Source organism: Pongo pygmaeus, chromosome 3 (assembly GCF_028885625.2).
Source record: "Pongo pygmaeus isolate AG05252 chromosome 3, NHGRI_mPonPyg2-v2.0_pri, whole genome shotgun sequence".
Classification (NCBI taxonomy): Eukaryota; Metazoa; Chordata; class Mammalia; order Primates; family Hominidae; genus Pongo; species Pongo pygmaeus.
In genome coordinates, this window is record NC_072376.2 from 79,598,921 (window position 1) to 79,743,099 (window position 144,179).

Consider the following 144,179-nt stretch of genomic DNA (forward strand, 5'->3'; position numbering starts at 1 on the left):
ACTGTATTTCTAATTAAGAAATTTATTTTAGGCAGAATTAAGGGTGTACATTTGTATGATAAAATAACTCATATATAGGTAACAAGATTATATTTCTAAAACCATTACTTTATTATTGGCTTTTAGAAATTCTATTAATAACTCAACATATATTGAAAAATAATGTGGTTTTTAATTATTTTTTTTTTACCAGAAGACATTGGCTACTATGCTGGAACTATGACCAGTTTACATGTAGCCATCTGTACTAGTGGAGACCTGACATACCGGCAATTTTTTCCATGCTATTTAAACATTATGCATTTTTTTTCATACAACAAAGAACAAATTCACTGAATCACTCTTTAATTCATCTCTATTTCAAAGTAATTCAATTATTCTGTGGCTTTTATTCAAGTTGAATGCATAATTAATTGAAAACATGCCATTGATTTTACACCACCAGAAAGGAAACAATTGCTTCCTATTTCAATGTTAAGATTCACCTTTCAATGGTAAGATGACTTCCAGTGAGGTAGAAATGATGATTCTCTTAAGGAGAATAAAATCCTTCATAAATTATGGAACAGTGTAAAAGGGACAGGAAATTGCAACACAGGCTAAAAATCATTAAATAATAAAATTTTAATTCTCAAAGAAATTTGCCTGATTTGGACATGAAAAAAATAGGAGTTAGAATTATTCTATTAGGTCAAACTTTTTTTAGTTACATAGGAATCTAGTGTGCTACTTTAAGATAAGGAATTTCACTGAGGCTTGGAAATTGACATTAAAATAATAAAAATTGGCACCTTTGAGGAAAAAGCCTTGAAATCAGCAGAAAAAAAAGTAATTTAAACTAGATTTGCTTCATGAAGTGAGGTACATCTGCTTGATGATCAGCAATTATTTTTCCAAGAGAGAAAAAATAATAGTCATTACTTTTTGTGATTTCATGTTAGTTTTTCTTATTACCATAAACATTCCTCAAACTACAATTTTGGATCTGCTTTTTAGACTTACATGAAAATTATTTCTATCAAATAATCAGGAAGCTTTTCATGTTAAGTAGAGTTGCTACTTCCCAATCTTTAATCCAATGGGTATATACAGAGCACAGAATATGGGCCACATGGTGCCCAAGGTTTTGGGATACTCGTACTCAAAAAGAAAATCTGCTTTCTCAGGGTTTCCTGGTGCAAAAATAATGATCCTATAACCAAACAAAATGCATATCACTTTAAATATTAACAAGGGCCATAAATTGATAAATCAATCATATATAGATTGTCTAGGGAGTTTAGGTGAAATTATACAGGATTTATAAGATTGACCTATCAAGGTGACAGCTGAGTCACTAAAAAGGTAATATAAAGGAAGGAAAAGAATTTCATGAAAAGGGAACAGTAAGTGAAGTGTGTGTAGATTTGAGTTGGCCTTGTTTGAAGAAATAAAAGAATGTTGCAGTATTTGTCATACAGAGAGAAAGGAGAGAAATGACATAAGATGGGATCAAATCTTGCGCAGCTTATTAGAGGATGGTTTGTTTGTTTTGTTGTTGTTGTTGTTATTGTTTTGTCTACCCTATGTCCAAACCCTGCCTTCTCCTATGGGAAACGCTGTATCCTGGCAGCAAATAGGGGCACATTACTTAAGCTCAGACAACACTTTTAGAAAAGGATTGAAGCACTGGGCAAATATTTAGTAAATTTACAAAGAATATGCAATTTATCTCAAAGCATCACTCTAGTGTCAGGAGCCTCAAAATCTAGGGTGAAGAATAGGGGTGTTTGGGGAAGCTGCCAAGTAGGGGAAGAGGTGTCAGACTGCCTATGCTGGGCGACCTTGGAAGTGGTTCCTGCACCAGAATCTTTTGGTTACATCAGTTCTCCAAGCTTGGTTCTGTAGATCCTGTTTTCCACCTAAGCACTTATCCAGTTGATTTTTTAAAAAAACTTAAATTAGCTAGAGTCCATTTCTATTACTTACAGCCCCAAACTCTTAGACATTGTTATAGAATACTCTTTACCAGGATCAGCTTCTTCTTAATATTCTTTTCTTTCATCTACAGTAATTGTCTCTACAATTGTTCATAGTTTCCCCAATATTCTAATTATCTTCACACTTTAATGTCTGCACCTGGTCTTCTCTATGTCAACCTGTGGACAATACTCTTCCAGAAATCCTTCCTGGCCCCTACCAAACAAAGTCAATTCCATTTTCTGTGCTCCCTCCATATTTTATTGGTAGCATAGTCCATGTTATGCTATATTTAATAAACAAATGTAACATCTCAGTGGTTTGCCTACTTTCAGAAACCCCATAGTAAATCATGGTTATGGCCCAGGGCACTGCTCCACAATATGACACCCACGCTATTTTGAGCTTGTGACCCCACAAGAGACTTCCATATTGCCACTGCAAAGGAAGAGAGAAACTGGAGGATGGCACAGCAGATTTTACAGCTTTAACCTTGGAGTGGCCCACTTCTATCTGGACAGATTAATATTTAAATGGCCTTGGACAACTGCAAGAATTTGGGGAGGATAGTTTTCAGGATGCTGTTAGAATACGATATGAGAATTTGATGAAAACATAACGTCATGTTGGACTCATGTATCCTGTTTTCACCTAATTTCATATATATAACATTGTACTATAATTTATTCACTTACAAGTTGGTCTGTACCTTCACTATGCATTGGTCCTTAAGGGTAGGGACTATTACTTCTTCCCCTCTGAAGCCTCAGTACTGAGTATCGTGCTTGGCAGTCAGTAAACACCATTAATGTTTATGGAATGAGAAGGTGGTAAATGGATGTTATTTTTCCACAATAATTTTCTTTGTATTATAATTCCATGATACAGTATTAGCCACCATTCACTGAATATTAAGCATCACAGTGCTGTGGAGTACTCTTTCCATCAACAGAGTAGGTTAAATTCTCTGGGGGCATTCCTGCTACCTAAAACCTGCATAAAACACAAATTATACTTCATTTCTAGACTGTAGGATACAATAGAAAACACTACAAATCAAAAGAGAGAGAGAGAGAGATTAAAAGCATGAGCTTGAACCTAAGTGGTGAGCACTGAAAGCAAACAGAAGTCAGTTATGCGGACAGAAATACAGTCAGTATTGCTCTGGGGCCATGGGGCTTTTTCCCACATTAGTAAGGCAGACCTTGAAACTGGCACTCACATACAAAATGAAGACTTGGCAGGGGATAGTTGGGGTCCACATCTGAAGTTATTTAGGCTCTGGGCACATCAAGTTGAATCACTCTCCACAGGAAAGCATCCTTCTACTTATCTTCAGAGTCTGCAAATAATACCATCAACCACATACACCTCATAATCAAATCAGACCAAAGAAACAATGAACAAACACCTTCACTGAGAAGTGGCAGAGTCAACAGAAAGTAAATTTAGGCCAAAAATGACCTGATGGTAAGTATGTGAGCTATATCCAGAAGGATAATGACTTACAGTTACCCTCCCTTAGTTGCTCAATTCGTTTTTAAATTATAAATGGATTTTAATAAATACAAAAACTGACACGTGAGAAATGTCATACTTTTTTCTCACATTTGTACTTCTATCAAATAATTTTGTAAAAGTAGAATGCATAGAGTATTTAATGTCACTGTTTATATTAGCATTTCTCAAACTGTACAGTCTTTTTGATATATTTAAAATACATTTAAAATAGTTTGTGACATAATATAATTATTATACTAAAATGTAAAAGCCTTTTTTTCTAATGTGACCCTATATTCATGATATTACCTTATTTGTCTCTATTGATTCCCAAACATAACTTCATTTTTATTCTGGTTTTGCCTAGTATTTGGTAAGATTATCCTATTATTTTAAAAATGGTAAGACAGAAAATGTTGACTTATTATATTCCCAACATAATCCCCATTAAATTTAATTACTATATCATATTACACAGAAAAGAGTTAACACAGCAACCCTGAAAATATCCTTAGAAAGGCTTGCTTGCATTGCTGCCTCCTGGTTGGCATTTAAAAACATGGATTTCAAGAGTGTTTCCACATGTGTCAAAGTTCTGTGCATTTTTAAATAAGAATAAAGAGTGTCTCAATGTTCCTAAACAGCTTGTGCATACAATATAATTTATATTGAACACCTGCTTTCCTACTTGGAAGCTAGAAACTTAATATATGATAGAGAGAGGTATCCCCACAAACCCATCCCTGAAGAAACTCCCTGGGCACTGAATTTCTAGTGTGCTTCCTTGGTAGATGACATTTCACACAAGTTGTCACAACTCATTGCTGGAAAAATTAGTCACATCTGTGTACTAGGAAATGACTCTTGGCACCTTGCACTTCGTTTCCTCCAAACTTCACCCCATGTTCCATTTTCTTTTGTTGATATTCTTTCATTCTTTTTGCTGTAATACATCATAGCTGTGTCTGGCTTATTTCACTTAATATAATGTCTTCAAGGTTTGACCACGTTGTGGTAAATGGTAAGATTTCTTTCTTTGCTGAGACTGAGCAAAATTCCATTGTATGTATGTATCAGATTTTCTTTATTCATTTAGGAGTCAATGGGATTTTAGGTTGTTTCTATATTTTAGCTATGGTGAATAATACTGCAAAGAAAATGGGAGTGCAGATATCTCTTTGAAATCCTGATTTTAATTCTTTTGAATGTATACTTAGAAGTAGGATTGCTGAGTCACATGGTAGTTCCATTTTTAATTTTTTGAGGAAACTCCATTCCCAACAACAGTGACCTGCATGAGTTCCAGAGACCTGTTGTGCAACATGGGACTTACGATTAACACACAGTATTGTGCACTGTAATACATATTCAAAAGACAGATCTTATCATAAGTGTTCTTAACAGACACACACGAACACAAAAGAACACAAGAAAATTTGGGGAAGTGATAAATATATTTGGTACCTTGATCACAGTGATGGCACAACACAATGTATGCATATGTCTATACTCATCAAATGTCTATCAATTATATGTCAATAAAGCTTACAAATCATAGCTAAGGGTACAACTGTATGCTAATTCTTGTGAGTCTTCCTAGCGAATCAACATAACTGGGAGTGGTCTTGGGAACCACTAACATGCTGATGCAAAATATTAAATATTTGAGTGTGTTGTTGTTGTTGTTGTTGTTGTAATTACCTAAAGATATTTTTAAGTAAAGTATGATAGAGATTTAGTCACATCACAATAGGGAATGGGAGAATAAGAATCATAATTGCAAAGACTGACCTTATTCTTTTTCACCAAGACGGTTACAGATTATGCAGTCTTGGAGTGAACTGGGTTCACTAACTAACATGTTCATTAACCAATATCTTCAAAAGTTCCTTTTCAGGGCCATCCTTATTTGAATGGTTTCAATTAAATGAGAATTACATAGTATGCCACCATTAGAGTCACCTTCTATTTTGCATTGTGTATTGCTATGAATAGATTTTCTATGGAAAAATACCTTATTATCATCTCTAGTTGTCTATTTATATAAATGCATGATCCTTAAATTAAATTGAACTACAACATTAGCAATATATATTGTTATGTTATAATCTGTATTTCTTTTTAGATGCATTTCAGTTTCTTTTATTTTCACTTACTTATGGTCACAATAAAGAAGTTGTAACTTGTTTTATATAAGCTATAGAATGATGATAAACTGTAATTTTAGAGAAGATTTTAAATTCTATTGCAAACTAAGCAGAAAAAGATTTATGGGATAAACATTAAACTTTATTTTCAATGACAATTTGAAGACTTATTCCAAAAATAAGTCTATTCAATGATGTAAGTTGGCTAGAGGTTCAATATAAATTTGTTTACATATTTACTATTAAATTTCTTTGAATATTTTGTTGCATTTGCCAAATGCAATGAAAAGTTCCAAATTTTAAATTCTTTTGAAAATTACTCTAAAGCCTAAAATCTGTAAAATATTCATTATTGCATTGTATCTGGATACTTGAAATAACTTTTTGTTTCTTCACATAAGTCTATTGTGTATTTGATCATACACATAATTTTCCAATTTTTTCCATTTTGCAATAAATGGAGATTATTCAGTTAAAAACCATATATGCTATGGCTTATCAATTTCAAATTTAGAAAAAAGTATTATTTATCTTAGAATCAGGCATCTTAAGATATATCACTTTATAATAGTTCTTTAATAATATCTTATTTTGATAATAATCCTGTGAGTTAACTTTTTTAAATTTCAGAAATAAGAATATAAGTGTTTTAAGTAATTTTTGAGTAAGTTTTTTACTACTATAAATTAAGTTGTAAAGATATAATATATATATTATAAAACTTCTTTTTACAGCAGAAATTCTCAAGATTGCTGAACAAATTAACTAAATTGGGGATAAATATTCAGTTTGATGATCAGTGGTTCAGCATTACCACTGATTACAATGAAGCCTAGCTTATTGTAGTAAATCACAAAGTTGGTAGCAACAATTAGGCCCAGCTAGGTTAACTTGAAAACTAGGTAGCTTTATCTGATCACAATAACATGGGTTACTAATATCTTCAAAATTATGTATATTTATATGTTTCTCACCAAAATATATGAAAACAAAGAATTTAAATTGCAAAAACAGCTATTACTAATTTGACAATTTGTGAGAAAACCCATTTCAAAAAGCTGTGCTTTTCTTGTTCCATAATCCATTACCAATATTGTATTTTCAGAATATACCTAAACTAATAGAGAACGATAATATGGTTGATATTATATGAAGTAAAGATCTGAAAATATATGAAAAATGAGAAATTAATTATAGTGCAGGTGATATATTAAAGATATTTAAATGCTGTTATTCAAATATTTTAACATTTTAAAGTATTTTGAGTACAGTTCTTAAAAAAATTTATAGTTTTCATGTGACAAGTCAAAGATGAATACTAATAAAAAATCTCCTTAGAAACAGGGAATAATTCTAACATTCATTAAGTATAAAATAATTTAAGAAATGTTAGAATTGCCCCCTGAATAAATTGTACCTATGTCTATCAATATGAAGGTATATTATTGAGACAGAGCTAAGTGATAAAAATAGTTTTCAGAGTAATGTATATAGGATGCAATTTTATTTTATTTTAGGGATAACAAGAAAACAAACATTTTACCAAAAATAATTCCAGAATAAATATTTTTGTGACAGTAAATGCATGGAATAGGATGAAAAAGAATACCCATCAACAAATCCTAGTAATATACAAATATTTTCAATCAAATATCTATTTCCAAATGGTTTTCTCTTTATGTTTTATTTTACAATGAAAAATACATTTTTATTGAAAAGAGTCCGTTATAAAAGACTAAAATTTCAAGTTTTTCTTTCCCAGTCCCCTTGCCAGTTTTTGCCTTTCCCAGTCACAAAAAGAATAAAATACCTGTGAATACAACTAACTTGGGAGCTGAGAGATATCTAAAAGAACTACAAACCACTGCTCAAAGAAATCAGAAATGACACAGACAAATTGAAAAAAACATTCCGGGGGGGAGGAGCCAAGATGGCCGAATAGGAACAGCTCCGGTCTACAGCTCCCAGCGCGAGCCACGCAGAAGACGAGTGATTTCTGCATTTCCATCTGAGGTACCGTGTTCATCTCACTAGGGAGTGCCAGACAGTGGGCGCAGGTCAGTGGGTGAGCGCACCGTGCGCCAGCCGAAGCAGGGGCGAGGCATTGCCTCACTCAGGAAGCGCAAGGGGTCAGGGAGTTCCCCTTCCAGGGGTGACAGACGGCACCTGGAAAATCGGGCCACTCCCACCCGAATACTGTGCTTTTCCGACGGGCTTAGGAAACGGTGCCCCAGGAAAGTATAGCCCGCACCTGGCTCAGAGGGTCCTACGCCCATGGAGTCTCACTGATTGCTAGCACAGCAGTCTGAGATCAAACAGCAAGTCGGCAGCGAGGCTGGGAGAGGGGCACCCGCCATTGCCCAGGCTCACTTAGGTAAACAAAGCAGCCAGGAAGCTTGAACTGGGTGGAGCCCACCACAGCTCAAGGAGGCCTGCCTGCCTCTGTAGGCTCCACCGTTGGGGGCAGGGCACAGACAAACAAAAAGACAGCAGTAACCTCTGCAGACTTAAATGTCCCTGTCTGACAGCTGTGAGGAGAGCAGTGGTTCTCCCAGCACGCAGCTGGAGATCTGAGAACGGGCTGACTGCCTCCTCAAGTGGGTCCCTGACCCCTGACCCCCGAGCAGCCTAACTGGGAGGCACCCCCCAGCAGGGGCAGACTGACACCTCACATGGCCGGCCAGGTACTGCAACAGACCTGCAGCTGAGGGTCCTGTCTGTTAGAAGGAAAACTAACAGAAAGGACATCCACACCAAAAACCCATCTGTACATCACCATCATCAAAGACCAAAAGTAGATAAAACCACAAAGATGGGGAAAAAACAGAGCAGAAAAACTGGAAACTCTAAAAAGCAGAGTACCTCTCCTCCTCCAAAGGAACACAGTTCCTCACCAGCAACGGAACAAAGCTGGACGGAGAATGACTTTGACGAGCTGAGAGAAGAAGGCTTCAGATGATCAAATTACTCCGAGCTACGGGAGGATATTCAAACCAAAGGCAAAGAAGTTGAAAACTTTGAAAAAAATTTAGAAGAATGTATAATTAGAATAACCAATACAGAGAAGTGCTTAAAGGAGCTGATGGAGCTGAAAACCAAGGCTCGAGAACTACGTGAAGAATGCAGAAGCCTCAGGAGCCGATGCAATCAAATGGAAGAAAGGGTATCAGCCCTGGAAGATGAAATGAATGAAATGAAGCAAAAAGGGAAGTTTAGAGAAAAAAGAATAAAAAGAAACGAGCAAAGTCTCTAAGAAATGTGGGAATATGTGAAAAGACCAAATCTACGTCTGATTGGTGTACCTGAAAGTGATGGGGAGAATGGAAACAAGTTGGAAAACACTCTGCAGGATATTGTCCAGGAGAACTTCCCCAATCTAGCAAGGCAGGCCAACATTCAGATTCAGGAAATACAGAGAATGCCACAAAGATACTCCTCGAGAAGAGCAACTCCAAGACAAATAATTGTCAGATTCACCAAAGTTGAAATGAAGGAAAAAATGTTAAGGGCAGCCAGAGAGAAAGGACGGGTTACCATCAAAGGGAAGCCCATCAGACTAACAGCTGATCTCTCGGCAGAAACTCTACAAGCCAGAAGAGAGTGGGGGCCAATATTCAACATTCTTAAAGAAAAGAATTTTCAATCCAGAATTTCATATCCTGCCAAACTAAGCTTCATAAGTGAAGGAGAAATAAAATACTTTACAGACAAGCAAATGCTGGAGATTTTGTCACCACCAGGCCTGCCCTAAAAGAGCTCTTGAAGGAAGCGCTAAACATGGAAAGGCACAACCGGTACCAGTCACTGCAAAATCATACCGAAATGTAAAGACCATTGAGACTAGGAAGAGACTGCATCAACTAACGAGCAAAATATCCAGCTAACATCATAATGACAGGATCAAATTCACACATAACAATATTAACTTTAAATGTAAATGGACTAAATGCTCCAATTAAAAGACACAGACTGGCAAATTGGATAAAGACTCAAGACCCATCAGTGTGCTGTATTCAGGAAACCCATCTCACGTGCAGAGACACACATAGGCTCAAAATAAAAGGATGGAGGAAGATCTACCAAGCAAATGGAAAACAAAAAAAGGCAGGGGTTGCAATCCTAGTCTCTGATAAAACAGACTTTAAACCAACAAAGATCAAAAGAGACAAAGAAGGCCATTACATAATGGTAAAGGGATTAATTCAACAAGAAGAGCTAACTATCCTAAATATATATGCACCCAATACAGGAGCACCCAGATTCATAAAGCAAGTCCTGAGTGACCTACAAAGAGACTTAGACTCCCACATATTAATAATGGGAGACTTTAACACCCCACTGTCAACATTAGACAGATCAACGAGACAGAAAGTCAACCAGGATACCCAGGAATTGAACTCAGCTCTGCACCAAGTGGACCTAATAGACATCTACAGAACTCTCCACCCCAAATCAACAGAATATACATTTTTTTCAGCACCACACCACACCTATTCCAAAATTGACCATATACTTGGAAGTAAAGCTTTCCTCAATAAATGTAAAAGAACAGAAATTGTAACAAACAGTCTCTCAGATCACAGTGCAATCAAGCTAGAACTCAGGATTAAGAATCTCACTCAAAACCGCTCAACTACATGGAAACTGAACAACCTGCTCCTGAATGACTACTGGGTACATAATGAAATGAAGGCAGAAATAAAGATGTTCTTTGAAACCAACGAGAACCAAGACACAACATACCAGAATCTCTGGGATGCATTCAAAGCAGTGTGTAGAGGGAAATTTATAGCACTAAATGCCCACAAGAGAAAGCAGGAAAGATCCAAAATTGACACCCTAACATCACAATTAAAAGAACTAGAAAAGCAAGAGCAAACACAATCAAAAGCTAGCAGAAGGCAAGAAATAACTAAAATCAGAGCAGAACTGAAGGAAATAGAGACACAAAAAACCCTTCAAAAAATAAATGAATCCAGGAGCTGGTTTTTTGAAAGGATCAACAAAATTGATAGACCACTAGCAAGATTAATAAAGAAAAAAAGAGAGAAGAATCAAATAGATGCAATAAAAAATGATAAAGGGGATATCACCACCGATCCCACAGAAATACAAACTACCATCAGAGAATATTACAAACACCTCTATGCAAATAAACTAGAAACTCTAGAAGAAATGGATAAATTCCTCAACACATATACTCTCCCAAGACTAAACCAAGAAGAATTTGAATCTCTGAATAGACCAATAACAGGAGCTGAAATTGTGGCAATAATCAATTGCTTACCAACCAAAAAAAGTCCAGGACCAGATGGGTTCACAGCCGAATTCTACCAGAGGTACAAGGAGGAGCTGGTACCATTCCTTCTGAAACTATTCCAATCAATAGAAAAAGAGGGAATCCTCCCTAACACATTTTATGAGGCCAGCATCATCCTGATACCAAAGCCTGGCAGAGACACAACAAAAAAAGAGAATTTTAGACCAATATCCTTGATGAACATTGATGCAAAAATCCTCAATAAAATACTGGCAAACAGAATCCAGCAACATATCAAAAAGCTTATCCACCACGATCAAGTGGGCTTCATCCCTGGGATGCAAGGCTGGTTCAATCTATGCAAATCAATAAATGTAATCCAGCATATAAACAGAACCAAAGACAAAAACCACATGATTATCTCAATAGATGCAGAAAAGGCCTTTGACAAAATTCAACAACCCTTCATGCTAAAAACTCTCAATAAATTAGGAATTGATGGGACGTATCTCAAAATAATAAGAGCTATTTATGACAAACCCACAGCCAATATCATACTGAATGGGCAAAAACTGGAAGCATTCCCTTTGAAAACTGGCACAAGACAGGGATGCCCTCTCTCGCCACTTCTATTCAACATAGTGTTGGAAGTTCTGGCCAGGGCAATTAGGCAGGAGAAGGAAATCAAGGGTATTCAATTAGGAAAAGAGGAAGTCAAATTGTCCCTGTTTGCAGATGACATGATAGTATATCTACAAAACCCCATTGTCTCAGCCCAAAATCTCCTTAAGCTGATAAGCAACTTCAGCAAAGTCTCAGGATACAAAATCAATGTGCAAAAATCACAAGCATTCTTATACATCAATAACAGACAAACAGAGAGCCAAATCATGAGTGAACTCCCATTCACAATTGCTTCAAAGTGAATAAAATACCTAGGAATCCAACTTACAAGGGATGTGAAAGACCTCTTCAAGGAGAACTACAAACCACTGCTCAAGGAAATAAAAGAGGATACAAACAAATGGAAGAACATTCCATGCTCATGGGTAGGAAGAATCAATATCATGAAAATGGCCATCCTTCCCAAGGTAATTTACAGATTCAATGCCATCCCCATCAAGCTACCAATGACTTTCTTCACAGAATTGGAAAAAACTACTTTAAAGTTCATATGGAACCAAAAAAGAGCCCGCATCGCCAAGCCAATCCTAAGCCAAAAGAACAAAGCTGGAGGCATCACGCTACCTGACTTCAAACTATACTACAAGGCTACAGTAACCAAAACAGCATGGTACTGGTACCAAAACAGAGATATAGATTAATGGAACAGAACAGAGCCATCAGAAATAATGCCACATATCTACAACCATCTGATCTTTGACAAACCTGAGAAAAACAAGAAATGGGGAAAGGATTCCCTATTTAATAAATGGTGCTGGGAAAACTGGCTAGCCATATGTAGAAAGCTGAAACTGGATCCCTTCCTTACACCTTATACAAAAATCAATTCAAGATGGATTAAAGACTTAAATGTTAGACCTAAAACCATAAAAACCCTAGAAGAAAACCTAGGCAATACCATTCAGGACATAGGCATGGGCAAGGACTTCATGTCTAAAACACCAAAAGCAATGGCAACAAAAGCCAAAATTGACAAATGGGATCTAATTAAACTAAAGAGCTTCTGCACAGCAAAGGAAACTACCATCAGAGTGAACAGGCAACCTACAAAATGGGAGAAAATTTTCGCAACCTACTCATCTGACAAAGGGCTAATATCCAGAATCTACAATGAACTCCAACAAATTTACAAGAAAAAAACAAACAACCCCATCAAAAAGTGAGCAAAGGACATGAACAGACACTTCTCAAAAGAAGACATTTATGCAGCCAAAAAACACATGAAAAAATGCTCACCATCACTGGCCATCAGAGAAATGCAAATCAAAACCACAATGAGATACCATCTCACACCAGTTAGAATGGCAATCATTAAAAAGTCAGGAAACAACAGGTGCTGGAGAGGATGTGGAGAAATAGGAACACTTTTACACTGTTGGTGGGACTGTAAACTAGTTCAACCCTTGTGGAAGTCAGTGTGGCGATTCCTCAGGGATCTAGAACTAGAAATTCCATTTGACCCAGCCATCCCATTACTGGGTATATACCCAAAGGAGTATAGATCATGCTGCTATAAAGACACATGCACACGTATGTTAATTGCCGCATTATTCACAATAGCAAAGACTTGGAACCAACCCAAATGTCCAACAATGATAGACTGGATTAAGAAAATGTGGCACATATACACCATGGAATACTATGGAGCCATAAAAAATGATGAGTTCATGTCCTTTGTAGGGACATGGATGAAATTGGAAATCATCATTCTCAGTAAACTATCACAAGAACAAAAAACCAAACACCGCATATTCTCACTCATAGGTGGGAATTGAACAATGAGAACACATGGACACAGGAAGGGGAACATCACACTTCGGGGACTGTTGTGGGTTGCGGGGAGGGGGGAGGGATAGCATTGGGAGATATACCTAATGCTAGATGACGAGTTGGTGGGTGCAGCGCACCAGCATGGCACATGTATACATATGTAACTTACCTGCACATTGTGCACATGTACCATAAAACCTAAAGTATAATAATAATAATAATAATAATAATAATAATAATAATAATAATAAAAGAAAAAAAAAATTCCATGCTCATGGATAGGAAGTTTCAATATTGTTAAAATGGCCATACCACCCAAAGTAATTTATAGATTCAATACTATTCCTATTAAGCTACTACTGAAATTCTCAGAACCAGAGAAGGCTATTTTAAAACACATATGAACCCAAAAGGAGCCCAAAGAGCCAAGGCAATCTTAAGCAAAAAGAAGAATGCTGGAGGCATCATGCTACCTGACTGTAAACTATTACTACAGGGCTACAGTGACCAAAATAGCATGGTGCTGGAACAAAAACAGACACATAGACCAATAAAACAGAATAGAAAATACAGAAATAAGACCACACACCTACTACAATCTGATCTTCGAAAAACTTGACCAAAACAAACAATGGGAAAGGATTCTCTGTTCAATAGATGGTGCTGGAATAACTGGCTAACCATATGCAGAAGATTACAATTGAACCCCTTCCTTATACCATACACAAAAATTAACTCAAGATGGGTTAAAGACTTAAATTTAAAACCCAAAATTATAAAAACTCTGGAAGACAACCTAAACAATACCATTCAGGACATAGGCATGCACAAAGATTTCATGACAAAGATGTGAAAGCAATTGCAACAAAAGCAAAAATTGACAAATGGGTTCTAATTAAACTAAAGAGCTTCTGCATAGCTAAAGAAACTATCAACAGAGTAAACAGGTAACCCACAGAAGGAGAGAAAATTTTTGCAAACCATGTATCTCACAAAGGTCTAATATCCAGCATCTATAAAGAACTTAAACAAATTTACAAGAAAAAACCAGAGACCCCATTAGAAAAGTGGACTAAGGACATGAGCAGACGCTTTTTGAAAGAAGACATACATGTGAAAAATAAACATATGAATAAAAGCTCAATATCATTGATCATTACAGAAATGCAAATAAAAACCACAATGGGATATTGTTTCACACCAGACAGAAGGGCTATTACTAAAATATCAAAAAATAACAGATGCTGGTGAGATTGTGGAGAAAAAGGAACAATTATACACTGTTGTTGGGAGTGTATATTATTTCATCCATCGTGGAAGACAGTGTGGCAATTCCCCAAAGACCTAAAGGCAGTGGGAGACAGTGTGGCAATTCCTCAAAGGCCTAAAGACCTAAAGACAGTGGGAGACAATGTGGCAATAAAGACAATGTGGCAATTCCTCTTTAGGTCTTTGAGGAACTGCCACATTATCTGCTCTGCAATAGCTGAACCATTCGACCAGCAATCCTATTATTGGGTATATAGCCAAAGGAATATAAATCATTCTATTATAAATACACATGCACATGTATGTTCATTGCAGTCCTATTCACAATAACAAAGATATGGAATCAATCTAAATGCCCATCTATGATAGACTGGATAAAGAAAGTATGGTACATATATACCATGGATTACTATGCAGCTGTAAAAAAGAATGAGACCACGTTTTTTGCATGTCCCCATGTGGATGGAGCTGGAGGCCATTATCCTTAGCAAGCTAACACAGGAACAGAAAAGCAAATACCACATATTCTCACTTATAAGTGGGAGTTAAATGATGAGAACACGTGAACACACAGAGGGGAACAACACTTACTGAAACCTTTCAGAGGGCGGAGGGTGGAGGAGTGAGATGATCAGGAAAAATAACTAATGGGTACTAGGCCTAATATGTGAGTGATGAAATAATCTGTACGACAACCTCCCATGACACAAATTTACCTATGTAATGTACCTGCATTTGTACCCCTGAACTTAAAAGTTAAAAAAAGGGAAACTACCATTCCAATTTCTTGTATAGATTCACACACACACGCGTGTGTGCGTGCACGCACACCCCTCCCTTATATTTCTGACTCCTAGGATTTCTCAATCTCCAATTTATCCATTCTCATGGGATGTTGGAATTGCAGATGAGTCCATCTCTTGGGATCCTGTGCTATATTTTCTTACAGAATCTACAAAGGTCTTGGCTGGTTACAGTGACTCATGCCTGTAATCTTAGCACTGGGAGGTTGAGGGTAGAGGATCACTTGAGACCAGGAGTTTCAGACCAGCCTAGGCAACACAGTGAGACTTAGTCTCTATTTGAAAAAAAAAATAAAGTAATTAAAATTAAAAAAATAAAAAAGAATCTATAAGGGTCTTGTAGGATATAGTCTAGTCCAGCATTTCCAAAGCCTGAGCAATGTAAATCCTTCAGTTATGACCATATCTCCAAAGCATGCATTCTTAGATGGGCAGAGCCTTTGAAATTGTATGATTGTTCTTTAATTATCCTTATATAATCATCCAAAAAGCAATCTAGCTTCTTAAGAAACTGATAAAATTCTATTTCTGAAACCTATTTTTGACAGTCATTTTCAATTTAATAAACACATACTGCTCCCTAGGTTGTGTTATCTGACAGCATGCCCACAACAGAAAAGAGAGATAATTGACAACTGTGACTTCCTTGCTATATCTTTAGATTTCTGGTATCACTCCCATATCATTATGCTTGAAGATTAAATTAAGGCCTGATCATTTTCACTATTGTTCCAATTGCCTAGCAGTATTGGTAAAACTGGGCTTTTGGCTTACCTCTACAGAGATAATTTAGTCGAGGATACATCTTTGGGTAAAAAGCATGGAACAGTCTTGCCCCCACAGATAACAATCCTATTGAAGGTGTGACTTGCCTATTTCAGTCCCAAGAGATATTGAGTTTCAACAAAGCTACACATAGCATTAAACATGACAATTGGTGGCTCACGCCTGTAATCCCAGCACTTTGGGAGGCCAAGGCGAGTGGATCAGGAGGTCAGGAGATAGAGACCATCCTGGCTAACACAGTGAAACCCTGCCTCCACTAAAAATACAAAAAGAATTAGCCGGGCAGTGTGGCGGGCGCCTGTAGTCCCAGCTACTCGGGAGGCTGAGGCAGGAGAATGGTGTGAACCCGGGAGGTGGAGGTTGCGCCACTGCACTCCAGCCTGGGTGACAGAGCGAGACTCCATCCCAAAAACAAACAAACAAACAAAAAAATTACAATTAGAGTTCTTCCAGATGAAGTAAGCACAACATACCTTTCTCTTCCACTATATCTATAAACCCTGGATAGAATGCAAGCTATAACCTTATAGAATATAACTATAAACCCTGGACAGAATGCATGAAGCAACCATCAGAGGATGAATAAGGAGGATTGAGGAGATGACAGGAATTCAAAGTATGCCTCAAACCATGGTGAGTTTACCATTTTTATTTCCTCTGGTATCCCTGGGCTGAAATGAAGTACCAAACACCCTTAAGTGATCACACATCAGTGATCATACTGGTGCAAAACTGCTCCAGGAAAATCCTCCAGTTCTGGCTTGAGGAGCTAGACAAGATACTCTTAATGCTTGGAGAGAGTGTATAATCAACTCCCAAGCCCCTCCACACCCAAGCAATTCTGTGTTCAATGAGGTAGCAGTGGCAAGGAAGTGGCAGTGGCAATGACAGCCTTTGGAGCTAAAATAGAGAGTGAGAGATGGGAACCTGCCTCTCCATTCAGAGCCCCAAGAGGATGAGGCAAACCATTTTATTTTATTTCTTTCTCTTCTTCCTTACTTGACTCCAGGCACAGGTGTAGATGTAGCATGTGTAGCAGAGTACAGTAATTAAACCCCCAGCTTCCTGGCCTATGGCAAGACCCTGAAGAATGAGAAAGGGCCATGGAGATAGTGGAAAGGAAGGAACTAGCAATAGTGAGTCATGCCTAATGATGTTTATGAATTTGTACATTTGCTCACAGCTGCAAGTGTGTGACTCTTATCCTATTCATCATATCAAAGATGTTGAGAATTGAACTAAAGAATTATTACATTCATAGGATAGATTCAAACAGACCTGCAAGTCTTCGAAAATTGACATGGCATTGGAACCACAAAATGGGGATTGGAATATGTGATCTACTTAACTGAGTCAACTTCCAATTATATTCAAAATGATCAGGATATAATTAAAAATGACTGTATATGTGAAATACAAGAAATAACTAACAAGGAAAACCAACAGATGCCAACACTAAGATGACACAGATGTTGGAATTATCTGACCAAAGGTTTTAAGGCAGATACAGGTGCCACAATAAGCAAACACAAACACTCTTGAAATCTGTAAAACAATTGGAAGCATCAGTAAGAAAACAAACTATATAAGAAGTATGGAAATTATATAACAGAAAAGCACAATAAGGAAAAATATTCAGTACAATAGAAGACTGGAAATAATAGAGCAAATTATCAGTAAATTTGAAGACAGATCAATAGACATTACCCAATTTGAATTAGAGTGAAAAACAACTGAAAACAAACAGATAACACACATCTTCAGAGACTGTGCAACAATAACAAAGTGTCTCACATCCATGACATTGGAATTTCAGAAAGGGAGGAGAAAGAGTGTGGTGTTAGGGGAACATTTTAAAGAAATAATAGCTGAAAACATCTCACTATTTGTGAAACATATAAATTCACAGATTCTGGAAGCTCAGTGAATCCCAAACAAGATAAACCCCTTCAAAAAATCCTGATGCTCTTACATCTTTTTTCACTCTGTTCCATTCCTGTTGCATCTTGTTTTTGCAACTTTTCACACACACTGTCACCACTTTTCCCCAAATTCCTTGCTTGGTGCATCCCACAAGCTTTTTCTTACTCTCCCTCCACTTTTCTTGACTATTTATCATGGAAGCCCAACAGATAATCTTCAAAGGCAGAAAGCAAGCTCTGTGAGAACAGACGAAAGGTAGACATTGAGATTTTGTGTTAATATCCTATCGTTGCTATAAAAAGTTTCCCTAAACCTAGTGGCTTAAACAACACGCATTTATTGTTTTACAGTTCTGGAGGACAGAAGTCTAACTGGGCTAAAACAAATAAATTAGCAGGGCTGCAATCCTTTGGAGGCTCTAGGAAAGTATTGGTTCCTTGTCTTCTCCAGCTTCAGGAGGCTAGTCAACTTCTTTGGCTCATGACCATCTTCCATATTAAAAGCCAGCAATCATATATCCAACCTCTGCTTCTGTTATCATATGCCCTTCTCTGCCTCTCTCTTTCCCTTATGAGGATCCTTGTGATTATATTGGGCTCACCTGGATTATTGAGCATAGTCTTCCTACCTCAAGATTCTACATTAAATGACACCTACAAAGTATCTTTTGCCTTATGAAGAAACTGATTCACAGTATTGGGGGTCAGGAGGCAGACATCTTTGGAGGGTCATTATTCTGCCTGCCACAGTAGTCAAAGCCAAAATCCTTAATGATGAGGTGGAAATGAAAGGTGAAAACAAACAAACAAACAAAAACAAGTAATAATTTTTGTCCTATCACGTCTTCCTTTCAGACTTTTCTATTTGCTCTTGGCCTTTTGAAATTTCATTGAGATAACACCAGATATGAGCTTGTTTTTATTCATCTTTCTTCAAAAGAGGTTTTTCTTGTTTTAAGCTCTGATAATTATTTCTGCATTTTATTTGATTTTTGCTTTCTTTCATGTCTCTTTGATTTCTGCAATGCCTATTTAAAAGGCTTTTGATTTTTTTTCTATCCTCATTGCTTCTGAATATTTTTTTTGTCATAGTTTCCATTCTCCTTTTGCTTTTAATTCTGGGGGAATCATTTGGCTTCTTTTTCTGCTTACTGATTTCCCTCTTTCTCTACTTCAGTCTAATAATCAAATTTTAAATTTCTTTTCCTTTCAAAGTATTTTTATTTTCTATTATCTTTACCCTCTTTCACTCCACCATCATGCATCCAATTTCCTCTGAGGAAATTGGTAACTCATTATATTTTAGTTTCCAATGTTTTCCTTTTTTTCGTGTAATAACTTTGTTTTTACTAATGTTGCCTTGTGTTGAGTATGGTGAATTATTTCATGGTGCCAGGTGTCCTTAATTTCCTCTTGATCCTTAATTTACTGCTCATTATTTTATTGGAGGATTGCTGTTCACCTGTCCACAGAGGCTGTGGATGCTGTGGATCCTGGAAGTCAGTAGCTATTTAAAACATTGTTCTGTTTCTATTTCCAGACATTGCTTGTGCCTAGTAACAAACACTGTTTCCACCAGCTGTCCAGCATAGGGAGTGAGGCCAATCTGCCCAGCTACTCTTGAGTCTGTAATCCTGACAATTGTCCTCAGTCTCCCTCCAATTGCTGCTGCAACTACTCCCACCTCCCTAGCAGTGTTCTGTGCATTTTTAGACCTATGATTGGTTTCCTTTTTTGCTTGTTCTCTGTTGTTCTGATCACATTTATTTTCTATCTGTGAGGAATTCCTCACACATTCTGGTAAGTTCATAGCTATTTATTATTTTCCAGTGAGGGATATCATATATTTTCCTCACACATTCCAGTAACTTGACAGCACTATATTTTTTTCAATGAGGGCTATTATATAAACATTTTTAATGTGCATTTTCTTATTTCATGCATTTTTTGTTGTTTAATTTTCACTACATACCCTTATTCAATTTGCCAACACCTTCTCATACTTAAAGTACCCACATAAATGTGTTTCCTCTGGTAGCTTTTTTCTGATTATTTTCTTCTTAGAAATATGCCCCTGTAATAATCTCCCAAACCAATTGGCCTTTCTCCTTCTTCCTGCTCATGAACTTGATACTAGTTCAATGCTCTGCACTAGATAAGTGGCAAGAGAATGAATTTGGTCTTTCTGGCTATCTGCTGTAATCACATTTATTAGATCACTCAGCACATAATAGTAACAGATTTTTCAATTTAAAAATTATTTTCTTCTTGAAACTATCCTATTTTACTAAAGGTGGGTGAGTAACTGAAACAACAAATGGAGTGATCACCAGCACCACTGATGAACAGGGAACTAGGTACAGTGTGTTGCAGGGAACATAAAGCTAATAGGCATCTAATCATGGCAAAAACACAGGGAAAGCTGTATGTAACCTTGTTACATATATTTAATATTTATGAGAGAATTATCTTAGTCCATTTTGAACTGCTACAGCAGAATCTCAGACTGAGTAACTTATAAACATAAATTTATTTCTCATGATTCTGGAGAATAGGAAGTCCAAGATCAAGAGGGTGGCATCTTGTGAGGGCCTTCTTGCTGTGTCATCTCATGGCAGAAAGCAAGAGAGGAAAATAGCACACGTATGTGTGTGGAGGTGAGGGCACACTTGCTCCAACAAACCCACTCCTGCAGTAAGAAAAACACTCCCTGGATAACAGCATGAATCCACATGAATCCATTCAGGAGGGCAGACCGCTCATAAACCAAGTCAGCTCTCTTTAGGTCCCACCTCCCAATACTGCTGTACTGAGGATTCAGTTTCCAACACATCCTTTATGGGTGATACATTTAAAGCATAACAGGAAGTTTTTGAAATTAAAGGAAAAGAGATGAATAATTCAGTAAATAATGTTGAAATTATTAATTAGCAATTTATGAAGAAATATATTTATACCTTTACATTATGCCATATTCCAAAATAAATTTCAAATTATTAATTAACATAAAAATAGATGAAACACATTAATGTTTATCCAACATGTGCAAGAACATGACATTCTAAACTTCAAAGCTGTAGAAGAAAACACAAGGGAAATTAAAATTGACCAGATAAAAAATTAAAACATTCATGTGATTTACAAAATGCAAAACAAAAGGAAAAAATGTGCAGTGAATTTCAGCTTAATGAATAAATTAAAATAATTAATGTAGTTTAATTTTAACTTCCTGTAAATATAAAAATGTGTAAGAAAGTAACTCTAATTCTGCTAGTGAAACCAAAAACATAAGCAATTCAACAAAACAAAAACAAAGTCACATATTTATTAACTCTAAGAAATGAAATTAAAAATCCACGAATATCTCTCATCTTTCATTCTAGTTATTTTACCAACTGGGCATATTGAGGTCAAATAAATTTAAGCACTTAAAGTAGGCAGTCACATCTCTGATAAACATGCACACACAAATGAGTGCCTCAATTTCAGCACTAACATGCAATAAATTAAGCTGAATTCTTTATAAATTACAAATTTGGAAAGAATATTTTTGAAAAAAGGATGAATAAATTACTGAAATTTGGGAAAAAACTGGAATCAGAAAATACTTTGAGAAAAAAATAGCACATGATATTTACATTGAAGAATGGTTCAAATGAAGTTCTATTGCATGATGCAGAATGTGCTGAAATTCTCACTTCTTAGTAAATGTTATAAAGGCTATTTGAAATTCTGGCCTCCAGGGAACCAATGAGGAATGAAGTTTTCAATGGGACGGTTGAGTCATAGTAAGTGACAGGATAGTCAGTACTTGTTCTCATATAGGAACAACGCTAGTCATTCTCATAAGATAACAGTTTTGATATCAAGATGCAAGTACTTTAAGAGTGAACATTTTTAAATGAGATACTGGCATTCATGGCTATGTACAGTGGTTTATTTCCTGAATAAATATGAGTTTTCTATTGGATTTAGCTACATGTAGTCACAGCCTGAGCATTAATGCTCAGAAGAGCTACTGAAGGAAGTTTATGGGATCCAATCTTTGATGATCTCTGAAGATTAGGAATTTAAAGCTACCAAATGCTGCATGTAGGGTAGTGGTGGTGGAATGAAAGATATTGTGGTTTGATTTCTGAGTAACCCTTTCAAAATGTTCAAATGATTGCATTAAGCCTTTTCAATGCATTCTCCCTGAAACACACTTCTTCCACTGAGTAAAAGGACCCATGGCAGAAATAATCATTTTATTGGTGCTCACTGCCATCTTGTTTCTTGTGATGGATCTTGACACAAAGCAATTAAAGGTTTTGTTTTGCACAAAAAAATGTGTGTGGTTATTTTTATGTTTTAATCACCAATTCATTTAAAAACAAAAATATCTACAATATCCATGCCCTTCCTGTAGACAATGTTATGACTACATCAAGGCTGACTGTGCTCCAGTAAGCAATGGAATTAATTAGTTACAAAAATTATGTTAGGTGTGGTGACATGCTAGTATTATTTCAGACAAATTATTCTTACGAAAAAATAGTTACTGCAGAAATAAGAAAACTAATTCTTGACAGTAAGCCTGCATGCATTGAACCAGTTCTAGAAAAAAGAATAAAGACTATTTAAGGAACCAACTAAATGTGTCTTCCTTGGTCTTCCTTTCTGTTTTTCCAAACAATTCCTTTCAGTTAGCCATTGGCCTTATCCTCTTGCTGTTCTAGTCCTTAATGACACTCTGGTGGCACCCCATTAGGGCCTGCCTCTGGATTTTACCTGTCCTCACACCCACGTAACTACAGATTTTTCTCATTCCTTCAAGGCCCTTCTGGGTAACTGGCTGGGCATTGTTGAAAAAACCACATTAAGTTGTCAATAACACCTTCCTATCTTCCATCTTTCAGGAGAAAAGCCACAAATTAGGATCATTTCAGGTTCTCTGGTGCAAGGCTGAGTTTTTATTGTTTTTGCTTTTATTGCTGTTTTGTGGTTGATGTGTGTAGGTGGAGGAGGAGAGGTTGAATTAAGAAAATATACAAACATTTAATAATATATCTTATAGGCAGGTTTTAAAAGAGTAGACATGGAAAGCAAAATCTGAGATCACTAGAACTATTTTGTTTTCCAGCACAGTATTCAAACTTTGAAGTTGAGTGTCATTAGGCTAGGCATGACTTCTGCAGTTCTCTATAATCCCTCTCTAGCCTGCAGGGCTGATTTATAGGACTGCTTGGCCCTTGAAAGCATGTGAATGTCCAACCACTGGCACAAGCCTGTGTCTCTCACTTATAATGACTAGACTCCCTTTGCTTAATTTAAACATTTCCTGACTTTAAATTTCACAAGAAATAAATATATAAACCAAATATTTATGTCTAGAAATAAATTGTATTAGATCAGAGGCTTGGAACCTCCATTTTCCAGGTTTACCATCTATATAAATGAAGTTATCTGGAAAATGACTCTATTTTATTTCCTTCTTTGCCTTAGAAAAGTGTTGATGTGTAGTTCACTTAAAATAATGATTGCAAATATCCTTTTATTTTTATTAGTTGCTGTCTCAGCCTGGTTTACAATAAGCTCTTTGTTGAATATATATTCCATTATGACACTTAGTGTCAGGACTAGCGTGAAGCAAACCTGGCGCAAGGGTTCTAAATTTAAGGAGACATTCTCACCCAGGTGACACCCATGTACTTGCAGAATCCTGAGCATCCTGCCTCCTTAATTTTTGAGCCTTAGGCACCTCATTCTTAAGAAGGAATTTATAGTAATCTTACTTATAGCACTCATTAAAAATCCATGGTTTAGCCATATGAATATAGCATAATTAGCTTAGCTAGATTAATAATAATTTTTCAATGTTCTCAATTACTATGCCAAAAATAAGTTCAAATTTTAAGAAGAGGGGACAGTGGTGATCTAGTCCCTGTTTCTAAAATAATATCAATGAATTTTATCTCTGGGTGCTCTTTTTACAAAGAACTTTGTAAGACTCAAGGACACAGATATTAGTACCCACTCACTTCTCTTCACCTTCTTGGCTCCATTGTGGTCCAAACGACAATGGGACTATTGCCTTAGCCTTCCAATTTGCATCCACTGTAAAAGAGTGATCATTCTTCTCAATGTCTAATGGGACATAGTATAGTTCTCTTTTGCTGTAAACTGTTAGGTCCATTTGTCATTTTGAGGCTTTACGGTAACCATGGAGTGAATACTCCCTGAGACATTACTGGCACAAAGGATACGAGGGAGAGGCCATTGTCAATTTAGGTACCCAAGTAGAAGAAATGGTAATTGACTCCATTAGGACAGGTTTTTCTTAGCAACTATCAAAAACAACTAAGGCAGGCATTGTTAGGTGACTGAAGGGTTACGCTCTGCCAATGGGGCAATATCTTAGGAAAATTTGAGTATTACTATTATTATGACCTCCTAGGTACCCACCTGCTAGTAAGATTGAGTTCATGTAGGTTATTTTAAAAGAATATATGTTAAACAAATTTTATCTCATTGTTTCTCTCTTAATATTAGGTGCTAAGTACTTAGAATAATATAGCTGCTTAATATGGTTTGCACATTTATTAGAAGATACAACATTTATAAACTATATTAGAAAATAAAGTTTTTTTAATTTACATGCTTGTTCATTTACAAGAAAAATGGAAAGAATAATCTATTTTATCTCAAGACATATTAAACATACCTTTCTTCCCTTTCCACTGAAAAATTTAATGACTAAGTAAAACTATTTTAGAATAACTGAATCTAAAATTATCCTGAAATTTTCAGGTAATCATTAGCAATTAATATTTGAGTGCCTATGGTATATTACATACTGGATACTATTAGCTATTATTTGGAATATATTCTGCTTACATTCTTCCTCCACCATGTAAGTTCATCATTTTCCCTTTGGTTTTTTTTAATCCTATTTCGAGGTAAAACATAATTAGTTTTTTAATCATAAATTATTTTTCTAAGCACTTAAGTATTTAAAAATTTTTAGTAACATATTTTATATGTTTAGGAAAATGTTGGAATTTTGACTGGAAATAAATCTATGCATCAATTTGAAAATGATCACTAGCTTAAGTTACTGTGTCTTCCTGTTGTGAACATAATATAGATCTTCAGTAAATTTTGACTTATTTAATGGTTTTCAGTTGAATTTTTCTAGGTTCTCTATAAAAGTCTTCCACAATTTCGTATTTTTTTGAGACAAGATCTCGCTCTGTCACCCTGTGGGTGGAGTACATTTGCACAATCATAGTTCACTGCCGCCATGGACTCATGGGCTGAAGTGATTATCCCATCTCAGCATCCCAAGGAGCTAGGAGTAGAAGGGTGTGCAACCATGCTCAGCTAATTTATTTTTATTTTTATTTTTTTAGAGACAGAGTCTGGCTATGTTGCCTAGACTGGTCTAAAACTCCTAGTGTCAAGTGATCCCAGCTCCTTAGCATCCCCAGAAGCTGGGATTACAGGTGTAAGCCACCGCCCTTGGCTCCAAAATTTTTTGTTAGATTTACACACATATGTTTATACATATACTTCTTCTAGGTGTTTTGATATAGTATATTTAATTTTGTTAAGTATAAAATATTTCTCAAATTCTTATGATTTCTTCATTAATCTTGATTTTTCAAAAGTTAAATTTAAATCATATGTAATATTCTATTTATATGTTTATTGTACTAAATGCACAAAATTTATGAATTTTAAATTTTTCCACATGAATGGAAATATTTACTATTAGGGTCTGACTTGTTTTGTCCATGATAATTGTTTTTTAACTAAAAATATCCGTTTTCTGTTATTAAGGCATTAATTACTTGGTCAGATATTTTCCTCATCATTTTCTAACTTTATTCTTGTGAAGTTATGTTTTAAATGCATCTATTGAAAACATAGTTTGCTTTTGTTTTCTTGACCAATTTGACCATCTCTCTATTTTAAAAAGCAGTTTAATTTTATTTATATGTTTTGTGATTACTGATCCACCTGGATATACTTGAATTACCTTCTTTTGTTTAATATTAGTGGCACTTTTTATATGCTTACATGCTTCTCCTTCCTTATAATTTAAATTGAACTTTTCCTAGTAACTGTTTGAATTAAACACTATCTTATGCTTGCAAATGAATTTTCATTCATATTTCACTTAACATAGTATGTTAATCAATATATCTACCCAAATAGGTCAAAATTAAAGAAATTTAGGATATATTAACTTTGATAACTATCTACCCTAATCTTACATGTTATTATTGGTTTGGGGTTTTTTTTGTTTTGTTTTGTTTTGTTTTGAGATGGAATATCACTCTGTTGCCCAGGCTGGAGTGCAGTGGTGCAATTTCAGCTCACAGCAACCTCTGACTCCTGGGTTCAAGCTATTCTCATGCCTCGGCCTTCCTAGTAGCTGGATTACAGGTGCCTAGAAACCACATCCAGCTAATTTTTTGTATTTTTAGTAGAGATGGGATTTCACCGTGTTGGCCAGGCTGGTCTCCAACTCCTGGGCTTAAGTGATCCACCTGACTCAGCGTCCCAAAGTGCTGAGATTACAGGCATGAGCCACCATGCCTAGCCACCATTATTGTTTAATATTTAACTTCCTCCATGTTTTATTGCAAAAATTACGTATGAAGGGATTTGTTCAATAAAATCAATATTTGTTGAAATTACCCTTGTTTGTTAGTGTATTTCCTACTTGTTCTTTCTTGCTATCCATTTACCTTTAAGCTCGATGTTTTTCTTTCTTGAAGTTCATCCACTGGAAGTTATTTTGGTAAGTTTCTGTTTGTCTGAGTTGTCTTTATTTCAAACTCTTGGATTTATACTTTAGCTTTATACACACTTCTAACTTAACAAATATTTTTCTTCAGCAATACTAAGGTATTTTTGCACTGTCTCCTTAATTCCAAAATTGTTTTTTGGAACTGAGCTATCAGGGTAATTGTCTTTACTCTGTAAGGTAATCTGTTTGTATGTTTCTAAGGTTCTTAATTGTTCAGTAATTTTCTTTGATTTGTTTAGGAGTGAATTCCAGTTATTTGTGGTATGTGGCATCCACTGGACTTGCTAAATCCAAAGAGTCACAATGCCATTGGTTCCTGAAAATTCTTGTTGCTATATTTTCAAAATGACCTCTTCTCAGTTTTTCTAATTTCATGTGGATCTGCAATTAGATGCATAGCAGACCATCTCCCTCTGAACTGTTCCTATTTTTCATCTTAATTGCCATTTTTATTTATTTTTCCATTTGTGAATCCGTTTGTAGAAAGGACCACTTTATGTTTTTGTCCTCGTCTGGGGTTTCACAGAATGACCAGCATAATGATAGGTATTCAGGGGAGAGAAAACTTGTGCTTTCAAGTATTCATGGGTTCCCAGCTCATGAATGCCAGACCATAGTATGAAAACGATAAATTTTTAGGCATTCATTCTCTTATGTCAAAAAGAGGATTATTTGATTCTAGGCCTCCCTTCACCTGAATCTGAAAGCCTTGGGTTTATGCAGGAATCTCAGATTTATACCAATGAATAATAAATTCAGTGATAAATAACAAACCCCAAATAGTGGTAGCTTACACACACGCATACATACACACAAATAACACAAATAGATTCATTTTCTGCCAGAAAAAATAATCTGAAAGCAGTTAGTGCAGGACAGACATGATGATTCCATAGCTGTTATGAACCCAGTTTTCTTCTACATTTACACTCCCAGCTTTAAGATAAAGCATTAATGATGAAGGCTACTAATTGCAAATGAGGGATACAACCTCATGCTCCCTGTTCCTGACAGAAAGAAGAGAAAGCAAGGGAAAAATATTCTCCTAACAGCTGACTCCTATAAAGAGATGTAATATGATAGTCACCCAATACCTACCACTTGTGTCACACTGGCCAGAATTTATGTGCCCATCATTACTTCCCTCTGGGAAAATGGCTGTTAGTCTGTAGCTGGGCACGCTGCCACCAAAATAAAATTGGGGTTCAGTAATTAAGATTAATGGGCAAAGTACATTGGGCAGGCAACAAGCATTCTCTGCCACGTTGAGTCAAACTCTTTCCTCCTGTTCACTGCATCCCTTAACCCTAAGACTACAAACCAAGGGCACTGCCAAAGCAAAAAAAATACAACACCCTTCATGGGCCCTCAGAGCTTAAACTTTACCTTAAAACTAGGGATAAAAGTTCCCATTATGTTCTGAAACCTTGTCTACTTATAAGCTTAGCTCTGTAATTAAAAGTTTGTAATATTTTATCAAGTGCTTTGTTGCAAGATATTATTTTAGAAGGCAAGCATCTCCCACTTCATGTAAACAATCTGATTCTAAAATCCAAAAATGCTGAGAGGATATTTACCAGAATGATAGGGAATAATGACCTATTCTCCATAATTAGACATGGGAAAAATAAGATGTATTATACCTCAATCAAAACACACAACCTGTTTTCTAAATTTTCTCTAAATGCAATAAAACATTTACTTATAAATGATCATGTTTGAATGTAAAAATGCTTAAAACCTTTCCTAATCATCAAACAATTAATGTGGTTGTTAAATTCGTTTTGTATGCAGTAAAATGTACAGTTTACATGTCACACCATAAACATTCTGTTTACCATATGGAAAGGCCAATAACACATAGCAATAAATAAATTGGCTAGAAAAACTGCATATGAAAATTTACAATCAAATAGCAATTTCCTTTAATAAACTATAACTTACCAGTTGAGGTGGAGAGTTAAGGCTTGGGAAAAGCTGAGATGCCAAGAGCAGAAGAGGGTTGATCGCCATTATTTCATTATTTTTCACTGGTTATGGAAGTTGATAGTGAAGACAAGTGAGGTGAAGAGGCAGTAACTATCCAACGCAGAACCCAATACAGATCTTCTGTCATTCTGGTGCTGTTGTAAAAACTTTTGAACAGAAAAGCTTCAGTGATATGGTTGTAGTTTTAGGATGAAAAATCTTAAAAGAACACTTTGCTTGCACTTCAAATTTTAACATTCACATTCTCTTTGTATAATACTATAAGACAAAATGGGTCTTTCGCTTTAAAGGAAAGCTCCTACCTCATTGCCATAACATCTCAGAAAAATGTTTATTTTTGCATCTAAATAGCCCATCTACTACAATCTCTCTCAAAGTGCCAACAAGATCTGATTCAAATTCCCTTGTAAACCATCAGTGTGCTTTGCAAAATGTTTACATGTGATTTTGACATTCTAGTAATTGTTTCTGAAATGTAATTTGAGATTTATCTCTAGATAACTTTCTTTAAAATGTGTTACTGTGTTTTAAGATGTAAATATGTGTTTTTTATAAATAAGCTTTAATTTAAAAAGCTGTATTGCAAGATATGCACACACTCTGATATTTGCCTAGTAAAATTCAAAAGGATCCCACTAGAACGGAGTAGCCACATTCCTCCCAGATCCTCCCTTGTACAACTAACAATCCCAGAACAAGAAAAAAGCAGCAGTTAAGAAACTGGGTTTCGAAGATGGCCGAATAGGAACAGCTCCGGTCTACAGCTCCCAGCGCGAGCGACGCAGAAGACGAGTGATTTCTGCATTTCCATCTGAGGTACCGTGTTCATCTCACTAGGGAGTGCCAGACAGTGGGCGCAGGTCAGTGGGTGAGCGCACCGTGCGCCAGCCGAAGCAGGGGCGAGGCATTGCCTCACTCGGGAAGCGCAAGGGGTCAGGGAGTTCCCCTTCCAGAGGTGACAGACGGCACCTGGAAAATCGGGCCACTCCCACCCGAATACTGTGCTTTTCCGACGGGCTTAGGAAACGGTGCCCCAGGAGAGTATAGCCCACACCTGGTTCAGAGGGTCCTACGCCCACGGAGTCTCGCTGATTGCTAGCACAGCAGTCTGAGATCAAGCAGCAAGTCGGCAGCGAGGCTGGGGGAGGGGCGCCCGCCATTGCCCAGGCTCGCTTAGGTAAACAAAGCAGCCTGGAAGCTTGAACTGGGTGGAGCCCACCACAGCTCAAGGAGGCCTGCCTGCCTGCCTCTGTAGGCTCCACCTCTGGGGGCAGGGCACAGACAAACAAAAAGACAGCAGTAACCTCTGCAGACTTAAATGTCCCTGTCTGACAGCTTTGAGGAGAGCAGTGGTTCTCCCAGCACGCAGCTGGAGATCTGAGAACAGGCTGACTGCCTCCTCAAGTGGGTCCCTGACCCCTGACCCCCGAGCAGCCTAACTGGGAGGCACCCCCCAGCAGGGGCAGACTGACACCTCACACGGCCGGCCAGGTACTCCAACAGACCTGCAGCTGAGGGTTCTGTCTGTTAGAAGGAAAACTAACAGAAAGGACATCCACACCAAAAACCCATCTGTACATCACCATCATCAAAGACCAAAAGTAGATAAAACCACAAAGATGGGGAAAAAACAGAGCAGAAAAACTGGAAACTCTAAAAACCAGAGTACCTCTCCTCCTCCAAAGGAACGCAGTTCCTCACCAGCAACGGAACAAAGCTGGACGGAGAATGACTTTGACGAGCTGAGAGAAGAAGGCTTCAGACGATCAAATTACTCCGAGCTACGGGAGGATATTCAATCCAAAGGCAAAGAAGTTGAAAACTTTGAAAAAAATTTAGAAGAATGTATAACTAGAATAACCAATACAGAGAAGTGCTTAAAGGAGCTGATGGAGCTGAAAACCAAGGCTCGAGAACTACGTGAAGAATGCAGAAGCCTCAGGAGCCGATGCGATCAAATGGAAGAAAGGGTATCAGCCCTGGAAGATGAAATGAATGAAATGAAGCGAGAAGGGAAGTTTAGAGAAAAAAGAATAAAAAGAAACGAGCAAAGCCTCCAAGAAATGTGGGACTATGTGAAAAGACCAAATCTACGTCTGATTGGTGTACCTGAAAGTGATGGGGAGAATGGAAACAAGTTGGAAAACACTCTGCAGGATATTATCCAGGAGAACTTCCCCAATCTAGCAAGGCAGGCCAACATTCAGATTCAGGAAATACAGAGAACGCCACAAAGATACTCTTCGAGAAGAGCAACTCCAAGACACATAATTGTCAGATTCACCAAAGTTGAAATGAAGGAAAAAATGTTAAGGGCAGCCAGAGAGAAAGGACGGGTTACCATCAAAGGGAAGCCCATCAGACTAACAGCGGATCTCTCGGCAGAAACCCTACAAGCCAGAAGAGAGTGGGGGCCAATATTCAACATTCTTAAAGAAAAGAATTTTCAACCCAGAATTTCATATCCTGCCAAACTAAGCTTCATAAGTGAAGGAGAAATAAAATACTTTACAGACAAGCAAATGCTGAGAGATTTTGTCACCACCAGGCCTGCCCTAAAAGAGCTCTTGAAGGAAGCGCTAAACATGGAAAGGCACAACCGGTACCAGCCACTGCAAAATCATACCGAAATGTAAAGACCATTGAGACTAGGAAGAGACTGCATCAACTAACGAGCAAAACATCGAGCTAACATCATAATGACAGGATCAAATTCACACATAACAATATTAACTTTAAATGTAAATGGACTAAATGGTCCAATTAAAAGACACAGACTGGCAAATTGGATAAAGACTCAAGACCCATCAGTGTGCTGTATTCAGGAAACCCATCTCACGGGCAGAGACACACATAGGCTCAAAATAAAAGGATGGAGGAAGATCTACCAAGCAAATGGAAAACAAAAAAAGGCAGGGGTTGCAATCCTAGTCTCTGATAAAACAGACTTTAAACCAACAAAGATCAAAAGAGACAAAGAAGGCCATTACATAATGGTAAAGGGATTAATTCAACAAGAAGAGCTAACTATCCTAAATATATATGCACCCAATACAGGAGCACCCAGATTCATAAAGCAAGTCCTGAGTGACCTACAAAGAGACTTAGACTCCCACACATTAATAATGGGAGACTTTAACACCCCACTGTCAACATTAGACAGATCAACAAGACAGAAAGTCAACAAGGATACCCAGGAATTGAACTCAGCTCTGCACCAAGCAGACCTAATAGACATCTACAGAACTCTCCACCCCAAATCAACAGAATATACATTTTTTTCAGCACCACACCACACCTATTCCAAAATTGACCATATCCTTGGAAGTAAAGCTCTCCTCAATAAATGTAAAAGAACAGAAATTGTAACAAACTGTCTCTCAGATCACAGTGCAATCAAGCTAGAACTCAGGATTAAGAATCTCACTCAAAACCGCTCAACTACGTGGAAACTGAACAACCTGCTCCTGAATGACTACTGGGTACATAACGAAATGAAGGCAGAAATAAAGATGTTCTTTGAAACCAACGAGAACCAAGACACAACATACCAGAATCTCTGGGATGCATTCAAAGCAGTGTGTAGAGGGAAATTTATAGCACTAAATGCCCACAAGAGAAAGCAGGAAAGATCCAAAATTGACACCCTAACATCACAATTAAAAGAACTAGAAAAGCAAGAGCAAACACAATCAAAAGCTAGCAGAAGGCAAGAAATAACTAAAATCAGAGCAGAACTGAAGGAAATAGAGACACAAAAAACCCTTCAAAAAATAAATGAATCCAGGAGCTGGTTTTTTGAAAGGATCAACAAAATTGATAGACCGCTAGCAAGATTAATAAAGAAAAAAAGAGAGAAGAATCAAATAGATGCAATAAAAAATGATAAAGGGGATATCACCACCGATCCCACAGAAATACAAACTACCATCAGAGAATATTACAAACACCTCTATGCAAATAAACTAGAAAATCTAGAAGAAATGGATAAATTCCTCAACACATACACCCTCCCAAGACTAAACCAAGAAGAAGTTCAATCTCTGAATAGACCAATAACAGGAGCTGAAATTATGGCAATAATCAATAGCTTACCAACCAAAAAAAGTCCAGGACCAGATGGGTTCACAGCCGAATTCTACCAGAGGTACAAGGAGGAGCTGGTACCATTCCTTCTGAAACTATTCCAATCAATAGAAAAAGAGGGAATCCTCCCTAACTCATTTTATGAGGCCAGCATCATCCTGATACCAAAGCCTGGCAGAGACACAACAAAAAAAGAGAATTTTAGACCAATATCCTTGATGAACATTGATGCAAAAATCCTCAATAAAATACTGGCAAACAGAATCCAGCAGCACATCAAAAAGCTTATCCACCACGATCAAGTGGGCTTCATCCCTGGGATGCAAGGCTGGTTCAATATACGCAAATCAATAAATGTAATCCAGCATATAAACGGAACCAAAGACAAAAACCACATGATTATCTCAATAGATGCAGAAAAGGCCTTTGACAAAATTCAACAACCCTTCATGCTAAAAACTCTCAATAAATTAGGAATTGATGGGACGTATCTCAAAATAATAAGAGCTATTTATGACAAACCCACAGCCAATATCATACTGAATGGGCAAAAACTGAAAGCATTCCCTTTGAAAACTGGCACAAGACAGGGATGCCCTCTCTCGCCACTTCTATTCAACATAGTGTTGGAAGTTCTGGCCAGGGCAATTAGGCAGGAGAAGGAAATCAAGGGTATTCAATTAGGAAAAGAGGAAGTCAAATTGTCCCTGTTTGCAGATGACATGATAGTATATCTAGAAAACCCCATTGTCTCAGCCCAAAATCTCCTTAAGCTGATAAGCAACTTCAGCAAAGTCTCAGGATACAAAATCAATGTGCAAAAATCACAAGCATTCTTATACATCAATAACAGACAAACAGAGAGCCAAATCATGAGTGAACTCCCATTCACAATTGCTTCAAAGAGAATAAAATACCTAGGAATCCAACTTACAAGGGATGTGAAAGACCTCTTCAAGGAGAACTACAAACCACTGCTCAAGGAAATAAAAGAGGATACAAACAAATGGAAGAACATTCCATGCTCATGGGTAGGAAGAATCAATATCATGAAAATGGCCATCCTTCCCAAGGTAATTTACAGATTCAATGCCATCCCCATCAAGCTACCAATGACTTTCTTCACAGAATTGGAAAAAACTACTTTAAAGTTCATATGGAACCAAAAAAGAGCCCGCATCGCCAAGTCAATCCTAAGCCAAAAGAACAAAGCTGGAGGCATCACGCTACCTGACTTCAAACTATACTACAAGGCTACAGTAACCAAAACAGCATGGTACTGGTACCAAAACAGAGATATAGATCAATGGAACAGAACAGAGCCGTCAGAAATAATGCCACATATCTACAACCATCTGATCTTTGACAAACCTGAGAAAAACAAGAAATGGGGAAAGGATTCCCTATTTAATAAATGGTGCTGGGAAAACTGGCTAGCCATATGTAGAAAGCTGAAACTGGATCCCTTCCTTACACCTTATACAAAAATCAATTCAAGATGGATTAAAGACTTAAATGTTAGACCTAAAACCATAAAAACCCTAGAAGAAAACCTAGGCAATACCATTCAGGACATAGGCATGGGCAAGGACTTCATGTCTAAAACACCAAAAGCAATGGCAACAAAAGCCAAAATTGACAAATGGGATCTAATTAAACTAAAGAGCTTCTGCACAGCAAAGGAAACTACCATCAGAGTGAACAGGCAACCTACAAAATGGGAGAAAATTTTCGCAACCTACTCATCTGACAAAGGGCTAATATCCAGAATCTACAATGAACTCCAACAAATTTACAAGAAAAAAACAAACAACCCCATCAAAAAGTGGGCGAAGGACATGAACAGACACTTCTCAAAAGAAGACATTTATGCAGCCAAAAGACACATGAAAAAATGCTCACCATCACTGGCCATCAGAGAAATGCAAATCAAAACCACAATGAGATACCATCTCACACCAGTTAGAATGGCGATCATTAAAAAGTCAGGAAACAACAGGTGCTGGAGAGGATGTGGAGAAATAGGAACACTTTTACACTGTTGGTGGGACTGTAAACTAGTTCAACCCTTGTGGAAGTCAGTGTGGCGATTCCTCAGGGATCTAGAACTAGAAATTCCATTCGACCCAGCCATCCCATTACTGGGTATATACCCAAAGGACTATAAATCATGCTGCTATAAAGACACATGCACACGTATGTTTATTGCGGCATTATTCACAATAGCAAAGACTTGGAACCAACCCAAATGTCCAACAATGATAGACTGGATTAAGAAAATGTGGCACATCTACACCATGGAATACTATGCAGCCATAAGAAATGATGAGTTCATGTCCTTTGTAGGGACATGGATGAAATTGGAAATCATCATTCTCAGTAAACTATCACAAGAACAAAAAACCAAACACCGCATATTCTCACTCATAGGTGGGAATTGAACAATGAGAACACATGGACACAGGAAGGGGAACATCACACTTCAGGGACTGTTGTGGGTTGGGGGGAGGGAGGAGGGATAACATTGGGAGATATACCTAATGCTAGATGACGAGTTGGTGGGTGCAGTGCACCAGCATGGCACATGTATACATATGTAACTTACTGCACATTGGGCACATGTACCATAAAACCTAAAGTATAATAATAATAATAATAATAATAATTACAATAAAAGAAAAAAAAAAAAAAAAGAAAAAAGCAAAGAATAGAAAAACTCTGAAGTGTGGAAGAAAGAAGGGCTTCCTAGTACTCTTGTAACTTGAGAAAGGAAGACACAGTGCTGAGTTCCCTGGGTCTTTTTCAATACAGGTCCTTAATATAAATGCCACAGGGGAGCTGCACTTTTAACCCACCTTTCTGAAACAAAGCTCCCTATCTGTAGATGTGATGCTTAACATACATATCCAACTGGCCCTCACACTACACTTCAACAGGGGAACTACCTACTAAAAAAGAACCTTACATTGGATCCAGAGTCCCATAACATAAAATGTACAAGATACAACTGAAAATCACTTGTCATAGTAGGTAGGAGGAAAATCACAATTGAAATGAGAAAAGAGAATCCACACAAACCATCAGAGAAAAAATAGACTGAAAGAATCATGAACACAGTCTCATGAGACAATAACTAAAGAGCTAACATTTATATCATAAAGGCTCCAGAAGGATAGGAGAGAGAGTGGAACTAAAAAATGTTTGAATAAATAATCGGTGAAATCTCTCAAATTCTATGAAAGATATAACCCTACAGATTCAAGAGCCTGACTGTGCTACAAATGGGATAATCCCAAAGAAATCCACACCAAGACAAAGCACAATTAAACTTCTGAAGACTAAAAGCAAAAAAATAAATAAAGCACCCAGAAAGCAACTAGAAAGGAACATATTACTCATAGACAAACATCAAGTGAATTGAAAGGGACTTGTCACCTGAGACCAAGTGCTGAAAAAATTGTCAATACCATTCAGCAAAAACATATTTCAGTGATATGATGGGAGAAACAAAGGCATTCTCAAAAAAAGAAAAACTAAGAGAAGATGTAATAAGCAAGCTTACCCTTCAAGAACGGCTTAAGGAAATTTCCTAAACAGAAAAGCAGTAATAACAGAAGCCTTGGAACTTCAGAAAGCAAAGAAAACCATAATAAGTAAAATAAAAATAAAATATAATGGGCTTTCTTTTTTCTTTAGCTTTTAAATCACCTTTGAAGGTTCAGGCAAAAATTATACTTTGATATAGTACTCAGTGTAAGTAAAAGAAATACTGAAGACAACTCTGATAAGTGACATTTGTATTTCAAATTATCTAGAAAAACTACTAAAACAATTATTCAAAATAATAGACTAAAATACTATAAACAAATCAAGATGCAACCCTAAACAAAGTTTAAGTAACACAGGGGAACCAAGTATAAGAGAAACAGAGGAATGAAAAAAGGAAACAAACAGAAAACAAATAATAAAATGGCAGACTTAAATTCTAACAATATCACCAATTACCTTAATTATAAATGGTCCAAATACACTAATTAAAAGAAAGATGTTGGCGATGTGTTTAAAAAACATGACCCAACTCTATGTTGTCTACAAGAGATTCATTATGAAATGTAATAACACCAGTAATTTAAAAGTAAAAGGATAAAAAGAGACATAGTGTGCAAATATTAATCAAAACAAATCAGGAATGGCTTCATTAATATGAAATAAAATAAACTTCAGAGGAAAGAAAAGTAGGAGACATTTTATATAAAGATTAAAAAGATCAATCCACCAGAAAGACAAAACCATCCATTCAGATTTTGTCTTTTTTTCAGATAATAGAGCCTAAAAATACATGAAGCAAAAACTGATAGCATTGAAAGGACAAAATAACAAATCACATTTATAATTCAGGATCTCATCACCTCTTTGTTGGCAATTCATAGAACTGCTAGAGACAACATCAGCAAGAATACAGAATAATTGAATCAAAAAATATTATCCAATCAACATAGATGGACACCCCACCCCAAAATTACAGAACTCATACATTTTGTTCAAATGCTTTTGGAACATTGACCAAGATAGATCATATCCTAGGCTATAACACAAATAGCAACAAATTTAAAAGAATTGAAACTGTATGTAGAATATATTCTCTGACCACCATGTAATCAAACTAGAAATCAATAACAGAAACATGAGCAATAAATCTCGAAGCATTTGGTATTAAACAACACACTTCTAAATAATCCTTGGGTCAAAAGGGAATTTTTAAAAATGCATAAACCTAAATGAAAATGAAAACACATAATATCAAAGTATGTGGGACGCAAAGTAGTGCTGGAAGATCTTGCCAGCAAAGTAAAGAAAGAAAAGTAAATAAAAGGCATAAAGATTGGAATGCATGACACTATTTACAATTGTTCCCCCCAAAATAAGTACTTATGTATAAATGTCAGAAAACAGGTGCAGGATCCATATTTGACATTACAAAAGGCTGATGAAAAAATTCAAACAAGAATTGGATAATTGAAAGCACATATTTTGTTCACAGTTGGAAGAGTCCACATAATAAAAATGTCAACTCTCTGCTAATTAATCTATAGATTGAATTCAATTGTTTCTCTAAATGCTAGCAAGGATTTTCATAGGTATAGAAAAGCTTATCTTAACATTTATATGGAAGGCACTAGATAGAAGAAAAAAACACTTTTGAAAAAAGAATAAAGTGTAAGAATCAGTCTGCATAATGGGAAGGTTTACTATTTAGTCACTGTGGTATTGCTGGAGGGGATAGACACATAGACATATGGAAAAAATACATAATCCAGATATAGACCCATACAAATATACTCAACTGAATATTAACAAAGCTGCAAAAGCAAGTCAATGGAAGAAAAGCACAATCCATTAAAAGGTCAAATTGACAAATTGGACCCCATCATAATTCAAAAATTTTACACTATGAAAAGTCACATGAAGAGGATGAAATGACAAGTCACAGACTGGAAGAAAACATTTGCAAGACACATATCTGACAAAGAATTTATATCTGGAAAATACAAAGAACTCTGAAAACTTGACAGAAAAAAAGTCAGAAATGGGCAAAGTCTTTAACAAGCATTTAACTGAAGTTAGGCAGATACTCAACATCATTTACCATTTTAAAGTTGCTGGAGAAACTGGAAATATACAGACTTTCAAGATGTTAAAAATGAACCTTAACCTAAATCTCACATTTTGTATAAAATTAACTAAAAATAGCAGGCATAAGTGTAAAACTATACAACAACAACAACAAAAACAGAATATCTTTAAGGCCTAGGGCTAAGTGAAGAGTTCCAACTGTCATCAAAAGCACAATCCATTAAAAGGTCAAATTGACAAATTGGACCCCATCATAATTCAAAAATTTTACACTATGAAAAGTCACATGAAGAGGATGAAATGACAAGTCACAGACTGGAAGAAAACATTTGCAAGACACATATCTGACAAAGAATTTATATCTGGAAAATACAAAGAACTCTGAAAACTTGACAGAAAAAAAGTCAGAAATGGGCAAAGTCTTTAACAAGCATTTAACTGAAGTTAGGCAGATACTCAACATCATTTACCATTAGTGAAATGAAAATCAAAACAATAATGAGATATCGCTATATACCTATGAAAGTGGGTAAAATAAAAATAGTGACACCACCAAGTGCTGACAAGGATGTGGAGATGCATTACTTCATGCATTGCTGCTGAGTTGTAAAATGATACAGCTACTCTGGGAAACATTTTGGCAAGTCTTAAAATGAAAAAACACACACACACACGCACACTAAACATGCAGTTCCCATACGACCTAGCAATCACACTTGCATATTTTTTTTTGGAGTAATAAAACCTTACATTATACAAAAAAATAAAACATTGATGATCACAGTAGTTTCATTTTTAGTAGCCAAAAACTGGGAACAACACAAATATCCTTCAAAGGGTGGATGCTTAACAAACTGGGATGTAAACAAATCCAATACCATGTAATACTACTCAGCAATATAAAGGAATGGACTATCTACGTGGGACACCTTCGATGGTTCTCAGGGAATAATGCTGTGTGGGAAAAATAAAAGCCACTCTCCAATGGTTATACAATGTATAAGTCAATTATATTACATTCTTGAAATGACAGAATCGTAGAGATGGAGATCAGTAGTTGCTAGAGGATAATTACTAGAGAAGGAAGCGCAATGAGTCAGAGAGTATGCCTATTGAAGGTACCACAACTGATGCTTTTAATGGAAATGTTCTTTATCTAGACTGCAGAGGTGATCAAATAAATGTACATATGTGCTAAAATTTTATAGAACAAAATATACAGCCACACTAATGAGCAGATATAAGCCTGGTGAAATCTGAATCTGAATAAGGTTGAGATACTGTCAAATGCCTTCTCCTGGTTGTGATATTATACTACCGTTATGAAAGATGTTGGGGAGGAGCCGAGATGGCCAAATAGGAACAGCTCCGGTCTACAGCTCCAAGCGTGAGTGATGCAGAAGACGGGTGATTTCTGCATTTCCATCTGAGGTACCGGGTTCATCTCACTAGGGAGTGCCAGACAGTGGGCGCAGGTCAGTGGGTGCGCGCACCATGTGCAAGCCAAAGAAGGGCGAGGCATTGCCTAACTCGGGAAGCTCAAGGGGTCAGGGAGTGAGTCTTGCTGATTGCTAGCACAGCAGTCTGTGATCAAACTGCAAGGCGGCAGCGAGGCTGGGGGAGGGGCGCCCACCATTGCCCAGGCTTGCTTAAATAAACAAAGCAGCTAAGAAGCTCGAACTGGGTGGAGCCCACCACAGCTCAAGTAGACCTGCCTGCCTCTGTAGGCTCCAATTCTGAGGGCAGGACACAGACAAACAAAAAGACAGCAGTATCCTCTGCAGACTTAAATGTCCCTGTCTGACAGCATTGAAGAGAGCAGTGGTTCTCCCAGCACACAGCTAGAGATGTGAGAACTGGCAGACTGCCTCTTCAAGTGGGTCCCTGACCCCTGACCCCCAAGCAGCCTAATTGGGAGGCACCCCACAGCAGGGGCAGATTGACACTTCACACGACCTGGTACTCCAACAGACCTGCAGCTGAGGGTCCTGTCTGTTAGAAGGACATCCACACCAAAAACCCATCTGTACATCACCATCATCAAAGACCAAAAGTAGATAAAACCACAAAGATGGGGAAAAAACAGAGCAGAAAAACTGGAAACTCTAAACACCTCTCCTCCTCCAAAGGAATGCAGTTCCTCACCAGCAATGGAACAAAGCTGGACAGAGAATGAGTTTGACGAGCTGAGAGAAGAAGGCTTCAGATGATCAAATTACTCCGAGCTACGGGAGGATATTCAAACCAAAGGCAAAGAAGTTGAAAGCTTTGAAAAAAATTTAGAAGAATGTGTAACTAGAATAACCAATACAGAAAGTGCTTAAAGGAGCTGATGGAGCTGAAAATCAAGGCTCGAGAACTACATGAAAAATGCAGAAGCCTCAGAAGCCAATGCAATCAATTGGAAGAAAGGGTATCAGCGATGGAAGATGCAACGAATGAAATGAAGCAAGAAGGGAAGTTTAGCAAAAAAAGAATAAAAAGAAATGAGCAAAGGCTGCAAGAAATATGGGACTATGTGAAAAGACCAAATCTACGTCTGATTGGTGTACCTGAAAGTGATGGGGAGAATGGAACCAAGTTGGAAAACACTCTGCAGGATATTATCCAGGAGAACTTCCCCAACCTAGCAAGGCAGGCCAACATTCAGATTCAGGAAATACAGAGAATACCACAAAGATACTCCTCGAGAAGAGCAACTCCAAGACACGTAATTGTCAGATTCACCAAAGTTGAAATGAAGGAAAATATGTTCAGGGCAGCCAGACAGAAAGGTCGGGTTACCCTCAAAGGGAAGCCCATCAGACTAACAGCGGATCTCTTGGCAGAAATTCTACAAGCCAGAAGAGAGTGGGGGCCAATATTCAACATTCTTAAAGAAAAGAATTTTCAACCCAGAATCTCATATCCAGCCAAATTAAGCTTCATAAGTGAAGGAGAAATAAAATACTTTACAGACAAGCAAATGCTGAGAGATTTTGTCACCATCAGGCCTGCCATAAAAGAGCTCCTGAAGGAAGCGCTAAACATGGAAAGGCACAACCGGTACCAGCCACTGCAAAATCATGCCAAAATGTAAAGACCATCGAGACTAGGAAGAGACTGCATCAACTAACGAGCAAAATATCCAGCTAACATCATAATGACAGGATCAAATTCACACATAACAATGTTAACTTTAAATGTAAATGGACTAAATGCTCGAATTAAAAGACACAGACTGGCAAATTGGATAAAGAGTCAAGACCCATCAGTGTGCTGTATTCAGGAAACCCATCTCACCTGCAGAGACACACATAGGCTCAAAATAAAAGGATGGAGGAAGATCTACCAAGCAAATGGAAAACAAAAAAAGGCAGGGGTTGCAATCCTAGTCTCTGATAAAACAGACTTTCAACCAACAAAGATCAAAAGAGACAAAGAAGGCCATTACATAATGGTAAAGGGATCAATTAAACAAGAAGAGCTAACTATCCTAAATATATATGCACCCAATACAGGAGCACCCAGATTCATAAAGCAAGTCCTGAGTGACCAACAAAGACACTTAGACTCCCACACATTAGTAATGGGAGACTCTAACACCCCACTATCAACATTAGACAGATCAATGAGACAGAAAGTCAAGAAGGATACCCAGGAATTGAACTCAGCTCTGCAGCAAGTGGACCTAATAGACATCTACAGAACTCTCCAACCCAAATCAACAGAATATACATTTTTTTTCAACACCACACCTATTCCAAAATTGACCACATACTTGGAAGTAAAGCTCTCCTCAATAAATGTAAAAGAACAGAAATTATAACAAACTATCTCTCAGATCACATTGCAATCAAGATAGAACTCAGGATGAAGAATCTCACTCAAAACCGCTCAACTACATGGAAACTGAACAACCTGCTCCTGAATGACTACTGGGTACATAACAAAATGAAGGCAGAAATAAAGATGTTCTTTGAAACCAACGAGAACCAAGACACAAAATACCAAAATATCAGGGATGCATTCGAAGCAGTGTGTAGAGGGAAATTTATAGCACTAAATGCACACAAGCGAAAGCAGGAAAGATCCAAAACTGACACCCTAACATCACAATTAAAAGAACTAGAAAAGCAAGAGCAAACACATTCAAAAGCTAGCAGAAGGCAAGAAATAACTAAAATTGAGCAGAACTGAAGGAAATAGAGACACAAAAAACCCTTCAAAAAATTAATGAATCCAGGAGCTGGTTTTTTGAAAGGATCAACAAAATTGATAGACCACTAGCAAGACTAATAAAGAAAAAAAGAGAGAAGAATCAAATAGATGCAATAAAAAATGATAAAGGGGATATCACCACTGATCCCACAGGAATACAAACTAGCATCAGAGAATACTACAAAAACCTCTACACAAATAAACTAGAAAATCTCGAAAAAATGGATAAATTCCTCGACACATACACTCTCCCAAGACTAAACCAGGAAGAAGTTGAATCTCTGAATAGACCAATAACAGGAGCTGAAATTGTGGCAATAATCAATAGCTTACCAACCAAAAAGAGTCCAGGACCAGATGGATTCACAGCCAAATTCTACCAGAGGTACAAGGAGGAACTGGTACCATTCCTTCTGAAACTATTCCAATCAATAGAAAAAGAGGGAATCCTCCCTAACTCATTTTATGAGGCCAGCATCATCCTGATACCAAAGCCGGGCAGAGACACAACCAAAAAGGAGAATTTTAGACCAATATCCTTGATGAACATTGATGTAAAAATCCTCAATAAAATACTGGCAAACTGAATCCAGCAGCACATCAAAAAGCTTATCCACTGTGATCAAGTGGGCTTCATCCCTGGGATGCAAGGCTGGTTCAATATACACAAATCAATAAATGTAATCCAGCATATAAACAGAACCAAAGACAAAAACCACATGATTATCTCAATAGATGCAGAAAAGACCTTTGAAAAAATTCAACAACCTTCATGCTAAAAACTCTCAATAAATTAGGTATTGATGGGACGTATCTCAAAATAATAAGAGCTATATATGACAACCCACAGCCAATATCATACTTTATGGGCAAAACCTGGAAGCATTCCTTTTGAAAACTGGCACAAGACACGGATGTCCTCTCTCACCACTCCTATTCAACATAGTGTTGGAAGTTCTGGCCATGGCAATTAGGCAGGAGAAGGAAATAGTGGGTATTCAATTAGGAAAAGAGGAAGTCAAATTGTCCCTGTTTGCAGACAACATGATTGTATATCTAGAAAACCCCACTGTCTCAGCCCAAAATCTCCTTAAGCTGATAAGCAACTTCAGCAAAGTCTCAGGATACAAAATCAATGTACAAAAATCACAAGCATTCTTATATACCAACAACAGACAAACAGAGAGCCAAATCATGAGTGAATTCCCATTTACAATTGCTTCAAAGAGAATAAAATACCTAGGAATCCAACTTACAAGGGATGTGAAGGACCTCTTCAAGGAGAACTACAAACCACTGCTGAAGAAAATAAAAGAGCGTACAAACAAATGGAAGAACACTCCGTGCTCATGGGTAGGAAGAATCAATATCGTGAAAATGGCCATATTGCCCAAGGTAATTTACAGATTCAATGCCATCCCCATCAAGCTACCAATGATTTTCTTCACAGAATTGGAAAAAACTACTTTAAAGTTCATATGGAACCAAAAACAGAGCCTACATCGCCAAGTCAATCCTAAGCCAAAAGAACAAAGCTGGAGGCATCACACTACCTGACTTCAAACTATACTACAAGGTTACAGTAATGAAAACAGCATGGTACTGGTACCAAAACAGAGATATAGATTAATGGAACAGAACAGAGCCCTCTGAAATAACACCGCATATCTACAACTATCTGATCTTTGAGAAACCTGAGAAAAACAAGCAATGGGGAAAGGATTCCCTATTTAATAAATGGTGCTGGGAAAACTGGCTAGCCATATGTAGAAAGCTGAAAATGGATCCCTTCCTTACACCTTATACAAACATCAATTCAAGATGGATTAAAGACTTAAATGTTAGACCTAAAACCATAAAAACCCTAGAAGAAAACCTAGGCATTACCATTCAGGACATACGCATGGGCAAGGACTTCATGTCTAAAACACCAAAAGTAATGGCAACAAAAGCCAAAATTGACAAATGAGATCTAATTAAACTCAAGAGCTTCTGCACAGCAAAAGAAACTACCATCAGAGTGAACAGGCAACCTACAAAATGGGAGAAAATTTTCACAACCTACTCATCTGACAAAGGGCTAATATCCAGAATCTACAATGAACTCAAACAAATTTACAAGAAAAAAACAAACAACCCCATCAAAAAGTGGCAAAGGACATGAACAGACACTTCTCAAAAGAAGACATTTATGCAGCCAAAAAACACATGAAAAAATGCTCATCATCACTGGCCATCAGAGAAATGCAAATCAAAACCACAATGAGATACCATCTCACACCAGTTACAATGGCAATCATTCAAAAGTCAGGAAACAACAGGTGCTGGAGAGGATGTGGATAAATAGGAACACTTTTACACTGTTGGTACGACTGTAAACTAGTTCATCCATTGTGTAAGTCAGTGTGGCGATTCCTCAGGGATCTAGTACTAGAAATACCATTTGACTCAGCCATCACATTACTGGGTATATACCAAAAAGACTATAAATCATGGTGCTATAAAGACACATGCAGACGTATGTTTATTGCGGCATTATTCACAATAGGAAAGACTTGGAACCAACCCAAATGTCCAACAATCCCAGACTGGATTAAGAAAATGTGGCACATATACACCATGGAATACTATGCAGCCATAAAAAATGAGGAGTTCATGTCCTTTGTAGGGACATGGATGAAATTGGAAATCATCATTCTCAGTAAACTATCGCAAGAACAAAAAACCAAACACCACATATTCTCACTCATAGGTGGGAATTGAACAATGAGAACACATGGACACAGGAAGGGGAACATCACACTCTGGGGACTGTTGTGGGGTGGGCGGAGGAGGGAGGGATAGCATTGGGAGATACACATAATGCTAGATGACGAGTTAGTGGGTGTAGCGCACCAGCATGGCACATGTATACATATGTAACTAACCTGCACATTGCGCACATGTACCCTAAAACTTAAAGTATAATTATAATAAATACATAAATAAAATAAAAAAATTAAAAAAAACAGAAAAAAAAAAGAAATATGTTACCAATGGGAAACCAGGTGAAGGGTATACTGGACTTCTCTCTATTATTTCTTATAACTGTATGTGATGCAGTAATTACCTCAAAATAAAAGGTTAAAAATAAAAAGAATGCTTTTTCCACCAAAGCATTAATGAAATATATGCTTATGCATATTAGTTTTAATTATTGTCAGATGTAACATCCTTTTCATATCTTAATAATGCATCAATCATCACAATATTATAAAAATCTCATTTTGTGATTTCTCCCACATTATATATGAATGTATTAAATGCATACATGTAAAAATGTTTTGTAATTTTTACATTTAGATATTTAATCCACCTTATTTATATTCTATACAATATTAAGTATGAATACAGTATAAATTTTCTTCAAATGGATATTATTTTCTGAAACTGCTTACTGAATTGTTTATTCTTTGACATAATTTGAAGATCCAAATTTTCTTATATCTGTGTGACTCAGCTCCTTCGCCTACAATTCTGTTCCATTAAATTGTTTATATTTACATTTTATATGAGTTAAGATAAGCTAATTATATCATTTTTCTATTGTTGCTTAAACAAACACATATATCATCCCACAGTTTTTGTGGGTTAGGAGTCTAGGTACAGCTTAGCCAGGTCCTCTGACTATAATCAAGGAGCCACCCAGAGCTCAGCTCTCATCTGGATGCTTAACAAACATAAGCTTATGACCAAAACATCATGAAATATAAGGAACTAAAACACACTGAATGAGGGCTATCTGAAAAAAGAAAAAAAGCACAGTAAATTCAGACTGTACAAAACTATATAGATTGGATTTTGGGATACATAATATGTAACATTCTGATTGGCAAGCAGTTTAGGAAAACATTGTATATAGAAGCAACGCAGATTAAAATGTATAGAGACAAGCAGTTTAAAGGCTATTCTTGGGTGCATAACAGTGCCTGGCTCCTGGCTGATACTTGGGGCAGGCTGTGTTCCCAGTGGGGAGGTAGAATGAATTTCTGTAGAGAATGAGGGAAATTAAAAAAAAAAAAGAAAGAGTGGGACTAGCCTAAACACAAAAAGACTGTACTGTACAGGACATAGGATGCACATTTTATCAGGAAAGAGTGTCAGGACACAAGCACATGTCAGCATTTGTAAAAAGACAGGAGTTCTAAAGAACAACAGCAGAAAATAATGTGTAAGCTTTGGTCCAAACTGACAGAGCAATCTAACCTTTCTGATGAATCAGTGCTGATTCCCAAGACACGGAGCTTGAAGTATATTAGTCTAGCTTAAATCAAGATTAGTTTTATTTTTTATTGTTGTTTGTTTGGCCATTTTCTCTTCATTGTGAATGTTTCAGTAACATGCCATTTTGTAACTTAGTCTCCTAGGTTTCCCTATAAATCTCTCAAATTCAAAAAAAGCAAATCTGGACCAATATTTCTTTATAAACTTCAGTTATATTTGAGAATTTAAAAAGTTAACAAACTTCAGTTAAATATTTATACTACTATTTAAAAATATATTAACAGTCACTATTGTTATTTTAAATGAAATATACCCACAGTGAACAAATGTAGTTTGTAATTGTCTCTGGATTTTCTAATAAATGCTTAAAATTTTAGAACTTGAGTATACCATTGTTCCCTGTTTATCAATGCATCACACTCTCATATTAACTATTTGCCAAGATTATAATTAATAATTTCATACAAGTAATTTACAACAGGCTGATTATGAGTAATTTTTATTTTATAATACAGCAGCTCTTTAGTATATTTTATAATCCATTAAAAATATGATAGAACATAATGTAAAATATATTTTTCCATATAAAGAAAATGTTAGAAATGGGCTGGTAGTCTTGAATATTCCACTAGCTGTGATGACCTCATCTGAGTGATAAATTATTAAGATTAGCTCTCTAATTCATTATAGTCAATTCTTTTGAAAATTGTAATAGATGTTTCAGTGAATTAGAGAATTCATCTAACAATCTGCCAAACAAGCTAACCTGATAGTTTGAAGCTTTCCTGAGTATAATGTAATTTTAAACTAAGAGAGATCATATCCCATGAGCAACACATTGAGACACTCTGTGTAACTTAATTTTGAATGGTAATTATATTAATGAAATAAGATTTTAAAAGCATTTCAAATCCATGCATTCTTATAAAAAATTGTTTAAGCAACCCACTAAAACAGGGTTAGTTTAATTTTCTAAATTTTGTAAAATGCTTGTCTTTAATAAATATTTATCAGGAACAAAGTGATAGGTTCTTCCTAATCTAGTCACTGAAACTACTTTTCCATCTGTGCCATCAGGGCAAAAGTCCACAGGTCTATATATCTTATTAGTACAGTGTACCTTATAAATAATCAAAAGAACTTGCTACAGGTTATGTAGAGAATTCAAGTGACTAATGAAATAATAAAATATGTAGGATGTATTTATGAAATTCAGGATGGCATTATGTGGTTCTGTTTGGAATAAAGGCACCATCCAGCTTCTGACTCAATGAGACCAAATAGGAAGTTACAGTGGGTCCTAAACATCACAGTTTTCAGCATACAAAATAAATCATATACATAAATAAGTAGGGTTTCATGGGCCAGGTTAGTGTGTGTGTGTGTGTGTGTGTGTGTGTGTGTGTGTGTTTAGGAGCTAGTGTGTTGGGGAAGTAGAGCTGAAAGGAGAGGATGGTTAAATATTTCTCTTATATGGAGTATTCATGCTATTCTAATGCCTCTATTAAAACTTCATTATGTGACTTCAGGCTGCAAAAATAGTTTTATGTCCAGGCAAGTGAGCATCAAGCACAAAATTCCATGTCATATTCAAGAACACATTCATTTTAGTGTCTGTTCAACTTTAGTCTCTTAAGGATCTTCCCTGACTGAGCTGGACAAAAATTAACCAATCTTTACAAGACAAGCACCCCCTGGTGGATGCTGTGTGTTTCCTGTGCTTAGAATAGTACTTACATATAATAGTATGAGTCCGAAAACCTCTCCCGCTTTCTCTACCTAATAATGTTGTGCCTTCCCCCTTAGTTCTCGCTAGGAATTTGCAAGATAATCCATAGATTGGAGCTGAGGGTTGGTTCTCTAGAACTGAATATGGACCACCATAGGAAATCCAATGTGGGAAGAGTTAGTGGGAAACATTTGTACCACAGTCCAAAAGGAAGATCCAAAATCACTAGAGAAATCAAATATAAAGGCCAATACACTAATAATAGGCAAGATAATTACAATGAACACTTATTACATACTTTAATAAATGCTCTTTACATTAGTAATCGAGTTAACACCCTAACAATCTTATTAAGAACCATTATTCTCCTTCTCTGTAATTTTTCAGATAAGGAAAGCATCAAGTTAGGCAAAAAGATTATCTTGCCCAAGGACATACAGTTAATATGTGGCAGATCTGGTATTTGCACAATACAGAGGCAGCCTGATTCTAAATTCTGTCATGTGGCAGCAGTAAAACATATTGTTTTTAAAGACAAACTCCTTTTTAAGCAATCTCATTAATAAAAATGATAAGCAAAAAAAAAAAAAAAAGTGGAGGTTAAGGTACCTGGCAAGCTACAGGAACTTTTGAATACATTTAATTGTGTGATGGTCTTGTGTCTCTGAAACAAAAGAAATATTAATGATTATAACAAGTTTTTCAAGAGCTAAAATTGTTGAAAAAATTCAAAGTTGTAAACCTATGCAACACAGCTAAAATCACTGTGATGAAAATCTGCATGAGCTCAAAATATAGGCAATGTGGCCAGCTATTAAACCCTTGCTAGCCTGACTGAAGATTCAGTCTCAGTGATAGCACAAAGCTGAATCTCACAGATTCCCCTGTTACTCCTGAAATGTCATATCTAGGCAGTGGTTGTACTCTTGCCCAGTACATGCAGAAGGAGTACCTGCATGTCTCTTGAACACCAAAGTACACATATTTCCATTCTACCTCACAACATGCTCACTCTGGTGATGTCAACTGGCAATGCATCAATGTTGCTTTTTATTTCTTCCTCTTTGGAAGTGACTCTTTCTATAGTAATGAATAGCAGAGAATGTCATAAGCTGTGTCTCCCACAGACTAATAATATTCAGTAGTTTGGGGCATTCATCTTGAGATGCCTACTCAAAAATGTGTCATGAACTGCATCATTCCCATGTTGCCCTGGCAGTAGATCCTTCATCCTCAAGGCAGAATCACTAAGAGCTGTATTCCACAAATCATCTGTGCAAGTATGTCAAATGTAAAGGCAAGGAGAGCCAAAAATGTTCTTGAAATATCCTCAAAGGAAGATGCAGAAGGGACTGCTCAGTTATCAACCTTCCCATACTAAGATATTATAATGATCACATATACAGATCTTCATACAGATTGACACCCTGCATGACAGCAGTGTATTGCATCTGTATCTGTATAAGGGAAATGGATCTTGAGGAAACAGTTTCCAATTCCTTAAAATCTGTGGCATGACGGTGATGTGAGAACCCTCCTGTAAATTGAAGGGTATGGCATCGATATGCACAGACATGTAATTTTTGACATGTATTTCTTCCCTCTCTGAACAGACTGAGATGCAGTTTCCTCATTAAACATAGTGGTCATTGGAAACAATTTTTAGAGAGTGATAGTTGCTATTATAAGCGGGAGGTTCCTGATACCAGAATGTCAGACAAAATAGCTGGCAAAGATGCAGATACTACAGAGAACATTAGAGTAAGTTACATCACACAGGTGGTCCTAAGCTAATGGGTCAATTACTTGTGTTTTTTGTTTTCTTTTTTTGAGACAGATTCTTGCTCTGCCACCCATACTGGAGTGCAGTGGTGTGATCATTTCTTACTGCACCTCTACCTCCCAGGCTCAAACGATCCACCCACCTCAGCCTCCCTAATAGCTGGGACCACAGGTACGTGCCCACCACAACTGGCTAAGATATTTTTTTCTTTGTAGAGATGAGGTCTCCTCTATGTTTACCAGGCTAGTCTCAAACTCCTAGACTTAACAGATCCACCTGCCTCAGCCTCCCAAACTGTTGGGAATACAGCTGTGGGCCATCACACCTGACTGTGGGTCAATTATTGAAAGTTCTACAGCAGAAGTCAACAAGTAGAAAATAGAAGAATCAAATGCAGACTAAGAAGAAAGTAAAGAGCAAGGGTCCAGGAGAAAGATTATAAAGACAGAATTGAGAATTTGTAATTACACAAAGATAGTACCAAAGCAGAAAGAGTATGGAAACAAAGGATGTCCAAAATTATCAGGGAATCTAGTATTTTGTTAGTTCACATTAGGGGAGTGTAAGTGTATGTTAACTGAGCATGTGAAATATATATATACAATATCACATATGTGTAATATATATTATATATTTGACAAACTTAGGTAACATACATGTTATTAATATGTGTGTGCATGTATATATGTGTATATATTTATATATGTGTATCTTATATGTATATAAATTCCATATGTGTAATATATACATGTACAAACATATTAATATTAATAATAGCTTCATATTTATACTTTAAACGTATTATAAAGTGTGCATTTCAGTGGCTTTTATTATATTCCCAGGATTGTGCAATCATCAGCATGATCTAATTTTAAAATATTTTTATCACAACAAAAGGAAATTCTCTACCCATTAGTAATCATTTCACATTCCCACCTTTCCATAGCCCTCAGTAACTACTAATTGAATTTTCATCACCATGAATTTGACTACTGTGGACATTTTATATAAATGTAGTCATATAATATGGGGTCTCCCTTAACTGGCTTCTTTCTCTAAGAATAATACTTTCAAAGTTAATCCACGTTACATAGCATGTGTAAATATTTAATTCCTTTTTATTGCCAGGTAAAATCCAATTGCACAGATAGTCCACATTTTATTTTCCATTGACAGACCTTTGGGTTGTTTCTACATTTTGATTCTTATGGATAAAGCTGACATGGACATCTGTGTACATTTTTGTGTGTGGACTTACGACTTTACTTCTCTCTAGTCTACCTATGAGTAGAATCATCATATTATATAGTGACTTTATAATTTATCATTTTGAGGGACTGCTAAACTGTTTCCCAAAGTGACTGCACTATTTTACTATCCCATCAGGATTGTATAAGGGTTCTCATTCCTCTATACACTTCATAATACTTTTTATGGTCTGTCTAAGTTTTAGCTACCATTGTGGATAAGAAGTTACATTTCACTGTGGTTTTGATTTATATTTTCCTATGGACTAATGATGTTGAGCAACTTTTCGTGTGCTTATTGGCCACTTGTATATCCTCTTTAGAGAAATGTCTATTCAAATCCTTTACCCATTTAGAAATTGGTTTTATATTATGCATATTTTATTGTTTAATTTGAGAATTGCTCATATATAAATACAAGTTCCTTATCAAAAATATGATTTTAAAGTATTTCACACACATTTGTGGGTTACCATTTGTCTTATTCTGTTTTGTGCTGCTATCACAGAATATTGAGACTGGGTAATTTACAATGAACAGAAATGAATTGGTTTATGGTTCTAGGGCCTGGAAAGTTCAAGATCGAGAAGATGGCATCTGGTGAGGGCCTTCTTGCTGTGTCATTCCATGGAGGAAGGGCACTGATGGGGCAGAGCAGGTGTGTGTGTGTGAGAGAGAGAGATTGAATTCACCTTTCTGCTGCCTTTTTTGTTTTATCTGGGTCTCGAGCTGATTAGATGGTTCCTGCTGACATTGAGGGTAGATCTCGCCTATTCAGTCCAGTGACTGATATGCCAATCTCCTCTAAAAAACCCTCACAGACCCACCCAGAAATAACTCTTTGCAAGTCTCTAGGTATTCCTTAATGCAGTCAAATTGACACCTAAATTAACAACTAAATCTTTTCACTTTTTTGATGATGTCCTTTTTAATTACAAAATCTTTTAATTTGATGATGTACAATTTGTGTATTTTTTTCTTTCATAACTTATACATGTGTCAAATATGTGAAACAATTGCCTAACCTAAGGCCGTGGTAACATATTCCTATGATTTCCTTTAAAATTGTTTAGTTTTATTTGTTATATTTAAAACTATGGTCAATTCTTATACAAGGTGATGCATATAATTCTTTATGCCCCACATAAAAAAGAGAAAGAAAAGAGGCCATACTTCATATATATAAACAGAGACTTCCATCTCTTGAACTGGTAGTGTCCATAGTTGAAAAGTCAAAACTGAGCACATACACTACACTGAATCTTTTGTCATGTGACCACTGCTGTCTGGCCAACCATACAAAAAGCTGGGAAGCAAAGAGTTCTTTCCATTTGACTCTAACTTCATCATGAGTCTCATTAATTTTTCTATCAATTAATATTCAATTATAAACTATTCTGGGACAGATATGGCAGATTCACTCTTAGCACTGATTCTCACCTTATCTAATGTACTATGGGGGCTGGAAAGCTGAAAGAGCTCTGGGAAGCTAGGATTCTGCATGTGACATATGTTTCTCAGCACAGACACATCTGCATTGTTCTCAGATGTGGAAGTGATCAACATGACGCAGGAGCTTCTTCCACAGAACAACTAGCACGAGAGCCTTCTTCCACAGAGCAACAAGCATCACAGAGGCATCCAGTTATTCAAGGTAACTGATTATTTTTTTCTTTTTATCTTCCAGTCACTAGCATCAGAAGTTCTGAGCATGGACAGTGACACTAGTGATGTCATTAGCTGTATGTTTCTCCTGAGTTGTTCCTGCCTGTGTGTTTCTTAGTTGTATAGGATCTAACTGTAGTTCACTGGTTCTTCACTAAATCCTTTTCTGTTCAAGCTAACCCAAGTAAGTTCTATTATTTGCATCTGAGAACCATTATTAACACACTCCACATTGTCTCCACCCACCCATGCTCACAGCCTAGGCTGGCAGCCTGTTCTTTAATATGCTATCATTGTGCAATGCTCCTTAGCTTCCTGGGTTCTGACCTTCATATCTATTCCTACCTCCCTCTACATCAATTTCTTCTGCTGTATAAAATATTATGAGCAAATTCCTCTATGCCCTTAATTCCAGGGCCTAACATTGTTTTATTTCCCAAGTCACTAATTTATGTATCGTGTTCTCTGTCCTTCTAGCTCACTTGACCAAACTAATCCCACTTAATGTTTTAACCATCTTGATACTTTTTCCTTATTATTTTTCTATTTTGTCTTCACTTTTTTACCTGAGTTCAATTATATGGTCCATTATTTAATAATTTTCTCTTGTTCTTCTGACTTTTTTTGCCTTCTGGGCAGCTGAACATAGCTAGAGAAAATCATCTAAATTAACAAATTAGCACTACTATGAATTGAAGATCCCACACCATAACTAGACCTCCCATATGGCTTGCACATTGTTCAATATTTATTTGATAAAATTGCACAAAAAATATTCCATACATCCCCACTTAACCAACATCAAACATCCTTGCTACCCTTATCACTGTTAGCAGGTGATCTCCAACTTGTTTTTCACAAGGCATGAAGAAACCCTTTAAAAGGAACAATCAAAATATGTTGACTTATATCGGCAAGTCAACTGGAATTTGATTCCATGCAGTTCTTTCTGTATTCTTATAAAATATGGTATTTCTGCCTGTATGTACCTTGCTCAAATAATATTTCAGGAAGGAAGGAAGGGAGGAAGAGAGGATAGAGGGAGGAAGGGAAGGAGGGAGAGAGGGAGGGAGGGAGGAAAGGTTGGAAGGGAGGGAGGAAAGGTTGGAAGGGAGCGAGGAAAGGTTGGAAGGGAGGGAGGGAGGAAAGGTTGGAAGGAAGGGAGGGAGGAAGGGAAGAAAAGCTTCTACACATCTCTCCTTGCATATGTTATAAGATATTCCTAAAAGAGCTCTCCAGGATTTTTGATGTCCATCTCAAGCAGAGAGCACAAATTAAGTAATTCACTGCCCTCTGGCAGGATTGGGGAACTGTTAGTTGCTGTTATTTATTCTTTCCAAGTATTTAATTAGGTAAATGATTTAAGCTTGAACAAGTGTGATCCTGTTTGCTAAAATTCTCAAGGAATTGTGGGATAATCTAGCACTTTGGCTAACAGAGAGGCAAAATACAATGAATCATGTTTCCTCAACTGCCCTCCCATATTGCAGGTGCAGACAGCACCCACAGCTGAAGAGGAGTGTTTGTAATAAAAAGAAATCCTCTGTTCATTCTTAGCTATGAGAGCAGAAATTTATAGTGTGAGTACTATGTCCCAATAAGCTTCATAGACAAGCTTCTGTGAAGAAGATACCACTCACAAATATGAGATACCATGAAAATCCCAATTCCCTGATAGAGGTATAACCTTCCTGGCATGTATTTGCTTTATGTCTATTCATGTATCCTTGATAATCTTTGTGTTTCCAGGATTTTTTTAAGTACTCAGACTTTTAAGGTTCTAGGATGTTTTACTGACAGGACATCATTTCAGCAAAAATCTTTCCAAGTTATTAGAAAACAATTCTATTACCAACAGGCACATCCTATATTAGGCTATCATAAAGGAATTCCTACCTTAGAAGCCCAGATTATGGTTTACATCAAACTTTTTCATTTCTTCTATTCAGTTCTCTGGAAATAGATTTTCAAATACTCAGTCAGGCTTATAGGAATGTCTAAATATTAGAAATCCAGATAAAATGTGTACTACATATTCTTAGATGAAGCTGTCTGGAAAACTGAAAGAGCAAGACTCCATTTCTTGGATGTCTCTGGAAGATTCCCTCATTTGACTCTACTTCAGATCATTTATTATTGTAGGTCCATGAAACCATCTTAGTCATGGCAGTCATTTTGATAACCGTCTACCATTAGATGCTTGACTAAGGTGAACAACTTGTCCTAGTTTGCCCAGGGTTTTCCCAGTCTTAAAACAGGAAAGTCCCATATCCTGGAGACAACCCCGGTTTATGCTGGACCCTCTTCATCCCTGAACACCTTGGTTCTATTTTTTTTTTCAGCTATTTAACTGTGTGGATAATTCAGTATCATCATTTCATTTTAGGTATCCCAGGTATCCCAATTCATGTCAATTCCTTTAGGTTCTTAATTAAGGTACTTCTATCCTAATGAGCCTGTATATTACAAGACACTTAAGATGGGTTGCCAGAGAAGTGTGTGAACAATTTTTTGGAAGGGTAGGTAAGCATAGTAATGATAAGTAAGTAAGTAATGATAAGTAAGGTGCTAACCTCCCAACCTGCTGAATTGCTATATACCACTCACTAAAAGAAGAATGTTCCTATAGCATCTTTACCCAAAGTCTTCATTCCAAACCAAAAATACCATACTGGACTTGTCTATTATCACCATCCACCCAAGAGAAATTCGAGAGACAGACAGCTTTATAATGAATCATCCAAGTCTTTGTTTCAGAAAGTCTAAGTTCCAGCCCCTCTCCTTATGCTAACCTCTTTAGCAGCAGATCTACAGCTGGGTGTTTTATCTCCTAAGTATAAACTCATCTCAGTCATATTTCCTGCTATGGGACACCTGCACACCAAATAAACCAAGATCTGGTCCAGAAGTAAGTTGAGGGATGAGGGAGTACAGATAAGTCAAACTTGATAACATATTTAAAGTCTGGAAATAAGTGTGCTGGCACAGAAAAAGAACAATTCATGGGTCATAAAATTGCTTTGGAATTACTCATAATAGGCTTCTTCTTTGCTTTCCCATGTCTTCTGACAATCCTCATTCATTTTCTTATTTTACTTCTCTATTGACCCTATAGCTTGTTAGATCAGTTGAATAAACATCTGCCTTTCAGATTTTAAATCCAAAATCAGGTCTTGCCTCCCTCTTCAAGCACGTCACCTCTAGGGTTCTATCATTGGTAAAAAGTCAGAGGAATTTCCCTTTCCTCCGTTTTGTAGGCAGCCCTTACCAGAAAATTCTTAGCAACAATCAGGTAATGAGATTTTCAAAGACTATTAAGGCATCAATTAATCATTAGCAACACTATTACATGTACCTGTTAGCCATATTTTACATTCCAATTTATAAGGACAATCACAAGAGTCAAGACAGAAATTTTCATGGCAAAAGAATTTTAAAATAGTTTAACGTGAACATAAAAAGGGTCACAAATTATGGTTTTCACACCCCTGTCCCTGAATTTGTTTGATTCTACAAAACAATTTCTGTGCTATACTAATAATTTATGATCATTCACTTATCAATATAGCATTTGTGAAAACTGCGGTGCTAAGCTCATCATTAAAAACTGAAAGCTTACTCTGAATTAAAGTATATTTTCAGCATTACTATTCTCCATCTCAAATGGCAGACATAATAGTAATATCACATCTTATTTATAAAAGTTACACCCCAGTGATTTACCTTGGGAAGATGTTGTGTGAGTATTTAGAGGTGTTTTCCAGCCAAAGATGAAAGATGTAAGTATCCCTGGAATATAGCATACTTTCATTGCACTTTACAGATACTGCATTTTTCAAAAATTGAAGGTTTGTGGCAACTTTTCCTTGAACAAATGTATCAGCGCCATTTTCCTTATAACATGTGCTCACTTTTGGTCTCTTTGTTACATTTTGGTAATTCTCACAATATTTCAAAAGTTTTCATTATTATTATATCTGTTGTGATTACCTGTGATCAATGATATTTGATGTTACTATTGTAATTATTTTGGGGTACCAAGAACTGTGACCATATAAGACAGTGAACGCAATTGATAAATGTTTTGTGTGTTCTGACTGCTCCATCAACTGGCTGTTCCCTGGCTCTCCCTCTCCTCAGGCCTGTTTATTCCTTGAAATACAACAATATTGAAATTAGGCCAATAAATAACCCTAAAATGGACTGTAAGTATTGAAGTGAAAGGAAGAGTCACACATCTCTCACTTTAAATGAAAAGCTAGAAATTATTAAGCTTAGTGAGTAACGCATGTTGAAAGCTGAGATAGGGCAAAAGCTAGGCTTCTTGTGCCAGTTATCCAAGATGTGAATGCAAAGAAAAAGTTCTTGAAGGAAATTAAAAGTGCTATTTCAATGAACACATGAGTAATAGGAAAGTGAAACAGCCTTATTGCTGATATGGAGAAAGTTTTAAAGATCTGAATAGAAATTCTAACCAGGCACAACATTCTCTTAAGCCAAAGCCTGATCTAGAGCAAGGTCTTAACACTCTTCAATTTTATGAAGGCTGAGAGACGTGAAGAGGCTGCAGAGGACAAAATTGGAAGCCAGTAGAGTTTGGTTCATGGGGTTTAAAGAAAGAAGCTATCTCTATAACATAAAAGTGCAAGGTTAAACAGCAAGTGCTGAGGTAGAAACTGCAGCAAATTATCCAGAAAATCATAGGTAAGATCATTGTGAATGTGACTACACTAAACAACAGATTTTCAGTGTAGATCAAACAGCCTTCTATTGGAAGAAGATACCATCTAGAACTTTCATAGCTACAGAGAGCAAGGCCTGGCTGAAAACTTTCAAAAGACAGGCTGACTCTCTTGTTAGAGGCTAAGATAGCTGGTGACTTTAAGTTGAAGCCAATGCTCACTTACAATTCTAAAAATCCTAGGGCTCTAAAGAATTATGGTAAATCTACCCCATCTGTGCTCAATAAACGGAAGAACAAAGCCTGGATGACAGCACATCTGTTAATAGCATGGTTTACTGGATATTTTAAGACCACTTTCAAGACCTACTGCTTAAAATAATAAGTTCTTTTCAAAATATTACTGCTCATTGACAATGTACCTAGTCACCCAAGAGCTCTGATGGAGAGGTAAAAAGAGATAAGCATTGTTTTCATGCCTGCTAACGCAACAACCATTCTGTAGCCAAGGGATAAAAGAGCAATTTCAAGTTTCGATTATTATTATTTAAGAAATACATTTCAGAAGGCTATAGCTGCCACAGATAGTGATTCCTCTGATGGATCTGGGAGAAGTCAGTTGAAAACCAGGAAAGGATTCACCAGTCTAGATGACCTTAAGAACATAAGTGATTCATGAGAGGAGGTCAAAATATTACCATTAACTGGAGATTGGAAAAAGTTTATTCTAATGCTCATAGATGACTTTCAGGGGTTCATGACATCAGTGCAGGCATTAATTTCAGATTTGGCCAAAATAGCAAGATAACTAGAATTAGAAGTGAAGCCTGAAGGTGTGAATGAATTGCTGCAATTTCATAATAAAACTTGAAGAGAATGAGGTGATTTTCCTTGTGGAAGAGCAAAGAAAGTGGCTTCTGTGAGATAGAATCCACCAGTGGTGAAGATGCTATGAACACTTTGAAATGACAACAAATGATTTAGTATATTACATACACTTAGTTGATAAAGCAGTGTCAAGGTTTGAGACACGTTTTGAAAGTTCTACTTTGGGTAAAATGCTATCAAATGGCATCAGATGCTACAGAGAAATCTTTCATGAAAGGAAGAGTCAATCAATGTGGCAAATCTCATTGTTGTCTTGTTTTAAGAAATTGCCAGACACCCCAACCTTGAGGAACCATCGCCACCCTAACCAGTCAGCAGCCATCCACATTGAGGCAAGACCCTCCACTAGCATAAGGATTATAACTTGCTGAAGGCTCAGAAGATGCTTAGCATTTTTCAGCAATAAAATATATTTTAATTAAGGTATGTAAATTTTTTAGACATAGTGCTATTGAATTAATAGACTCCAGCATAGTGTAAAAATAACTTTTATGTGCACTGAGAAAGAAAAAAGATATATCTGTGTAACTCACTTTATTGCCTTATTGGCTTTATTTCTGTGGCCTGGAACCAAATCTGCAATATATCCCAGGGTTGCCTGTATGTGTAACTTGCCCATAGAAGGAAAATTCCTTGTTAATATGGCTTCCTTCTTGAAGGTTAAAAGGGCAGCCAACTTTGGCAAGTGGAGAGCAAATGATGAGACACTGCACGTAGTAGTGCCAGTAGTATTGCCAGGCATTGTTATAAATGCTTTATGCAGTTGGCCTTTCATACACATTTGTTCCACACCTGTAGATTCAACCAACCTCAGATTTTAAATATTAGAAAAAAAAAGTAACTATACTATAATAATTAATATAAATAAAATATACATATGACAACAATTTACATAGCATTTATGTTGAATTAGGTATTATAAGTAATCAAGAGATTATTTAAAGTACACCGGAGAATGTATGTAGGTTATAAGTAAAAACTGTGCCATTTCGCATAGGGGACTTGAGCATCCATGGATTTTGATATCTGCAGGGGGGTCCTGGAACCAATCCCCCATAAATATCAAAGGATGACTAGGTATTAGTTTATTTCATCCTTTCAACCATCCTATGGAATCCACATATGATTATTATTCCCCATTTAAAGATGAGGGCAGGGAGACAGATGTTCAACATTTGCTCAAGTACACACAACTAGGATATGGAGAAACCCGGTCTCGATAGCAGTCAGTCTGTCTCCAGTGTTCTTACACTGAACCTCTGTGCTATATGCAGCGCCTACGTGTTGCTCAGAAAGGGGTGGACAACTTGTGTTTCCAGAATCTAAAAGAAGTAGCCGTCAAGTGTCCTGGAGTAGAGCAAGGGAAATTGAATGACACTTTGAATTTGTGATGCTCTAAATTCATGAGTAAATTCTGACTCTGCATATGAGACTTGTTCTCCTCCTGGGAGGTGACAGAATAGGGACAGAGAAAATGAACTTTAGACAAGGGCTGCAGCGCCTATGCTGGTGCTTTTCTTTGTGGTGAGTGCAGAAGAAGAAAGCATTTAAATTTCCCTGATCTAAATGTAAATGTAGGGCTCCTTAATTGTGGGATGGTTGCATGTGTATAATTTTGCCTGGCTCAGAGATTAAGCTCTAATGGGCTTGGAGGAAGAATTGGACAACAACACTTTCTAGTGTGCTTTTGGCAGATGAACTTCTTTCAGAACGTGTTTAGGATTTTGTTATTATAATTGACAAAATATCAACATTAAAAAGGTTCTCAAGTATATCCCATAAGTTGTTGGGGTTCAGAATATCTATGAAAAATAATTCATATTCAATCCATATGATAATTTGGAAATTAACAAACTTCTTTATATGGTAGAGATTCCACAGTGGATTCTGGATTGGAGGAGATAATGTGGACCCCCAAAAACAAATAACCACTAGCGAAGAAGAATTGAGAGTAATACAGAGCAATGGTCCCGAGCTTTTTTGGCACCAGGGACCAGTTTCATAGAAGACAATTTTTCCATGGAAGGACGGGGGTGGGGTGCAGGGTGGGCACAGTTTCAGGACGAAACTGTTCCACCTCATATCACCAGGCATTACATTCTCATAAGGAGCACACAGCCTAGACCCCTCACATGTGCAGTTCACAATAGGGTTTGTGCTTATCTAATGCCGCTGCTGATCTGACAGAAGGTGGAGCTCAGGCAGTAGTGCTCCCTTGACCACCGCTCACTTCCTGCTATGTGGTCCAGTTCCTAACAGGCCACGGACCAGTACTAGTCCATGGCCTGGGGCTTGGGGACCCGTGATGCGAGCTGGCTGTGACCTCTCAGCGCAGTCACACCTGCAAGGCTTGTGTGTCTGGGAGAGCCAAAGATGAGACATAGGTGAAAAATGCTATTACTATCCCAATAGCACTGAAAATTTTATTTTAAAGTGGCACTGCTCAATAATAGCCACAGGCCACATTTTTGCTACTTAAATTTAAATAAATAAAACTTGAATAAAATTTTAAGAGTTAGTTTCTCAGTGTCATTAGCCACATTTCAACTGCTCGAGAGCTCCATGTGGCCAGTCCCCACCACATTGCCAGCACAGGTAAACATTCCCATTATTGCAGAATATCCTATCGCACCATATTACTTAAAGAATAATGACTTGTTCACTACATGAAAGAGAACAGGACTGGGGTTACTAGGGGAGGTCAGTACTGGCAGAGCAACTGCATTCAATGAAACCAAAGAAAGAAAGCATCACAAACTAGAAGCAGAAGATTGCAGAGCAGCACCATTTATTCTATGTGGCCCAGTATCTGGTAATCAAGTGCGCAGTGGCTTCAAGGTATGTCCTGGGAAATTGCTGTGATAGGACCTGTTTACCCTCATAATAAGCAAAGCCTGGAATGTCTCAGAGATAGAAAGACAGCTAGATAGTTGTAGATAGGGAATTACCAATGCATGAAGCTCTCTGATGTGACAAATAATAGAAGTAGGCTATTACAATGATTAACTTATTCTGAGTCATACAAATTTACATATTACACATGGATTACACATTTTCTTTTTTAAATAAAAATGTTTCCTTGTTTCTTTCTGATTATATAAATAATTCATGCTTTTTATAAATACTTCAAACAATATAGCAAAATGTAAGAGGAAAGTCAAAATCACTTGAAATTTTCAATTAGTAGACATAACCAGCAATAACCTTTTCATAAGAGAGAAATAAATATATGCATATATACACATACTGTTTTTTATCTTTAATGAGTTTGCTTTTTGTCTTGGCATTTTTAATATAGCATTTTTTTATCATCTCCTTTTTTTGTGGTGTCTCCTTGCTCTTTCCATTAACCCAAATTCTCTCTTTGTTCATACACTCAAGTGAAAATTTCTACAAAAGTATTTCCCTTCTCTGTGTATTAAATTGAGCTTATATTATATATACATTACTGCAATTTGATTTTCTCACTTAGAATTGTATGATAAAATATTCTCAAGACAACTCATAAACGTTTAACTCATCCTTGCAAAGACTTCACATTTCCGTGGGATGAATGTTCCATAATTTTGTCAACAGCTTCCCTACTTACTAGTGCTTTAGCTCATTTCTAGATTTATCCTCATAAAATTGTATTGTAGCATTAGTGTTAGTGACCCCTGTCCTAGATTTTTACCATACCAATAAATAAATGCAAATAAACCTGTAGATTTCCTGGAATCTTCTTCTTGTGCTACAGAAGTCTTTGTTTGTGATATAAACATATATATATGATATAAATATCAAATAAAATTGCCATATTATATTCCAAAAAAAGCTCTACGAAATCATCTTTCACCAGTTATGTACACATGTGTGCGTTCACCCTTTGTACCTATTGGTGCCAGTTCTGATTATTATTTTATTTTTGGTAACCTATACAGAGTTACCCTGTTATTCTTTTAATACAATTCAAAAATGTCTACTAATGAGTCCCACAATATTTTTGTGTTTAGTGTGTATTTGGTTGTCTCTTCCATATGTGATCTGTCAAAGACCCTCTGCAAACTTTTCTATAAGGCTTTCTTTCTCATATGAACATGTAGGAACTCTTTGCAGTAGGGTTGTGGTAGTGAACAACTCCTGTGAGCCTAACCCTGCTTCTATTCACATTACAGCCTCTAGGGGTGACATAAAACACAATGTAATTTATATCCACTGAAATCATGTCATGAAATAAGGTAGCACTAATGAATATGAGAGATAATATAAATATTGTACATATGTCAAGTATGTGCATTGTAAATACTTTCCCAATCTATAGTTTTCCTTTGACTATACTTATAATGTGTCTTGCCTATAATTTTATGTTTAATAGAACAAAATTTTGATAGTTTCATTATAGCCAACAATTTTCCTTTTTTTTTTTTTTTTTTTTTTTTTTTTTTTGAGACGGAGCCTTGCTCTGGAACCAGGCTAGAGTGCAGTGACATGATCTCAGCTCACTGCAAGCTCCGCCTCCCGGGTTCACACCATTCTTCTGCCTCAGCCTCCTGAGTAGCTGGGACTACAGGCACCTGCCACCATGCCCAGCTAATTTTTTGTATTTTTAGTAGAGACGGGGTTTCGCCATGTTAGCCAGGATAGTCTTGATCTCCTGACCTCGTGATCCGCCCGCCTGGGCCTCTCAAAGTGCTGGGATTACAGGTGTAAGAAACGGCGCCAGGCCTTCCTAACATGTTTTAAGAGATTCCCTAATCTCTAGTTTATTTGTTTGGTCTCCTAAAATTTCCCAACATTTCTGTGATTTTATTTTATATTGAAATGCTTAATTTAACTGCAATATGTTTTCATATGATGTAGAGTAGGCTTTTATATAAATTTCTTTCAAACAAATAGTCACTTGTGCCAGCCACAAGTATTAAATTAGCCAATATTTTCCTGCCTAATTGCAATACCTTCTTTTTCACATATTGAAATTTATTGATTCTGAAATCTATTTCTAAACTCTGTTCTCTCCACTCACCTTTGGCTAAGTCTATGCCAACAGCATAGTGACATGATTACTGGGGTTTGTATTTTTTTCACATATGGTAAGGCATATCTCTGCTCATCAGTCTTCTATTTGCATAAATTACATTGTTAATACTAGATATTTACTCTTCAACACAAACTCAACAGCTTACTGTGTCAATTTGAAACAGACTATTTAGATTATAATTAGAATTTAAAGTGTGTATTAATTTTTCTTGTTTTTATTTATATTGAGATCTTGATATTTCCTAGGCTTTTTTCCCTTTTACATTTATTCAATTTTAATTCAGTCATATCTTATTTACACAATTTACTTATTTTATACATCTTAAGTTTAAGGTGAAAAAATGTAATATGATAAACAGAGCTTTCTTAATATTAAGAATCACTATACATTGAAAAAAGTTTAAAAGAGTTACAAGAATAAGTTGAAGACTATATTTCAATACATAATTTTGTAAAAGACTAACATACAAAATATATAAAACTAAAAGAAGAAAAAGTCATCCAAATTTACAAAAAAAAAGTGGGGAAATTCAAGTACAAAATAAGGACAGAAAAATACTTCCAGTACCCCTGAGAGTTCCCTGTGCTTGCTATAAATAAATATCCTGAAAGACATCACACTTCTACTTCTATCAACATAGATTAGTTCTACCTGCTTTTGAACTTAACATAAGCTGAATCATCAGTTTGTCCTCTTTTTGTCTCTGTATTCTTTCTTTCAGCATTGGGTTTCTGATGGGTGCAAAGTCACTCATAACCACTAATGGGACTATTGAGAATGCTCAGTTCTCTTTGTTCTCCTGTAGTCCTCTTTGTCTCTTTTCTTTGAGTGCATTCGAAATTTACTGTTTACTTTTGGTGTATCTGGGTGTGAATACATATGTGTGTGGGACAGTGGGGGTATTTATCTTCTTTGAGTATTATGAATCTGTGATTTGACATCTTTCATTGCTTTCCAAAAATTTTCAGCTATTTTCTCTTCAAACATTTCTTCTGTCCCATTCTCTCTTTCTACTCCTTCTGGAACTATACTCATGGTATATTAGACCATTGATATTGTCCCCCAGCCCTTGGCTGTTCAAGGTCATTTTTTTACCTTCTTTTACCATCTTTCTTTGTTAGTTTGAATGATTACTATTAACTATTTTTGACATCACTGATATTTTATTGAAGGAATTCTTAAATTCTGATATTACTATTTTTATTTCTTGCCTTTTCCATTTGACAATTGCTTATAGTTTCCATTTTCTGTTTATAATTCTCTTTTCAATATATGTGATTTTCTTTCCTTCCAAATATTCTACTTAGTTGTTTAATTAAAAAAAAAAGTCTATGTTTGTGTTAGTGTGTGTGTGTGTGTGTGTACATTTCTACTGCTCCTGTTTCCTCAATTACTCCTATTTTTATTGAAGTTTTCACCTCATTCCTCTATGAGCTATATTTCAGTTTTGCATCTTGTGATTGAAATTCTTTTGTTGGCCTATCTATGGTAGGTTGAATAATGTCCCCCAAAGATATCCACATCCTAATCCCAGGAACCTGTGAATGTTGCCTTACATGCAAAAGAGACTTTGCATATATGATTAAGTTCAAGATCCTGGGTCATCTGAGTATGCCTGACGATTAGTAAAGTTCCTTATAGGAAGGATGCAGGAAGAGTTAGTCAGGGATGGTGATGTGAAAATAGAAGCATAGGGAGAGAAGGTGGTGTGAGAACAGAAGCAAAGAGGTCGGGGTGGAAGGGAGAGAGGGAGAGACAGAAAGAGAAAGAGAGACTAGTGGGTGCTCCATGGCTGGTTTTGAAAATGGAGGAGGATGTCATGAGTCAAAAAACGCAGGTGGCATCAAGAAGTTGGAAAGAGCAAGGAAACAGATTCTACCCTAGAGGCTCTGGAAGTGTAGCTCTGCTCTCTTCTTGGGTTTAGCCCTCTAAGAGCCATTTCAGACTTCTAAGTTTTAGAACCATAAAAGGATAACATTGGGTTTTTTTATCATATAGTTCATGGTAATTTGTTCCAGAAGCCATAGGAAACTGACACACGGCCTTTTAAACATGCAGCAATTTTCTTTTTTTCTCAAGGCATGGGGGCTTAGGTGTGGATTTGTGTTTACATTAAGGGTCAGCAGTCACAAAGGTAATAAAGAATGATGTGAAGTAGGTAAGACATCAATCCATGTTTGGGACAACTGATGAAAGGGGCTCTGCATGTGCCCTCTGTACATCTTCAGTCTCAAGTGATACAGTAATCTGCCCATGGTTCCACTATTTTTTATTTTCTTGATAATAGGAGAAGCTCAACATGCTAACCTGGGGCCAATACTGATCTTCCCTGTGGGTTTTTGAAAGTCTCTGCTGTATAAACCCCGCCAAGAATCTGCAAATTACTAGGTGTTGACCTTGATCTTTGATTCAGTTCTTTACATGTTTGCCCAACTGTCAGGAGAAGCTGCCTCAAGCCAGTTTTCTTTTGGGATCCCCATAATATTCCAGACCTCATTTCAGACGGTTATGCATTACTTGTAGCAGCTCAGATGAAGCAAATTACTTGGAATTGGGAATAGAAGAGAAGCAATATTGGTTTTTGTAGTAAAGCAAATTTTAATGTTGATAAAATGATAAAATAATAACTAAATCAGGAAATAATAGGATGTGTATAGAAAGTCAGATCAATTTAACCAACCAGAAATCCAGAAGCAGGCAAAATTCATAAGATAATTTAAGGGACACTTCAAACCAGTGGGAAAATTCCAGGGGAAAAAAATAAGTTTGATCCTTAATGCCACCTTGTACCATAAAAACTAAATATTTGAATATAAAAGAAATGAATCTTACAAAAGGTGACAGGAATTTTGGGAAAATAATATAAAATGTTAGGACAAAGAAAGGTTCTCTATGTGTAATACAATATTCAAAGGCCAGAAAAGAAAACAACGATAAGTTTGACTAGGTTTTTAATAACGAACACGCAAGGCAAAGAAGTCACCATAATCCAAGTCTAATATATAAAAAGCTTTCACATATTACTAGGAAGAAACTAACAGTATAACCAAAAAATGAGCAATGGATATGAAATGACAGCTCACAATATGAGCACCACAAATGAACTTTAAATGATGAAAAATGAACAAGCTAATGCTAATAAAATACATTAATATTAAATTATAATAAATATCCTTTTTACCTATGAGATTGTCAATGATTTTTTAAAAGTTGGTAATGCCTGTTTTGGCTACTGTATGTAGCACAGTCATCCTCAACATCTCTGATGGGTTTCCAAATGTGTGATACCAACAGTTAGGAAGTTAAGATGTATTCATCTTTGTATTTACAACGTTCAAAGCATTTCATGACACAGTACAAGAACAATTTATGCTTAAATAATGAACAAATTCGACTAGAAATCATCTTGCTAAGAATGTTTACTATCCTTTATTTACTAAGGGAGAAACTACTGTACACTTACAGAAAATTAATGAACAATTGAAACAATAGATGTGCCAATTAACTCTTAATCAAAAATTTAATTAATTATACACAGCCATTCTGGAGAATTCTAGCTAATCCAGACACTACTGTAGCTACCCTTTTGTTTTGGAAAAATATCACATCAAATTACTTCAATGCAAAATGTAATTTTTGTAATTATTCAGTATTCTGACAAAGTGATTTTGTTTTCTTCAATGTAGACATTTTTTCTGCTAGCCATGCATCTTCAGAATTGCACAGATAGTCACACCCACCATCAGCAAGGCATACCAACTAACAAATAGATTGTAAACAATACAGTGTGGACAGCATATTACAAATTTATTGGAACTATAATTATTTATTTACTCGAAGAAAGTCTTCTCTTTTCATGATCACCATGAAACTCTAGTAAATTATACCAGTAAATAATATCTGAAATTCTCAAGTATTTAAAAAGTCAATATATTGACATCTGTAGAACAGAATTTTAATCAATATTACAGTATATTAATACATATAATTAAGTGTTGTTAAAAGATACTTTTTCACGAGATGAGCATATAAAAATAATCAAGTAAAAACTTAAATTCTTGGACTAACAAGTGGATGAATTTAATAAAAAAAACTTTTAAGAATATTTTACTTTTCAAATGTTTTTCTTCACTGTGAACATTAGTTTCAATTAAAATTTTGAATATATATTATAAAAACACAATAAGGGAAGATTGTGAATTTCTACAATTTTAATATACTTGTAAAAATATCTTTCCAATATAAAGTCCAACCTTCAATTTTATATATTATATATATATATATATATATCTCTCCATATTAATGGAAAAATCCTGGACATTCAGATGTAATTAAAATCAGTTGAAGGAATTATAGACTATTTTGTTTCTAATTCACTGAAATTAAAAATAACAATAGTGATATGAAGGCATTTATTTATTGTATGGTTGATATGCTCTTACGAAAAACAGTGAGAGAATATATGGCATATTAAGATTTCTTTCTAAATATTATAATAGTAATAACAGAAAATGAATAAACGATCTTCTGTCTTAATGAATCCATTTGATAGGCAAACACCTGCATTACATGCAAAACACTTCTGTCATTGATATGCTTATCATTTTCTCCTGAATGACCTTGAAGCTTAATGAAATTCACATGAAAGTTTTACTATGCATGTTTAAAGAAAGCAGTTAAAAAGACTCAGATAGCTGTAAAAAATCGAATCTCATTTTATTAAAAAAAAAATCCTCTTTTCTCATTTACTGAAAAAGTAAACTGCTTCAATTCAAAAGCAGTTTACAAGCAACTTTCATGGTGCATCTTTGTTGTCACATGGCAATGTCCCCTAGATTGACAAGTGGGGCAATGGGCCTGGAGGACTGATTTCTAAGGATGTTAAGAGCATGAACTTCATGATTTTTAAATATTTTCTTAAATACATGCTTCAAAACAAAGTCAAACATTGAACCAACAATTTAAGAAAGAAGGTCTCAGTGTTGACAATAGGAAACACTATAAAGAACATTCATCTAGCTTCCTGTTTACATTTGACAAAAGTAGAGGTACACAGTTGTAGAACAATGTGAAATGCCTGGGCTCTGTTCAGCAAGGTAAATCTACATAAAGTCACTAGTGACTAAGATAGAAGGAATCTTTAGAGTGCCATATGCTGACATTTGGAAAATTTAAATGACATGTGTTAAATCTATTAATATAGGAAACTTTCTGTGAGCTTTTAGAACATTTACAGACTTCTTGATTTGTGATTTCCCTATATAACATAAAAACATGATTTCTTTGGGTTAGTAAAAGCTTTAGGCACAACAATATACAGAAGATAGGTTTTCACTGACTTTGCAGCCTACCTACCCCCGCCCTTAGGCAACTCTCCTGGGGCAACATTTCCAGTTATAATTCTCATCAAGAGATGAGACCATTTTCTTTCTAACAAGAATAATCATATTTATTCAGAAAAGCAAGCTGCAAGTGTAGACCTGAATTTTGCCTTTTATCCTCTCCTGAAAATACAGAAAATGCAAACAAAGAGAATTGTGACCTTACATTAATCAGGTGCTATTCATTGCACAACACAGAACATCTCTAGAATCTTTTTATATGATTTATCTACTTGTGATACTAGAAGTGTTAGAATCCACAGGACTTCTTATGTTTCATGATGCATAGTGTAGAAAATGCATACAGCATTGCTGTGCTTAGCCATATTGGAGCCTGAGGCAAAGACAAAATCAGTAATACTGATCTATCTGTATTTAAAATTTGGATGTTTTGTTCATCACGGTTTTTGAATTAATTCTTGTTTTTAAAAATGTATTGCATTAAAAATAGATAAATTGAATGACATCAAAATAAAAACTTTTGTGCATCAAAGAACTCTAATAATAAAGTGAAACAGCAACCATGAAATGTGAGAAAATATTTGAAACTCATATATCTGATAAAGGGTTAATATCCAGAATATATTTAAAAACTCCTCCATCTCAAAAGCAAACAAACAAAAAAAACCAAACAACCCAATTAAAATATGGGCCAAGAAATTGAACAGACATTTCTCCAAAGAGGATATTATCCAAATGGCCAATAAGGACATGAAAGGATGCTCAACCGTACTATTATTAGAGAAATGCAAATTAAAACCACAATGAGATACCACTTCATACCCATTAGAATGGTTAAAATCAAACAGAAAATAACAAATGACACTGAGAATGTAGAGAAACTGGAACTCTTGTGCCCTGCTAGTGGCAAAGCAGGGCCACTAAGCAGTACAGCCTCTATAGAAAACAGTATGGTGCTTCCTCAAAAATTAAACAGAATTACCGTATGATCCAGCAACTCCACTTTGAGTTTATACCCAAAAAAACTGAAAGCAGGGACTTGAACAAATATTTGTACACTCAAGTTCACAGCAGCATTATTCACAATAGCCAAAATGTGGAATCCATCCAAGTGTCCATCAGTGGGTAAATGGATAAACAAAATGTGGTATATACATCCAAGGAAACATTATTCAGCCTTAGGGGAAAAAAAGGAAATTCTAATATATGCTACAGTATGGATGAACCTTGAAGACATTTTACTATGTGAAAACAAGATAGTCACAAAATGACAAATACCATATGATTATACTTAAATGAGTTTCCTAGGGTAGTTAAATTCATAGATACAGTGGAATAGTGGGGGTTGGGGGCTAGAAGAAGGAATGAATGGGGGCAAATTGTTTAAACTATGCAGAGTTTCAGTTTGGGAAGATGAAAATGTCTAGAGATGGATGGTGGTAATAGTTGCACAATAACGTGAATTACTTAATGCCACTGAACTGTAGACTTTAAAATGGATAAAACAGTAACATGTATGTTATGAATATTTTGCCACAACTTAGAAAATATTGCATGTAAATATTACCCAACTCAATTATTGGCGCTACCTCTCCTTCAACTCACTTAAAGTTTCTGCCTGAGAGTGCTTTACTAACTTCACCCTTGCCCTGGCCCTGGAAAATTTCCGTGTTTGTTTGGCTCATAGATGCTATGATCTGAATGTTTGTGTCCCCCCAGCCCCAAATTCATAAGTTGAAACCTAATCCCCAATGCAGTCTTGAGATGATTAGGTCATGAGGGCAGAGTCCTCCTAAAAGGGATTGGTGCCATTATAAAAGGGGCCTGAGGGAGCTTGTTTCCTCCCTCTACCCTGTCAGGATGCAGTAAAAAGGCGCTGTCTAGGAGGAACAGGTCCTCCCTGGGCACTGAATCTGCTGGTGTCTTGATCTTGGACTTCTTAGCCTCTAGAATGGTAACAAATAATTTTCTTACCCAATCTACAGCATCTTGTTATTATAGCAGTCTGAGTGGACTAAGACAATAGAATACAGCATAAAATAACATGTTATTTTCTTTCTTTCCCCTTCTTCCCACCCTCAAACTCCTGGTGTTTGTTCTTTTATAAGATAGATTAAAATGTACTTAAATTACAAGCTGAGAACCCTATGTTGGGCTCTGGGTAACAGGGATGCACTTGTGAGATTTCAATTCTTTATCGAGTTTGATTTCTCTATTCATCTCTCCTTCACAGCTTTCAAAATCTTAGTCTTAAAATTATTGTAGTAGAAACAACTATTAAAAGTAATTTTTTGAAAGGTTACCTCAGAAGCTCTGAGAAACTTCACCTTTTACAAAGACATTGGTTAGCTCTTGGCATGATTAATGTTAGCATGTTTGATCCCTCTATCAACGAAGGAGAACATTTTGAAATTGGCATTATTTTTTGCTAAATAAAATATCACCACATATAAGGAAGAAATAATGTTTAAACAATATTTTGATAAATATATTATTTAAAATGCATGTGAGGAACTCCATATCAAAAAGAGAAAATAAAAATTAACTAACGTTTCAAAGTATATAGATCCTTCACTTTATGTTTGAATATTCATGAATTTATCAGTGTGTAAACTGCATTTGAGAGTACAGGACTTTTGTAGTATCCTCAGTGAAAATGATACCACTAACTCCCTGAATTGTAAAATCAAGGCTATCTCAAATGATTTAAACTTAAGGTTTTCACTCATGTTTAATGCCAAAATATTCCTAACTATAACGTTCACACTAATCCAATTTTTAAATGCAGCTATCAAAAAACAAGTTGCAATTTATACAGCACAAAGTCTCTCTTCTTACCTTGACAGTAGCTTCATAGACCATAGATCTTCAAAAAACACCAAGGGTTTTCATAATAATGGTGAAGAAAGAATCAACTTGGATAAAATTAAGTAGTTTGTCTTTTTTTTTTTTACGCTACCATATCCCAATTGTCTAGCATTCCACTATCCAGAATACAGCCTGCCTGAAATGTATTGATTTTTCCTTCCTATATTCATTTAACAAGTATGTACTTTTGACAACTACTCTGTGTCAGGCACTGCTCTGAATGCTGAAGATACAATCAAAAATCCCCTCATGGAAATATTCCAGTGCTGGAGAAAATATACCCATTAAATACAATATCTCAGACCTATGGAATTACAAGTAGTCTGGTATAATCTATTGGAAAACTGTAAGTGTCATGAAAACGAATATAGGGTCCCAGAACCAATCACGGAAGTGTTTGTTATCTTAGGATATTCCTTTACCTGGAGCTTGGAGATGAATAAGAGTTACCTTAGCTGAATAGTGGAGGAAATTGGTGCGGTCTTAGCACAGGGAACAGGATTTGCAAGGATCCTGCATTGGAAGGAAGAAAATAAGAAAGAATCAAATGAGGCCCTTTCGTGGGATAGGAAGGAAGAGATTGGTGACAGTCACACTTGGCACACAGATTCTATTTGTCTTCACACAGATAAAGGAAAATGGTGCTGTCCCTCTGGCAAATTAACTTTTTCACTGCCCAGAATTTCTACAACCTTAAATTCCCTAACAGCTAATCTACTGCCCGTCTTTCTCCCTGACTTCAGATATAATTGAAGAGCTTGTCTAAAGTCTTCCTGTCTTTGTTCCAATGTCCTGAATGTACATACTGGATATGTCAGATGTAGGAAAAAAAAAAAAGCTGAGATGGGGATGGTGGTGGAGGGTATACTCTAACAAGCAAAGTGAACATAGGAGAGTTAGAAAATCTATGTTTTATAAAGTGCAAATATGTATCAAAAATGAGTATATTATGTTAGTGATTTTTTTTTTAGATTCACCATAATGATAAATGCTGAAGAATTTGGAGAAGCGAGAGACGAAACACATTACAGATCAAGAACATCTTTTTTTTGTTTTGTTTTTTGTTTGTTTGTTTTTGAGACGGAGTCTCACTCTGTCCCCCAGGCTGGACTGCAGTGGCGTGATCTCGGCTCACTGCAACCCGAGTAACTGGGACTACAGGCGCCGGCCACCAGGACCAGCTAATTTTTTTTGTATTTTTAGTAGAGACGGGGTTTCACCGTGTTAGCCAGAATGATCTCAATCTCCTGATCTTGTGATTCGCCCTCCTCAGCCTCCCAAAGTGCTGGGATTACAGGCTTGAGCCATCGTGCCCAGCCAAGAACACCTTTTTAAATGATTTTTTTTTTGGTAGTCATTTTCTAACATGCAAATGGTTTAGTATTAACCCTAGGTATTCAAAATTGCAATGCTTACATATTTTTTACCAGCAGGGACAAATAATACAGATTTTTTATTTTTATTTTTGAGCTTCAGTTTCCGTATGTGTAACCTAGATGTACACACTGCAGTGCCTTCGGTTAGATGTTGATAATATGTCTGCATACACATACATATGTACACGCAAACACAAATAAATAGATCACCGGTTGCAAATTACAAGTAGGGACTCTGGACAAGATGGAGTTATGTGACTTGCCAACGTGCATTCATAAATTTTAAAAAATTGAACTAAAATTATTGTACCATATACATTCATGACTCAGTGTGCCTTTTATGAAAAAGTGGGAAAAGTGAAGTTCTTGACTGTGGAAGTGAGAATTATTGGTTTGGTTTCACTCTCCTGTATGACGTAGCTCTATCAGTGGTAACACAAGCAACTTAACTGTTTAGGCAAATTTTCACAAATGCAGGATATTAAGCAGGGTTTAAGAGGGATTTTCTGATGACTGCTGATGTTCTCGGCCAGAAATCAAGGGATTCTCGTACTTTTCTTTCTCTCCATGTTTCTTATCTTCTTATCGTGCCCCTCTTCTACCACCATTGCAGCTTCCTTCCCTTACAGTCACAACTTTCATCCCTCTGTCCCCTGCAGTTATACATTTTTATATTCTACATAAAGATAGTATATTTTTGGTATTTCTGACAATAACCTCTGAAAACATTAAGTTATCCCTTACTACCTATGTTTAATATCATTTTCCTTCTGATTCAGTGACCTTAACAAAGAAATAGGCTATCCACCCTGTTTATGTATTCGTAATTTTAATTCATCCTACACATATTTTTAAATTTCTATAAATCAGGCCTTAGGCTGTGGGTACAAACATAAACACAATCATTGAAACAGATGATGTTTCCAGAAAATAGACATTATACAATATTCAGTTCTTTACTATGATGATGAAATCAATTCCTGGTTTCATCTTTTCTCCATCTAATAACTGTGACAATGATGTGTGCTGCATCTAGAGTCAGTATCATTCCCAGCATCAAATGTGTGTTTCTCTAGTAAGAGTGAATACAGCCATCATAATGTGGATTGCAAAACTCAGTGAACACTGCTACCTCTGGACACTGGAGAAGAGAAGCATATTCGGTGCAAGTCTGTGGGGAAATGGGGAGGAGGGACAAGGAGAACAGTTGCATTCCCTAAGAGAAAATTAGAAAAAGTATGCTGTTTTAAGAGTTGTTCAAACTATGGTGGTGGGGTGGGGAATACATGTGTGTGTATATATATACATGTACGTATATATGTTAGATACATATGTATATATGTGTGTGTGCCTGTATATGTGTGTATGTATGTATGTGTGTTAGATACATATGTATATATGTGTGCATGCATATGTGTGTATGTGTGTTAGATTCACATATATGTGTGTGTGTGCGTGTATATGTGTGTGTGTATACAGAAAACGTTCTATGTAAAACACAATCGAAGCTATCATTATCAGATAGGTACTTCCCTATGTTAGAGGCTGCCTACCTCTGGAGCAGGGGACAATAATTCTGGAGAAATACATGTGCTTCCAAAGCTTTGGCTTTAAAAGTGCACGTGGTTCTTTCAGATTTTGAGTGAAACTCTTACTATCTCACTGGCACAGATGTCATCAGAGACGGGCACATCTTCATGTCCGCCACTCAGCTGACCAGTAAGGCACTTTACTGCCTTTTGGGTATTATCTCTAGATTCCTCCATTCAATAAAGGTCTTAAATTGAATTATGGGTGGCCGTTTTTCTCAGTAATAAGCCGGTGTTTCATGAGTACGGGAGTAGTTACAGGTCCAGAAATGGGCATTTCCTGTTTCCCTTCTTTGAAAATGGCAAGTACACATTATTATGCTGGGGCAAGAGAACTAGAACATGCTGAAAAGATAAACATTGTTTTTCCACCTAAAAGATAAACATTTTTTTTTTCCACCTTCTCCCATTTTCTGACCTCACCTGTTCCCCGTCTGACCTCTGGGGGGCTTACTCGGGATGTCGAGGAAAATGTAAAGTATGTAAAACCGGCTCCTTAAGTAGTATTTGTACCCCTAACGGTGGATTTCTGAGAAAAGATCCAGAAGACTAAGAAACGCATATCTAATGAATAAATTTCAGGGAAATTGGAAGGTTTGGATAGAAAGGAAAGCACCGTTTACATACATAAGCATACTGTGACGGATCAGGACAAGCACTCCAGTGTCACCCTCTTCCTGTATCTATACACCTTGTACAATGCAGTCCAAGGCTGTGAGGACTTCGGCGGGCAAAACGCTGAGGAAACCAACCTGCCTCCAAATCCAAGGCGTGAGATTTACATTGCAGCCTTTGTGATGCTGCTTAGTTAACTGGCTGTATTTATGCAGATATTGTAGACTTACTTCCTTTTAAGTTTTCCCCCTTTCGTGACTGAAATCATGAATTCCTAAAAATAAATAAATAGCAAACCAAAGGACAAAAAAAAAAAAAAAAAAAAGCCAAAACAGGTTTACCTAACGGGAAGCCTGGAAGGGTTGGCGTTGGAGAAGCCGCTGGGAAGCGGGGCAGGCAGCCGAGAGCCGCCCACCGGTCTCCGGCTCTCTGCCCCGGGCTCTTTCCAGCCCGGCCTTTGGGTAACTGGGGTGGGGGAAGGCGGCCGGCTTTCAGGTCGCGTCTCCCGCAGGTTTTGACTGAAAGACCGTGGCAACAGCGGTCAATTGCCCTTTTAGAGCTCATTTTGGGGGAGAATGGTAGCAGCAGAGCCACTGCCGCCCTGGCTCTTGTAGGTGGGTCTGGAGTGTCACGTAGGCACCCCAAATCGCGCCGGCGGCCGTGGTCCGCAGACTCCCACTTCATTGCCCCGGAGGCCTGAGCCCGCCCCACCCGGCAGTGGCTGCACCTTTCCCGAGAGTCGGGGCAGCGGCGGCTGGAAAGTGGAGGCAGCCTAACCGCGTAGCGCTGAAACCACCATTCACAAATGCAAACCCCTGTCTTCCGTGGATAAACGGTGGCGGCGCGCGTCCGAGCGTCCCTGAGGGGCTGTGGGGAGCCCCCGGGGAGAGCAGGAAAAGAAGCGGGGTGGCGGTGGCTAGGAGGCGACTGAGCCTTCTCGCCTGGCCGGCGGAAGAGGGAGCCGGGTCCGGGCGCGCCGAGCCAGCCGCCCCTCGCGCAGTTCCTCGGCTGCGGCGCGGGGTTCGCCCCGCTTCTCCCCGGCAGCACCCGGCTGGGTGCCCCCGGCACAGCACAGTGCGGCAGGCGGCAGCGTCCTCCCCTCGCCTCCCCCACATTCCCTCACCTCAGCCAAGGAGGCAGCCCGGCGCCCCCGCCCGCCCGGCCCCGCGCCCCCGCCCGCCCGGCCCCGCGCCCCCGCCCGCCCGGCCCCGCGCCCCCGCCCGGAGCGCCCCAACCCGGAGCACCCCCACCCGGTGCGCCCCGGCCGGGTCGCGCCGCTCAGCCCCGCCACGCTGCAGCTGGAGCTACCGCCGCCGCAGGTCCCGCAGACCGGGGAGGAGGAGGAGGAGGAGGGGCAGGGGGAGGGGGAGGGGGAGGGGAAGCCGTAGAAGGAGGCGCGGGGAGCGGGGATGGAGCCGGGAGGAGGAAATAAATAAATAAAACAATAACCTCCGCGCCAATAAGAGCGAGGGAGAGAGCAAGACGCGACCAGAGAGCCACCGGGGCCGGCTCGCGCGCCTCTGAGAGGCTGTCCGCGTGCGCGCGCGCGCGCGCGCGCGTGTGTGTGCGTGAGTGTGGATTTGCCTGGACTGGAGCTGGAAAGTCCAAACTAAAAGTGTTGCTCTCGCCGGGTGCCGAGGCCGCGGCGGAGGCTGCCCAACTTCCCCGGGCCAAGAGAGTGGTGTTGCCAGCGCCTTTGGCGAGGCGGCGGCCGCTCGGCCCTGCGCCCGGGCACGGCGGCGGCGGCTCCGCTCGCCCCGGGAGGGAGCCCGCGGCCAGGGCTGGACTCTCGCCCCGCCACCTCCACCGACTCTCTCCTCAGCCTCCACGCCTGGCACGCCAGCAAGGTACGTGGCGCTTCCCGGCGCGCCTTCTTCCCTAGCACACCCCGCGCGGATTTTTGGCTGCCTAGATTCTTCCCCTTCCCAGAGTGGTCATCATTTGTCAAACTTTACCTCCACCTCGCACATGCCAGCGGCTGCTGCAGCCGCCCTCCCTGGCAGCGTGGGCTCCGGTCGCTGATGGGAACCGAGAGGAGGGTGGGGGGGAGGATGTGCTGGCAGCGGTGGTTCCCATCTGGATTAAGATCGTATTTCGGAATAACTCGCAGGTCTTACCTTCCGGGGGTGTCCTTCATTATGATGTTCCCTGTGATGCTGGTAATGGTTTTCCTTGCTCCTTCTGCACGGAAGGACGTACAAGTTTGCAGGAGAAGGTACATGAAAAGCAGGTGAAGTTTGCAGCCACGACTCCAAGAGAGGAGTAACCCTTTCTTTGCAGTAGCAGCTATGGTTTTGAAGCAGCGGCGGCGGCGGCAGCAGTGACAGCGGCCTGGCCGGTGGCGGCAGCTGCACGTTGTCCCCTCTGTGACTGGGAGAAGGAGGAAAAGTGGGGCTGCCTCGTCGGAGAGCGCAACTCGGGAGCTGCCTGCAAAGACGCTGCGGGGGAAAATGCTAAGGGCTCCCAGATCCTTGGTAAATCGTGTTTGGAGAGGCATGATTTCCTTTTGTGATATTTATGTGCTTAATAACAGACACGCTTAAAAATCTCTTTAAAACTTTTATGCATACGATTTCCATTTCTAGATTAGGTGAACGACTCTGAAACCTCTTAGATAAATGCCAAAATCAGTAAGATCGGAGCGGTGTGCAAACCTGCAATGAATTGCCCAGTGCCTTCTTGCTTGTAACGTATCACCTACTGGGAAACGTATCTTCCGTGCCATACTATTTTAGTAATAGTTATAGGTTCATTATTATTTTTTTTTTCTTACGGTGAAGTAGGAAGTTTTTAGTGAAACGAAAATTTAGAAGTCATAGTAAGTTTCCAAGCAACATGCTTGAGCCTTTTGAAGCCACCTGCTGAATTAGTTCATGTTACTTTTCAGAGGTTACCACTTTGGTGCAGGAGATGTAGACATATCCAGCAGATGGAGCAGTGGAAAACTATACTGGAACCTGCATAACACTCATTTATCCCAATGTAATCACAAAGAGGCCAAATAAATGTGTATGGAGCTCACTTTAGGGGAGACACTGGTTTTACTGTCATATTTGGAAAAAATTTTGTGTCTACTGAAATATGATTGGAATATATCTGTAGAAACTTCAATTCTTTAGGCTTCTTTTTCATTCATAAAGCATTTGAAAATAGTTTTTGTGCATATTAGAGTACAGGATGATTCATTCATGTCAGAAATGTCAACTGGTCCTTTGGTTATATATTGTGGTGACTCACAACACCATGAAAAACAATGCCTTCTGCCATAAAAAAGTCTAATTATTGCGTTATAGTTTAAAAGTATAAAAACTTGCATTTGAAAGTAAGCAAACATCATTTTGAATACTTTTTAGCATTCTAAATGCAACTAAATTTGTGTTTTGCAAAGTTAAGATAGCTAAATACACTTATTTCTTCAAATAATTTACTGCAGCTTAAATTGTAGGAAAAAGTTAATAAAACGTTTTAGTCATTCTTGTGAATTGATGTTCCTTCTTCCCCAAAATTTCATGAAATTTAGATCTGGTGTGATCTGGTCACATTCATTTTACCTTCAGAGTCAAAGATGAAATTCTTCAAAAGCCACTTTAAAAAATCCTTACATTGATATATTATGCTAACAATAACATCAGGAGAGAATCTGCCTTCCTACAAAAATTTTAAAACTTTGCAATCAGTCATGCATCTGAAAAAATAGCTTTAAAGTGAACAGAGACAAATGGGCTGCCCATTTCACAGGCAGAACGGCAAAGACTTAGGCACCTGCTTTGTTGCACCATTTCAGGAAAGAACTGGTTCTTCAGTCTAATCTGCTCATCTCCCATCTCTTGCTCCTTTCATTGTGTTTTGTCATAGATTTTACCGTGGCAGAGAACTGAGCTTAACTACTCTGAAAAAAATCCTATTAGGTCTTACTTTAATGTCATTATTTAGCAATTTAAAAGTTACAGCCATACAGCAAACATTTTAATGAATTTAGAGACAGACACGATGCCATTGAAAAATGTAGCACTAGCAATCATTTGAATTAAACATGCTTTACGCTGAGGGCACATGTTTATAAAATATATGTGACTGTTTTCTAAATCTTCAGATAACGTCTGTAGCAAAGTATTTACTTATGCATTCTGAAAGTATATTTCTTTCACATTCGCATAATATCCAAGAAGGCTTGGAACTCCCAGTGTTATAAAATAGTATAACTACCTTTCTGAAAGAACTAATTTTATCCCGCCTGTTGCCACACAGATTAAATGATTATAGATTTTTCTAAATTTATTCCATCCTAAATTTATGCCCCTTTACACAGGCAAGAACAAAAGGGTTTCAGTGTAAGATGCTGAAAGTTTTATGCCATATTTAAATGTTTAAAAATATGAATACCAGACATTTACTAATGTATCATCTCTATTAAATGTGTTAAATTCCTCCAATATAACTCTTATTGATAGTTTACAAATCAGCTGGTCAAAGCAATGTTAATGTAGTAAAATAGGTTAAACGTAGGTATATTATGGTCATTGCTCATGTGATATATATCTTCAGAGAAAACCGGGTGCCTTGTAAGTTTTTCTGTAAACTCAATATAAATGAAATGCTGATAAGATTGACATAATTTTGATATAACTTTGACATATATATTTCTACATATTTTGAGACTTTAAAAATGTAATCACTAAATACTCTTTGTACAGTACTGAGCGTTTTCAGTTAAGTTTATTGGACTGATACAATCCTGTAATATGCTACTGAAGTTGAGTTCAAGTTTGTGGAGGGAAATATTGGATACATACATACATACATACATACATATATACATACACACATGGGTCATCAGTTTTCACTGGGAATCTTGGTAATGGGAGTGGCAATGTGCCTATTGAAGAATTTTGGAAAATAGTCGAATCATCAACTTTAAATTCTCATTTTAAAAACGTGATCAAAAATAGATATCTGTTAAGTAGAGGATCTGTATTTAACCTAAGCCTCATGGTAATAGTTGAAGCTTGGCATTCACCAAGTGTTTGCACTTGTTATTACAGTAATTTTAATGCACTTTCTGCATTATTTGTATTTTCATTCCATCTCCTTAGGACATTGTTCTAATAGAGCTATAATATAGCTCTATTAGGTAGTTTTCTTCCAGCACCATAAAATGTAGCCACTGAGTTTAGACTTAAATATAAAACCGCAATTACATTTGCACCAACCTAATATTTCAACTGAATTAAGTTTTTGAAACTCATATAGAGGGATTGAGAGATTATGAAGAAACAGAGATTTCGGTTTTTTCTCCATTAAGTTATCTTCTGGGAGTTAACATGGGTTTATCAGTCAGTGACGATCAAGCAAAAGATGAAACCTTTTATTCTTTAGTTTCTGTCTTGTCACCTGCCTGTTTGGTTTCTCTTAGTGTCAAGTATGACTGAGCATGACTTTCACTTATAATTTATAGAAAAGGCATATATGTTTGAAACTTGGGTGTTTTATTGGGAGGCACCATTAGTTTTTAATAAGAAGAAAAAGTTTTTAGCACTATATATAAGGAAAAAATCATAATATAAAAAAATTATTCTAGATGAGTACAGCAGTGAAAAATGTATCTTGGGATATAAATTTTAGCAGAAATGATGAGGATGCAAGATTTATCCCAAATCATATTTCCAACTTTGAGTATTACTGTAATTTAATTTTTATATATTAATGCTGTATTGGGTACAAACACCTTTACCTTTAACTCTCTTTAATTACCACTTCTTTGTATAAAAGTCTACCAAGAATATAGCTTAATTATATATGTATAATATGATTGTTTTCTGGCATATGTTACATGATATATATCTCATAAAACATATTTTTAACATGAGTACAGTTTTGCTCATACAATATTCAGGGGTAGATTTTATCACTGATTATCCCAAATTTTTTTTTGAAGCCCCAGAGTCCTCAGATAATTTTCTATATGTTACTGTATAGGACAGTTCTGCCATATAGCTTTAGAGATATTTAGTCATAGAAATATAATTGGGTAAGCCACCCTACTATTCACGTAATTACCATGAAACTTGTGATAACCTCTAAATACAATATGTTATATAAACTATTTATATTGTTACCAAGGGATTAAAACCATGGGACAAGACAAACATAGTCATTCTTTCTAGTGGTCAAAAACTATCTTTCATGCTTTAAAGGACTTATATTTAGAACTTATTATGGAAAAAGGTGGATGGATCAAAAGTGGATATCAAGTGTGTGAAAAATTATTTACCAGAATCACACTTACTAAGTATTATAATAAGCATACCTTTCTAATTATTATTTTCCAAAGGTAGGAGATTGGAGAGGCATAATTAAACGTACCTGATATTATTAGAATAAAACAGTTGTGTAACTAGCATTTTCATTCTGATAGGAATATGTTTCATGATTTTGATTATTTCACAGCACTCTTAACAAATAGAATTATACTGTGTTTTCCAATATGAATATCTTAAAGCTTTTGAAATGTATGATTGATTATGATTATCAGAACTTTGTGCTTAAACTAAAGGCAGCTAGCAGATAGAATACTGTTGGCAAACTGAGAGGCTGAATACTGGTGTTGCAAAAAGTTTAAATTGATGTTACTTCCTATATACCCCCAAATCAGTATTATTACCACTTTGCTAGTACTTTTATTATGAATATAAATTATATTAGATTCTTATTCAACTTTCCATGCTTAAATTACAGTATGTTCAAGAACTTGCTTTAGTAATAAATATTGATAATTATTGTGTGACAGAGAACTTTACTGGTAACATTAGATTTAGCACGTTATTATGCAAAACAGACAATAAAACAATCTCTACTCTGGGTCTATAGAATTTACTAAATTAGTGCCCATGGGCATGTGAGAACAAAAAGTGTCCATATGTCAGCTTCAACTATATGACAGAGGGAGAAAAGTGAGGAGACACCTTTCCATGAATGTCTTCCCTCCAGTTTATACCACCAATTTTCTAAATAAACTTTATTTTAACATTTTTTAAACCCAGACACTTTTAATGAGAACCAATCACAGTCACAAATATCAGTGTATTAATGGATTGCATCAGCACTTTATATTTTTTCATCTTATAGCTCAATCTATCATTCATTAAGCAGAAAGATTTATTCACATTACCTTTTTAAAAATACTTCAGCAGTTACATAGACTGATTTTTAATAGTTGTCTATTAAAAATAAAATAAAAATAATAAAGGTAAAATAAAAATAATATAAAAATAAAATAAAAAAATAAAAAGTAAGAATAAGTTGCTGATGCAGTTTTTAGGATTTAATTTTGTTATTTAGAAGATAAATATTTATAGGTTTAAGTTTTGATTGTATATAAAATTAACAGCAGCAAGAATAAATAATCCCATATTTCAGCCAAAATGTCAACTAGAAATGATAAATTGGCTTTCTTGTGTATATGTGTGTGTGTGTGTGTTTTAATTTTCTGTATCAATTGATATGTACTATCAGTAGAATAGAATATTCTGAGAAGATAATAGTATCTTGTTGAACATAGATTTAAAGGTTAAGCAGTTATTATTGAAAAATAAGCATGCCAATTTACTTTCCATCTCTAAGCCTTTTTCTTAAAGTATATTTACCTAAATTTAAACAGCATCTATAATATTGATAAAAATTTTTAAAACATAAATGTCAAATTAAGTGCTCAATAAATATTAGGATCCATCTATCTTTGATCTCTTCTTATTGTCAAATAAAAATCAGTACACTGATATCTTTCTTTTAATAACAAATAGGTGCAAGATAGTCTAAGAGGTTAACAACCAGAAAATATTTGTTTTGTGATGGGATGTTCATAATTTCTTTTTCTCATTTTCTTACAGATTTATTTTAATTTCATATAGCATATAACAATTCCTTATGCAAAATAAATGTTTTTTGATAAAATTAAATACACTAAAGTGTCTTCAGTTCTTAAGTGTGTTGCCTATAGATTTGAATTTCAAAAGTATTAAATTTATATTTTGCATGTGTCATTATTTTTATTGTAGGTTTTTTCCCAAATACAGGTCCTCTTGTGTTATCATTGTGAAGTTTTTTATTCCTACTTTTCACATTAATACTTTTCCATACAACTTAATTATTTTGCTTTTTATATTCAGAGCAGAGTTGACAATATTGCAGTTATTGCCAACTTTATTTTATTTTGACTTAAAATGTGTTAAACTCACATAAAGCATTAACACTCATAATAAATATTTTTCTAAAATTATTTGTGTGAGTCAAATTTGTTAGTGATTTCTTCAAAATTTTACTTGTAACTGCGGGATCAAAATAAAAAAGGTTAATTTTCATATAATTAAAGGTCAGTGATGTTTTTAATGCTTACAATTTGTTTACTTCAAGAAATCTAATAACATTTTCAACAAAATGGTGTTTCTTATTACTTGTGAACCTTATGCTTTTTAAAATTTTGCTTTTGAAACATTCACAGTGATTAATTTGAACAAAGAAAGCAAAAATTTAATGGTTATCATACATATATTAAATTAAATTTCAAGAAATGAAAACTTTGTGATAATAACAAATTATAAAACATAGAAATCTCAGTATTTGTTTTCAAAAATTTTGAGGGAAAACTAACCTTGAAATAGTAAAGTATAAGAAATGTTAACAGTAGTCTTAAATGTTCAGGTCCTTATTACGGATTTTGGTAAAGTTTATGTCCAAATTGTTATGCTAGTAATATTTACATAGAATGATTTATAAATTTATTTTTTAAGGAAGTCTTATTTCAGCCACTGTTGTTTTATACAATATTGGTAGTTCCAGTTTAGTCTATTTTAAAATGTAAACCTTATAGCACTTAAAAATTTTGTTGTTGATATATTTAAATAAAAGAGTGCACGTACCAACAGTACAAATGAAACAATTATCATAATGATGCTGCTTTTGAGATAACAAAAACAGAGAGAAATTTGAAGTTACAAGTACCTTTGAAACAGAATTCACACTCGAATCTGCTTTAGCATGAATTGCACATGAATAAAATTATCTGCTTAATGTTCTCTTTAATTTTTAAATATCGGATAATGTGATTTGGGAAAAATCTCGATTAAAAATATTATTGTATGGTAAGATTCTTTGCATTTTCCTGTTTCTGGAGCATGGTCATTTTATTTTAGTGAGTTACTATTTGGAATCAGTGTGTGATTAGAATTAAATTGAAAAGGATTTGCAACAGTTCCTATTTGCGTGGATCAGCTTTTCATAACCCCAAAGAAATTATAGAAAATTAATTTTTAAATTGTTTGAGAAGACCAACAACCATAACAATAAGGGACAGTGGTTTCGCTCATTATGTAATATCATTTATAAAATTACAACTGACATATCAATTCAAAAATTATTTCTGATGTTCTAAATAAGTATATATTGACAGATTTTTTTGTAAAATGTTTTCCATTTTGTAATGCAGAAGAGTTTAAAATGTGAATAATATGCAAAACATTTTAGTAAATAATGTTTTTATATACAATTAAGAAAAAAATACGCCTCTAGGCAAAAGAATAAGCAAGTCACCTCAGAAATCTCTTCAAATATCAAAAACTGGTCGAGAAATAATGGATAAGAAGACCCCCATGCGTACTATGAGACCAAATCTATAGATTTGTGAGAAAAAGAATCTCTATCAAAAAGGATAAAATATATTCCCAAGGCAGCAGCTCCAATCATACTGACAGTCTTAACAATGTCTATGAGATAAATGTTTCTAATTGTGCATGGAAAACATGCAAACTGAACCAGAATCTGAAGGGCAATGTTTGGTAATACTCACATGGGTGCCCTCCGGGAAAGAAAGTAGTTGCTAGCTTTCTGAATACTTGATGTTGCAGACCTGCATGGTCTGATGGCATTAGGAGTATATCATATAAATAGAATAATGTATTCTAATTCATGCCACCAAGCCACCTTCAGATAATCTGTTTACTCTTGCCCATTTTCTTTAGTGAAGTAAGGTGTTCATGGTGCTTCTGCAGGCAGCAGGCAAGAGCTCCAGGCTCCTATTTGATTTTGATTACAAATTAGTAAATCGGCATAATAGGTTATACATTTCATTTCCTTGTGAATGTTAGTGCGAGTCATCATCCTCAAATCTAATTAGATCTGCAACACTGACACATACTGTAAACCAAACCTGTAAGACCAAGGTCACCAAAGTAGTGCCAAACCTGAAACCTGTTCATCAGCGACCTCTGAGAGAAGCCTTCATGTCACTACTGAGAACGTTTATTTTGAAGACTACAAAGACAAAACATGGAGTACAGGAATACTTACTCTTTTGGTTTAATACTTTTTATTAAAATAACATGAAAATTAAAAAGAAAATTAGTTGAGGGAACAAAAAAGGAATACAAATTTGGGATAAGTAACATGGTCAGAAGAAAGATGCTCAAAAATATTTGTATTGTAGTATTTATTAGGGCTTTTAATTATTTGCCCCCACAGAACCAATATTCAATATTAAAACGATAGTCTTTATAATATTTATTAAATGAAATTTTAAAGATCAATTTAGAAGAGAAGTCACATTTTAACATTCATTATACATTCACTCTGTGTATCGTTTTACAGTTTGCTTTTCTGCTCTTCATGATTTTAAAATTTTTTCTTTGTTCATACATTTAGAACTAGTTCATTCATTATAACCATTGTTCAGTATTCCATTATATGATTATGATGAAATCACAATTTCAGCATTTCTTTTCTGACTTCTGAAATAGTTCTTAAGTGTAATAATGCATTAAAATACAAACTACAAATGCAAAATACAATACAAAACAATTCTGTAAGATAAATGTGAGTGATATTGTGATCTATTATACATATTTTTATGTATGTCGATTATGCTATATTTATCATAACATTTTGCATAACATTTTTTAAAATTAAAATTCTGAAGCCATTAAACCTTTCACTTACAACATCATTTTCATAGTCACATGTTATTTCATTCTATGGATCTAGCAAAAGTTATTTAACAATTTGTTATGGTTGGATATTTCAGTTGTTTAAATTGTGCACATTAGAAAGAAAGCTAAATGAACAATTTTACTATTGTTTGTATCTTTGTTGACATCCCAAAATATTTATTTAGGAAAAATTTTAAAAAGTTAAATTACATTAGTATATGCTTGGATTTTTTTTATTTTTAATATGATTGAGATGACAGCTTTCGTAAGCATTTTCTTGAATAATTGGACCCTCCATACTGTTGTGGTTCACTCTTGGGGAATCATTGCTTGAAAAAATTATTTCTGATATTCTAGTATTATAGATATAACACTGAATGCTGCCGAATCTGAGATTTGGCTTTCCTTAAAAGCTGTGTGATCTTGGGTGGGTTATTGCATATCTCTTAGCTCCAATTTCCTCACTTACAAACCAAGGAATTTGTAATAATACTTAGAGAATATTACCAACACTGATGTTTTATCATTATAACTCTACTTCTGATTTTAGAAGAAAATAAAGTAGTGTATAGGAATAAAAACATGTTTGTAGATTTTCATGATTTATCAGCATTAACTCACTTGCTGCCAATTAATTGTAAAGTTGCAAGATTTTCTTAGATCAATTTTCTTGCAGATAGACGTAATAAAACACCAGTTATTTGGACTGATGTTCAAATTCTAACCAAGTTTTAGCTTTCTTCAGTTAAAGAACTTCATTGCTCTCTGCATAATATTTTAAAATATAGGCAAATAGATAGTGTCACACATATCTGCAGTTATTTCTCTATTATTTTATTTCCACTGCAGAAATAATAGATATATGCATGTGTATGTACATTCATGTATATTAATTCTTGCACAAACACAAATTTTATTAATGTATACTATAGGCCAATACTTCAATACATATCTTAGGTATGTTTAAATATATTCAAATGTGTGTCACTGTTTTCTCACTTAGTTTTAAAAATATTTATTTCCAATCACTTTTGTTTCCAGGAAACAAACAAACAAAAGAAAATTTTCTTTTTGTTTGGTTGCTTTTTTTTGTTTTGTTTTGTTTTTGAGACAAGTCTCACTCTGTCACCCAGGCTGGAGTGCAGTGGTGCGGTTTCAGCTCACCGCAACCTCCGCCTCCTGGGTTCAAGCTATTCTTCTGCCTCAGCCTCCCAAGTAGCTGGGATTACAGGTGTTTGCCACCATACCCAGCTAATTTTTGTAATTTTAGTAGAGACGGGGTTTCACCATGTTGGCCAGGCTGGTCTCAAACTCCTGACCTCAGGTGATCCACCCGCCTCGGCCTCCCAAAGTGCTGGGATTAACAGGCGTGAGCCACCGTGCCTGGCCAGTTTGGTTGTTTCTCTAAATAAAGTTTACAGGTACGTAACACATCCCTATTGAATTACCTTATGAATTAGATTTTTCCTTGTTTGTTGTTTTAAATCCAGTTATTTTGGCCCCTACCTGAATCTGGTTATCCCGGGCTAGATTATCAAAGATAACCTTTCCTCTTTCAGTGCCACTCTCTCTCCAGGTCTGCAAAAATGCCCTTTCTAGAAGTTTTTGCTTTTAAAATAATTTTTTTTAATTGTGGGCTTAAATTGGTAGAATAAAAACTTTCAATGTAGACTAGAAAATTAGCTGCAAACCTTCGGCAGCAAATTTCCTATCAGTCAAGGTGTGATAATTCTGATCATCTGTATTCTCTTGTCAGCAAACAGTGAAAAGTCTCTAATGTATATAATAGAAGTCTCAGTAAGAATGGATCGGTATACTATGGAGAGTCTTAGGCACATATGTCATTTGATGTTAAACTTTAGTCCTTTTTTCTGTTCTTTCTCTCTTTTTCTTTTTTTCCAGTATTTTTTTTTCCCCCTGAAAACATGACCTTTCTTAACTGGAGAAACCTAGAGTCTGGGGGCTAGCATAAATTTTAATTAGGCTAAAGTGATTTTAAGTGGTTCCCTTTGCATCTACTACCTGTTATTGATGACCACATCTCAAGAAAAATAAACAAAAAAATGATAACAGGTTAGTTTGTAAATTAAATGGTCAAGGCCTGTCAGGCCTTCTGATCATTTTCCTCTCTATGGGTGAAGATACTGTTTTCTTCCTAGCAAACCTGAAGAAGCTTGCTCTTTCAAATTACAATTATGTTTTTTTAATCCCCCTGCTTCATTTTCTGGGACTGAATATGTTTTGATCCCTTATCCCAATCCCCACGAGGAAATGATGTGCTACTATTTATTACAATTATTTGCAGATGAGTTTTGGGCAATATGTTCTTTTCTTTATTTAAGTCTTGAAGTCTTTTACTAGGGAGATGTCTTGTGTCTGGGTCAGGAGCTCCCTTGGCTCTGAAGCCAACACCTGGCTGGCCCATACCATCTGTACTCTACCAGAAGAAAGGTCAAGTCCTCCCTTTCTCTTCCTTTGATCACCCTTACCATTAATTACTGAGGTTGCTCCTCTTACTTCCCCTGGTTGAGATTTCACTTCCATCCTGGCCTTGCACCTACAGCATTCTGACCTTAAGGTGATCAATCCACATTTTTATTTTTAGTGAGCACCTAAGTGAATATGACCTGTGTAAATAACTCTATTTACCAGCACTAGACCTTAGGAGGAAAACAGCTACATTTTATAGAATTAGGGAATTTGGGGCAATTTAAAACACAATGTTTGACTTTGTGAGAGTCTTTCTAAATAGTTTCTGTATGCAAGAACCATTAAAAGATTTAGGATATGGAAAATTGGTAAACTTTGGTTTTGCAGATGCCAGAGAAATATAAGGTAAGATCATCTAAAATAATTTGGTTTGGCCATATAAAATAATTAACTGTAAATTTTTATATTCTTTTTTTCTTATCACCATGCACGGTAATAATTAATTCACATACCATTACCTATATGTCACATTAAATGGAACCTTCCTTTGTTTGTCAGTTAGATGAAGCTATTTTCCTCCTGTAGCATTGATCAACAGTACACTTTCACACATCTTATGTCATTCAGTCTCCTTAGGCTTCTAGTGCCTCAGCGCCTGTTCAGAACTTTAAAAAAGGAAGTAGTGTGGGTCTAGACCCAGCCAGTCAGCCGAATTTTAACAGGCAAAATCATTTTCCCATAACCTAACATTTACGTATTTTTGACATTTTTATTCAGGTGTTCACCCAGATTGCATTTAGTTGTTTGCTTTAATTGGGAATTTAATCACAAGAAATTCTTGATTATATCTTTGGGAGATGTGGAAGAAACAGTAACTGCTTTGAAGAGATCAAAGCACTGAAAAGAAGTTGTACTGACAGGGATGGTGGCTTTGTGAGTTCCCTCCAGCTGCCGAAACAAATTACACTAACTGGGTGGCTTACAAAACCAGAAATGTATCGTCTCACGGTTCTGGAAGCCAGAAGTCCAAAATCAAGGTGCCGGCAGTTTGGTTCTTCCCGGAAGCTCTGAGAGACATTCTGTTCCGTCCCTCCCTCCTAGCTTCTCGTAGTGGTCCTGAATCCTTCCTGTTCCTGGGCTGTACTCACATCACTCCAACCTCTGCCTCCATCTCCGTTTGACCTTCACTTCTGTATTTTCTGATCGTTGCCTGTGTGCTTCAAACCTCCCTCTCCTTATACTTGTCAGGACATAGGTCATTGGATTTACTGCTCACCTTGAATCCAAGATGATCTCATCCCAGAATCCTTAATTATCTGCAAAAATTATTTTTTAACAATAAATTCACATTCGTAAGTACTGGAGGGTAGGGTTTAGGCATATCTTTTTGGGAGATGTTATTCAGTCCACAAATATGGAAAAGGACAATGTTGGTAGAACTTAAAGGGTTAAGTTTGGACATGACGTTTAGACTGTGTCACCTGCAGAAGTTGTCTCAGTAGGTAGTATAAAATATAAATATACTATTTGACACAGTTGCTAAATTTTTGCTAGAGGTAAGAGGTAATGGAGAAACCTGAGTTGCAATGTTCATTTAATTCAAAAATGTACACACTAGTAAGAACTCAGCACAATTCAGAGAATCTAGTGTAAGACAAGGAATATAGAAAGGACAAGGATAAATATTCCAGGGACAAGTTGTGCCAGTGCTACCTCTGGTGAGATTTTTGAGGCTGTGTTCAGCTCAGGGAGGGGCCTTCCATGAGCTATTCCTAATGTTAAGGATTTCTTTCCGTCAGTCAGTTCTACATATTAAGTGGAAAAAGCAGAGGCTCAGAAACCAAACTGAACTGACATAAAGTCGTTGGTTCACCAGTTACTAATATTCTAAACTTGAATATGCTGTTTATTTTTTCTTCTGAACTTCAGTTGTCCCATCTGAAATGATGAATAAAAAGAAATTATTTTTCATTATTCTTGGGAAGAAAAATAACTGCCCTCAGTGCTGTCCAAAAGAACTTTCTGTGATTCTGGGATTGTCCTCCACCTATGCTATTCAAAACAGTAGCCACTAGCCACATAGTTTCCACTTGGAATGTATTTAATTTTAATTAACTTAAATTTAAATAACCTCTTATTGGCTCTTATATAGAACAGGGCAACTCTGGCACAGTTTCTGGCATATGAAAATGGTGCTCTCTTTATTTTCATTCTTGTCTCATTCTTTCTCAATAGATGCAGTTATTTAAATTGGGTGGGTGGGTGGGGACGAGAAACTGGTATGTATATCTTGAGTTTAGTGAATTTTAAATATTCTTTAGTTAGCACAAAGCTTTTATTCTTTGCAGAACAATGTTGGAAACTAACATTAGTCATGTAACCTTTGAAATCATAGCACTGTAAAAAAGAAAATTGAATATAAATTATTTCTTAGACTCCCATTTTTACAGTTTAAATACTAAAGTATGAGAAACTCAATTTGATGTACTCTGACTTGATTATCACTCCATGATGCAGATTTCAAGGATACCGTTATGATAAAAAGTGCACATTAATTCAAGACACATCTCACACTTCCCGATATGTGATTTATGGATTAAAATATTCGTTGCTCTTTTGCTGAATTTTTAATGACCTTATTTTAACTGTTTTCATAGCTGTAGATTTTATTTGGTTGCAAACACAAAATTTTATATATTTCTTGGAAAGTAAGTGGAAATGGGGGAGAAGAGTTTTTGACGATACTCTGAAATTCTCCCTATAAAACCTCAACAAAACATATCAGTCTCTATCTAATGTCATCTTAATTTATTATATACAATTAAAATATGTAACAAAATTGATAAATATACAGCAAAAAAGTGAGAGAAACACAAAGAATAGTTGAGTTTAGCTAATTTATTTAATTTATGGAAAACTAATACACAAGAATTAAATTGTGGCAAGAATGATAGTACTGATATAACTAATAAATATCATTCAAGAGGTGAGCAAGCTCTGTACTATACAAGCAAAGAAGCAAAGTGTATTGACAAGCAAACTTGACAATATATCATATATACTGTTTATGTTATCATATGCTTAGTGAAACACAGAAACACACACTCAACACAGAAACTTAGTAAATTATGACAAATTTCTAATGATAGACTAGTCTCTGGTATAAAAATAATGTCACAAATTGAGAAATAACATATGCAAAAAGAAGAAACTAAAACTATAATTCCAGATTAGTTAGAAAATAGCAGTAAAAATATGCTACATATGGAATCTATGATTGTATACAAAACCATAATATAAAGGAGCTAAATAAAAATAAAATAAATGAATTACTTAAACATCTGAAAAATATCAACACAACAAAATTTATGCAATTAGAATGAATGATTTAGTACATATAAAAACATAAATTAATGAACTAGGAGGGAAAGCAGAATTTGAAAATAAATTCAGAAACCTGTTCCTTGAAGTCAATAAATAAAACACAGAATGCTTGCTTGATCAAAAATTATGAAAACAAATAGAAAGGACAGCAAGAAAATATGCATCAAATTAATAATATTTCAGGGGGCTATAAATTAGAAGAATTGTCTCTGTAAGTGATTAAATCTGTAAGTTTTCCAGTAGGAAGATAGCTTTTGAGCTGTCCTAAAAATAAAAAGTACTATGGCTAGAAAATTTTATTCTTGAATTTCTTCTATAGTCAAGAAGCCTACGCCATTTTAAGTGCTGGAGGTTAGAAAGAGAGAAGAAAATTATCCTAATTAATTTTATAAGTCAATATGATCAATGACACTAAAATTGGAAAAATCTATATGATTATTGAAAAAGGCGTTTAGTGGCCAGCATGGTGACTCACGCCAGTAATTCCAGCACTTTGGGAGGCCCAGGTGGGAGGTTCACGAGGTCAGGAGTTCAAGACCAGCCTGGTCAACATAGTGACACCCCATCTCTATTAAAAATACAAAAATTAGCCGGGGGTGGTGGCAAGTGCCTGTAGTCCTAGCTACTCGGGAGGCTGAGGCAGGAGAATCACTTGAACCCGGGAGGCGGAGAGTGTAGTGAGCCGAGATCGTGCCACTGCACTCTAGGTTGGCAACAGAGTGAGAATCCATCTTAAAAAAAAAGGCATTTAGTTAACTTTAATGTCTATTTTTAATAAAAACTTTATTTTTATTGAATTATTAGGCAAACGAATTAGAAAATAAAAAGAATTCAGAGGTATAAAAATTGGAAATAAGAATACAATATTATTATTTATTTTTAAAATCCTGAAGTGACCAAAATATGTTCAGAAACAATTAGCATTCAGCACATTAGATGTTTACAAAACAAATTATTGATAGTATTTATGATGCCAAAATTTTTGAAAATATAAGGATATCTAATAATTAAAAACTGCAGCTAAAAACATAAAAAGTGTAGATACAAATTCAACAAGACCTGTACAGGCCCTGGGTTAAATTTTTTTTTTTAATTTGTAAAACAGTAATACTTTAATGGAAGGATGTATTTCAATTGCAGAGTTATCATTATACGGGATCTCTTTTCAAAATGCTTGAGTGGAATTCTAGCTCTAGTCTTTACTGATTATTTGACCATTTATCAAGTTTTGTAAATATTCTGTAGCTTAGTTTTCCTATCTACAAAGTAATGACAATACTAAAAAATATCCCGTGATCTTAAGTGTTTGGAAATCATCTTATACATACTCAACATTTAGTTACCATTTGCTAATTATTTGACTGTTTCTACTAATACTTCTACTGCTACAGTGAGGAAGTTTAAAACATTAGTGATATGAAATCACTAAAAATTTATGCATTCAATGTAAATTCAAGCAAAAACCTATTAGGATTTTTAATTTGTCAAGTGATTTTAAAGTACCTCTGGAAAAAATATATAAAACAAGAAAAGTACTATCAGGCAATATTGGAAGAGGGATCATGCCCTAATAGATATTGAGATTCATTATAAATTTATATTATTTAACATAATAAGATAATGGAAAGAATAGAGGGTCTAGAAATATATATGTCTACGTATATATAGAAAGTTAATATGTGATCACAAAGATTCTTAATATCGGTGGAAAAACTACCTTAACAACCAAGGTAAATATTCTTATAAGGCAAATAGATACAGGACTTCAGAAAAGAAATACAAAGGATCAATAAATATATACTTAAAGTTCCTAGTAACTGCAGATATACACATAAAATATGAATATTGTATTTCTATTTTGCTTAAAAAATAGACCATTACAATCTCTATACTTTTGATTGTTAGGGAATGTGTGTTTTCCACAGCCTCCATGACTCCAGTTTAAGGAACTAAGGTGGGGTACGGATTTGGGGAAGGATAGAGGTCAGAGATAGAGAGATGGTCAAGGATGATGAAAGCTTCAGAAGTTGTTTTGCAGTCATCACTTGTAAAAAAAAAAGGTTAATAAAATGCTGATTTTCCAGTACGACAGAGCAGTGTCAGAAGGCCATGATTTACTTTATGCTTATTGTAAAATCTGAAAATATTATGAAAATGCAATTGTTTCCTGTATGTAGGGAAATAGACACATATACACTGTTGATCAGAGCATAAAGGTATGCAGTCTTTCTGCAGGGTAGTTTTACCATATTGATCAAAACATAAAACCTGGATATTCTCTGTTACAGAAATTTTCTTTATAAACATTTGTTTTAATAAGAAAACTAATTGTGCAAAGATAAGTGCTCATAGTCTTTCTAGAATTGTTTATACTACCCAGAGAAAAAGTAAAATAACCTAAATGTCCAGGAATAAGAGATTGTTTAGAGATGAATCATGTAATGTTCAACAATGGAATGCCATGCAGCCATCCATGGATACTGTTGATTTGTATTCACGGAAATGAAAAACTCTGTACAATGGATCACAAAAGTGAGTATACACACACACACATGCACACACATACATACATGTATATGTCCTCAGAGAGAGCTGCCATAAAGTATGTTCAGAAAAATATTAACAGTAATTGCCCCTCGCCCGTCCCTCATTCCCCCAGACCCCTGTGGTATTTTGGGCGACTTACCTGCTTCACTCTGAGGATTCTTCAAGAGTATGTTCTATTGTATTTTAATTAAATGACCGATACTTGCCTAATCTTTTAACCAGTTCTGCCTATTGATTAACGTGTTCAGAATCACTTCACTGTGATGTAAATAGCTCTCAGGCAGTAGAAATTTTGAGTAAGACTAGAGGAAAGGAGTATTTCTTTTTGAAATTAGCATACCTGGCAGAAGAAAACTTTGGGCAACCCGTTGACCCTGCACCAAGGAAGAGTACACGGGCTTCAAGAGGTGCTCGGAAAGGAGGTAAAGGACAAGAGCAGAAAATGGGTAGTTTTCTCTGACATGTAGAAGCAGTGCTTATGTATCACTGGAAATCTCATGGACAGTTGCTCTCATATTAAACACTGCTAATGCCAAATTTTACAGATCAGTGCTACTTTGGAAAGTATTTAATTTTGACTTCTTGGTTCATCCAGTTCCCTTCATCCTGTCAGAACTTAACTCCCCACCCCCAGTTTAGGTAAAGCACAGTCTTCTCTATTGCATTTCCTCCTTTTCACATGCAAGTTCTGCCCCTCCTTGCCTGTGAAAAGGAGGAAAAAGAGATATTTACTAATTAATCCAGTATTTCTTCATTATTCTTCAAGTGTCAGGCACAATGCGAGACCCTGGAAGCTGAGTTTCTGTAAGTCTGGTTAGAGAGGCAGATGTATAAGTAGGTAGTTGCAACACAGCTGCAAGTGCCATGATGGACATCTACGCAGCTGGCATTCATATAAACATCCAGAACAAGCACAGGGGAGAGGAGATTCTTGGCCACATAGGGCTAGGGAGGGGAAAGTAGGATGTGAAGTGACCTTAATGTGAAGGAGGTTTCTTTCCAGGGTGATGGAAATCTAAACTTGTGAATCACTTTCAGTAGTTGCAGCTTATTGTATGTAAATTATATGTAAGTAAAGATGTTTGTTAACAAAGAAGTCATATGAACACGCATGTTAGCTGGGGTGGGGGGTTGGAGAGGGAAGCGGGGGACAAGGGTATGAGATCAAGCTCTGGCCATTGTCAGGATAGGAGGTGGTAGAGGGTGTCCTTTGGGCTTTAGGTTAATCAGAATTTAGCCTTGTGAAGGAGGCTGGTAAGTGTGGCCCAAGCATGTGCAGCAGAAAATGGGGAGCACGAGCTGGGGAAAGCTGGAGAGATGCAAAGAGACTGCATCCTGCAGGGCCTCGGGCCTAGGGTGAGAAGTTTTAAGTGTCATCTAGTTTGTGTTCATGAGGTTCCCATCCACTGCTGGACTAATTAGGTCTGTTGTCTCTTTGTCTATAAATGGGCATTTCGAAGTAAGCGATATACTCAAGCAGCTTGTTTAAAATGCAGACATCTAAGATCCATGCCTAGAGATTCTGATCTAGTGGATTGCACTTGGGGACAAGAAATCAGCCTTCATGATTCTGATGAAGGTGGTCTATGAACCAAGTTTGGGGAAATATTATTTTGAGAAGTTTCTAAAATATACATATTCATTCATATCCCAAATGCCAAATTCCTTGCATTATGTAGGATCACTGTCATAAGCATTTAGGTGCTCAGGACGTTAGTTTGTGAGCCAGTTCTTTGTTTTTGCATTCAAGTTCAATTGTAATTACCCACTTTAAAAAATAAAAGTATTCCTGGCCAGGTGCAGTGGCTCACGCCTGTTATCCCAACACTTTGGGAGGCTGAGGTGGGAGGATCACGAGGTCAGGAGTTTGAGACCAGCCTGACCAACATGGTGAAACCCCATCTCTGCTAAAAATACAAAATTAGCTGGGCATGGTGGTGGGTGCCTGGGATCCGAGCTACTCATCAGGGGGCTGTGGCAGGAGAATTGCTTGAACCTGGGAGACGGAGGTTGCAGTGAGCCGAGATCGTGCCACTACGCTCCAGCCTGGGCAACAGAGTGAGACACTGTCTCAAAAAGAAAAAAAAAGTATTCCTGCAGCATATTGCCCATAGATGTTATGTTCTTTTTAGTAATATATGGTGTAACAAAGAAAGGTGAGATGTCATTTGTAAATGTGGAATGGACCAATGAAAATGTTACAAACAAAATGAAGCATTTTTACAGTTTGAAACTTTCATAAAATTATTTACAGATATAATTTTAAGGAACCGCACTCTAGCATGGTCTAAATTTAAGGCTGGAAAGAATTTGGTATAGTATTCAAATTCTATGCTTTACTTCCGGTGAAGACCTATGGATACCCTTCTTTTCAAGAAACAAACAAAGATACATTAAGCATAATGCGATGAACATGCTTTGAAGCAACCTGCTGCTTTTCATTTAAGCCATGATCACATGCATTGTATTTCTTTTAAGAGGAAGATAAATATTAAGATTGTAATTGTAAAGCTTTTTCTTCCCCTGAGAGTGTTTGCTATGAACTTCTATTGAATTCTGGAGTGATTCTGCAGAAAAAATATACCACTACCTATAGTGAATTAAGTTATGATGTTTGGTTTTAGAGATACATGTGTATTCTCCTTGAGACTTTTTGCCCCCGAATTAGTTATTCATTTTTCTCCAAGACTCTGCTTCAGGAGAATCATCTCATTATGGCCTCAGCCAATGAATGTAACTCATTTTCATTAAAGGCTGTTTTGCCTTTATGGTCATAATTCTCAATTAAGTTTAATTTCCCTCCTTGACTGTGCCTGTCAAGAAGTATATATGATCAAGAAGATGCCTAATTACTGAAAAAAATTGTTAGATGTGGAAACTCCAGGCAAAACCCACTTTAATAGTCCCAGAGAGTGCGAGACAGCCGCATTTAGCCTTAAGAGCAGGTACATTGATGTGGAAGATTTGAAGAAACTTACCTTGTGCCAAAAAATTTTGTGCACATTTTGTACACATTTCAGTATTTGTTGCTTAAGATTTCACTGTTAGAAACTGAGATTCATTCTCTAAGCCCTGGTTAGAAGTAAATATCCTTGAATAAGGTGGAGTTCATTCAGTTAGAAAATGTTTATTTTGTATCCTTAGTATGTATCAACCACAGAAACTCTCACATATTTATTTTGTCATCTTCTAACTGTAGTCTGTATTATTATAATTTCAGATGGCAAAAATTAAGGCACAGAGTATATAGTTATGATCAAAGGGTATAGTCAGTAAGTAACCAAGACACAATTTAAATGACGATCTGTTTACATTTTAAACCCAAGCTCTTTCTATACCATAATAGATGAGTCTTAGGAGCAAGAGGTTAATTAATTCAAAGAAGTAAATAAGCTGATTCTGGTTGAAAAGGTGGAAATTAGAGCACCAAGGACATTGGTTTAAATAATCCCTGCAGCTGGTGAGAGGTAAATCAAAGGACAGTGCTTAATCAAATTCTCTTGACTCTATTGGTAAAATTTCAGCGACCATTTAGTCCATCATGCCTTCTTTGCTATATGAGAATCTAAATTATACACCTCAGAAGGTCCAAGGTGTTGTTCCTGGTTTCCCTTGTTGGAGAGATTGAGTAGGATAGAGAGAAATCCAAAATCCTTTGGCAACAAGAAATAGGGAATAAGAGTTCAATTCACAGATTGTGAATTCTGTGACAAAGAAAGCACTTTTTGGGGTGCTCAGGGTGGAAATGTAACAGAGAAACTGCTAATTTTGTTTTCTCTTAAAATGATAGTATAATTTTATTTAAGCTAAGTTTTTCTGTGAGAAATTGTGAACTCATCAGTTTTATCTTATTTTTAGAAAAACTGTACTTTCCATTATTTCTATGATAAATTTAAAGTATATTACAACATTATCACTAACACGTTTATGGTGTGAAAAAGTAGGTTGTTGTTTCCATAGATAATATGTTTACTCTAGAATGCATTTAGGCATTTTGGGAGGAAACCCCTTTTAACCTGAAATTTTTGATGCTTCCAAGTAGTTTATATAAAAACATTTGATTGCCCTTTCATAATTCTATTTGACAGAATTGCACATAAATACATATGTTTACGGTATCTTTTTCACCTTTAATTAATTTTTAATGATAAGCATTTCAAATTTTAGGGGGGAGAAATGAGCAGTTTTATTTGTTCACTTATGCTCCATGTACTATAGTAGGCTCCTAGTGCCCTTTTTTTCTCACCATTAAAGAACCAAAACATAACCTCTCTGTAACTCTGGAGGCCTCTTATCCAAAGTCATTTTCTACAGAATGGAAAGCTTCTCATAGTCAATAATGACTTAATCTATCTTATCTAGTAGTTCAATTATCACATTAAAGTGCTTTATTGTGGGGCATTCTCTTTGATACTTTCCTCTCTCTGGTTAAAATCCAACCAGGCAGTGAATCACATACTTATTATGACTCTTCTAAAACCAGATAAGCCTCAAGGCATATAAGGCAGGTGACCTTAAAGTTGGGCAGTTTTATTGATTCACTTAAAGAATAGGCATAAATATATGTTATTTGGTTTGTATTTTTAAACAAATGTATTATATTAATTCGAATTCTATAATTTTCCTTTTAAAAATATGTTACTTGGAAAAATATGTAATTGACAACTCAGTATTGACTCTGTTTCATTCCTGAATTGTTTCCATGGGAGGACTCTAAGTCTTTCAAGAACTGGAACACATTTATTTATTTTTTAATTATCTATGGGGTTGCTGGGAGTAGAAGATATGACATATGGCAATGTTTTAAATACTAAATTAATGCTCTCAGATAGAGATTCCTTTGGACGATTTTATTCCCTTTATACTTCTACCCTTTCCTCTTTTGTACATATAGGCAGACTATGTTAGGGAGACAATCTAACTACAGTTTATTTCTAGTAAGAATTATTTATCAACAGTAATAAAATTTTTACGGCTTTAAATCTCTTCCTTTTGGAAAGTGAAACACCCTGATGGCATGAAATGCAGCTGAAAGACCATGTAATAAAGAGCCTGCAGTGTTATTTTAAGCTATTTGGCCTATATTAAAGAGTTAATTTTAAAAATACAGCATGCAATTATGAGATGAAACTAAGGATCCAGCTAACATAGAAGCCTACATCAGTGTGAAAAGGCATGTAGAAGTCCATAGTGTAATCATATAGCCTTTGAAGTAACAGAACTTATGGAATGCATTTTTAGATGTACTGCTTTAGAAAATGTATAAATGTACTTTATGCATATACAATTACATTTAATACTTCACTCTGTAAATATTTTTCCTGATATCTCCTAATATTTTTGTGTGTTTCAAAAGCATTTTATCACAGCAATTGCTTTCTTCCAGTGATGATCCAGTCTAATAAAATCTCAAACCATTCATTGGTGAGAGTTTGATTCACCTCTCCTCAAATGTCTCCTAACATTTACCACATCTCTTTTAAATGTATTAAACAGTAGTTCCAAAGAAGATAGAGGAAAGTCACGTCTTAGGAGGAATCATTCACAGCTATATAGTATTTCATTAACATGACACAGTTTGTCTTTCTAAAAGTTCTGTAAATAGATATTTTACATGTTTTAACCAAATTAGATGTATTTTAAAGATAAGACATTTGAAAATGGACTGTTTTAACTCAGAGTCATAGTATAATACATTTTTCTCCTCATTCCTTACCCAAAGTTATATTTTATATGTGACTTCAGATTTTGGTTATGCTCAAAAGACTTCTGGGATTTAGAAAGAATGAGTAGGAGTTTATTAATTTATAATTGAAATAATGACAGAATGATTATGGTAATGAGGATTAAGGTAATATACAATTTTGGATTTTATACAGTTTCAGCATTGTTTCTCATTACATCTTATTTGTATTTTTAAGAAGATGCAAAAATGTCTAATTTGGATTTAATCTCTATAGCCTTAGACCACTCTCTGATAAAACTTTGAATCATGAGTGAAGTAGCTCAAAGTCAAACATTTTGGAAGAAATATTAGAAGGTGTGTGACTTCAGAAGTAAAAATCAGGGACCAGGCATGGTATCTCATACCTGTAATATCAGCACTTTGGGAGTTCAAGCACTTTGGGAGCTCGAGGCCAGAGGATCACTTGAACTCAGGAGTTTGAAACTAGCCTGGGAACATAGTGAGAAAAAAAAAAATAGCCAAGTGTGGTAATATGCACCTGGAGTCCCTGCTATTTGGGAGGTTGAGATAGGAGGATCACTTCGGCCTGGGAGAGTGAGGCTGCAGTGAGCTGGGCAACCAAGTGAGACCTTGTCTCAAAAGAAAGAAAAAAAAGTAAAAATCAGCACCTGAAATGATTACAGCATCCATAGGATCTCAATAAATTAGAGTTTGACATCAGGAAAACCCTTGTAAAGATTTTCCTCTGCTGGGAAGTATAATTCATTTAGGAACAATTAAAATTGTTTTTTTAAGAGAGATTTTTTAAGAGAAGATTATTAAGAAAAGATTAAAAAAAAAAAAAACTGTTACCATCCTTCCAAATAAAACATTCAGCTTCAAAGTCAATACCAGCTTAAAAAGTACTATTTATTTTTAAGCACATGTTTATTCAGTGTTTCTACTGTGCCGGTACTTTTTGAGGTATGTAGCCGTGAAGCAGAGACTTACATTTTCTCATGAGTCTTACCTCTGGTTGTGGAGACCCTTTATGCAAATTAAGTAAATAGGGAAGGATAGTATCTCTAGCAACAAGCTCTGCAATGTCTTGAATTAGGGCAAAGTAGTCAAGTGACTCTATGACTGCTACACATTGGTTCATTAGCCAAGCACTTGCTAAGGAGATGATTTTAAGCAGCACCTGGAATGATGAAAGGTTGTCACTTATGCAGATTGGGAGGAAAGGAATCCAGGAAGGGCTTTTAAGGGGCCCTTGGTGGCATCAGGTGTGGTGATCAATTATAAATTACTTTCAGTTTAGACCTGGCATTAATGAGGTTAAAAATAGTTAGAAATCACATACGTGAATATGTGGACCCGGATGATACATTCCTGAAACAGTTAACACTATTTCTCATTCCATTATCCCATGGAAGATATTGCTGATCCACCACAGAACTAGATTCTTCCAAATTCTAATGCATCTTCCAAATCCTCAATAACAGCATTCAGGGAGTCAGAGCATTGGCTCATAAGACAAAGCACATATGTATCTCACTCTTATTTTGATGCCCGGGTAAAACTCTGGCTCAAACCTATTTTATACACGCAGGGAGATATTTTAAAAAGCTTCAGTGTCCCAGCCTGGACCATTTAAATTAGGATCTGTGGGCACAGGACTCAGGTAGGGATATTCCTTTTTTTTTTTTTTTTTAAAGACGGAGTTTGGCTCTTGTTGCCCAGGCTGGAGTGCAATGGCGCCATCTCAGCTCACTGCCAACCTCCGCCTCTGGGGTTCAAGCGATTCTGCTGCCTCAGTCTCCCGAGTAGCTGGGATTTCAGGCATGCACCACCACGCCTGGCTACTTTTGTATTTTTAGTAGAGACGAGGTTTCTCCATGTTGGCCAGGCTGTTCTCAAACTCCGACCTCAGGTGATCCTCCCGCCTCGGCCTCCCAAAGTGCTGGGATTACCGGCGTGAGCCACCGCGTCCGGCCTCAGGTAGGGATATTCTAAAGGTTTCCCAGGTGCTCCTTAACTTGCATCCAGAGATGAGAGACTAAGTCCCTGTTCCTCGGTCTTGTGCTGTTTCCTACTTATCCATTTAGTTACTATATTATTACAATAACAAAAACAAAATAAAAACCTCCAGATATTTATAGAATGACCTGCAGCCAGTGCCTTCTAAGCCCCAAAGTTGTCGTTTTTCTTTTTGTTTGTTAGTTTATTGTTTCTTAGGCATATTCTGAAGTGCTTATTCTGACTCACTGTCCTTTTCTCTGTAAGCTGTATCAGTTTTTCAAGTGTATAGACATACTTTCCCCATGAGAACACAATGTGAGCCACATATATAATTTTATATTTTCTAGTAACCACATTAAAAAAGTAACAAGAAAAAGTTGAAATCAATTTAATTATCCAATCAATACATCTAAAATATTATAACTGTAATATATTAATAAATGGGATCGTTTACAGACCATTTTTCATCTTATGTCTTTGAAATCTGGGGTGTTTTCCATTTCCAGAACTGGCCAAATTCCAAGTGCTGAATAGCCACATGTGGCTAGTGACCACCAGATTGGGGAGTGCAGTGTAGATAATTAATCTTGTATTTTGATCTTGATCTCTGCTAATGTGCCACTGGAATATATTAAAGCATGCATGATTTAAGGTTACTCTAGAATTGATTTACTCCAAAATAACTTATTTCTGTGATAGTAGGAATTTTACCTGCTGCTTTGGAAATATATTTTGTGGAGGCAAGGCTTTGAGCCACTATAAAAATCATATCACAGATGATCACCAGTTATTACAAGAAGTTCTATTTTTGTGGTAAAGGAACAGACACACATATGTACACACATATAGCCATACACACAATGTTTGTTGCAAATCAATATGTAGATCTACAGACAGAGAAAACTGACTCAAAGCAAGTCCCAGGTATCTCAATCAACTGAAAGTATAATTCTTAAAATGCTGAAAAATTGCTCACCTCCTGATATTTTAAATGCTCTGGCAAAATGGTATTTTCTGAAAATGCAGCATCCTATTATACCTTTGAAGATTTTCATTACACTTTCTATATATTTGCTAAATTAGCAGAACTTTAATCATTAAGGGCATTTTTAACTTCTGAATCCCAAAACCTTATAGTGACTAGTCATGGTTAAATATAAAATAAGAAAACAATAAGTAAAAATCCCTTATCTTTAACTTTACTAAATATTCAAATGAAGAAAGAAAAACAAGCGTTCAAGTTTATGAGGCAATTTGCTTATTAGATTCTTTAATTCTTGCATTTATTCACATAGAAGTAAAGTTGTGGCTATACTATAAATGTATATAAAATGTGTAATTTCAGATAGAACAGAACTGTCACTCTTTTATAAATTAAAAGGAAAATAGTTTGTGTATACATGAGCTTAATTTGTGTTCATCTCCAAATAATCATATAATTTTTCCTCAATGCTCTAATTCATGTTAATTCTAAATATTTTACTTTAAATATCATTTTTGCATGTTATCAGAGATTTAATCCTAGTAGAAAAGGATCAGGCAGGATCTCTGTTCTATAGAAACAAAATAGTCCTGTGCTGATTGGTCTCTTTCTTTGGATTTGTTTAATTGACTAGTAGAAAACAGACCTATTCCCCTTAACCTTGCAAGTAATATGTAGTCATTAATAAGAAGCCCCTTCTTTTGGGGGTCGCAAGTCAACATGGCTTTCTAAGTGACTGAACTAGAAAAGACGAAGTCTAGGGGGAAATATAATAGAAAAGAAAAAATATGGTTCAGAATTCAAGATATACAATATCTGAGCATATCTAGAAGAAAAAAATTGTTCTGCTCCATGCAAAAATGTTTCCTGTAAATAGTAGAATCACATATAACAACTTCTGTTTGAAGAAAAATGTGCATTACCCTCACCAAAGTAACTCTTTCTAAACTTAGGTTATCCTTATCATTGAAACTGTAGTAGTAAAGTGATAGAAAAAAAAACATTTAAAATGGAAATTATATTTATTATTTTCATTAATATTTTATCATAAAATTTGAAATAACACAGCCTTAAGAGGTGACCTTTGGGACTATGCTTTTAAGAACAGAAAGGAGGAAAGGTTTATTCCTTTTACCTGTAGTATCTTTATAAAAGGAGTCATCATGATACTGATAATTGTGCAATAAAGCAAAAGGCACAGTAAAAATGGAAACATGCTTTTGAAAATTCTGAAACAATATATTTTATTGCAGCAAACAAAATAGATAGCTAATACTAATTATGGGCTAAACAAATTTGTTTAATATTCAATTTAATCTATAATACACCAAAAAATTGCAAATAGATTCTATCTTGTCTGTTTAGAATGTTATAAGACTTTGTTCCGTATGCTTTTCAAAGATTTGTTCTTCTGCTTTTGGGACTAAATCATAAAGTTCAACCAAAAAAGCTTTGTTTCCCAAAGGACACAGCAGGCATCGATAGTGTACTGTAGCTGTAATTCTATAGTGACACCAGATTGGCGACTGACAGAAATCTCTTGGGTGAAAGTGACAAAGCTGTAATATTTTCACAATGGACTGACTGATGTCTTTGGAAGGTCTGTTTGATTTCAAAGGACATTTATATTTTTCTGTGAAGGTGAAAGTATATTAGACCTTTGTGATGAAAATCATCTGACTGCATAAGAAGCATGGAGATAAATAAAATTATAGTACTAGTTTCCTGAGTTATTTATTGCCTGAAGCTGATTAAGAATATTTCAAAGTATAGATCAAGTGCTATTTATTTTTAGGACAAAGTGCTTATAAGGTTATCTTTATTTCTATCTGATTAATAGAGAATAAATTACTTAGAAAATAGAATGTGTTGCCTCTTCCTATAAAGAGTGAGGAGCATATGTATTTTTATGGAATGATGTATTTATTACTTATAGTTAAAATAATATTTAATAGATTATCACATAAAGTATTTTGTTTATATCAAGGTTTGAAACAAAGCATGTAACAACATTTTAATTTTTTTCTGCTTAGTTTACTGGAGGGTATCCAGAATTCTTGAAACTTTAGTAAACTAAGGAAACTGCCAAAAACTACATGAATTTAATTAAAAGTTAAGTTTTAAAATTTTTGAAAATTTGAAACTCTAAATACATGTCAAAATCTGTCATACTTAACATCAGTAAAATATGAGTAATTTTTAAACTTTCACTTTCATACTGGTTTATAAGATAATATTTTAAGGAGAAAACAAGAAACAATTCGTGTGTTCACCCCAGCGTTCTTGGCTCATATTTTTTAACTGAGTGGTTAACACTCACTATGTTATTTTGAAATTTGATGTTGCTTCTTAGAGCTTACCTAAAGTCTTGCTGTTTGAAAAACTATACAACTATGATTAATATGGGTTATGTTTGTAAGATATAAATGATATATAATTTAATATTTTAAAATATTAGTTATAGCATTTTAAAATAGCTATTTTAAAATTGCTTGATCAACTACTTAGGACAATGAAATACATCTTTTATTTATTTATTTTGTATATGAAATTAAGAATCAACACAATTCAAAATTGTCTGGGCTTTTAATGTTAATCATGCTACATTTATTTTTAAATAGTTTTAAAATAGTGTTCATATATCTTTAGGGTCGAAATACATCTCTCCTTCCTTTGGGCCTCCATTGGATTCTCTTCTAGCAATGGTTTCTTAATGGCTGCCCTGATAAATGGGTTTGTATTGTCCTGGAAGCTGAAAATAAAATTGCTTGCCACAGATTTCACTGAAAGATGTAAACAATATAGTGTGAAATGGTTTTGATGCAGAAGTTTTATTGATTATAGGAAATAAAGTTTAGAAATGAATTAAATGTTTAGAAGGTTTATCAAAATATTTTAATTTTTACCTTTGAATTTAATCATATCATTAACAATTTTTATTACAAGTCACTGTCCATTCATGCAGTGGTTTTCAGCCAGACCTAGTACTCTACTACCTGAGGGCACTTGGAAACTTGGAGGGACTTTTCAGCTGTGGCAGTAACCAAGGAGTATATTTCTGGCATTAGATGTAAATGGCCAAGGATGCCAATTATCTGGCTGTTCAGGACAGTTTTACACTGTATTAGTTTACTATTGCTGCTATAACAAATTACTGTAAATTTAGTAGGTTGAAACAACACAATTTTATTGCCTTACTGTTACGTAGAAGTCCAACAGAGGTCTCAGTGGTCTAAAATCAAGGTGTGAATAGGGCTATATTTGTTTCTAGAAATTCTACGAGATAATCCATTCACTTGTATGTTCCAGCTTCTAGAGGACATTCCTTGGCCAGAGGCCCCCTTCCTCCATTTTTTGAAGTCAAACATTGTATCTCTCTAACTGTTCTGAAGTTCCTTCTCTCAAGAACTGTTCTGAAGTTTCTTGTCTCATAATCACATTTGTAAAGTCTGTTTTGCCATGTGGAGTAACAAACTAACAGGCTCCACGGATTTGGACATTTTTGGGGAGCAGTGGGGTTCTGCCTGTTTCAGGCACCATGAAGAAATTTCTCACTTTTTCAATAGCTGGAACACAGAGGAGCCCTGTGTTGGAGGGTAGTACATGAAATAAGCTGACAGCCTTCACTTCTTTGAAATTTGCATTTGATGCCACTTAAATAATGCTCAGGGTTTGCCCCATGACCGTATCTACTTATTTTGTAGTTTCTGCCTAAAAAAAGCTAACGTGGTAATATTGAATAATGAATCAGGATGACATCAGAGATGGCTCTAAAAGCCATTGCTAAGATATATAGATGTAGATATCTAAGCTTTTATATCTGGATTTCTTCATAGGCAGCCTTTTGTGATGCACACCTCAGGTTCTTGTTCTATGGATTCCTGCCATCTGTCTTTTAAATGTATATAGAGACAGAGTAGGTATAAGACTAGAAAAAAAGAGGGGGAAGAAGTATAAGACAGCTGTCCTTCATTACTTAATTCCTGGATGAGGAATTTTAATTTAATCCATGATAGTTATTTCTTAGAATAATCATCTAGATTTCCTATATCTCTGCAAGGTTATCTTATTTTAAAGATTTCTTTTCCGATAAAATCAGTTATATATCATCAAATAAGTTGTTACCATCTATCAGGAATTTTTAAAGACTTGAGGTTCCAAGTAATATTCCCTAATATTCAAATAAATTTTCAAAAGATAAAAAAAATCTATTAAAACAAACAGCCTAAAATTTTTTGCTATATATAGATTATTTAATTTGGAGTAATCATAAAATTGTATTATTTATATTATCTGTGTTTAAAATTGTGATGAAATTTGACATTTATTTAACAGTTCACTATTTGCAAAAATACTGTAAGTGATTTGTGATACTTGCAATGGCACCATAATATAGCTATTAGTATTTCTATTTCACAGGTAAGGAAACTGAAGTTCATAATAATCTTGTCCAACATCAACACATGTAGTTAATAGTGAAGCCAAAATTGGGACTCTGAATTTGTACTCTGCTCTTTGGCAGCTGTGTTAAAGTAGAATCATTGTGGAAATATATTTATGCTGTTGATTCCTCCTTAGATGCTATCAGAGTTCCCTGATTAGTAATGAGTGACTAGTTTGAATTATTGTAGTTTGAATTATATACTAGTTTATAATTGTATATTGGCTTCTTAGCCAATATACAATTAGCCTTAGACAATCTAGGATTAGCTAGGCTTCTTATGTTTAGACAATCTAGGAGTTCATTGAATGTTGAGTACTTTAGTGGGCCAAATCTTCAGGTTAAGTATTTTTGGCATGTAAAATTAGAATTAGCTGTATGAAGCTGATTCTGGGTTTAGATTGCTAAGGAAAGTCAGAACTAGCTAAATTAGTCCTACTAGAATTATATTGCCTTGATCAGAATATCATAAAGAGGGGAGGAAAGAAAATTCTCCTTGGAGGTTTCCTTTATCTCTCTGAATTTTTAAATTAAAATCTATTTTCTATGTTTCAGGCGCTTTATAAATTATTTTAATTAGCATGTTAATACTGGCTTCATATTAATAAATTGAGATAAAACTTTAAATTTTACTAATGCAGTAATTGATTATTCAGTACAACTACAACATCTTTATAATTGGAGCTTTGAAACAATCAAGAATTTTAAAACGCAAATATTATGAGATGGTTTCTCCTACCTGTATATTTGGTGACCATTAACTCTTCTGTTCACTATGATTTTTAATTTGTCATTATTGATTGAAAGAAGAATGTTAAGTAGGAAAAAGTACTCAAATTAATGTAATTAAATCAAAGTAATTGAGTGGAAAATTGCTTACCATGGTATAACTTTTTTATTTTATTTTTTTTTACTTCTCACTTTTATGTTCTTTTGTCTCATCAACTTTTCCTTGTACCCTATGTGACCATAAGACTGCTGGAAAAAACTGAGAACATGTCTACATTTTGAGATTCATTGTTTAAAAGAGAATAAACACATATTTTCTTATGTACATCATATATTAATAGATAAGGTATCAACTATACTCTAATATTTTTATTCTGCTTTTTTTCAGATATTTATATGTATGTTGTTGGTTGCTTTTGTTTAAGATATTTGATAGCATGTCCCCGAGTATTTCTCTTCTTATTTGTAGAAAAGAAACATTATATAATGTCATAGAAGAACCGATAACAATATATTCTCATTATATTTGACCTTTACTGGGTCATTCTTTATAAAAAACATTTTTTTTAATTCATACCAATGGATGTTATAGGAAATATTTTCATTTATTTCATACAGATCATTAAATTTAGAGAGAAAACACTGATAGCCACGAAGTGATAAAAGGGTATATGATCAAAGGCTAGAGCATACACAGTGTCTCCTTTTAAGCAATGCTAAGATTATGGTGCATTTCAAAACATAGTTGTTTTATACAATTCTCCTTTTAATTTAATCTACATAACAATATTGTCCTGCCAAAATTTTCCAAAATGCTGATGATTAGGCCCACGTTTGGCAAAAGCCTATGTGTCTGTACTCCATAACACTGACCAGTAAAAGGAGGAAAAATGCATTTGAAATCAGTATGATTTTATTTCATTTAATCAAAGGCTAATCATTACAAAAGCAAATGATTTGATTGGTTGGTTGTTCAGAAAAAAATTATAGACGGTGGCTGTTTCATTAAGCTTTTAAAAATAAAGGAAACTACAATAAATAGTTACAGCCTGTTTATGTCCACTTTCCTAAGTTTTAATACACTACAAAAATTCAGTTGACTTACTGTTCATATAACCAGCTTAAGAGTGTAAGTGGTAACTTGGAAGGTGACATTTGGAAAAATAGACTGCTCTCTCAGCCCCATGAGGCTCACTGAGCATGAAACGACCACTGGCACCATGGTGGCCTCGTATTATCAAGTAACTGGAGTGAAGTTGATATACCAGCAGTAGCTGGAGTCGGGTTCTGACTCATAAAATAGACCTTTGTAGGGACATGGATGAAACTGGAAATCATCATTCTCAGTAAACTATCGCAAGAACAAAAAACCAAACACCGCATATTCTCACTCATAGGTGGGAATTGAACAATGAGAACACATGGACACAGGAAGGGGAACATCACACTTTGGGGACTGTTGTGGGGTGGGGGTAGGGGGGAGGGATAGCACTGGGAGATATACCTAATGCTAAATGACAAGTTGGTGGGTGCAGCGCGCCAGCATGGCACATGTATACATATGTAACTTACCTGCACATTGTGCATATGTACCATAAAACCTAAAGTATAATAATGATAATAATAATAATAATAATAAAAGAAAAAATAAAAAATAAAAAAAAATAAAAAAATAAAAAAAAAAAAAAAAAAAAAAAAAAAAAAATAAAAATAAAATAGACCTTTTCATGCTCTGTTATGTTCTCGTTCAGGAAAGCTACCATATGTAAAGAACTGTGTACATAAATTTTGGAATATGATTTCTCATAGCTTTTGGATAACTGTTATGAAACTCACAAGGCAAAAAAAAAATTCTATTTCAACAAAATTATTTTTATTATATTTTGAAAAATGCAATTTTTTAAAAAATCTCAGTTGTTTACAAATATCATTTCCATCAGTCTTTTACATCAAAAGTGATATGTTTAATATACACTTACTATGTACCCACAACAATTAAAAATAACAAATTTTAAAAATGCTGTTTCAAACAAACATTGATACTTGTATAAAGCATCTAAGATGGCTTTAGCAATATATATTAATATATAATACATTTATATGGTTATGATAATAACTTAGAATAAATACTGTTTGTTCTAAGTATTATTTATTCATTCATCCAGTAAATATTTATTGAGAGTCAAACATGTAAAGGGTACCATGCTATTAATTAGTTTTGAATTTAACTTCCAATTAGAGTGAGTAGATAAAAGCAACTTTTGTTATGAATGAAGATTTACATAGATCATTCTTTTAGTCACAAAAGTGGAAGGGAGAATTTGTGAGAAGAATAAAAAATGTGTATACTTATCTTTCTCCTTCTAAATCTCAGCCTGTCAAGATTTTCTATATGTGGGACAGAGTTGCAAGGAAGACACAAATAATCCCACTCCTGTTTCAGGACCCCACTGTGCACCAGCTTTTATTTTCCCACCCCTGCAGATCATAATCTAAGTTGCTAAGTGAGTGAAAAATAGTGGAATAAGCTTTGATCACAGGGCTGGCTCCTACATTTCCTTTAAAAACTGTCTGAGCATTTCATCCTTCATCTTGTGCCTTTCTTGGGATAAGAATGGTGAGTTAGAAGAATATTGACTCTCAGGAAGTCTCTGAGTAGCTGGGGAATTGTGACATTCAGCCACTCTAGAGAACCTTATCCTTAGAATACTGATACATACTATTGGTTTGGGAAGGTGAGATATGAAGATGAATTCATCTTCATTGATATTTAATTATACTTTGAATATAAGTTTTTCTAATCCATTGACACACATCCCTTTCAATCACACTGACACTTATTTGACCATAATCTGATTGAGAAACTCAGTGTTAAATATGAAAATGAATTTTATTTTCTTTGTCTATAAAGGTCAGAAAAATTTATCAACAAGTTTCCTTAACCTACATAATTCTATGTGCTTCCTTTCACTGAAATAATTTATTTTGCCCTTGGGCCTGACAACTTTAACATTATCCCATTGATTTTATTATCCATTATTTGTAACCACCTGGATTATGCATATTTGTAATAATTTTATTTGGTTCATGGAGTTAATGGGGTTAATCTTTAAAATTACAGAAATATATGGATTATTTTTTGAGTGTTTATGAACATTTAAAAATTGTCCTCTTCAAATACTAAAATATTTCACTTATTCTACTCTCTTGCTATTTTTTTTACTTTCTTGTTTAGTTTTTAGTGCTGGGTTATTTTGTCATTAACTTTTATACATTCCCATAGTATTGTATATATACATTTTCCAAAAATACTGTATAAAATGTCTTTTACTGATTATGTAATTACTACATATCTATTGTAAATACTTTGGAAAATTCAGAAAAAATACACAAAAAAGAAAGAAATCCCTAGTATAATGTTATCATGGAAATACAACATTTAGTTTTTGTCAATGTAAAACTTTTGTTTATTTAGCTTATTAGCATAGATGTATAACCAATAAGGAAGTTCGTTTCAATAGTTACTACTATCGACATACTATGTACCTTGCACGGTGTCATGCACTGTGAAAATAAAAGCAAGGTGTCAGACTCACAGACTAGTTAACAGAGATAAGGCAAAGAGATATAGGACAATAGAATAATTAAGCACCAGTGTAATTGGTTCATATAAATGAAGGATAAATGCTTTTATAATAACTTCCAATTAAATTTATGTAATTTACGATTATCTTAATGAGCTTTACCAAAAGCACTATTTAATTATGGTTGCTTTTGCTTTTAAGAACAGTGCAACATAGACAGTCTCTGTAGGTTCAACCGCAATTTCTTGTCAACAAAAACAGCTGTACTCAGTGAAATTTCAAGAGACATTTTCTAAGTTAATCAGCTTGGAGGCTATGAAGAAGTAAAAGGAGGTGTTTTCTTTCATTTCTTCTAGTCCTCTTAATCATCATAGTTACAGTAGTTACAGGACCATAGAGTTAGAAGAAATGTCCATAATTATTCTAAATCCTCTACTTTAGAAATGAGACAGTGGAGGCCCAGAAATGCTACCTGATCCCATCTTATCCTTTCAGAAAAAAATGGTCTAGTAATGCAACTGTTACCTTTGAGATTGTGAATTGCATAAGGACAGGTACTCTTCTGACTTTTTCTTTGTATATTATTGGCCAAAATTATACCTCATTTAAGTTCTTACTAAATTGAATGAATGTAATCACATCTCTGCAAGACTATATTCATTCATTTAATTTTATAATATTTTCTCATGTATTTACCTATGCATTAACTTATTTGTCATGCACTTTTAGATAACCTATTCATTGTTAAGTACCCTATTCTTCCTAGAAGTGCAAGAATAAAATATATGTTCTTGGCTTTTGTATAACACAAAGTTTAAGGTAGGTATCAGATTTGCAAGTAAGGTTTTGGTGTAATAAAGTTTGTAAATTCCATGCCTCCATCAGGGGTCTAAGTATTATTATTAACATGTCTCTTTGATATACATTAATGTTGAGAGCATCTGTTGCCATCTCATATTATTCTTCCCAAGTTAAAAATATCTTATACAAACTATTGTAGTTAACCCAGTACCTCTTGTTGGCAATGCAGATACTCTATAAAAGTGGAAAGCGTTCCCCACCTCCACCTTTTCCAAGTATATTTCCTAATATTCAGGCTTTGTGTCACCTTCCTTGTTATAGTTGAAGATGTGATACTCTTATGTCCAACTGTCTTCTTTGACATTAAGGATGAGGAGTGCAAAGAGAGGAATTGTCTTTTTTTGTTTTGTTTTGTTTTTATTTTTATTTTTATTTATTTTTATTTATTATTATTATACTTTAAGTTTTAGGGTACATGTGCACAATGTGCAGGTTAGTTACATATGTATACATGTGCCATGCTGGTGTGCTGCACCCACTAACTCATCATCTAGCATTAGGTATATGAGGAATTGTCTTTTTTCAGGCCTGTGGGCTTCCCAGGAGGGTTCAGCATTAGAAATGGACTTCCATAGTGTGCCTGTCTCCCTGAATGACTCAGCAATCAACAGATCACTCTCAAAATGTGTGGGACAGCTTCCATTCAAGAGTACAGAGATTTTGGTCAGGCATAGTGGCTTGCACCTGTAATCCCAGCACTTTTGGAGGTTAAGGAGGGCGTATTGCCTGAGGCCAGGATTTTGAGACCAGCCTGGGCAACATGGCAAAACTCTGTCTCTACAAAAAACAAACAAACAAACAAAAAACAATTAGCCAGGCTTGGTGGCACTTGCCTGTAGTCCTAGCTACTCAGGAGGCTGAGGTCAGAGAATTGCTTGAGTCCAGGAGGCAGGGGTTGTAGTGAGCCGAGATGGCACCACTGCACTCCAGCCTGGGTGACAGAACAAGACCCTGTCTCAAAAAAAAAAAACAAAGTACAGAGATTTCAGTTGTTCTTTCTCAAAGCTCCCAGCTTCTTTTTTCACACACATTTGTCTCTATATTTTATTTATTTATTTTTCACTAGAAAAAATTACTTCTGAGATTTCTGACAAACTAAAGACGCTACACATGATGCCTCCCCCATTCTTTTGACTGTTTCTGTTGTTTGCTGACTTAAGTATGTTGAAAATCTTTCACTTTTATGTGACCAAAATGCTGGGTGAAACACAGAGTGAAAATCCATTTTGTCCTATGGTCCTGGATAGGAGGCCATCCTTGGTCACCATGGGCAATAGTCAGGCCTGACGTTATCTTGAGAGAAGGATCCTAATGATCTGCAACAGCTGTGGCACCTGCTTACTCACAAAGCTTTCCTCCTATGGATAAAAGACAAGGATCAAGAGTACCAAAATATTTCAACAATCTAGCTATCCCTCTTCCTAGTCAATGATCTTAAGCCCTCCAAGAGATTACAGGACCCTTAGAGAATAGAATATGAGACCTCAAGAAGCAAGTTTAGAAGGGAAACTGATACTTTCAGAATGTTGTTCTGTGCTCTAATTCTCAGAATCCACTAATGCTATGCCTTGCCTAAAACTATTTCTGCCTTATTGCTTTCTACTCTTTTCCTTTTTTCTGAAAGCAGTATTTTTATATAGCAGCCATACTAGAAAAGATATTCACCAAAATGAGATATGGATGTCTGACTATGGTATACTTCTATTACTATTTTATTTTTTAGAACTAAATCATCTATTAAAATAATGCTCATTTTAGAGAATTCTTAGGAAATATTATTTACTCTCATCATCCAGATGCAGACATTAATGGTCTGGAATATTTTTATAAGAGTTACACAAAAATGACTGTCATATTTAAATAGTCATCTGGCTGTCCCTCCTGAGTTTATACTGTGTATCTTTAGAAATTAACAATTTGCAGATATATTTAACTAAATATGGAAGCGGAATCAATTCTCCATATTTGTTGACTGACAGAATGGTGGAACAATAGCGGCATTACCCCAACAGTTATGATTAGCAGAGCCCTTTACCTTTTGATTCCATAAAAGCACACAGAACATGTTAATGTAGATATAATGCAGTCTTCAAAGGATTAACATTCCATTTTGCAAAAGATATTTTCCAGAATCTCGGAAGTAGGTGACATCTTTTTAACTTTTTAAAAACTTTTATTTTAGTTTCAGGAGTACATGTGGAGTTTCTTTCTATAGATAAATGGCATGTTACAGGGGTTTGGTGTACATACTATTTCATTGCTCAGTTAATAAACAAAGTACTCAAAAAGCAGTTTTTCGATCCTCACTTTCCGCCCACCGTCCACCCTCAAGTAGGCCCCAGTGTCTGTTTTTTCCCTCTTTGTGTCCATGTGTATTCAGTGTTTAGCTCCCACTTAAAAGTTTTAGTTCTCTGTTCCTGCATTACTTCTGTTTGGATAACAGCCTCCACCTTCATCCATGTTGTTGCAAAGGACACGATCTTGTTCCTTTTATGGCGGTGTAATATTCCATTGCCTATATGTACCACATTTTCTTTATCTGGGCTACTGTTGATGTGCATTTAGATTGATTCCATGTCTTTGCTATTGTGAATAGTGCTGTAGTGAACATACAAGTGCATGTGTCTTTATGGTAGAATGGTTTATATTCCTTTTATTATGTACCCAATAACGCGACTGGTGGATCAAATTGTAGTTCTGTTTCAGGTTCTTCGAGAAGTCACCAAACTGCTTTCCATAGTCGCTGAAATAATTTGCATTCTGATCAACAATATGTACGAGTTCCCTTTTTTTTCCACAGCCTTGGCAGCATTTGTTATTTTTGGACTTTAATAATTGCCATTCTGACTGGTGTGAGATGGTATTTCATTATGATTTTGATTTGTGTTTCTCTAATGATTACTGATTATAAGAATTTTTGCATATACTTGGACATATATATGTCTTCTTTTGTAAACTGTTCATCTCCTTTGCCCACATTTTAATGGGGTTGTTTGTTTTTGGTATGTTAATTTGTTTAAGTTCCTTACAGATTCTAGATACTAAACCTTTGTTGGATGTATAGTTTGCAAATATTTTCTCCCATTCTATAGGTTGTCTGTTTACTCTGTTGCTAGTTTCTTTTGCTGTGCAGAAGCTGTCAGTTTAATTAGATCCCATTTGTCAATTTTTATTTCTGTTGCAATTGCTTTGGTGTCTTTGTCATAAAATCTTTCCCATAGCCCATGGGGAATACCACCCATAGCCCATAGGGTGGTATTTCCTAAGTTGTCCTCAAGAGTTTTTATAGTTTTAGGTTTTACATTTAAGTCTTTAATCCATCTTGAGTTGAGTTTTTTACATGGTGCAAGGAAGGGATTCAGTTTCAATCATCTGCATATGGCTAGCCCGTTTTCCCACTACCATTTTCTGAATAGGGAGTCCTTTTTCCACTGCTTGTTTTTGTTAACTCTGTCGAAGACCAGATGGTTGTAGGTATGCAGCCATATTTCTGAGCTCTCTATTCTCATTGGTCTATGTATCTGTTTTTGTACCAGTTCCATGCTGTTTTGGTCACTGGAGCCTTGTAGTATAATTTGAAGTTGGGTAATGTGATACTTTCAGATTTGTTCTTTGCTTAGGATTGCTTTATCTATTTGGTATCTTTTTTGGTTCTATATGAATTTTAGAATTATTTTTTCTAACTCCGTGAAAAAAATGTCATTGGTAATTTCATAGGAATAGCACTAAATGTGCTTTGGGCAGTATGGCCATTTTAACTATATTGATTTTTGCTATTCATGAGCATGGAATGTTTTTCCATTTGTTTGTGTCATCTCTGATTTCTTTCAGAACTGTTTTGTAATTGTTGTATAGAGATTTTTCGCTTCCCTGATTATCTGCATTCCTAGATATTTTATCTTGTTTTGTGGCTATTGTGAACTGGATTGTGTTCTCAATTTAGCACTCAGCTGGGACATTAATGGTTTCTAGAAATGCTACTGATTTTGTAGATTGATTTTGTTTCCAGAAACTTTGCTGAATTTGTTTATCAGATATAGGAACTTTGGGGCAGACACTGTGGGGTTTTCTAGGTGTAAAATCATATCATCTGCAAACTGGGAGAGCTTGACTTCCTTTCTTCCTATTTGGATGCCTTTATTTATTTCTCTTGCCTGAATGCTCTGGCTAAGACTTCCAATCCTATGTTGAATAAGAGTAGTGAGAGAGAGCATCCTTGCCTTATTCTGGTTCTCAAGGGGAATGCTTCCAGCTTTTGACTATTCAGTATGATGTTGGCTATGAATTTGTCACAGATGGATCTTATTATTTTGAGGTATGTTCCTTCACTACAAAGTCTGTTGAGTTTTTTTAACATGAAGGGATGCTGAATGCTATCAAAAGGCTTTTCTGCATTTACTGCGGTGATTATGTGGTTTTTGTTTTTAGTTATGGTTATGTGATCAATTACAATTATTGATTTGTGTATGTTCATTCAAACTTGCATCCTAGTGGTAAGGCCTATTTGATCATGGTGGATTAGCTTTTTGATGTGCTGCTGGATTCAGTTTCTTGTGTTTTGTTGAGAATTTTTGCATGTATGTTAATCAAGGTTATTGACCTGAAGTTTCCTTTTTTTGTTATCTTTGCCAGGTTTTTGTATCAGGATGATGCTGGTCTCATAGAATGAGTAGGGAGGAATCCCTCTTCCTAAGTTTTTTGGAGTAGTTTCAGTAGTAATGGTCCCAGCTATTCTTTATATATCTCATAGAACTTGGCTTTGAATTTGTCTGGACCTGGGCTGCTTCTGGTTGGTAGGCTTTTTATTACTGACTCAATTTTGTAATTTTGTATTGGTTAGTACAGGTTTTGAATTTATTCCTGGTTCAGTCTAGGAAGCTTGCATATTTCCAGGAATTTATGCATTTCTTCTTGGTTTTCTAGTTTGGGTGCACAGACATTTTTGTAGCTGTCTCTGATTCTTTTTTGTATTTATGCGGAGTCAGTGGTGATGTCCCCTTTGTTATCTCTGGTTGTGTTTATTTGGATCTTCTCTCCTTTTTTTATTATTCTAGTGGTTGATCTATCCTATTTATTCTTTAAAAAAAAAAAACAATTTGTGATTTTGTTAGTCTTTTGTATGGTTTTTCATGTCTGTTTCATTCAGTTCAATCAAAATAACTGATTTTGGTTATTTCCTGTCTTTTGCTAGCTTGGGGATGGTTTACTCTTGTTTTCCTAGTTCCCATAGGTGTGAAATGTATTTGGTTGTTAATTTGAGATCTCTCTAACTTTGTGATGTGGGCATTTTTTAGTGCTATAAACATTCCTATTAGCACTACTTTAGCTGTGTCCCAGAGACTATAGTATGTTGTGTGTTTGTTTTCACTAATTTCAATGAAGTTCTTGATTTTGGTCTTAATTTTATTGTTTACCCAGAAGTCATTCAGGAGTAGATTGTTTAATTTCCATCTAATAGTGTTGCTTTGATCTATCTTCTTAGTATTGATTTATATTTTCATTGCTCTATGGTCCAAGAGTGTGGTTAATATGATTTGTTGTTTTTTTTTTGGATTTGCTGTTAGTTGTATTATAGCCAATTGTTTGGTTGATTTTAGAGTATTGCCACATGCAGGTGAGAATAATGTTTATTCTGGTTTTTTGTTTGTTTGTTTTTTGTGTGGCAAGTTCTGTAGATGTTTGTTAGGTCCATTTGATCAAATCTTGAGTTCACTCGTTCAGCCACGTGGCTTCTCTGTGTTTCCTAGGGTTTGCAGTCAAGCTCCCTCTTAGTTTTCTGCCTGGGTGATCTGTCTAATACTGACAGTGGGATGTTGAAGTCTCCTGCTATTATTGTAGAGTTATCTAAGCCTCTTTGTAGGTCTCAAAGAACTTGTTTTATGAATCTGAGTGTTCCTGTGTTGGGTGTATATACATTTATGATAATTAAGTCTTCTGGTTGAATCAAATGCTTTACCATTATGTAATGTCTTTCTTTGTTTTTTTTGATAATTGTTGATTTAAAGTCTGTTTTAATAGCAACCCCTGCTTTTTTGTTTGTTTTGTTTTTGGTCTGCTTTGTAGACTTCATCCCTTTCTTTGAGCCTATGGTTGTCATTTCCTGTGAGATGTGTCTCTTGAAGAAAGCATACAGTTGGGTCTTGTTTTTTTTTATCCAATCTGCAACTCTATGACTTTTAACTGTGGCATTTCACCCATTTAATTTCAAGGTTAATATTGATATGTTCAGATTTATTCCTGTTATTGTGTTGTTGATGGTTATTATGCAGACTTGATTGTGTAGTTACCTTATAGTATCGATAATCTATGTACCTAAGTGTGTTTTTGTGGTGGCCAGTAATGGTGTTTCTTTTCAATGTTTAACACTCCCTTAATGACCTCCTGTAAGGTACAGGAGGGAATTTGTCTGGTGGTAACAAATTCCCTTAGCATTTGTTGTCTGAAAAGGATCTTATTTCCCCTTCATTTATGAAGCTTAGTTTGGCTGGATATGCAATTCTTGGTTGTAGTTCTTTTCCTTTAATAATGCTGGATATAGGCCTCTAGTCTCTTCTGGCATGTGGGGTTTCTACTGAAAGGGCCACTGTTAGCCTGATGGAGTTCCCTTTGTTGGGGATCTGACCCTTCTCTGTAGATGCCTTTAATATTTCTTTCTTTCATGTTAACCTTGGAGAATCTGATGCCTATGTATCTTGGAGATGGTCATCTTCTATAGTATCTCACAGGGGTTCTCTGAATTTCCTGAATTTCCCTCAAGGTTGGGTAAATTTTTTGTGAATGATATCCTCAATATGTTTTCAAGTTGCTTGTTCTCTCTCCCTGTCTTTCAGGGATGCCAGTGAGTCATAAATTTGGTCACTATACATAATCCGATATTTCTTGGACATTTTGTTCATTCTTTTTTCTTTATTTTTGCCTGTCTGAATTGATTTCCAGAACAGTCTTAGAGCTCTGAGACTCTTTTCTCAACTTGATCTAGTCTGCTGTTAATACCTTCAGTTGTACTATGAAATTCTTGGAGTATGTTTTTCAGCTCAATTAAGATCAGTTTGGTTCTTTCTTAAAATGGCCATTTTGTCTTTCAGCTCCAGTATCATTTTATTGTAATCCTTGGATTCTTTGGAGAGGGTTTCAACTTTCTCCTGAATCTTGATGATCTTCATTCCTATTCATATTCTGAATTCTGTGTCTGTCACTTCAGCCATTTCAACCTGGTTAAGAACAATTTATGGGGAGCTAGTCATTTGGAAGAGAGAAGACACTCTGGCTTTTTGAGTTGCCAGAGTTTTTGTGCTGGTTCTTCCTCATCTGTGTGGTCTGGTGTTCCTTTAACTGTGGTGTAATTTGAGTAAAGTCAGTTGACTTCCTTTCTGGTTGTTTTCAGAAGGCTGAGGCTTTGCGCTACATCTTGATTCGTGGTTGAATTCTTGTCCTTGGTTTCTTGGGAGCAGGTGTGTCAGCAGAATATTTTTGGTGTGGCAGTTTGGGCTGTTGCCCAGTAGATGGCAGAAAAGCATAATGGATGGTAGGTAGGCACTCATTCAGCCACGTGGCTTCTCTGTGTTTCCTAGGGTTTGCCGTCAAGCTGCCTCTCAGGTTTCTGAGTGTGGACTCCTCTCCCACTCAAATGCTGGCTGCAGATCTTGGATTGGCACTTTCAGGCTGTACACCACACCGCAACCCTAGGGTGAGCTCAGGCTTTATGTTCCCTCTCCAGCTTGGAGGCAGCAGGAACAGGGATCTCAGCAGTGGCTGTGGCAGAGGACCTTTCACTTGTCCCTTGAGATTCCACCCCAGAAAAACACAGAGCCGCCACCAGTTGGAGCCATCAGCCCAGGCTGGGGCGGCTGTGTCGTTGGCCCAAGACAGGGCGCCCTGCCTAGTGATGAGTAGGGGTGTTGGGTGCTTATGGGGAAGACAGACTGGCTTCTTCTCCTTAGGGCATCTGAGGCTTGCTCGAGGTGTGAGTAAAGCATCAGGGTCATTGTACCTTCCCCAGTCCAAGGGCAAGAGGGGCAGAACCATTGCAGTAGCGGTGGCAGAGTGGCTTTCATTTGCCTCTGAGAGCTCCACCCCAGAGAAACGTGCAAAGCCGCTGTCAATGGGATGTTCAGCCAGGGTGGCTACAGAGTCCGCCCAAGCTGAAGGCCCTACTTGGGGGTTGGGGGCTCGCAAAGAAGAGATACTGAGTTCCCTGGCGTGCTGGTGGTTCAAGTGAAGCCCTCCTATCTTTGTTCCTTCCCCAGTCCCAGTACAGCAAGGGCAGAACGGCTGCAGTGGTGGTGGCAGAGGGGCTGTCATTGCCTCTGGGAGCTCCATCCATCCCAGGGAAACACAGAGACACTACCAGTGGGAATGCTTAGTCAGGAGTGGGGCAGCTGGTCTTCCATCCCGAGGGGCTGGGGGAGGTGCTGCCTGGTGAACAGAAAGGAGTGGAGGCTCACAGGGAAACGGGGAAGAGAGCCTGGGCTCCTCTCCTTAACGGTGGCTTCAGTGTGCCGGAGATGTCAGCAATGCAACCTGGCCCGTTTTCCTTCTTCAGCCCGCGGGCAGTAAGGGTGGTCCTGCTGCAGCTGCGATGGGAGAGGGGCTGTGGGTTGTCTCTGCTATTCTCCCCGCCCCCTCCCCAGAGAAAAGCAGAGCCTCCACTGACTGAAGTGATCAGGCCGGGGAAGGGGGGTTGTGCTGGGAGCCCAGGTCAGGAGGCCCTGTTCAGTGAGGAGTAATAGGGGCAGGGAGCCGTGTGGAAAACTGGCCACCTTTTCCTAAGACAGCCTTGCGGTGCTGGGGGCCTGCGTTAGTCCTTAAACACTTTGCTCCGGCTGAGCCTGAGAGCAGCAGGAGCGGGACTGTGGAGCACCAAAACCTGCAGGCCAGCCCGTGCTCTCTGGGATCACTGTCTCAGGGAAGGGCAGGGCTACCACTGGCCTGAGAGTCCAGGCGGCACTGCGGTGGTCACGCCAGGCTCCCAGGCCAGTCGGCCTTGTCCATCCAGGTGCAGTGGAGTCGAGGCCTGTGGCCTGTCGCTGCTCAGCCCTTTCCTAGGGACGTGTGAGGGAGCCTGGCCTCCACTGTTGCTGGAGCTGCAGCCCCTGGTTGCTACCAGAGTTCCCAGGGGTCCAAGATCCCCGCACTCTGCGTGTGTCTGAGCAGCAGCTCTGCCCGGACTCCTCGTAGCTCTCCGTGTCAATCAGGAGGCCCTGGCTGTGCCAGGGGGTTCATGGTGGTTCTCCTGAGTCCAGGGTTGCAGAGGTCTGGAAGAAGTGTGGGACCCCGAGGGCTCTCCCTTACTCACCATTTCCCGGCAGTGGGGAGCCTCCCCCTGAGTCTGTGCCAGTCCTGAGGGGGGTGGCTGTCCTGTCTCGCTCTTCTCTGTTCTTTGTGGATTGTGTTGCTTCCTTGATTAACCCCAGTGTGTCCGCCTGGCCCATCCAGTTGAGGAGCTAGTGCTCACTTGTTCCTCTTTCTCTTTTCCATGAGCGCAGTGCACACTGGCTACTTCTACTCAGCCATCTGGGGCCCCAATCTCAGTATTTTCATTTCATTATACTACCTAGGAAAAAAAATGAGTAAAGTGGTTTTGGCCATTGGACACTCACTATGGTAGATTTTGCAGGCAGAACAACCTTCTTGATGGTTCCACATATAGAGTGCACAGACATTAGAAACCCTTATCACATATATTCTGGTAACTTTCATTTTGCATAAATATTCTGTCACTTTTATCAAAACGGTTTTTTATCCTTGATTTTTTTCCCCAACATTGTATAAATAGGATATCCACTCATTTTGTAAGCTATTTAGGTCAGCCTTCCAGAGACAGTAAAATAGACAATGAATTTCCAAGTTATGTACAAAATAGTACAGCAGCCCAATATTTTTGAAAGGCACATTGTTTTACGTAGAAAATAAAATGAAATAAATGTTTTCTCACTATTGATAGACTCACACCTTTACTGGCACTGTATTCTTTTATTAGTTGACATTGATCAGTTATTCCAGAAAATATGTTCAAGGTTGTATTAACTGACCTTTGTTGACTCCATGTGTCTATGGAACTTTATATATATTTCATAATATCTGACTTTAGAACTTAACGTATTAACCAACTATTGAATCTGGATTATATAAGTCATTTTGTATAACATAGCCTTTGAAATATACACAACCAGGCTCAAGGCTCTTGTGTTCCTTGTCTCCTCTCTGTCTTTGTCTTTATACCTGTGGACCAAAAAGTGCATGGGCCTGGTATCCTGGATCCTATTGATTATGCAGATTACATCGATTAGTATTTTAATCATTTATACTTCTTAATTGCTTCTGCATCTGGCAGAAAACATTAGAAGCAGGCATTAATATTTTGTTATACAAGTCACAGGAGGAATTTAGTAGAAATTCTTTGACTCTGTGTTTCTGACAGAAGTGAGTAAAGGTAATACTTTTTTTTTTTAAATGTGTCTCCAAATGCCAACATCTGCTCAGGAAGAAAAAAAGGACATTTGTCCCAATGTTTGCATTATTTCCTAAATATAGAACTCTGAATGATTTTTAATTTAATAACTATTTTTTGAAAAGACTTAATGCATATAACATCTAAATAAAGAAAAACATAATTTATATAACTAAACAAAGTGCTGTATGAGTAAATGCTAACAGATTGTTCACCTATAAGTGCCTACAGCCTTCCTACTTTAAGCTTGGGGCTACATTCTGGATTCACACATTCTTTGCCCAAAGGTAAATTATTGTTAAAAGGTAAAGAGAATATCTATTCAGCTGTTTTTGGGTGAGGATATGATGTATTTTAGCTATACAAGTAGTGTAAATTTTAGTGTGTACATTTTTACTTTAGATAAATTTAGAAATTGAAGCCTGACCTATACAGATTACTTAAGTTAAAAATGGTTTGCCAAATTTAAGTATAGTAATCTGAAGCATGATAGATTAAATGTAAAATTCAAGATCTGAAATATATTTCCCTTGCTTTTTAAGAAAAAAGTATCACCTTGGGGAAAAATATGTCTTTTCAAATCAAAGTTTAGATTATACATTGTAATACAAAATTTTACCTTAAAAGAAATACAATTCTTAAGTTCTAAAATGAAAAAGTAAGCAGTGAAACAACACTTACATGTGTTAGTATCACTGTTATTTCAGGAAGCAAAGTAAGAGGGTGTGAACATTTCTACACATCAACATTCACAAAAGTATCTTTGTAATGTAGTGGGTGTAAGAATGACTTGATAGGACTTCAGAAAAATGTAAATCTCTGTGATTTCTCCTGGGGATTCTGACTCCTTAGTATGCAGTAGGGCCCAACAATCTGTATTTTAAATAAACAAATCATATACTACAGAGACCACTTCGAGACTCACTGATATGGTAATGATTTTCTATTTTTCCATGTATGTGAGCTTTAATTTTAAAATCAAATATATGTCTAATTATTGATATGATTTATTTTAGAAATTGATTTCTCTTAATTACATCAAAGGAAGTTTTGTTGTTTTGTTTTGCTTTTTGATGAGTCATCATAGGTATTTGGAAATAATTCCCAACATTATAAAGAAAAACACATATTTTTCAAGTGACTGCTGTTTGTTGGCTACTTTGCTAAGCTATGGCAACCAAAATGTTAAAAATCCCTGCTTTCTGAGGGTGTTTAATCTGGCTAGGTAATTAAAGCACCTAGATCAAAATGTTAAAGAGTCTAAAAGATTATAAGACGGTATGTTCTAAGACTCTCAAGACCCCACTGGTAAATAGAGACCATTAAATTAGGAATCAGAAAACATGACTTTGGTTACTCTCTGTGCCTCTTAACAGTTCTCCACTGTGTGTAAGTATTTTAACATTTGCACTGAATCTACCTTGTATCCATTACAATTAGTATGAAAATACTCCACTTTTATAAATCACTAGCTTACAGTGGGATATGTGTGCAATAATCTGTATAAAATATCATGTTATAAATAATTTAGTAAATATATGATAATATGATTATTAAGGGTTTTAGGAGTTAAAGGCTAAAATATATTAAAATGCTAAGGTAATAGAAGAATGTATCGGAAAATTAATGCAAAGAAAAGATTTGAACGACTAGAAAAATAGTGAGCACAGCTGGTTATGAAAAAGTGTAACTCTGAGATACTTTTGTGAAAATTCTCAAAAATATTTGTAATATTAAAGCAGAATTAGAGAGATCTCCCACACACTATAATTTAAGGCATTATTTTAATAGTCTATATGTTCTTTTTATTGTCAGGGTTATTCATTACCTATATATTTATATATACAACATAATTGTAAATTAATATCAATGAAATATTATACAGGCATAAGGGAATGAATTATGGTTACTAAGGGGAACCTTAGTTTAAATTTCCTTGTTTCATTATATGAAAATCTCAACTTTAACAATTTAGTCACATAAAATTTTATTTTAAATTCACACACATTAATTATATTGAATTGAATTGTAGAGATCATTACCTAGTCTTATTTCTGCTAATGTTTCTACTTACTGCTTATAAAGAATTCTGAATCTAAAATCAGTATGTTAATTAACCAATGTTTATCAAATAGATCTACAAGTAAATCACCACATTAAAAGCTTTATGCGAGGAAGCAAAAATAAGATAAAGCCCTAATGTTTAAGGAGCATAAAATCTAGTTGTAGGGATAAAATATGCACGGCAAGATTTGTATGGCAGTAGAATCACTGTGTAACTAATATTAGCAAAGTTGACCAGATAAAAGTTACAGCAGTTCAAAAGTGAAACATGTCTTATAAACCGGACTACCCTGAAAAAGTGGAAGGCTTGACTCACATGTTCAAGATAGGCTTTATATTGGCAGAGAGGGCATTTCAGCATGGCCCATTGGTATGTGCAAAATAGAGTGATAGCAATATTGGAGTAAATAGCACAGGGATTCTTCTCAACTGGGCATCAGAGCCTATGGCTTAATGAAGAAATGAGCTCCTTTTCTGTGTTAATCATTCTTCAAATATGGGGCAATCTCTGTGCTTCTGGTCTTTGCACTGGTTCTCTAGTCCCCCTGCCTGTGTTCCTGCAATTATTTGCTGACTCACTTTGTTTTTTTCGATGTTGTTGTTGTTGTTTTTGCTGCAAATGACAAGATTTCATTCTCTATTGTGTCTAACTAATATTTAACAGTGTGTATATACCACATTTTAAAAATTTATGTATCCATTGATGGGCACTTAGGTGAATCTCTCTCTATTGTCTTCTGTGCCATCCCTTTAGGATCTACCAGTCTGTCTTCATTTTTACTTATTTGCTGGCAGATGACAAGAATTGATTCCCCAGATCAAATTTTAGAAATCTCCCAACAAGAAAATATCATGTTAACGGTTTTATGTAGTACCTTACACACACACACGTATCTATATGCACACACCACAAATATCATTGTTAACAGTTTGATATAGTACCACACACACATCTATATGCACATACCACTTTTTTAAATAATAAAATTTGGTTGTTACTTTTAACAATTTTTTTTTCCACATAATAAGCTTCCTCCTGGCATGTTTATTCTTTGCTTGTGAATGAGGCTTCTCAAACTTTGGTTTCCTAATCTGCAAAATGGGGCCAGTAATAGCTCACAAGTTTGTTTTAAGAATTGAATAGAATGAGATGACATTTGGAAAAAGCTTCAAGCACAGTCTCTGGGCCTCAGTACCTTCACATGAGTTATTATGTCTCTAAATTTCCAATTGCTGAGCTCTGACCTATATGGATATGTTCCATGTCTTCCTCTTAGATTCTTTTTGCAAGACATCTGCCCGAGGAATGACTAGAAGTTGCCAAACCCATTTGTTCACTGATTCATACTCTCACATAACCTCAAGCTGTCATTTTCAGATCATACACACCCACATAGCACATCTCTATGCATTCATTTATTATAGGAGCAGGGTTTTGCTGTGTTGCACAGGCTGATCTCAAAATCCTGGTCTCAAGCCATCCTCCCTCCTTGGCCTCCCAAATTTCTGGTGTTACAGGTGTGAGCCACTATGTCTGGCCCACATCTCTCTTTCTGAATAAAAAATTCTAATTTTTTGAATACGATTTCTAAGACACAGTAACATTGTGGGTATTGTGAGCACGGACATTGAAGTGAATTGTAAGATGAAGTCATAATTTAAAATTCAGAACTGGGCAATGACACATATGGAAAAAAAGATATTCCAAGGAGGACTTGTTTGTTGGGAAGTAGGAAATATGGGTAATGGAAATATAAGATTGGTTCTAGATATATTTTACTTGATATTCCATCAGGCCATCACCGTGGAAACACTAAGAAGACATGTGAAAATAAACCCAGAGCTCAGAGAAGAGGACTGCAGAAGGCATGTCTGTAATTTAGGAATTACTTACACACATGCTGTGGGACAAATCATGATGATAATGTATGAATTCTCAAAATTTGATATGAAAAATATGATACATCCTTGTATATTTCCATAGTCAATTGTAAGTAATCTTGAATTTGAGTCTGTTTTTACACTTGCTGCACAGTTTGGATATAGTACTCAATTTCCTCATCGAGGACCTGGGAAAAGTCTAAGACTGTCCTCCTCTTTCAAGAAAAAATAGTATAGAACGTGACTGAACCAGGCACTGAGGCATGAGTCACAGAAGCCCTATGGAATATAAAGGATTAATATTCAATGAGTACTTACCATGTGTTGTACACCCCTCTATTATTTCCAATGTATTTACTCATTTAATACTAACAAAAATTCTGTGAGTCATGCTGTCATTAGCATCATTTTACAGATGAGGATGCCGGAGCACAGGGAACTTCACACACATTCCAGGGTCCCTATGGTGAGTGGCATGAGATCCTGGCCGGCCTGATTCCAAACCTGATCTCTGAACCCTTACTGACTTTAAAACAGTAAAACTACATGTGAAATGTCTGTGTTAGGAAAATGGAAAAGGAAATCAACAATCAAAGTAAAATCAGTGTCCTGGGCAGTACACTGCCTTAGAAGAATAAAAGAACATTTCCACTGATATGGTCCTTACGGGAATGATTTTGAATCCCAGGGAGAACATTAGGCAAAAGAGCAAAATTAGGAACATTAAGAGCAGTTTGCATTCTAGATATCAATGAAGCTGCCTAAGGAAAGAAGATTCATTTTTCACAGAGTATCTTTGTACTTTGAGTCAAATGAAATAATTGACTACAGAGGTTAAAAAATCTATAGCAGTAATTTAATGATATTTTAATGATAATAATGAATATACTAAGATATATTAAACACTGAATAATGTATGCAGTTTATCAGCTGGTTATACCTACTGCATTTTTCTTAACTATACATTGCATAACTTAAGGGTAACAAACCTGTCTCAGGCTTTTCTTTCATTTTTACAATGTCAGACATATTGCTCATTCTATAGTGGATGCTCACTGACGTTATTAATTGATTGAATATTTGGATAACATAGTTCTTTTACTATTGTTAAAGACTCTGTGAATGGAATATAATTTTATTTTGCTTACAAATATTTTTCTCTAATACAATGCTGCAAATATTAAAAAAGTCTTTCTATGATTCTTTGAGTTATTCATTCATTCATTTATTCTTCCATTCATTCAACATATGCTACATGCTCCAAATCCCATCTTCTATCACCTATGCAAGGAGATCAGCGTGCAACTCTCTGCTCTCATTGTTTCATTTTCTTCTCTGCTCTGTCATGTCTTTCTCACCAGCTGTTATTTCTTACATACATAACAAGTATTTTCTTAGCCCCACTTTCCCCTCCAGTTACTGCCCCATATCTTCATTCCTCTTTTCAGCAGAATGCCTTGCCTGAATTCTCTTAGCCATGATCATCAATTACCTTGCTGTCAGTTTCTATTTGGTGCACGTCAATCAGATTTTGCCACACCAGTCTCTACAAATTGTGAATGTAAAGAAGCACTAACAACTGCAACACTGCCAAGTCTAAGTGTCATTTCTTGGTCCACATCTTAGTTGCCCCATCTGGAGCATTTGACCTGGTTGTTTCATCCTATCTCACTGGTCATTCCTGCTAGGTCTCCTTAAAGGATTTTCCTTTTCTGACATGTGGATGTTGGAGCACACCAGGGCTCCATCATTGGAACTCATGACACTGGAAGTCTAACCAGTCTCGTGAAAGAATTATCTCAACATTTCAAAAGAAAGCAACTGTTTTGGGTCCAACTAAGACTGAAAGTAGAAGCTCTCTTATAGGAGAAAAGATTTCTCACTTGATCTCAAAGAGAACTTTTGAAAAGAAGGAGGGTATAGAGAGTAGGCTGTCTAAGAGATGAGAGATTTGATAAAAGAGTGATCTCCGGAATCCACCCCATACTTCAGCCTCAGTATGGAAATGAGACTGAGCTGGCAGGAAGGGACAAGTGCAGCTTGGAAGGGAGAGTCTGCTCAAATAACTGTGTCTCTTCAGACTTAGATTTGTCAAATAAGTCTTAGTATAGTTTCTAGGCTCATAAACTTGGCAAAACCAAACATTCTATAAGTTTATATTTGTGTGTGTATGTGTGTGTGTGAGATGTAATCTGTAGACATAGGCATGGTGAGGTAAATAAATTGACTATAGCACATAGAATAGTTATTACATGATGGGTATTTGATGAATTGACTCATCTGTTCTATAAAACAGGGGTCCTCAATTCCCAGGCTGTGGACCTGTACCAGTCCTTGGCCTGTTAGGAACCAGGCTGCACAGCAGGAGGTGAGCGAGCATTACTGCCTGAGCTCTGCCTCCTGTCAGATCAGCATCAGCATTAAGTTCTCATAGGAGCACGAACACTATTGTGAACTGTGCATGCGAGGGATCTAGGTTGAGAGTTCCTATGAGACTGTAACGCCTGAAGATATGAGGTGGAACAGTTTCATCTCAAAATCATTGCCCCCACCACCACCACCACCCACCCCATCTGTGGAAAAATTGTTTTCCATGAAATCAGTCTCTGGTGCCAAAAAGATTGGGGACCAATGCTATAAAATATGAATTCCACTCATTCTTATAATTTCTAAATTGAACCTTTCCAAAATGATCTGTTTAAGACAAACAACCCAAAAGCACTTTAAACTTCTACAGCTAAATGCAAGAATTATTATCCCTTTTAGCTACTCTAAACGTTAAGCTCTACTAAACACTAATTCATAGTTTAATTACACCAGATAGACATTCTTTAAAACTTGACTACTTTGAGCTTAGTTTCAGAGTAATGTACAGAATGCAATGGAAAGAATCATTTAACTGGAAAAAAAGTTATTTTTATTTGGGAGTTGATAATGCTCCCTCTCTTTCTGCTTCTGCAGATGCTTTGGCAGAGTGTTCAAAATATATAGTATAACATAACTAGCTTAATTTTTATTCAATTACCTTTATTAAACTATATATAAAGACTTAGCTCTTCAAAGAGTGCATGGATGGGAAAATCCAACTGCTCACACAACTGTGGATGGGGACTCTGCATCCCTGGGTGGGTCCCAAGTTGTTTTGTTTATTTTTTTAAAGAATGTTCATATTAACCCCTAATAGTAATTATATCATCATTACCTTTCTCTCTTCTGTCTCTCACTTTCTGTTTCTCTCTTTCTCCATACTTTCTCCCTCCCTCTGTCCTTCTTCCACATCCGTTTCTTTTAAATGCTACATTGATTCCCTTGCAAATCTGAACTTACATACTGAGAACTTCACAAAAAGAAAGGGAAAGTGAGTGTTCCCCCCAGATCTGGTAGAAAAATTCCAGGAACTACACAAATTGATCTGCTTAGGGGAGGAATACCCTGGCCTGAACACAGTGGCAAGGTATGTATGATGCCACCACAGTGGCCACAGTGGCGAATTGCTGTGAATATAAGCTCTTACTGGAGCCACGAGTTTGAGCAAGAATGAGTATTTCTAGTCAACTTCATTGAACTCCCTAGTCCCTCAATTGCTTAATTTTTTTTTTTTTTTTTTTTTTTTTTTTTGTCTATCATGCCCACTGGAACCCTTCATACCCTTCACAGTGTGGGCTCCATATTTGATCATCAAAACTACATTTTTACCACAATCTATGATGCCATCAACATGGCATTGGTAAAAACATCTACTTTTCACATTCTTACACCCAGACACAGGGATCCATCTGGAGAAAATCATGCAGTTATGAACTTGGGAACCATTACACCTTCATTGTCTCTAGTTTCAGCCAGACATTTGTCAATGCTCCCCAAGCTTCTCATTGTCATTTGTCAGCTCATGCACTCCCTCTGCCTACTGCCACCTCAAACCTTCCCCAGTCTTCTCAAATTCAGATCTCTTGGCACTTGGCGGATGATATTTTCCTTCATTTATTGAAAACATTTCAAGCATCTGGCATAGGGCTCCTACCTCACTTGACAACCCTCTGTCCCCAGTAATATTTACAAATATATGCCTGTCTGTGCTTTTCTTTTTTTCTTTTTTTTTTAGTTTATGCTTTTTTATTTATTTATTTATTTATTACTATTATACTTTAGGTTTTAGGATACATGTGTGCAATGTGCAGGTTAGTTACATATGTATACGTGTGCCATGCTGGTGCGCTGCACCCACTAGCTCATCATCTAGCATTAGGTATATCTCCCAGTGCTATCCCTCCCCCATCCCCCCACCCCACAACAGTCCCCAGAGTGTGATGTTCCCCTTCCTGTGTCCATGTGTTCTCATTGTTCAATTCCCACCTATAAGTGAGAATATGCGGTGTTTGGTTTTTTGTTCTTGTGATAGTTTACTGAGAATGATGATTTCCAATTTCATCCATGTCCCTACAAAGGACATGAACTCATCATTTTTTATGGCTGTATAGTATTCCATGGTGTATATGTGCCACATTTTCTTAATCTAGTCTATCATTGTTGGACATTTGGGATGGTTCCAAGTCTTTCCTATTGTGAATAATGCCGCAATAAACATACGTGTACATGTGTCTTTATAGCAGCATGATTTATAGTCCTTTGGGTATATACCCAGTAATGGGATGGCTGGGTCAAATGGTGTTTCTAGTTCTAGATCCCTGAGGAATCACCACACTGACTTCCACAATGGTTGAACTAGCTTACAGTCCCACCAACAGTGTAAAAGTGTTCCTATTTCTCCACATCCTCTCCAGCACCTGTTGTTTCCTGACTTTTTAATGATTGCCATTCTAACTGGTGTGAGATGGTATCTCATTGTGGTTTTGATTTGCATTTCTCTGATGGCCAGTGATGGTGAGCATTTTTTCATGTGTCTTTTGGCTGCATAAATGTCTTCTTTTGAGAAGTGTCTGTTCATGTCCTTCATCCACTTTTTGATGGGGTTGTTTGTTTTTTTCTTGTAAATTTGTTGGAGTTCATCGTAGATTCTGGATATTACCCCTTTGTCAGAGGAGTAGGTGGCGAAAATTTTCTCCCATTTTTGTAGGTTGCCTGTTCACTCTGATGGTACTTTCTTTTGCTGTGCAGAAGCTCTTTAGTTTAATGAGATCCCATTTGTCAATTTTGGCTTTTGTTGCCATTGCTTTTGGTATTTTAGACATGAAGTCCTTGCCCGTGCCTATGTCCTGAATGGTAATGCCTAGGTTTTCTTCTAGGGCTTTTATGTTTTTAGATCTAGCATTTAAGTCTTTAATCCATCTTGAATTGATTTTTGTATAAGGTGTAAGGAAGGGATCCATTATCGGCTTTCTACATATGGCTAGCCAGTTTTCCCAGCACCATTTATTAAATAGGGAATCCTTTCCCCATTGCTTGTTTTTCTCAGATTTGTCAAAGATCAGATACTTGTAGATATGCGGCGTTATGTCTGAGGGCTCTGTTCTGTTCCATTGATCTATATCTCCGTTTTGGTACCAGTACCATGCTGTTTTGGTTACTGTATCCTTGTAGTATAGTTTGAAGTCAGGTAGCGTGATGCCTCCAGCTTTGTTCTATTGGCTTAGGATTGACTTGGCGATGCGGGCTCTTTTTTGGTTCCATATGAACTTTAAAGTAGTTTTTTCCAATTCTGTGAAGAAAGTCTTTGGTAGCTTGATGGGGATGGCATTGAATCTATAAATTACCTTGGGCAGTATGGCCATTTTCACGATATTGATTCTTCCTACCCATGAGCATGGAATGTTCTTCCATTTCTTTGTATCCTCTTTTATTTCCTTGAGCAGTGGTTTGTAGTTCTCCTTGAAGAAGTCCTTCATGTCCCTTGTAAGTTGGATTCCTAGGTATTTTATTCTCTTTGAAGCAATTGTGAATGGGAGTTCACTCATGATTTGGCTCTCTGTTTGTCTGTTGTTGGTGTATAAGAATGCTTGTGATTTTTGAACATTGATTTTGTATCCTGAGACTTTGCTGAAGTTGCTTATCAGCTTAAGGAGATTTTGGGCTGAGACAATGGGGTTTCCTAGATATACAATCGTGTCATCTGCAAACAGGGACAATTTGACTTCCTCTTTTCCTAAATGAATACCCATTATTTCCTTCTCCTCTCTAATTGCCCTGGCCACGACTTCCAATGCTATGTTGAATAGGAATGCTGAGAGAGGGCATCCCTGTCTTGTGCAAGTTTTCAAAGGGAATTCTTCCAGTTTTTGCCCATTCAGTATGATATTGGCTGTGGGTTTGTCATAGATAGCTCTTATTATTTTGATATATGTCCCATCAATACCTAATTTATTGAGAGTTTTTAGCATGAAGGTTGTTGAATTTTGTCAAAGGTCTTTTCTTCATCTATTGAGATAATCATGTGGTTTTGGTCTTTGGTTCTGTTTATATGCTGGATTACGTTTATTGATTTGCATATATTGAACCAGCCTTGCACCAGGGATGAAGCCCACTTGATCACGGTGGATAAGCTTTTTGATGTGCTGCTGGATTCGGTTTGCCAGTATTTTATTGAGGATTTTTGCATCAATGTTCATCAAGGATATTGGTCTAAAATTATCTTTTTTGGTTGTGTCTCTACCTGGCTTTGGTATCAGGATGATGCTGGCCTCATAAAATGAGTTAGGGAGGATTCTCTCTTTTTCTATTGATTGGAATAGTTTCAGAAGGAATGGTACCAGTTCCTCCTTGTACCTCTGGTAGAATTCGGCTGTGAATCCATCTGGTCCTGGACTCTTTTTGGTGGGTAAGCTATTGATTATTGCCACAATTTCAGCGCCTGTTATTGGTCTATTCAGAGATTCAACTTCTTCCTGGTTTAGTCTTGGGAGAGTGTATGTGTCAAGGAATTTATCCATTTCTTTGAGATTTTCTAGTTTATTTGCATAGAGGTGTTTGTAGTATTCTCTGATGCTAGTTTGTATTTCTGTGGGATCGGTGGTGGTATCCCCTTTATCATTTTTTATTGCATCTATTTGATTCTTCTCTCTTTTTTTCTTTATTAGTCTTGCTAGCGGTCTATCAATTTTGTTGATCCTTTCAGAAAACCAGCTCCTGGATTCATTCATTTTTTGAAGGTTTTTTTGTGTCTCTATTTCCTTCAGTTCTGCTCTGATTTTAGTTATTTCTTGCCTTCTGCTAGCTTTTGAATGTGTTTGCTCTTGCTTTTCTAGTTCTTTTAATTGTGATGTTAGGGTGTCAATTTTGGATCTTTCCTGCTTTCTCTTGTGGGTATTTAGTGCTATAAGTTTCCCTCTACACTCTGCTTTGAATGCATCCCAGAGATTCTGGTATGTTGTGTCTTGGTTCTCGTTGGTTTCAAAGAACATCTTTATGTCTGACTTCATTTTGTTATGTATCCAGCAGTCATTCAGGAGCAGGTTGTTCAGTTTCCATGTAGTTGAGTGGTTTTGAGTGAGATTCTTCATCCTGAGTTCTAGCTTGATTGCACTGTGATCGGAGAGATAGTTTGTCATAATTTATGTTCTTTTACATTTGCTGAGGAGAGCTTTACTTCCAAGTATGTGGTCAGTTTTGGAATAGGTGTGGTGTGGTGCTGAAAAAAAAGTATATTCTGTTGATTTGGGGTGGAGAGTTCTGTAGATGTCTATTAGGTCCGCTTGGTGCAGAGCTGAGTTCAATTCCTGGGTATCCTTGTTGACTTTCTGTCTCGTTGCTCTGTCTAATGTTGACAGTGGGGTGTTAAAGTCTCCCATTATTAATGAGTGGGAGTCTAAGTCTCTTTGTAGGTCACTCAGGACTTGCTTTATGAATGTGGGTGCTCCTTTATTGGGTGCACATATATTTAAGTTTGTTAGCTCTTCTTGTTGAACTGATCCCTTTACCATTATGTAATGGCCTTCTTTGTCTCTTTTGATCTTTGTTGGTTGAAAGTCTGTTTTATCAGAGACTAGGATTGCAACCCCTGCCTTTTTTTGTTTTCCATTTGCTTGGTAGATCTTCCTCCATCCTTTTATTTTGAGCCTATGTGTGTCTCTGCACGTGAGATGTGTTTCCTGAATACAGCACACTGATGGGTCTTGACTCTTTATCCAATTTGCCAGTCTGTGTCTTTTAGTTCGAGCATTTAGTCCATTTACATTTAAAGTTAATATTGTTATGTGTGAATTTGATCCTGTCATTATGATGTTAGCTGGTTATTTTGCTCATTAGTTGATGCAGTCTATTCCTAGTCTCAATGGTCTTTACATTTTGGCATAATTTTGCAGCGGCTGGTACCGGTTGTGTCTTTCCATGTTTAGCGCTTCCTTCAGGAGCTCTTTTAGGGCGGGTCTGGTGGTGACAAAAATCTCTCAGCATTTGCTTGTCCGTAAAGTATTTTATTTCTCCTTCACTTATGTAGCATAGTTTGGCTGGATATGAAATTCTGGGTTGAAAATTCTTTTCTTTAAGAATGTTGAATACTGGCCCCCACTCTCTTCTGGCTTGTAGAGTTTCTGCCAAGAGATCTGCTGTTAGTCTGATGGGCCTCCCTTTGAGGGTAACCCGACCTTTCTCTCGGGCTGCCCTTAACATTTTTTCCTTCATTTCAACTTTGGTGAATCTGACAATTATGTGTCTTGGAGTTGCTTTTCTCAAAGAGTATCTTTGTGGTGTTCTCTGTATTTCCTGAATCTGAGTGTTGGCCTGCCTTGCTAGATTGGGGAAGTTCTCCTGGATAATATCCTGCAGAGTGTTTTCCAACTTGGTTCCATTCTCCCTGTCACTTTCAGGTACACCAATCAGACGTAGATTTGGTCTTTTCATATAGTCCCATATTTCTTGGAGGCTTTGCTCATTTCTTTTTATTCTTTTTTCTCTAAACTTCCCTTCTCACTTCATTTCATTCATTTCATCTTCCATTGCTGATACCCTTTCTTCCAGTTGATCGCATCGGCTCCTGAGGCTTCTGCATTCTTCACTTAGTTCTCGAGCCTTGGTTTTCAGCTCCATCAGCTCCTTTAAGCTCTTCTCTGTATTGGTTATTCTAGTTATACATTCTTCTAAATTTTTTTCAAAGTTTTCAACTTCTTTGTCTTTGGTTTGTATATCCTTCTGTAGCTCAGAGTAATTTGATCATCTGAAGCCTTCTCCTCTCAACTCGTTAAAGTCATTCTCCATCCAGCTTTGTTCCGTTGCTGGTGAGGAACTGCATTCCTTTGGAGGAGGAGAGGCGTTCTGCTTTTTAGAGTTTCCAGTTTTCCTGCTCTGTCTTTTCCCCATCTTTGTGGTTTTATGTACTTTTGGTCTTTGATGATGGTGATGTACAGATGGGTTTTTGGTGTGGATGTCCTTCTAACAGACAGGACCCTCAGCTGCAGGTCTGTTGGAGTACCCAGTCGTGTGAGGTGTCAGTCTGCCCCTGCTGGGGGGTGCCTCCCAGTTAGGCTGCTCGGGGGTCAGGGGTCAGGGACCCACTTGAGGAGGCAGTCTGCCCATTCTCAGATCTCCAGCTGTGCGCTGGGTGAACCACTGCTCTCTTCAAAGCTGTCAGACAGGGACATTTAAGTCTGCAGTGGTTAATGCTCTCTTTTTGTTTCTCTGTGCCCTGCCCCCAGAGGTGGAGCCTACAGAGCCACGCAGGCCTCCTTGAGCTGTGGTGGGCTCCACCCAGTTCAAGATTCCCAGCTGCTTTGTTTACCTAAGCAAGCCTAGGCAATGGTGGGCACCCCTCCCCCAGCCTCGCTGCCCCCTTGCAGTTTGATCTCAGACTGCTGTGCTAACAATCAGTGAGACTCTGTGGGCATAGGACCCTCTGAGCCAGGTGCGGAATATAATCTCCTGGTGCACTGTTTTTTAAGCCCGTTTGAAAAGTGCAGTATTTGGGTGGGAGTGACCCAATTTTCTAGGTGCCATCTGTCACCCCTTTCTTTGACTAGGAAAGGGAACTCCCTGACCCCTTGCGCTTCCCGAGTGAGGCAATGCCTCACCCTTCTTCAGCTCATGCACGGTGCGTGCACCCACTGACCTGCGCCCACTGTCTGGCACTCCCTAGTGAGATGAACCCAGTACCTCAGATGGAAATGCAGAAATCACCTGTCTTCTGCGTCACTCACGCTGGGAGCTGTAGACCAGAGCTGTTCCCATTCGGCCATCTTGGCTTCTCCCCTCCAACCTCCCATCTGTGCTTTTCTTATCTATTTCCTTTTAGATTCAGAGGACAAAATCTCCTTCAAAGCCAAGTCAGTAACTCAAACTATTAACACATGCCTCATCTACTAACTCCAAGACTTAGCCCTGTCCATCCCCACTTTTTCTGGTGTCATGAGCTGCTCCCTGTTCTAAGAACATTTTCTCCTCTAAACAATCTTAACTCTGCAATATGTAAAAACAGAACTACCACTCCTTGGCAGGTACCTGCATATACTCACACACCTTATGCACACATAAAGCTCCACTTGGACCGTGCTTCTCACTTTGGGGCCCCTGCTGGTTACTTTCATGGAATTTTTTGGAAAAACAATTTTCATTCACTGTCTCTAACCTTTCAACCTGAATCCCTGCTCCACCTGTTACCTTCTGGCTTATATGCTTAGTCCACACAATTATTTTAGTAAGGTTTTAACCTATTTGTCAAATCCATGGGCAATTTCAGTTGTTTTGCTAGACTTCCTTTTCACGTTATCTCTGTTAGCCAATCTCATCTTCAAATCCCCATTCCCATGGCTTCTGTGACACCACACTCTCCACTGGCACCTCTACCCATTCTTTTCTGTCTTTTTAAGACCTCTCTTTTTTTTGCCCTTAAAATATTTTTGCTCCATATTTTTGTGATTCTATTACTGTCATATTGATCTTCTCAACCATCGTACTGTGTCTGAAATCAGATTGATACTGTAATATCTTGGGTGTTTCCACATGGATGCCTTCCTCTGTAGTCAATGGAATTTCCAAAATTGAACCTATCATCTTTTTTTTTTCTCTAAACTGATAACATCTTTTATTTTTCTCTTTTTCAGTTATGGTACTAATAGCTACATGAAATTCCTGATAGTATTAATTATAGTACCTAGTTGACATTTATTGAGTTCATAGTAGTATGTGCCGGGCACTATGCTAGGTACTTTACATGAAATATCTCAACTAATCTTAACAGTCATGTACAGCACATAGCACTCTACTACAATTATGTAGTTTTGGAACTAAGATTTAAGTGTGTTTAATAATTTGCCAAAAGTCACTTAGGAAGTGTGGAGGTGGGGTGCTCATTGTGGAGACATGCTGAACAACTATGGCAGACAATCTGAGCGTCATCTTTGACTTCTCTCTCTCTCTCCGTTCCAAATAGCACCACATCTTGTCATTTGACTCCTCATATATTATAGTTGCAACTATATCCTTAACCTTTTCTGAACTGTACTTCTGAAATATATCTTTCCAGCAGTTTCCAGTAATTAGATAATAAAATTTCCAAACACACAAATCTGAGGGCATTTCCACATGCTCAAAACATCTTGATGTTTCCATGGCTTATCAGATAAATCTCACCTCCCTAAATATAATTTTCATGGTCCTGTTGATTAAGCCTTGGTGCACATACATCTCCAGCCTTATTCTCCGTGGCTTCTTTCGTCTGGATTTCCATTTTTCTTTAGTAATGCAGACTGCTTGTGGCTCCCCTTATAGGCCATTCTATCACTCACTTCTGTGCCTTTGTTCTTGCTGTCATGTCTGCTTGGAAGACTTCATTCCAGCCTCTTCCCACTGAATGCAAATATCTGTCTCTGTCCTCTACCGATCAATTACTTGTTGAATACTTTCTCTTTCTGATACCCCACCGCCTCTAGTAAGCCTTTTCTTGACTTCCAGAACAAAATAAAAGACTCTTTTCTTTATTTCATCACTAACATTTTCATATTTCCATTTTTAAAAACTTGCAGCTTTGTTTTATAATTATCTATTTCTATCTAGACAGGACCTCTTGAAGTCAGGCTCTACATTCTCTTTATATTCTCATTTCCAGGCACCAGAGCACCCTGTTTGCTAAGGGAATTTTTAAATTTATCTTCAAGTAAGAAATGAACTTTGAGTCAGATCTTGATTAATGGGTTTAGAAATAGGTGGAATAAAGAAGATGAAACATATTAGAGCTTATACTTGACTATCTTTGGTATTATATTATTTGAATATTAGATCTAACTTTGCATTAATACTATATGTTTTTACACTATGCATTTTATCATATCTTTTATGAACCACTCATATATTTAGAAGATGAAACAATGGATTAGGTATGGAAACAAAATTGTGTAATAAAATTAGTTAATTTTGTGATTAATTATAAAGTACTTTAAAAACAGCAATGGGTGAGATGGCTTCTATGGTTGGCAATAGACATGCTGTGGATAATTTATTATTAAAGGCCTTTAAAATTTTTAAAACCCAATTAAAAAAACTTATAATTGAAGAGTAGGAAATTCTTCTTTAAAAAGCAGCAATAAGATTAAGCCACATTATGCAACCTCTGGGCAAATCCTGATCTCACATAATAATAAATTATTTGCCTATTCTTTGTGTGAGTTAAATATCATTGTAACCGCTGAACTTGATAACACCTCAGGCCATCATCCTGTCAGATTTCTATATATAATAAAGAATGGGAGACATATACAGGGGGAAACTGCAGAAATGAGAAAACAAGGTAGAATGGTTTTTTAAAAAATTGTTTTTGTTTTTTTCCTGAGACCATTAACCTGTCAATGGCACTATCATATGAATTAGTTTATTCCTAACTAGATTACGTTCTTAGGACCAATTGTCACTCATTTCTAAGCCTGCCCAATTATACACCCACATTAGATACTACAGTCAAAGGCGCTTAGATCATATGAAATACACTTCCCAAAGAAATATATCCTCTGGCTTTTGCACACGGGCTTTCTTGTGAATTCCTGAATTGAATGATGATAGCTTCCAAATATCATCTGGTTCATATCTCCTTTCCAAAATAACAACTAAGGGTTGCTCTTCTATGTTAAAACTAACTGCCAAAATAGTTTTCTGCTGTGCAGTTATACAGAGATTGGGTAAAAAAAAAAAATTGACTTAAAAAAAAAGATGGGAAAGCAGACGTATAGAGCAGTACAGGAAAATCATCACCCTTTAAATGACCATATGTATTTTTATTTGAAGATAAAATATGTTTCTTGATATAGAGATTTTATGACCAGATTAATTACATTCTGATATGTTATTCTACATTTGAGTTTTTTTATGATTTATCTACTGTTATTTGTTATGACATTTAATAGATACTTTTAAATAATTTTGTCTGTTGACTTTCTTGTTTGTTGATTACCTGGAGGAATATTTTATAATTTATATAATTTTTAAAATTGCAAAATTCTTGAAATTGGTAAAGTTGAATTGATTGGGTGATTGTAAAATGTTTCTATGCATGTCTAGTAGTTCTTTTGGCATTGTTAATAGTTTTATTTTGTCTGATGAACCTTAGCAGTAAAAGAAAATGTAAAGGAAGATATTTCAAACTGCTTTGATTGGTGAGATAAAATATCCTGATGCAGTGGGAAGAAGAACTCTTTGAGGGAACAAACAGTTTGGAGGAGAGTGTGCTGTTACTTCCAGGAGAAAAAAAACATATTTTCCCTGGAAAAATATAAAATCCATAGAAAGTGCCCTTGGAGGCATGGCAAATGAATGAAGGCTTGGTTATGTTGAAGCAGCTTCATTCTGAGATGGAAAAAGTGACTCTTTCAATCTGAATTCTCTGGTTAGAGTCTAATAGAATTTTTGGTCTTGTCTCTGTGCCTATTCTGAGGCCCTTAGAGTCCTTAAAAGGTGAATGAATTAAAAAATATAAAGGATGTTTGTCCATTAAATGCCATAATGTCTCTATTATTTACCTATTTCTTTGCAACAATAGGAAACTTGTTGATGGTAGAAGTTGTTCAACACTCATACACACATAGTTCTCTGCATTACTCTAATTGTTTACTTTGCAATTTAAATACTAGCAGGGAACACCAAACATTTTGCTAAATTCCCCATTGCTGAAATGAAGTTTAATATCCAAAAAATAGCTATTGTATGTATTGCTGTTGTGTGTGTTTGTATATATATATGTGTGTATGTGTGTGTATATATACACATACATATACCTATATTTCCAAATTTGTTGTGTAAGTATATTTCTTAGACTAGCAAATTTCAGATTACAGGTACTATTGAGAGTCAGATCAAACAAATTTTAAAGGTATTGGCAAAATTCATTTAAGCTTTTATAATGAAACTTAATTAAATCATGTTTTATTAATTTACTATTTGTAGTAACTTATTAGTGCTAAAATGAGGTTCACTTTTGTATAAGAAAAATAAATAATTTTACTAACATGATAGAATAGAAATACAAAACACATATTCAAAGAAAAAATGACAGAGCTAGATTCCATCTCAAAAAAAAAAACACATTTGAAGGCAAAAATCACATTGCAGGAATTAATTCACAATTTATAGACAAAAGTAGTATGCTAATTAAAATGTATATATTAGATTTTACTTTACTAGGCAACATATTATGATTTATATTATTTCAAATGTTATTTTTAATGCTTTAATGTTATTTTCAATAATACTTATATTTATTTAAAATATTATATAATTTCAACTGTTTCTCTCAGATTAATCTCTCCCAGTTAGTAGAGAATTGACTAATTTTATCTTTAGTTCTCATCAAACTGTTATGAGATCTGAAAGAAATGATGCATGCATTATTATTATTTTCACATTTTTGCTATCCTTTTTAATTTTGGAGATATTAAGAAGCAGAAAAAAATTATCAAATAGACAACAAGATAAAGGGAAAATAATATTTGAAGTATTATTGTAAAATAAATTCCAGAATAATTAGGTTCTATTGCAGCTGATGCAAAATTTTACTGAAATCGTGTTCATATCTATCATCTAGGAAGTGCTAAATATCTGTAACCACTTGATTACTTTGAGGGAAATTAAATTTTCCATCAACATATCTCCTAATACTACTATTCATGTCCAGATGATTAAAGGATCAACAGGAATCCTCAATATGTAGATATTCATTTCATCTTCCTTGGAGCTCTTGTGGTTTAAAAGACCCCAACTTTTGCTACCCATTTTCTTTCTTATCCTTCCTCAGTCTCTGAGATTGTTGTATTTGGCTACATACTGACCAAGTTATCTGCATGTCTCAAAGACATCTCAACAAAACCTGCATTTATGTGTGTACTTATTTATTGTTAAAGTGCATCATCTTTCTGGAGACAAACTAACTTCCCCTCCAAACTTTCCTCTTGCTGTGTTGAGTGAAGAGTTTGCTGCTGGTGGGAATGCCACAGGGATGTGAACAACACAAGAGTTTATAGCCCAGCCGCACTCACAGGAGCCTCGCTGTCCAGCCTCAGAGCTTTTCCAGATCTGTCTTCTAAGCCTAGGAGAATTCCTTGGAATTTCCAGTCTTAGTTCATGAAATAATCTCTGAACTGATTTCCCGGGTTCAAAGTTTGATCCCCTCTATCCCATATTTCATGATTCAAAAGCCATCAAAGTTTTACATCAAAGATAAATTACACTCCCTCATTTTCTGTCTCCTATGATTTAGCCCAATCTATTTATTTTGTCATCCTTTCTTTCTTAAAACTGTTGCTGTCAAATCAACTCTATTACCATCCCACAAACAATCTAGGCTTTTAGTCACCATGTTATCTGATTCTGTTGCAATGGTCTTATTCCTCTTCACTACCTGGACAATTCACCCAGCTTTTAACTCCCCCTGAAGTTCTCCTTACTCTTCGACAACTTTGTGCCTTTGGTGATCATTTACCTTTATCTTTCCTGTGGTTTTACAACACATTAGGAGCCTCTTCCCCACTCCTTCCCACCATAGCCAGTCTTAGTGATTTGTCTGCATTCTGTTGCTTGCTAGGTTCAGATGGATAAAATCTTACTGATTTTCATTTCTCTGATGACAAACTGAAGACTTCCTATTAGGCCTCACAGGAGTCTTTTCTGTGTGACCTCCTCTTGCTGCAGTATTAGCATCTCCCAGCCGTACTCTGTACAGCCATATTCTAGTCAGGCTAAAATCTTAACAACCCCACAATGATTCTTGGTTTCTTCAAGCTCCTAGGAATTTGCATATGCTGATTCTTCCACCTGGAACACTCTTTTCTCACAACCCCAACATCCTCACCACCATCTAGTGTATACTTTAAATAGCCGAGACTTAGACTATCACTTCACTCATACAGTTCTTGCTTATCAGGCACACAGG

General features: G+C 36.3%; 2 long non-coding RNA genes across 2 annotated transcripts; both read right to left on the bottom strand.

The window, feature by feature from the left end:
- Nucleotides 1-3,208: 3,208 nt before the first annotated feature.
- Nucleotides 3,209-29,017, bottom strand: LOC134739299 (uncharacterized). Its single transcript, XR_010125924.1, has 3 exons — nucleotides 28,842-29,017; nucleotides 18,151-18,337; nucleotides 3,209-3,301 (listed from the first exon to the last, which is right to left on the bottom strand). It is a non-coding gene; the product is annotated as an uncharacterized LOC134739299 (long non-coding RNA).
- A 20,396-nt stretch (nucleotides 29,018-49,413) lies between these two features.
- Nucleotides 49,414-73,257, bottom strand: LOC134739301 (uncharacterized). Its single transcript, XR_010125925.1, has 3 exons — nucleotides 72,712-73,257; nucleotides 55,390-55,446; nucleotides 49,414-49,462 (listed from the first exon to the last, which is right to left on the bottom strand). It is a non-coding gene; the product is annotated as an uncharacterized LOC134739301 (long non-coding RNA).
- Between the last annotated feature and the right edge of the window lie 70,922 nt (nucleotides 73,258-144,179).